The 121,896-nt window shown below is 40.1% G+C and overlaps 4 protein-coding genes and 3 long non-coding RNA genes across 8 annotated transcripts; 4 read left to right on the top strand and 3 right to left on the bottom strand.

Annotated features, from left to right (window-relative positions):
• Positions 1 to 312: 312 nt before the first annotated feature.
• Positions 313 to 16,389, top strand: LOC139633529 (gonadotropin-releasing hormone II receptor-like). Its single transcript, XM_071499236.1, has 4 exons — positions 313 to 471; positions 7,088 to 7,628; positions 9,234 to 9,435; positions 13,189 to 16,389. The coding sequence occupies exons 2-4, from the start codon at positions 7,089 to 7,091 to the stop codon at positions 13,602 to 13,604; spliced, it is 1,158 nt and encodes a 385-aa protein (XP_071355337.1). The 5' UTR covers positions 313 to 471; position 7,088; the 3' UTR covers positions 13,605 to 16,389.
• An 8,757-nt stretch (positions 16,390 to 25,146) lies between these two features.
• LOC139634080 (immunoglobulin superfamily DCC subclass member 3) lies at positions 25,147 to 41,478 on the bottom strand. Its single transcript, XM_071500326.1, has 11 exons — positions 41,014 to 41,478; positions 38,109 to 38,253; positions 36,715 to 36,845; positions 35,583 to 35,720; positions 35,316 to 35,474; positions 32,403 to 32,568; positions 29,929 to 30,179; positions 29,354 to 29,518; positions 27,553 to 27,741; positions 26,087 to 26,200; positions 25,147 to 25,284 (listed from the first exon to the last, which is right to left on the bottom strand). The coding sequence occupies exons 1-11, from the start codon at positions 41,351 to 41,353 to the stop codon at positions 25,157 to 25,159; spliced, it is 1,926 nt and encodes a 641-aa protein (XP_071356427.1). The 5' UTR covers positions 41,354 to 41,478; the 3' UTR covers positions 25,147 to 25,156.
• A 13,001-nt stretch (positions 41,479 to 54,479) lies between these two features.
• LOC139634423 (uncharacterized) lies at positions 54,480 to 64,322 on the top strand. The gene is made up of 3 exons (XR_011693961.1): positions 54,480 to 54,912; positions 55,042 to 55,156; positions 63,252 to 64,322. It is a non-coding gene; the product is annotated as an uncharacterized lncRNA (long non-coding RNA).
• LOC139634421 (uncharacterized) lies at positions 63,248 to 67,134 on the bottom strand. The gene is made up of 2 exons (XM_071500867.1): positions 64,376 to 67,134; positions 63,248 to 63,385 (listed from the first exon to the last, which is right to left on the bottom strand). Exons 1-2 carry the CDS (start codon positions 65,151 to 65,153, stop codon positions 63,375 to 63,377), a joined length of 789 nt encoding a protein of 262 aa, XP_071356968.1. The 5' UTR covers positions 65,154 to 67,134; the 3' UTR covers positions 63,248 to 63,374.
• Positions 67,135 to 67,169: 35 nt separating this feature from the next.
• LOC139634422 (contactin-associated protein-like 5) lies at positions 67,170 to 77,938 on the top strand. 2 transcript variants are annotated; one of them, XM_071500868.1, is made up of 4 exons: positions 67,170 to 67,301; positions 68,275 to 68,476; positions 68,855 to 69,094; positions 77,030 to 77,938. In XM_071500868.1, the coding sequence occupies exons 2-4, from the start codon at positions 68,422 to 68,424 to the stop codon at positions 77,290 to 77,292; spliced, it is 558 nt and encodes a 185-aa protein (XP_071356969.1). In that variant the 5' UTR covers positions 67,170 to 67,301; positions 68,275 to 68,421; the 3' UTR covers positions 77,293 to 77,938. The 2 variants fall into 2 exon arrangements, with proteins under 2 accessions (XP_071356969.1, XP_071356970.1); XM_071500869.1 differs by having other exon boundaries at positions 67,172 to 67,301; positions 68,422 to 68,476.
• Positions 77,939 to 97,456: 19,518 nt separating this feature from the next.
• LOC139634185 (uncharacterized) lies at positions 97,457 to 98,365 on the top strand. Its single transcript, XR_011693920.1, has 2 exons — positions 97,457 to 98,283; positions 98,333 to 98,365. It is a non-coding gene; the product is annotated as an uncharacterized lncRNA (long non-coding RNA).
• A 14,886-nt stretch (positions 98,366 to 113,251) lies between these two features.
• On the bottom strand, positions 113,252 to 115,033 carry LOC139634071 (uncharacterized). Its single transcript, XR_011693898.1, has 2 exons — positions 114,894 to 115,033; positions 113,252 to 113,416 (listed from the first exon to the last, which is right to left on the bottom strand). It is a non-coding gene; the product is annotated as an uncharacterized lncRNA (long non-coding RNA).
• Between the last annotated feature and the right edge of the window lie 6,863 nt (positions 115,034 to 121,896).

The raw sequence follows: 121,896 nt of genomic DNA, 5'->3' as shown, positions 1-121,896 counted from the left end.
TGCTGCTAATATTAAACTGAACTTCAGTGGTGCTGCTGCTGGCTGTGCTGCTGAACATTTCAGTTAATTTGCGACATTTAGTGGCTTCACTCTCTGAATGTCGCATTTTTTTCCCCGCGCCTTCTCAACCCCACCCTTTTCTTTCCGTTTTTTACCCGCGTTATCCATATTGTTTCTATGGTCAATATGCTTGAACGTCTTTGCTGCTGCTACTCCACTTCTTCTTCTCCTTCTCCTTAATTGGCGGGCACGGCCGGGCCGCTGGCATCCAACTTAAAGGTGCACTGCTGCCACCTACCGTACTGGAGTGTGAAACAGTCGATTAGCAGGGGGAAAAAACAGGTGATGACTGCGTGGTGGGTGGTCGGCCGGCGGCCGTCCTGGAGTACCGGCCGTTCTGTGATTCTCCAGATCACACAGATGGCCAGTCCGCCCCTGGTGAGGTGTGAGCAGGTAGAGAGAATCACGAAGGTAAGGTTTGGCAGTGAAAACTGATTTGAATGAAGATCTGGTTCTGGTAGAGCCGTTCTTTGATACCTCTCTCCCCAGCTCTGTGCAAAGAGCCACCGATGCACTGGAAATTCCCCAGGATGTCTCTCTGTCAGGAGGTGGTTACCGCTGCAACATCCCGCGCGTCACCCGCTTTAATCATCCAATCGGCATTGATCGTAGTGGCTCCTTGTTCATGTGGAATAGGTTCACTATAAGTGACGAACATGCGCGTGCAGGCCAGGCTGATGGCGCGATCTGATGGATGCGATTAAAACCGTCACATTGATCCGGCTGAAGCTTTAACTCGTCAGGTAGTGAAAGGTGGCGGAGGACAGAGACCAGGCTCAGTGATGCTTCAGCACGTTGGACAGCTCCGCTCAGGAACCGGGTATCTTCTGGCTTCATCGGACCACCAGTAGACAGAGGTAAGGTCAGCTGCTCGTCTTTGTGGCTCACACACTGAAGTCTAGTAATAGATGGAGTTTCGAGGGTTTAAATCAGTATTTGCGGGTGGAGGGAGAGGGCGCGTCTCCCCCCGCGTCTCCCCCGAGCATCAGAGTAATGCAGTGAAACAAAAGGATTGTTTCACTGTACTGAGTTCTTTGGTGCAACAACACAGGAGAGGTGCTGTGCCCAGTCAGCAGAGGGAACCCCTGCGTCTCCTGTAGGCCGGCCCTATCTGCATGTGGTGGATAATTACGAATTACAAACCAGATCAGATCAGTATTTGCTGTGACCCCCCTTGCCTTTAACCCAGCACCAGTTCTCCTCTCTACACCTGCACATTTCTTCAGGTGCTTGGCAGGTAGAATGTTCTAGCATCTTGGAGAACCTGCCACTCTTCCTCTCTCTCAGTGTCTCTGTCTCTTCATGTGAGCCCCAGACTGACTCCATGATGTTGAGATCAGGGCTCTGTGGGGGTCAGACTATCTGTTGAAGGACTCCTGGTTCTTCTGGTCACTGAGGATAGTTCTTTTATGACTCTGGTTGTGTGTTTGGACTTGTTCTGTTGAAGAATGAATCTGACACCTCCTGATGAGACTGATGAAAGAGAAGAATCTGCACTGAGGAGACCACTCAGTCTGACCAAACATCTGATTCCTCCCAGCTTGAAACACTAAAGACATGCTTGTCTGAAGTCCATAACTGGAGGTGCAATAACTTCCTTCCCACAAGACTGAAATGTTGTTTGTTGGTCCAACTAGATTGAGACCTGATTCAGATTGATGGCTGAACAATTTGACAGAGCCATTCAATCAAGAATTAGTTTTTGACCCTGACAGAATCTTTCGAAGCCTTACAAAGCCCTCTTTCATCCACATAACTTAATCAAAACATGCTCAATTTTGACCAGTTCAGATGCTGAAATCCTTGTTCATGCACATTACTACTGCCACTAATGCACTTATGTACTACAGTTACAACTATTTAACTCTTGTCTGACCCCTGAGAGCAACAAAAGGACAACATTTGGTCCAAAATGCAGCTGCCAGAGTCCTCACTAGATCTAGGAAGTTTGATCACCTGTCCTGGTGTCTTTGTATTGGTTACCATTACAAGAAAGGGCTGATCTCAAAATCCTTCATCTCACTGACAAGGCTTCAAGAGGAATGGCACTATCGTTCATGACCAGTGTTCTTAGTCTGTGTGCTGCATCACGTCTTTAATGTTCTTATGGCTTGTTATACAGTGTTTCCCACAGACCAGGTAGCAATTTGTGGCGCTCCACTGACACCATTGGGGGAATGCACCAGTGATGCGCTGGTTGATTTTCCCGCGCACCGCTGGCATATGCGCGCTTGTGTGTGTGTGTGTGTGCGCGTGTGTGTGTGCGTGTGCGCGTGTGCCTGTGTCTGTGTGTGTGTGTGTGTGTGTCCGTGTGTGTCCGAGAATAACAGAGAAAGAGCGCTATGCGGAGATGAATGAACGGAACGATATTACGTTGAGAGCGTAGACGAGAGGGAAAACAACAACGGAAAAAAAAAACAAAAAAACAGAATCATTCTGTGGCGGTGCGCCACAGGATGGTCTATGTATGGGAAACACTATTATATACTATTCACATATTTAACAAGAAAGAGCCTTTACCCATTGAGCTTCTCTTGTTCAGAATAAAATTCCACTGCACATTTGGCTGAAAACTCATCCTTTCTGTATGTGCTGTGGCCTCTGCTGGTTTCACTGGCTGAAATATCATCAACTGATTTCTTCCTTCACAAATAGTTACTCCAGTAACTACTACAGTACATTAGGTGATAATGTAGTAATTACTACTGACTAATACTTAAGAACAATTTCTTATTTACAATAACGGACTGGTAAATGACAGAAAACACTTGTAGGGAAGAAGGAGAAGCACAAACAAACAAAAACAGAAGATCAGGAGTCAAAGAAAACTAAACAGAATTTCAAATTAATCAGATCAAATAGGAGTAAAACATTTACAAGTATCATTAAGTAATCATTAGCAGCAGCAGCAGCCTTGAATGACAGTAGGCCTCAGGAAGTGTTGGATTTAAGGGCCTTTACTCTGATGTAAGATGACCATGTATTGCTTGCCTCCAAGGGTGGCTGCAATCATGGACTGACTTATGAGTATAAACCACTGTCTGTTACGACAAGAATGCAGAGGTCATCTGACCAGAGAATACAGAAGACAGTGATGTATGTTGAAGGGGCATTTGAAGCAAACCCAATAGCAGAATGACTAAGAATTGTGTCAAGTGTTCCTTTACAAACCCAAGTGGTGAAGGCGTCTGTCAGTGTGTACCCAGGACTAAACAGGCCACAACAAGTTTTGTGCCCACCTCTATTAGACTCATTAACACCTGAGTTAACCTCTGCTGGTCTTATATATATATATATATATATATATATATATATATATATATATATATTTATATTATATATATATTATTTATATTTTATTTAGTTATGTACTCTTTAAACACATTTATGTCTTATTTTCAGGGACATTTTATCTTTTAAGCCACACTTGTATGTGGTGTCATATATGTGTTGTGTTGTGGTGTGCTCTTATGTATGTACACTGTCAGAATTTTTTGTGTAAATTTACAGTAATTTACTAGCAGCAGCTTTGCCCATAAGGTACTGTATTTTTTACAGTTTCTTAGTGTATTTTAGAATTACAGTAAATCACTGGAATACATGTACAGTTATTTACTGTATTCTTGTAAATTTACAACACAATACTGTCTACAGTTTTGTCAGTAAATTACCGTAAATTTACAGTATGTTACTGTGGTACAATTACTACTACTACCACTATACTACTACTAATACTAATGATAATAACAATTATAATAAACAAATTAATGAAAAGGGGAAAAAAAACTCATGATGCAGTTCATTTTAAAATATTTATTGAAATAAAACATTTTTTATTCAAATAGCAGTACAATATTAAGTGAGTGTGTGTGTGCATGTGTGTATAAAAGATCAAACAAAGTCCCACTTAAAGTCACTGAGCTTCATGATGAGTGTAAACATGCAGGTTCACTGATGTTGTCTTCTCTTTGACCATGTTCCTGCTCTTCTTGGTCTGCACCTTCTCATGTCTTTGCTTTTGTGCCACAGAGGATTATATCAGTGCAGATTCTGAAAAACAATGTAGAACAAAATAAATATCCCTCTTGAAATATCATATCATTAAAAACATTTTTTGAGTTCTTCATACATGGGATGAAAATGTAAACACCATAAGGATCCTTTTGTCACAGTTTCTACATGGACAAGAAACTGTCAGAGCTTCTGTAATGTGTGTCTTTTACATGTCAAATTTTAAAGAAAAATCCACATGACACAACAGTGTGTCATTAACAATGCATCTGTGGAACAGCTTGGCACCAACAACAAAACAGAGCGTGGTTCTAGAAATGTCTGAATAAAGTCTTGTATGACTCTTTCTGCCAACTGGAAAACAAAGCATGAGGTTAGACCTACTGCCTTACTACATTAGTTCAGTTAAATTATCTTTCAGCAAAGATATACACTCATTCTGAGTTTGATGCCTGCACCACATTGTACAGTCTCATTCATGAAACTGTTGTGAGAGTACAGACCCAGCACCCTGATGCATTCATCACAATATCAAGTGATTTTAATCATGTTACCCTCCCCTCTCACCTGTCTGGCTTTGCTCAGTATGTTGACTGTCCCACAAGAGAAAATAAGGCATTTGATCTGTTGTGTGCAAACATCATGGAGGCTCACACTTCTTCAGCTCTACTACCACAGATCAGACCATAATCTGGTCTTTCTTCAGCCTTCCTACAAGCCCTGTGTACTGAGGCAGGCTGCAACCGCCCACTCATTCATGACCTGGAGCAAACAGCAAGGACACTGATCTTGATAGAATGGTTGACTGCACCACAGATTACATTAAGTTCTGTATGGACACTGTGATACCAACAAGAGCTGTACGCTGCTTCAACAACAAACAAGATAGATAGACTAGTGGCCCTCACGTCACACATCATCAAAGACCCTGGAGTGGCTGCTTCTTCATCATCTGAGGCCACAGGTTGAGGTCGTAACTGTGTCTCAGGGACAGTGGTAAGCAGCACTGGGGCTCCACAGGGGACTGTTCTTGCTCTGGTCCTTTTCACCCTGTATACAGCAGACTTAAAATACAACTCTGAGTCTCCACATCCAGAAATACTCAGATGACACAGCTGTTGTGGCATGTAACAGGAATGGGCAGGAAGGATGATTGAACCCATGGCATCATCTATACAAGACAATACAAATATTAAAGGATTGAAGACTAATAACAATGAACATAAAATATCTCTATATGCAGATGACATAATCTTATATTTAACAGAGCCAGAAATTTCAATATTACATTTATACAGTACAATTGAGCAATTCGGCAGATACTCATGACATAAGATACATTTTAACAAATCCAATGCATGGCCCTTGCATACAATGCCAACAGAAGAAATGTACAACACTTGTCCTTTTTACGGGACACCAGGGGGGTTTCAATACTTAAAAATATATTTTACACTACTGTTAGATAATTTATTTGAAGAGAGCTATACTCCTCTCATAGATAAGATCTAAATGGTCCATTATACCATTATCTTTGTTAGGAAGAGTAACTGTTTTAAGAATGAAGATTGAATTTTCTTTTACAAATATTACCGTGTTATCTATCTGTTGCGTTTTGTAAAATCTTTGGACAAACATATTTCAAAAATACATCTGGTGTAATAAAATAGCAAGGATTAGCTTAACATAATGAAGTCAGAGCCCATGGTCTTCCCAACTTCCACTATTACTTCTAGTCAGCCCAGTTAAGAAATTTAGCATAATGATTGTTGAAGAGACAAGACTCACTGTGGTTTCAGATGGAAGGCAATCTTTTAGATTCCTTCTCTTCTATTTTTAAAGCACTAAAAACATGGAGCATTTTCACAGTTTTTAACATATTCTAAGCCAGAGGGATTGTGTTACTTTATAAGAAATGTTTACAGCTCAGAAATAGTGAAATTGATTTTTTTTAGAAAAATTGTATAAGAACAAATTGATTTCCATTATGAGATCACAGAAGAAGGAACATTACAATAAATTGTTAGAGGATAGTAAAAATAACATTCAAAGTAATCATATCATTTGAGACAGATGTTATAAATCTTTTACTTTTTGAATAGCTCTGAAGTGGATAATTTGAAAAGCATTGTTGATGATTTCAATGATTATTTTGTGGGTGTTGGCCAGAAAGATTGTGGTACCTAAGGGCAATATCAGCTCTATGTTCCTATGTTGGGTAAATGAAACTGATATAATTGAAACTGTAAGAAAATTTAAAAACAAAAGATCAACTAATTACATTGACATAGTAATCATTAAAGAAGTAATTGACTCTATTGTAGGTCCACTGACCTGTATGTAATCAGTCCTTTCAAAACAGAGTCTTTCCTAACAGTATGAAATTGGAAAAAGTTGGGGTTGTATTATATTTAAAAATGGTGATAAAATGCACTACATGGATAACTGGCATCATTTTTCATCAGTTTTCAAAATTTTTGTTGTTGTTTGTTGTTTCTGAAACAACTGAATCTTTTCATCTGTAAATATAAATTATTGAGTGAACACCAGTATGGATTCTTCTCTTCTTTTTTTTCTTGAATTTTAAATTGTATGTATAAAACACAAGAACAACAAGGATACAGATACATGAAAATACATGAAAAAATAAAAGCTAATGAAGACAATGAACTACTTCTGAAAAGAACTGAACTGAGCTGGTTACTGATATTATATTGATATTATATTTTTTTTAAAGTTCATGAAAGAAAAAGTGACAGTGCATTAACCTTTGAAGAAAGGCTCATTTAATGTCTATTTGCTGCATGGTTTGTTTTGATCTATTTTCATATCATAATCAACAAACTATCGAATTTGCTCAGGAGTGGCAAGACATCTGAAGAAACATCTGTATTTGTCCTCCAGATTAACCATATTTTCCTACTTGAAACAGCAACAGAATAAGGAAAGGTCTACAGCACTGTGCCAGACCATCATCTGAACAGGTGTTTTAATCAGCTGTTTCTCTGTGTCACAGGATGACAGGAAACCTGTCTCTATGGATGTCCACACCTGCTGGTTCTTCACACAACATCTCTGTCTTCTTCCTGCTCAACTCCTCTGCTCCAACCTCCCCTCCACCCTGGGAGGCCCCATCCTTCACTGTTGCGGCCCGCTGCCGTGTAGCAGCCACCCTGGTGCTGTTTGTCTTTGCTGCCATTAGTAACCTGTCAGTCCTCATCAGTGTGTGCTGGGGGCGGGGTTATCGCCTGGCAGCACATCTCCGCCCCCTCATTACCAGCTTGGCATCAGCTGATCTGGTGATGACGTTTGTGGTGATGCCGCTGGATGCCATCTGGAACATTACAGTGCAGTGGTATGCAGGGGATCTCATGTGTAAGCTGTTGTGTTTCTTCAAGCTCTTTGCCATGCACTCAGCTGCGTTCATACTGGTGGTGGTGAGTCTGGACCGCTACAAGGCCATCCTTCATCCTCTGGACTCTCTCGATGCTGGCCTTAGGAACAGACGCATGCTGCTCGTGGCCTGGACTCTGAGTGTGCTGCTGGCCTCTCCACAGGTACAGTAGATTCTGGCCTTTAAGTCTCATCACACATTGTCAACATTAGACTGTTTGTAGCTACACTAACATTATAGATTCTAGATTAGACAATGATTGTGTGTGGACTCTCAGACAGTACAGCAGAGTACACCGTGTATGACCTTAACTGGAGTTAACTAGTTAACTAGATGCTGTAACAGTCAGAGTGTTGAACGCTGACATGTGACAGCTTTTTTCTGCACAGAGACATTTTCCATTTAGTGCAACTCATTCCCTGACATTATATTTACAGTCATATGAGTAGAAAATTAGACTTGTTTTTTTGAAAATAAAATAATCACAGAACTATAAAATACTAACCCTGATCCAGGACCATCTTCCAGACATCAGACACTTTAGTCTCTGTAAAATTATTAAAAAAAAAAAAAAAAACCCGAACAGCACACAGCCACAATACACCTGTCTACATCATCATGTTCATGATTGATCATTAGACAATGATGGAACTTTTTCTCTTTAACAAGTTCATCATCTTATGACAAGAAGTTTTTTGTAACATGATTCTGAGGTTTTGTAAAATTTTCATGATGATGATGATGATGATGATGATGATGATGATGATGATGATGATGATGATGATGATGATGAGATAAGGTGAGATATTGTTATGATGTGAAAAGTTTCAGAATTATTTGGTATCTTATATTATATAATATGCCTCAATAGTATGAAAATATTGGTTATAGTGTAAAGGATCTGGAAAAACAAGAAACTAAGCAAATATCTTTTGTGATGTGGCATCTTCAGAATCAGAATCAGAATCAGAATCAGTTTTATTGCCAAGTATATTTTCACATACAAGGAATTTTTTCTGGTGATTGGTGCAATTGATCAGCAACAGTGGGGCTCTCTAGCCTTGTTGATGAGGCTAATAGCAGATGGGAAGAAGCTATATCTTCAGATAAAAGGAAATGCATGTGAATTATTCACTGAATAAATACGAACATTACTCCACCAATTCAATTAGCACATAGAGGATCAAACAAATAAATATCCAATATGTCAGACTCGTTGATGTTTTTAATAGTCTGGAGGAATGAGTTATATCAGACAATGACACACACATTATTTGTCATTAGGGAAAATTCAGTGTTGGTTTGGATCTGCACATGTTGACAATAAGAAGCATTAATATTGTTGTTTTTGATGAGATATTGTCTCCTGTCAGTTTCATTCTTCTTCACATTACACCTGTACAGAACCTTTATTCACAGCCTTCTAACTTTGTCCCTTCTCTCACTAACTGTATATTCACCAGCTCAGGTGTGACCACTGTTGTTAATTCAAAAAAAACCAACACCTTCATCACCTTTTAAATCTGCCTCAAACAGTCAATGACAAGTGATTATCTTCATGTTTTTGACAATTACAACTCATTATCCGAGGTGCTATAAATTATTTTAAATGCACGACATGGAGTCGAAGAACCTGCAGCACTGTGTGGTTCTTTGTGTAGTTTGTTTATGAACAAATATTTGTTTGTTGAAAAAATACAAACTACACATGTGTTTTTCTGTGATTACATTCATTCATTGCTCATGTCTTTACACTGTTCATCCTCAGCTGTTCATCTTTCGGGCCATTAAGGCTGATGGAGTGGACTTCACTCAGTGTGTGACTCATGGAAGTTTCCAGCATCGCTGGCATGAGACGGCATACAACATGTTTCACTTTGTGACGCTGTATGTCTTCCCTCTGCTGGTGATGACTTTCTGCTACACCTGCATCCTCACCAAGATCAATGGGCAGATGCCCAAGAGCAAAGGTGTGTGACCTTTTGGGGGGGGGGGGGGGGGGGGGGGGGGTCTTAATGAATATCAACACTCAGCACAAAATTGATTTAAAGAATTCTAGTTTATTACCACTTGGGTGTTACTTTTGCACTTCAGCTACTGTTAACAGTCATTAAGGAAATAGATCTGGGAACACAGAGACATCATTAAAATATGTTCAAAGGTAAAGATATGTGCAATCAAATGATCAGAGAGGTTGGAAACAAACCTCCAGGTGAGACAAACTTCTTCAGAAGAGACAACCTGTCATGTACAGTGCATCCGGAAAGTATTCACAGCGCTTCCCTTTTTCCAAATTTTGTTATATTACAGCCTTATTCCAAAATGGATTAAATTAATTACAATAATTTTTTTTGATAATTTTTACCTCAAAAGTCTACACACAACACCCCATAATGACAAAGTAAAAAAAAGTTTGCTTGAAAGTTTTGCAAATTTATTAAAAAAATATAACATGTACATAAGTATTCAAAGCCTTTGCTCAATACTTTGGTGAAGCACCTTTGGCAGCAATTACAGCCTCAAGTCTTTTTGAGTATGATGCTACAAGCTTGGCACACCTATTTTTGGGCAGTTTCTCCCATTCTTCTTTGCAGAACCTCTCAAGCTCCATCAGGTTGGATGGGGAGCGTCAGTGCACAGCTATTTTCAGCTCTCTCCAGAGATGTTCAATTGGGTTCAAGTCTGGGCTCTGGCTGAGCCGCTCAAGGACATTCACAGAGTTGTCCCGAAGCCACTCCTTTGTTATCTTGGCTGTGTGCTTAGGGTCGTTGTCCTGTTGGAAGATGAACCTTCGCCTCAGTCCGAGGTCCAGAGCGCTCTGGAGCAGGTTATCAAGGATGTCTCTGTACATTGCTGCATTCATCTTTCCCTCGACCCCGACTAGTCTCCCAGTTCCTGCTCCCGAAAAACATCCCCACAGCATAATGCTACTACCACCATGCTTCACTGTAGGGATGGTATTGGCCAAATGATGAGCGGTGCCTGGTTTCCTCAGGCCAAAGAGTTCAATCTTTGTTTCATCAGACCAGAGAATTTTGTTTCACATGGTCTGAGAGTCCTTCAGGTGCCTTTTGGCGAACTAAAGGTGGGCTGTCATGTGCCTTTTATTGAGGAGTGGCTGTCGTCTGGCCACTCTACCATACAGGCCTGGTGGAGTGCTGCAGAAATGGTTGTCGTTCTGGAAGGTTCTCCTCTCTCCACAGAGCAACGCTGGAGCACTGTCAGAGTGACCATCAGGTTCTTGGTCACCTCCCTGACTAAGGCCCTTCTCCCCCCGATTGCTCAGATTGGCTGGGCAGCCAGCTCCAGGAAGAGTCCTGGTGGTTCCAAACTTCTTCCATGTATGGATGATGGAGGCCACTGTGCTCATTGGGACCTTCAATGCTGCAGAAATTTTTCTGTACCCTTCCCCAGATCTGTGCCTCGATACAATCCTGTCTCGGAGGTCTAAAGACAATTCCTTGTACTTCATAGCTTGGTTTGTGCTCTGACATGCACCGTCAACTTGGGACCTTATATAGACAGGTGTGTGCCTGTCCAATCAACTGAATTTACCACAGGTGGACTCAAGTTGTAGAAACAGCTAGAGGATGGTCAGTGGGAACAGGATGCACCTGAACTCAATTTTGAGTGTCATGGCAAAGGTTGTGAATACTTGTGTACATGTGATTTTTTTTTTTTTTTTTTTTTTTTTTTTTTTTTTTAATATATATTTGCAAAAATTTCAAGCAAACTTTTTCACTTTGTCATTATGGGGTATTGTGTGTAGAATTTTGAGGTAAAAAATGAATTTAATCCATTTTGGAATAAGGCTGTAACATAACAAAATATGCAAAAAGTGAAGCACTGTGAATACTTTCCGGATGCACTGTAAACGTTCTTCCTGTTCAGTGAGGGATTATTACTGACTGATGTGCTGACTGTAGCTGTTGATAAACTGGAGTGAAATAAAGACAGGATGTATTAAAGTCACTCTGAAGAATAAATAAGGTAATTAATAACTGACTTCAAACATTTAGTACTATTTCTAGAAATTCAAAGCTTGATTTTCTTTAAGTTCTGTGACAGAGTGCAACAGTAATGAGTCCTAAAATCCTAAAACCTGGACATTAATCAGCATGTCCTCACTTCCTGTTCCCTGGTCCTGAGTCTCTGGTTGTTTGAATGTGTTTCTAGTTGATGACTGAAATCAGGTCTGTGTTTAACACCAGCTCAAGACATTTTAAGGTTTTATTCTCTGACATCAAATCCGTCAGTAAATCCCCCAGTCCTGATTTTTTGAAGCTTTTCCGTCTGCTAAAAAAGGCCAGTTGCTAATAAGTGTTTAAATGAGACTACAGAGGTTGTCGGGGACGTTAAACGTCATCAGTCCAACATGAAAACCGATCTCCTCACCAAGTCCACCTTTACAGCCTTGTTGTGTTTCCACTCCCTCTTACAAACTTTTACTAACTTTGTCAGAGGAAAGGCTTTTGTAGAAGAGCTCAGTCCTAAATCAAACTACAAGCTGTAGGTTAGTGGTGGTGACGGTGAAGTCATGTGACTGTGGTGTAGTTGGTTTATAGCCTAACATTAGCTTTTTACTGCTGATGATTGTATTTAGGCTTTAAACATCATAAAGTGGTGTCATTAGTGAAGATAATCCTGCCAAACAAAACCTGTCAGAAACTGTTGCTGATTTTCTGTAATCATCCAAAACACAACGGAGAAATTGTATGGCTGTTTGTGGAGGGACCCAGGTGATGATGACTTAAGGGCTGGACTACAGAAATATTTCATCAATGCAGGAGTCTGTTGTCTCTTGAACACACAAAACCTAAATAATCTAGTCACTCCAGAAAGTGTCACACAAACATCTTTCTTGTGGTGCTGGAACTTGAATAACTATTAACAGGTAGCTTGTCAGCTACAGCTAGAGTACAGCTACCTGCTAGCACTACCAAGTCAGACATATGCCATTGTCAGTCAAAATAGCTCTCAAAGCTTGTGAAGTCTTCCCAGCTCTGACAGAGTTCAAAGTTCACCAAAGCTGACCTCAGACCTGTCGAAGGCTTCAGCGGGTCCTTCAACAGACTGTAGAGATGTTATAAAGGGAGTAAAAAGGAAAATAGGATGTGGCTGATGACTTAATTGGGGATACTTTGTGCCCAGTGGTGGAAATACCTGAACTGTACACTGTGGACCCAGCACCATAGTGTTGGTCTCAGCTTCAGATAGTGACACATCTGGATGGTGCTCGTGTTGCTTGACCTATCAGACTTTAATGATGTCAAAGATTTCAGCTGATAACTTGGTGAGAACTATATTATGACTGACAGAAATGATGGACAGAACAATAAATATAATGTAGTATAAACTGGAATAATCCTGTAAAGCTCTGTCTTTACATTACACCTCTGCAGAATAATGTTTGAACCACAGCAAAAATGATGGAGGAAACTTCGGTGGCTGCCAGTTATTTATTCATATTTGTCATTGTTGAACTCTCCAGTTTGTGTGATACTGAGCCTGTACTGTTGATTTTAAACAAGTGTGTCGAAGATGTTAGAACTAATGCATGGGCTCTTTTCTCTTACCATGGAACAGTTGTGCCTAGACAAGCTCTTCAGTATTGTCAGCAGTGATGTTGTTAAATGTATAAAACAGCACATTTAAGCTCTAGCTCCAAAGTGAGTATGATTGCTTGCTCCATTTGAGTTGTTTCCCATGTTGTGTTTGTGCAGATGGAGAGCACTGTCTGAGACGCAGTGGAACAGACATGATACCCAAAGCCCGGATGAAGACTCTCAAGATGTCCATTGTGATTGTTAGCTCGTTTGTCATCTGTTGGACACCCTACTACCTCCTGGGAATCTGGTACTGGTTCCAACCAGCAATTATCCAGCACACACCTGAGTATGTACACCACATACTGTTTGTATTTGGCAACCTGAACACATGCTGTGACCCTGTCATCTATGGCTTCTACACGCCGTCTTTCCGAGCTGACCTCGCTGACGTGGTGGCATTCTGCCGCAGTGGTCATACCAACAATGCCTCGCCTCGCTCTGTGGATCATCTGTCTGGTCAAAATGCTGGTGATGCTAGGGAGATGGAGTCTGACCTGAGCTCAAACCAGCACACTGGGAATCCCAGTTAAACAGTGGTGATCTGCTCTGTTACAGTTAACCCAATGTCCTTAATCCAGGCGTCAGCTGTTTGATGCTTGGTTAATTGGTCAACAACTTTGACATTTGTTGCTCTTTACAAAAACTGCTTTGAAAGCTGTGAAACTGTGATCTGAAAGTTAGTTTATGGTAGTTGCAGCTCCTGAAGATAATTGCCTTTACGCGTTCTCTGGCTGCTTATGATGAGCTGCAAGAACCAATGTGCCGATATTCTATTAAATTACTGCATGTCAGTAAAATATCTCCATAGCTCTGTATTGAATGCAGCCATTACAGACATGAGCAGACCCCAATGTGTATGTCTGCCTGTAACCCAAAATGTGACTGTCTGCATAACAACTGCGCAAGCTCCCGATAACAAAATTGAAGAGAGGTTGTGCGAGAACACCTACACCACCAACTGGAGTGGAGTGTGGACAGACTGCTGTAGACCCCCAATTGTAGTATGAATGAAACCATGTGAACAACTGGAGAAACATCTGCAGCTGTCCGAGGATGCAGAAAGTGTAGAATAGAATAGTATATCCGTCACTTATGCACTAAGCTAACACAGACATGAAACTGAAACTGAGAGAAGTGAAAATATTCCCCCAAATGTTGAGCTTTGTGTTGCCACTACCTCCACAAGCAGACAAAGATGGATCATTTGTGTTTCCCTGCATGACTGTGAAAACCTCTATGAACAGTAGTTCGGATTGTATAGAAATAAAATATTGGAAGTAATTGGAAGTAATAACTTACTGAATGTACTGAGTTACCACTTGACCAATATTAAACTCACTGTACATTGTAATAGTCAGTAAGATATAACCTCTTGTTATGTATGCATAGATTCAGTTTGATTAACATATGTGCAATTTATATAATTCATGCACTGACGAAGCACTTTATTAGGGACACCATAGTAATACTGGGTAGAGTCTCCTTCAACAAGGTCATCAAATAAAACTTCTATATAAAACATCTGAGACCTCGCCTCTGGTTCTCTGAGCCCAGAAGCAACACATCGGTCCAACTGAACAGTTTGTTTACACATTTAATAATGTTGGACTTAAATCCCGATGAACTCGTCTTCTCCTGGTGAAGAATTCATTCTGTGTTTTTTGTGTTTTTTTATGCTCTTCTGTCTGCTGTGGTGGCTGGTTGGGTCAGGGTTAGTGCAGCCACCAAACACTAGATGCTGCCCCCTCTCACATTAGAGTGCTTTACCTGACTCTTTTCAAACTATATAGGTTTGTGGTCACACCTGGCTGAGCTGGTTAGGGTTTGTACACAGTATCTTAGTGGAGATAGAGGTCTCTCTGTTTGCATACCACCAGTCTGTATCTGAGGTGTTTAGGGAACATCAGTAAATTGTAGTATCTACCCATAGTATGTATGTGAAATGTTTAGGAGATATCTGTAAACTACAGAAAATAACCTGGGTTACACTCTTCCCCTTTTAAACTTCATGACTCTCCGCATGGAGTGAAAATCTACTCTATAGCCTTCTTCACTACGACCTTCCCAAAGCTTCAACCAAAACATGAATTGTTACTACTGTTCATCGTTTATGGGCTGTCACAGCTTTAAAACTGCCATTATCTCTATTGGAGTTTTGGACAGCAGTCTCTGCATTTAGGAGGGATTTCTTCTAAAACAATCATGATGTCACAATGAGAGCAACACTGGGTGAAAGAGGACAAATTTATCTGTGTTTCTATATATCAATAGACTATGAAGGTTGGAAATTGTGGGATTTTAAAGAGGTAGACAGAGTTTTTTGAGGAAAATTGTCAGTTAGAATGTGTGTGGTCCACTCCAACTCTCTATATTTTTACACACCCATTATAAAATCTGAAATGAGCCTAACCCTCAATTGCGATTTCAGCCATAAAATTAACTAGTACGCTCAAAAACATCTCTCCTGACCTGTCTCAAGTGTCAGTCATGTTTCTATATTAAATTATGATGTAGCAATGTGTCTCAAAAGAGGAGAGGAAGGATCATTTTCATATTGTCTCCTTTTTTGCCTGACTTGTGTCGCCATTGTTACTTGAATCATAAGGAAAAGTCATAGCACAGTATTCCTGATTTAACCACATTTTGATGCATAATTTACCTGGAATTTGTCCAAGCAGCAGTACAACACGGAAAAAGAATAATAAGAAAAAAAGTATGACGACTTATAATATGTGATGTAAATAATAAACAAATATACAGGTGATCCTAATAAAGTGCTCTGTGAATGTAACTATGTATTTAATGTGACTGTACCAGCATTATTATTCTCAAAGTGCAACCAGGTGTGAAGTATCGATCAGTATATTTGCTCAGTAAAAGTCTACTGGAAATGTCCTTGACAGTTGTGACAGGATTTCAGTCTTATGTGTTCCACTAGTGATCTGAATAGAGATATTGATGAGCTACTTGATATTTGGTGCTATGAACATTTTTAACTTCCATGATAATATCCTGTTTCAGCCAGGAGAGGGCTACTATATTTACGTTGGATCCTGTTCCACAAACCCTCTCCAGGTCATATCTCCCTCCATTGTAACAGTCACACATGTGATAAATGCTTCACTGGCTTCAGGAACATTTCCACCTGCCTTCAGATGGGCTCAGGTTTCTCTTCTGCTCAAAAAACCCTCACTTGACCCTGCTCATGTGGAGAACTATTGACCTGTCTCACTACTTCCATTCTTATCTAAGTGTATAAAATCTGCCTTACCTGACTCAGTTGGCCACCCAACTCTTGGTCCAGGCCATGGTTATCTCTCGCCTGGACTACTACAAGCTTGTCTGGCGGGCCTTCCTCTGTGCACAGTGAAACCCATACAGATGGTCCAGAACACAGCAGCCCTCCTGGTATTCAATCACTGCAAAAGGGCACATGTCACTCCACTACTCATCAACCTACACTGGCTACCCATGGCTGCCCAAATCAAATTCAAGTCACTAATGCTGCCTTCAGAGTGACTTCTGGGTCTGCGCCATCTACTTGAACTCAATCATTCAGCCTTATGCTCCTTCTCGGTCCCTACGTTCCTCCAGGGAATGTTGTCTGGCATTGCCGTCCTTGCACACAAGGCAATCTCAGTCCTGACTATTCTGGTCTGTGGTTCCCCGATGGTGAAACAAGCGCCTGAGTTCTATCAGAGCCGAAGCATCCCTCTCTATCTTCAAGAATCTCTTGAAAACGCATCCCTTTCGCGCACACCTCCTTTCCCTAAAATCTTAACATGTCTACCTAGCACTAACTGTGCACTTTTTTTGATGCCCTTCCTTATACAATCTCCTTGCACTTATTAGATAGATGTAATACTTAATACTTATATGAAGGGTTCCTACCACACTGACGCTTTACTGATCTTCACTTGTAAGTTCCTTTGGAGAAAAGTGTCTGCCAAATGAGTAAATGTAAATGTGAATGTAATCTCAGAGACTTAATTGGTGCATAGATACGGCTAAGGTGTCATCACCTTAAGGACCTGTAACCTTGATCTTCCCATATCCTGAACATGAAAGAACCATGAAAGTCTAGCTTTTAGGTTCTAGTTTTATATTGTGGGTTTAGAATCAGAATCAGAATCGGTTTTATTGCCAAGTATGTTTCCACATACAAGGAATTTGTTCTGGTGATTGGTGCAATTAGAGGTGGAGGTTCTTGGAGGTTCTTGTAAACAACAGGTTTACACAGTTTTAGTTTCTGCCTGTATGTGGGAATCAGGTGGACCATGACATGGTCAGAGTGGCCCAGTGCAGCCCGGGGGACAGCGTGATAAGCACCACTGATTGTGGTGTAACAGTGGTCCAGAGTGTTCCCCTCTCTGGTCGGGCAATTAACAAACTGTCTGTATTTGGGCAGTTCGTGGCTGAGGTTACCTTTGTTAAAGTCACCAAGGACAATAACTACGGAGTCCGGGTTGGTCCGCTCCACACACAGTATCTGCTGTGGCCTGTGGTGGGATGTAAACACCGACCAGGATGAATGAAGTGAACTCACGGGGGGAGTAGAAGGGTCTGCAGTTTATGATGAAAGTCTCCAGGTCAGGAGGACAGTGCTGCAGGATCACTGTCACGTCTCTGCACCAGCCACTGTTAGCATAAAAGCAGATTCCTCCACCTTTCGTTTTGCCGGACAGCTCTGTGTCGCGATCCGCTCTGAAGAGTTGGAAGCCGGCCAGCTTCAGCGCAGAGTCCGGAATCGATCCACACAGCCATGTCTCCGTGAAGCACAGAACGGAAGATGAAGAAAAGTCTCTGTTCTTCTGCACCAGTAGCTGAAGTTCATCCAGCTTGTTGGGCACTGAACGCACGTTGGAGAGAAATACACCTGGGAGCGGTGTGCGGAGTGCGCGTCGGCAGAGACGCGCAAGCGCAAGCCTTTGTGCTGGTGATTGGTGCAATTGATCAGCAACAGTGGGGCTCTCTAGCCTTGTTGATAAGGCTGATAGCAGACGGGAAGAAGCTGTTTTTGTGGCGAGAGGTTTTGGTCCTGAAGGACCGCAGCCTCCTGCCAGAGGAGAGTGACTCAAAGAGTTTGTGTCCAGGGTGGGAGGAGTCAGCTACAATCTTCCCTGCACGCCTCAGAGTCCTTAAGGCGTACAGGTCCTGGAGGGATGGTAGATTGCAGCCAATCACCTTCTCAGCAGAGTGGACGATAAGGTTTGGTTGTAAATTGTGGGGTAGTTTCTGGCTGATACTTGTGTAATCTGTTGTGTGATATGAATGTCATGTGACATAGGAGTTGTCATCACTTTATGGCATTTCCATTGTTCTTCTCTTTTGATTTTCAAGCTTAACACCAGTTATATCAGTGAGGTTCAAATCTTTTATAGCATTTTGGTCTCATACTGGGTCATCTCATGTTTACCCATCTGTCTTTTCTGACAATTAATTAATTAATTCAACTTCTATTTCATCCCACCAGTGGACAAAGGGAGGGTAATGGTTGTAATACATGCTGCCAAATATAAAAAAATAGCAATACCTTTTAGTGATGAGAAGTCTGATTGCACAACAATACAAGACTAAGCTAGAAGCCATGCCAAAAGAATGGAAGAAGAAAGAAATCATCTCCATCAACCTCCGAAAGATGATCGAACCAAAGGGAGTAACAAAATGAGATACCCCATTGTCTCCAGCTGTCGTAGCATCACCTAGCCATCAGCTAAAATCCTTGCTGGATGGATCCTTGGTATGATGTACAGCACATCAAAATTTGGTGGAAATTTGGTCTAAATCATCAAGGACTTCACAAGACTGTGTCCTGACTGTGCATGTGGTGAGGGTCACCACTAGTAGAGTTGGTGTCCTTCTGCCATGTGCAGGCGGTATCTGAAGGCACTGGTCCAGCTTCATCCAACACATCAAAAACATTAACCTTATCATTTGTGTGCCTTTAAGTCTGTGTTTTTTAAGCTGCTTCTCTTGCACAGTGATGAAGAGCTGCTAAACTGTCTTCTGTTGTTTTGTTTTTTTTGATGGAAACAGGGCCCACTCTCCATTAGCTGGACTCGGTCTCAAATCTCAGGGTGTCAGCCCAACCACAAACCACTCTACATTCAAACGTCTCTGCTGCTCCACTCTAAAGACAGGAGCCCTCTCACATTTGGCAGCTGTGAAACATTGAGGACCCTGGAAGAGAAACAAACAACATTAGCTGTCAATGAAGGCCAAACCAAAACCACTTACAGCATCCACTGAGAGGTCAAAGGTCATAAACCAGGAGTCAGAAAAAGCTGATAAAGATTGATTGAGATGATTTTGCTACACATACTGTTCTTAAGGTTAAAAAGAATTTCCAAAGTTTTAGACTTTAATTGTCTCATTGCATCTTTGTGCCTTGTGCCTCTCATTTACTTCAACCTCAGCATTTACAAGAACCTGCCACAGTTCTTCTGTGGACATACACACACACACACACACACACACACACACACACACACACACACACCTAATCAGACAGTACAGTGGAGCTGAGGTGATAAACCCTCAAAACAAAGATGAATCCACATCTGAGAGTTCAGGTGCAGAAACCAGAGACTCTGATCTAAACAGATGTGGGATCTGGTGTGATCTGGTGTGATGCAGCCTTTTGCTGCTAACACTTTACTTAGAAACTTTATCTTTGTTTATCCTTATCCATGGACCAACCTGTTCAGGTGCTGGTGCCGGTGTGATGGTGTGGGGATGTTTTATTGACACCTAGGCCTAGAAAGGTTGCCAGTCTACCACGGGGCTACCTAAGTGAATCTAATGAGTGCTAACAAAAGAAAAACAGACAGAGAAACATGAATTCAACAAAATGTCTTTATTTGGTTTAGCCATGTTGAATGTGATGAAAGAGAAAAGGTCCAGAGCAGTCTGCAGTCACAAAGAGACCAAGCTGTTTGGATATAATTACCAAATCACATTTAGCAGTTAGCTCTTCTCTTCAGTATTACTTAGTTTAAACTATCCCACTTTAAACATTTTGTATACTAGCTTTATTCAGCAACATTTACCCCAAAGAAATGTTTGTATCCATTATCATTTGTTTTTGATGATATGCAGGCACACACTGTCTGAAAGAGGAGAGTTTTATCAGAAAACTAACCGACAATAAATATGCTTTCATTTCATTGTATCCACAGTGTGGAAATGTGCTGGTATTGGGTTGTAGGTACCTTCACAACTTAAAGACATACACAGGAGCTAAACAAATAAATAAGGAGTCAAACAAATCACAAAAACAGATTTTGTCTTTTGGTGGTGTCTGACCATTCAGGAGGTCTGAAGGTAGAACGTATATCTGACTGTCTGTCTGTCTAAATGATAAGGTACAGTGTAACAGACAAGTGGAGAGTGAACTAAGTGATGTCATTAACTCAATGTGTTTTAAGTTACCACAGTAGCCACGTAAACAAAAACATAAACATAAACCGCTGATTTAGACCAATAAGACTGTAGCAGTAGATGTGTAACTAATCAAACGTGTTTGATCCCTGATAACTTTGTTTGCTATAGGAGGAAAAAATAGTAATTCCTCATAGTTTGCACACATAAAGCGTTAAAGTTTCCATTCACCAAGAAACTGGTGAAACCCAGTCTGTGACATTTTGTTGTGATTTGAATTAAAGATTAAAATAAATGCACCTTGAAAACCTTACAGGTCACAGCTTGGTCTCTGTTTCTAGCTACAATGTATCCACAATCAAATCCTCCAGACCTTTTCCTTTTGGCCAAAGACCGAGGACAGGACCTCAGTCACAACAGGTTAAAGCTACAACAAAGCAGTGGAAAGCTCAGAGAGCAGAGAAGCACTTGTCATTATTAAAGCATTGTTTCTCATTGGTACAAGCAGCCAGTTTCTACTTTCCTATAGTTTTTTCTCTTTTTGTGGGTCTTTGTCTTCTAGTTACTGGCTCTTCAGGGCAAAACATGAGTTTGGCCTCAAAAAACTTCTGGAAAACTCATATCATCTGCTTGAAGACCATCACAAAGTAATCCTAACAAACATTTTCATATCATCCTTACACATGTCAAAAAATGAAAACATTTGAATTGATCCTAATCTAATAGTAATAATAATAATAATAACAATAAAAACATTCATTTTGGCAACTTTTCCTGAGAACAGCAGGAAGAACAAAAGACTCAAATGAAAAGAGAAATGAATCGTTCACAACAGAAACTTTCCATTTAAAAAAATAGTTGAACCACTACACACTTCACACTAAAGAAACGCAATGACTTTTTAGGTCTTCCATATCAAATACACTTTTTGGTATCGCATTGGCTTAAAAGCTTTCGAATGTGTAAGAAAAGAGAGGAGGGGAGAAGCTGTTTTGCTTTGAATAAACCTTTAACACTCATAAAGGGTTATGGTAGACCTTGTGGACCATAAAAGCTTGAGGCAACACATACAATAATATATGAACTTCTTCAGTCATGTGATAAGAGACAAAGTCATGGTAGAAACTCTGGTTTGAAGCAACATGAGCTCAGCTAATGTTGGTTGTTTAGTTGAAGGCTCATTCTGTGTTGTTTCATGGCTTTTATATTCTGGCTTTTAGCGAGAAATGGTGACAGCACAAATACAACCAACTGTTTCTCCTTTATTGATTAAAAGACAAATAACTTTCAGATGAATCTAGTTGAGTAACTTGGGTTAATCTGAAGTTGTGGTTCCTACTCAAAGCTGCTGTCCTCAAAGTTTACCTACTGTTAGTCATTCATACATGTATGTTATCACGCTCACAAGCATGTTTCTGTGCTTTGGTTATGAGGAAGTGTAAATGTGAAGACTATGAATGTTAAAATTGTAGAGGTATTTGGTTACACATTTCTTTAAAATAGCTAAATATTTGGCAAGAACTCCTACTTTAAAATAGAAACAAAATATTTCTTATAATATTGGCATAAAAAGTCTTTCAAAATATCTAACCTCTTCATTTGGTCACTCTTTAAAATACAGCTCCATGTTGACGGGGTACACCTGGAATAACTTCCAAATTAAGAGACATGAAAGATGGTATTTCAAAAAAAGGTAATGAAATTATGAACACATTTTTTTGGTTTGGGTTCAGTTAAAGCACTTAACACACAGGTGACCCCTTTCAATCAGGAACAGTCCAAAATTGTAAGTAAATGTATTCTCTCTTAAAATAAATGTTGAAAGGAAACTAAAGAAAACCATCAAAATGTTTACATCTTTGGGAATCATTCAGCTTGGTTTTCATACAACTTTTTGGATAGGCTGACTCGGTGAGACACATGCTGTGCATTCAGGTAAGTATCACCTTAAAATATCTTTAGCCGCCAACTCTGTGTCATTGAGGTCCAGGGCGACCAATTTGGCATCTGGAGAGTTAACTTGGCAGCATGGCCTTATACAGTCTTTTTTGGCTTATCTTCAATATGCCATCAGGTTTGTGCAGATTAAAGAAGTATCATGTTAGTCTGAACTTGTTTTCTTTAAAGGACATCATAGGAAAATTTAACCCGTGGCTTAAATGTTCACAAAGCGCTTCTTGGACCATATTTCTCTGAGCGAAATCCTCTGCACAGATTCATCTTTGGAGATGGACAACAGTGGGTGTTTGAAAGCCATGGAAACCTCGACACTTCACACCCTCTTGATATCTTCTGATGTTAGATCAGAAAAGTTGAAGATTTCCACCAAAGCATGTTGATGATAAATGGTGGGGGGGTTGTTCAGGCTCATGTTGACCTCTGTTACAGTAAGGCTTAGGCTTGTGGCAGTGGAATTCAGACTCCGCCATGGTTACGCTCTCCATAGTGGTCGTCCTAGTCAGCACTCTCTGAACTGGCCTTGTTGGTGGCTGGCACGGTACACTGGCACTGGCACTGGCTAAGGAAGTAGCTGAAGGGAAAGGGGTTAGCTAGCAGGCTGGCACCAGCAGCATCAACAGGCTAACACTGGCCTCAACTATGGCTCAGACATTCTTGTCAGACTGAGGTAGCTTTCTTTGGAGGTGTGCAGGTTTGGGTGAGGAAGAGTTGAGTAAAGAATGCCTGTTCACATGGTTCTTAGCTTGTACGGTCATTTCTAATCACTCTCTCCTCTCTAAGGCGTTTCAAAGGCCGCTACGCTTCATCCATTTCTTATTGCAGAGGAACGGAGTTCTGTCACAACAGATTCATTGATATAGGTCCTGGTCAGGTGAAAACATTTGGCTTCATTTACGGATTTAAGACCATGGTGCACCTCTTCACATGTCAGTGTACCAGGGGAGATCTGACACATACAATATTTTGGTTATGGAACAGAGTCCCTCTGGAAAAGTGACGAGTGTTAGTGGTGTGGACACTGAAAAACTGTGACAGGACCTAATCTGGAGTGGCAATGCTTTTTGAAGGCTTTTTTAAACATGCACATGTGCACAAGCACAGGCAATAAAGGCATTAAGCTTTGGTTGGAGGTAGGGTTGGAGGATGGGGTGGAGAGGGAGGAGCCAGGATGTGTCCTAATGCTGTCCCTGTTGTTGGGGGGGGGGGGGGGGGGGGGGGGGGGGGGGGGGGGGGGGGGTGATATTATTGTGCCGAAGTGCCGAAGCCAGGCAAACCTGATGACTGCTGCTCAATGACGACCTGGCACTGCACTGGACAGACCACCTGCTGTCAGGAGTCACAATAGGAAGGAGACAAGAGAGACAAAGTTTGTTATTTATGTCAAAGCCACACAAAACAGCACTGCCTGGCTGTCCTCGATCTTACCATGACACTGCTGAGCCATTCTACCACTCATCTGTTCTACCAAACAAACATCCCAAACCAAATCGATGGATAGGTGTTTAAAGGTGAGGTTCACCACACTGAGTTTCAGTTTTTGCAGTAATGCTGAACTGCTAATTGTTGTCATGTTGGTTTATCTTTGCACTGAACTGATCACTCTGTCGTCAGCAGACTTTGTCTACACAGTTCTGGTTCTGCATTTACAATACATGCATAACTCACTGGAGCACCAAATGTGTTTTGCCTCCTGTTTGAGTTATTTAGCTAAATACTACAGTGACCAGCTGAAATTACTGGGCCTTTTTTGATGAAACCACTGATGTATGAGGCTTTTTAAAAAATATACATCAATTCTTAGCTTGGTTCCAGATGTGTGGATTTCTGTGGAGGAGATGAATGCTCCTGTCAAGGCTGTTAGTGGATTTACAGAAACCATAACTCTTAAATTGAGGTATTTTATCATGTGCAAATCATCTGACATGTTTCTTGTCCCATTAAACTTTTTATATCTATTTTAATCGTTATTTAATTACTCTATTTATTTAGTCTTTTTTGTGGTTATGATAGGAGGAATGTTTGTCTCTATAACGAGCTGCTGGATATTTGCATTTCTATCTATCTATCTATCTATCTATCTATCTATCTATCTATCTATCTATCTATCTATCTATCTATCTATCTATCTATCTAACTACAGAGCTGTCCATAATTTTAAATAAAGTTTAACAAGCTGCATGTGTGTGGCTACCTGAGGCACTGGGTCCACTCTCGGGCAGTTTACTCCATCTTTTGAGTTGCCAGTGTGTCCTGTGTTGTCCCTTGGGACAGACCAGCTGTCCTGAGTCCCTTTACTGCAAAAAAGACTGCAAACAGTTGTAACAGTTATGAGTACATATTCTGTATAACTTAACATCAGCACAGCTAAAGAACTATTCTGGTTTCTAGTCTGGTCCAGACTTTCTATATCAGCAAGTGTGATACACATGAATGACTATAGAGTGGTGGCCCTCACATCACACATCATGAAGACCCAGGCTGCTTCTCCATCTTCTGAGGCCACAGGTTGAACAGCACTAGACCCCTACAGTTTGCTACAGGAACATGTTGGAGTGGATGATCCCTACTCTACATGCTCCATCAGGCCATTATTTACTTGGATGAGTCAGGCGGTTATGAGAGGATTATGCACTTTGATTTTTCAAGTGCATTTAACACCATCCGACCCCCCATTCTATCTATCTATCTATCTATCTATTGTAACTGGATTACACATAGAATATATAGGGATGGACAGTGGTGTTTACCTGCGACGGTATCCAAACATGAGGAAGAGGACACAGAAGATGATGCAGGCTGTGCCAATATGGATGCCAATGACGATGCTGCCTAGAGAGGCCTCCCCCTCCCTGCACTGACACAGCTCGTTCCCTCCTGGAGGCAAACACAACACCAAAGAGAAAAAAGCTGAGTTAACACACACACACACACAGTCCATAGGTCCTAAAGCAAAGGTCAGACACAATATTGATTTAATTTAACTGAACTTAAAGAGATATTCACCGGTGCTATAAGTTGATTCTGGATTTTTGTTTAACATGACAAAAAAGATGTTACACATTTCAGCCTTTTTATACATTAGATCAGATTACGGTCAACTTTTTCTCATTGAACAAGTACAAGTACTAAAGTGCAAATAACAATATGAATGTTGCATTACTATAAATATCTACACAGCTCACAGTGAACAATATGTGAATAATAAGTATAATTATGTATAGAATAGAAATTAACACTGATCAGCTTCCAAACACACACACATGCAGTGATGCAGTGTGTGATGTAAAGCGACCGCAGCACCTTCATCTTGTGGGGTCTTCTTCTGCTATGACCATCATCTTCCTCAGTTGTGTCCAGGCATGATTATTTTTGATATCGACCAAATATTTTTATTTAGTTTCATATTTTATTGAATAAAAAGGACAACAGACGTTTCATGTCCCTCATATACATGATGTTCATGATCCTGCACTAATGTATTTATGAAAGAGGTTTCTGACCTGCAGATCAAGGTTATATGAGTTTCCAGAAATGTGGATATGTTCTTGAACTGAATGATGATGAAGTCTAACTGAAGGGTTAAGACATGTGTATAGTGTGTGAATTAAAATGTGACCTATCAGGACCTCAACTCTTCCACAGGCGTACTCAGTTTACCTGCTGACAGACTCACCTGTGCTGTGGTCACTCAGGCCTTCCTCTGCCAGTGACACCAGTCTCTTGGAGCACTCACTCTCCCCGTTTCCATTGTAAGCCACCAGTTTGACTTCATACACTGCACCCGGTTCTGAAACAGTCAGAGTTTGTGTTTAAGGTGAACATCTATGCTCAGGATGTGTGTTCTTTATATTCACTATAATATTCACTACAGGTTTCACAGTCCTCTTCTCTGCTGTGGTCTGGTGGGGCAGCAGCAGGTCAGACCAGAACACAAGGAGACTGGACCAGCTGGTTCAAAAGGCTGGATCCATGACTTTTGTGGAGAGACACATGCTCTGTAAGATGCAGCCATCTTGGACAACACCAACCACCCTCTCCACAACATCCTTCAGACCAGAGAAGCAGCTACAGCAGCAGCCAACGTCTAATCTATCTGCTGCAGAACTGAGAGGTTCAGGAAATCCTCTGTTCACAGACATCACTGACATCACTTGAGTGTTGTAGCTAAGACTTGACAGAAACAACAGTTGAGTCACGGTGCATCCACTGCTGTTACACAATGAGGTGATTGATGCAGATCACTGATGTAGTGTTCTGTGAGCATCAGTGTGTGTAGTGAATTAGTGACAGACACTTATTCATCAGCCAATAACCTGCCAGTATTCAGCCTTTATTTATACTGCAGTGGTGTGAAGACAGATTTCCTTAAAATTACAACATAGATTAAACATGTTTAAGTGATGTAAAAGGAATAATGTTTTATTTACATGTCTATAGTTTCCTAATAGTTTTATCTGGGAGGTTGAACAGAATTATGTCATTTGGCTCTAATTTTTATAGAAAATATAAATATATAAACAAGTAATAATATAAACAAGTCCAAAGACAGTGGAGTAAGTTGTAAGTTGTACTGAGTTTCTATCCCACTGTTAAAGTATTTTAATATCCATTTATTTTTGGATTTGTTCACTTTTCATATTGTTGTATGTTCAGCTCACCTGTTGTGACTAAAGACTGTACAAAGACTGAGTTTGATTGGTTGTGTAGAAACACTGTAAATAGACTACTAAGGATTTTCCAAGAGATTTACAGTTTGGAAAACAACTGAGTACAGCCCTGGTCAAATTAATATCTAAAGTACTAAGTCATTACACGTCCAATGCAGTTTAATTTGCTTTTAGCCAAAGTTCAAAATAAAAAATTGAACCAAAGTCAATTGAAAAACAGAAACATTTGACTAATTAAACTATAATGAAAGGTTGATACCAAAGACACTGAAGTCAGTTCACCTCCACCACAGACTCTGCTCTTTTATTCTCCTCCTAGACATGGATGACACCAGCCTGACACACAGATATGTGGACAGATGTTCTGTCAGATGTTCGGATCCTTCTGCTAAAAATCCTCCAGAGGTTTTTTTAACACACACACACACACACACACACACACACACACACACACACACACACACACACTCACCCATGTTAGAGATGGTGTGGGCATTGATGTGACAGGGTAGCTGGATGGGCCCCTGGAAGTCAGCGTGGGGAACCTTGCGGTAGAACAGCCTGAAGCCCTCAGCCCCACCGGCCTTACTGGGGAGCTCCCAGAGGACCTGCACAGCACTGGAGTTCACCACCTTGGTGAAGAAGGTGGGAGGGGTTGGTACTGGATGCAGAGACAGAAAGGAGAGTGAGGAGAGATGAGCTGATGGATCAGAGACAAAGACAGAGCTGTCTTTCAAGGAGACAATGAGAAGAGAAAACTGGCCACTGCAGTAGCTGACAGGAAGTGGACAAAGCACAGAACTTAAGAAACAATAATGAATGAATGTTACCTCCCTGATTAAGCCCTGGACCCCCAGAAAAGAGGTAAAAACAACAGTTTGGAGGGTTAAGGATGTATATGTCCTGTTTCTAATTGTAAATAATACAATATGTTTCCCTTATTCATGCCTGGAAGAATCTTGTAAGATCAATTCAGATACCTCTAAAGTGGACCATACAATTTCTTAACCTTGACATGTGTCCTATTAGCTGACTAACTATTGTTAACTATTAATTTCATTGTTCTTTTTTTTTATTATTTCATTTTTATAATCATTTGTATTTCTGTGGTGGTTTAGTTAGTCTTTGAGCTTTTTGATATTAACTTTTATAATAATCTGATCTTTAGTTTTCAGGACTTTTATCCGTTGTGTCATTGAACAATATCAAAATCCGTGTGTAATAAAGGCTCAATAATTGTATTAGAAGTAGTAGAAAGTAATTAAATACATTTGCTCTAAGTATTGTACTTTACTGAGTATTTAAATTTTAAGCTGCTTTATACTTCTACTCCACTACTTAAATTATTGTACTACTTCAGTTACATGAGGCATGAGAACGTAAGAGAGGAAAAGTTGACTGTTGTCATTGTATAATTCACACTCTGATAAATGTGATATCGTCTTCTTGCATGAAATGAACCATTTATATATGCAAGCTGCTCACTTGGGTGTTGGATGTCCCCATTATTTTCATTTCCTCTATAGTTACATAATTTGCTCTTTAACCATCAGATGAAACTCACAACAGGGTTTCAATAGTGTACAACATTTGGTTTTGTTAGTGGTACAGAGAGAATTTGCTAATACAGAAAGATTGATGCAGGATGCATCAAACTGCAAAAACACTATAAACGTTCATTGTTATGCATGATGATACCCAGTTATATTCATCAATGAAGCCTGATGAAATATCTCTCTAAATCTTTATCACCATGCAGTTTGGTTAACCACAGCTGCTTTCTGCAGTTAGATAGTGAAGCATCTCCTCAGCATTGACCTGTTGGAGGTTTCTTTTTGGCTCTCCACTGTCACCAGGTGTGCTCAGGGTGAGCTGTTGGTTTCTCTCTATAACACTGTCAGGTCTTGACCTTACTCTCTAAAGAGCCTTCATGAATCTTATGATGTTTTGCTATACAAATAAAATTGAATTGGATTAAATCAAACTGTGTAGCATTTTAATTTGACTGTTCCACAATATCATGTAACATTTAAGCCTGAATTTTGACCAACCTGCGTAGAAATGCTCCAGATGCTGAAGCATGTACTATACAACTAAATCAGTGCTGTTAACTATCACAGGATATTTCCGCTCTGTCCAACATGACTTCTCCAGGTGGTCTAAGCTCTAATGATTGCTCCAGCTGTTTCTACTGACCATCTCCAGTCTTTTGGAGGATGATTGATATCATTCACTGTAATATCACTGTAATATATGTAGTATCATGTACTTACCACCACCTAATGTTGTAGCCACCACAGTGCTGGACTGCTGACTGGCTCCCAGAGGAGAGTAGGCCTTCAGATAGAGGGTGTAGGTGGTGGCTGGTTCCAGGTTTGTCACATCGTGCTGGAAGGTGCCTTTACTGATGGCTTCCTGCAGCTCCAGACTGTCAGGCTCTGAATCACAAACATAAAACAGCATTTAGGGACTACTCTGCTCTCCCTCGAGGCAGCGTACATCTTCATTTTAGATCATTAAAGACTCTTAGCATCAGCAGCATCCTGTCAAGGGAAGGTCTACTCTTGCTGCTTTTATTGGCATATTTACATTATTGATAAACTTTTATACCTTTTATATTCTACTTTTAGATTCAGATTTTGTGTCTGCATTTATCAAAATGTAAAATATTTCTTCATTGTTTTTTATCAAGACAGCTGAAGGGTTGGGGCTGTTGAACTTTTTACCAGAGTTTTACCTGCTGCATGAGAAGTTTCCTTGATCTTTGAGTTATTATTATATTGTATTTTTGAAGTAGAAATTGTATTTGTACCGAAGACTCCAATAGTGTTTGTGTGCTGACACTCACCTCCTATCTTGCGGATGTGCAGGACGCATCCAATGATGCTGTCAGTGATGTTGGAGGGCGGCTGGCTCCATGTGATCTGCAAGGCATTGGTGGACAGGACACTGGCTGTGAGGCCCTGGGGGGCAGTGGGCAGATCTTTGGCCCGGGCCACAGCCAGACGGGCGCTGGCCTGGTTGGTCCCGGCACTGTTCTCAGCAATGCACTGGTAGATGGCCTCATCCTCTGAGCTGATACGGGTCAGAGCCAAAGTGCTGCACAAACAACACACAGCTGCATCAGTTCACTGCTCCTCACGTTTCTACTACAACTTACCTGAACCCGAACCGTATTTATTCATAATACTCCTACAACATTATTAATACTGAATGAATTCTAATAATTATACAAATGACAACACTGATACTGGTACCACTCCTGCTATTCCTACTGCTGCCTCTCCCACTAGTGTGTAATAAAGGAACTAATACAATAATAACTAGTTTCCTCATTTAAGACTATGGTCTGTGTTTCATCTAAATGCTGTATTATCACAAGACTTTTATATTATTATATCTTTATATTTTTTCCTCTTCAGATGTCAATACAAACCTTGCTGTACATTTGACAAAGGTGCATTTGTTTTACACACCTGTGTACCTGTTATAAGCTGCTGCAACTTATTGACTACTGGAGGCAAACTTGTAACTGTCACACCGCGGTGAGGTCAAGTTGGGTTTTTGTCCTGTCTCCATATCTTGTCTTGTCATTTCCTGTTTTATTTTGAAAAGTAACTCTCCTCTCGTTTCAGGTCACTTGCCCTTCCTCGTGTGTCTTGGTCTGATTGCCTGCTGAGTGTTTTCACCTGTCCCTTGTTACCCTCTGTATATGAGTCTATGTCTCCCTTTGTCTTGTGCCAGTGTGTTCGTCTTCGTCTATGTCTGCGTGCGTTCGCTCCAGCCTTACCACAGTCTTGTCACAGTCCTGTACCCAGTCCCTTTTGGGTTTTTGCTCCCCTCATCTATATTGTATTTCCCTCAGTTTGTAATGAGTGGCAGTACTATGTACAACATGAACAGCATTTTAGAGGAAACTGGACATTTGCTCTCAAACATCGGCTTATTTTCTTTCACTGAACATTTAAAACAAAACGGGACCAGTGAGTATTTTATTGCGTCTGATTCACACAGTGAATTTAACCTGTAGATCAGACCGGATTATAAAGTGTTACCCCAGTCCACTGAAAATAAAGGTATTAAAACTAGATTTTGACACAAAGCCCGTCAATAAAACAGGGCTTCAAAATGAGGTAAAAATGCAAGGACTACCTTTATTAGGGTTAAATCTCATCATTTTAATTCATTTTGTGCTTTGGTGAATATTCCCACAGTTTAATATTCCAGATGTATGTTTTTATTTTACGTCCTTATGCAATCATAAACCAAACACTGATCATTAGACACTCGGACTCTGACAGATCCAGTAAAACTCCATGCTTTGTGTGCAGTGCTGCCACCATGTGGTACAGCTGTAAAATGCAGGTCTGAAAACAAGCTAAGCCGCATATCAGAGGTGATTTTAGGACATCTTCCCAGTGTGGATTTCACAGATGCAGGAGCTTTTCAAACCATCACTGTGCCTCATTTTCTCTGACTCTTTGTGCTGAAAGTGTTTCTGCTGGTTATTTACCTTTTTTTTGTTTTTTTTCCCCCAATCACTCACAATAAAATGAGACAAAGCGAAATTATTGAAACTGGCACTCAAAGCGCAAAACCTCTGCTGTCCCCAAAACTCTAAACACATTGAAGAGTGAGAGGTGGAGTAAAGATGAGAGTTGGAGGAAAAACTTTCAGCTACACTGACCAGTTACTGTGTTTTTTAATGATGTAAGGATGTAATGCTGTAATAAAATAATGTTACAATGTAATGATGTAATGATAACGAAATAAGGATGTAATGAAGTAATGATATAATGGTGGAATGAGTCGAATGTTCAGTGGCTCAAGAAGCAGCAGTGTTGGTTTTGGTAAATGATGCAATAAGACTGAGAGGGATTCAAAGACACATCATCGGAGACGACACAATTTTCATTACATCAGGTCAGTGTATCCGCCTCAGTCTATATTCTCCACTGAAACCAAATTTTATTTTGATAAGTGTTTGTGTAGTTTATACAGGATACATGAGGTGTCTGTGTGTCTGTTTTTGTGAATTGTGTTCCGTGTTTTAAGAAAATCAGCCTGTGACTCTGTAATCAATAATGTTCCTCAGTATTACAACATTACAAATACTAGCTGTATTTTCTCAGTTCACTGTGAACAGGTAGTCTGTAACACATTAAACTGCCAGCAGTTATCGTAACTGAGCAGGTTTAAGGTGAAATGACTTTAACCTACATTTATGGGGTCAATAACTGTAACTAATGAGGAACGGGACCTACACTGAATTCATCATGTTGATTCACACTTTACTGAGAAAATTCCATTTTAAATATGTACCTGTTGTGGTTGGTCAGCTTCACGTTGTGTCCAGGCATCAGGACTTTGCCGTTCTTCAGCCAGATGAGATGAGGCTCGGGCACTCCCTGGGCCACACAGGTGAACACTGCACTGCCCCCTGCTGGTTTGGACACAGACTGCGGCCACTGCAGGAACTCAGGAGGAGCTGAGGATGAGCGGAGAGGGAGATTGGACAAGGCACAGACAACAAAAAGAGTCACAATACTACTACTAAGCACCCGACAGACTCTTGTTCCCCATAAACCCTGCTGTACCCCACTGCCTACTTTTACATCTGCCTTTGTTAACAGTGAACAGACATTAAAAAACATCACATCCTCCTCACTACAGGACTGATGTCTGTCAGAAGGTCTTGGCATTGTTTACATTTGTTGATCAGGTGATCATGACATGGTATAAAACAGATAAGTTCAAATCAGAACTGAATCATTATGTGTAAGTTCTGGGTGTTTATCAGTGTAATCACATGGAGACTTGAGTCAGAAGGAAATGTCAGTGTACTACTACAAGGTGCATACGTGTTATTACAAACTAATGTATTTGTGTGAAAATACATTTATTCATTAAGTTATTCTGCTATTTATTTATTTGTTACAAGACTTTTGTTGAGGGCTGAGAAACACAATTCTGCTTTATTACAAACTGGTCTTAGTTTATAGATATATAATGTCCCTGCATCATTTAATATAATATATATAATATAATAATAAATAGTATAATATAAATTCATAAATAAGCAATTAACTGAATGTTATTATTACTGATTGAAATGATGTCAAAACTAACAAAAAGCTTTGTAAGGGAGAACAAAAGAATATACATACACACATACTGTGTGTGTGTGTGTGTGTGTGTGTGTGTATGTGTGAACAAAAATATCAATGCAGCATTTTTGTTTTTGCTTCCATTTTTCATGAATTGAAATTAAAGTTCTAAGAGTTTGTCTAAGAACACAAAAGGCATCTTTCTCTCAAATCTGGTTCACAAAATCAGTGACAGTGAACATTTCTCCTTTGATCATCCATCCACCTGACAGGTTTGGCATGACTAGTGCTACTGATGTATATTTTTTGGGGGGATGGTCATGAATCAGCACCCTAATCTAGAAGTTCAGTGCCTGATAAATGTCTTTATTTAAAAAAAAAACAAAAAACATTTTACACAAACATTTGCACCTTTTAAAGTGGCCTCTTATTGTGACCAGCCCTGAGCACACATCCTCAGCTGACCATTCATCAATCGATCAATACTGTGTATTGATCAGTGTTTCTGTTGACCTTGAGTTTCACCTCAGACATCTTATTGTGTGTTATTGGCTCCTGTAGTTCGGGGTCCATACATCTGACCATAAACCACACTGCGTCATTTCACTGAACATTAATAGTGTTTTAGTTGTGTCACTAAAATGTTACTGAACAGGGATTTAAATAAAGTTATTACTGTTTATATATGACTAATTAACTGTACCTAAGTCCTCAGTCATTTCCTGGAGATGCCACCTATTACAACTTCATATTCACATATTAGTGTGTGTCTCAGTGTGTGATGCTCTGGTGCTCATGTTCATGTTGCTGATCCACATGGTAAAAGATCTGCAGCTCAACTCATCTGGACACAGATGGGTAGGTGGGTGGGTGGGTGGGGGTTATTTAAAAACCTTTCTCCAAAATGGCTGACCATCCTTTGTGTCTCTCCATGGTGGCCCTCACCCTCTGCTGGGATGCTATCCATCTCCCAGCCTTCCCTCATTAACCCTGATACCACACCTCCTTTCTCCCTCAGCCTCCCCATCCCACCTCCTCCTTTACTCCAACTCCCTAACACTACAAGAGGGTGACATATGCCCTGAATCCTCCAGTCAAGGTCAGGGGTCAGGGGTCAGGGCTTCCCCTTGCCCCTGCCTCCTGCACCTTGCACACTGAACTGAGCATCTTGCTGTTCTCTCTCTATGTTGTGCTTCTTTCATTGACCATGGCCACACACACACACACACACACTGTATGTGTTATTGTATTTTTTATTTCATGGTGACTCCATGATGTTAACTGGCTCCAATGATTATTTGTTTCTGAAAGCAACACATTGTTCCATTGTTTACAGGTGGGGGCTTAGTCTCATTGAAAATCAACTATGGTGGCTAACCTTTTGCATTTCAGGTTTTGTTGATTTTGAATGGCATCATGACACTATCTACATCTGTGGGTTATTATAATGCTCAAAGAATAATTTGGAAGATTGAGGGTTTGTTGGGCAGTAGTTAGCTCTCTAGCACTTGGCTCACTTTGTGTGCAATGAGGTTCATTCAAATATTTTCAAAGAAAATATTTGAATGGTTGTGTACAACCTGTTACAAACACTGTATAACACAATCTGTTACAACACAACCACTAAGCCTGACAACTTTACAGTTCTGACAAAACTGAACATTAGTGGTGTGTGCTTTATTGCAGGGCTGTTATACATGGTTCTTGTTGATTATACTGAAAGTTTGAGGATTTGCATTGGATTTGAGTGCGGTTGAGTAAATATGACTAAAACAAACACTGAAAATATAGCGAAACAGTTACATGTATAAAATTTGAGACATGGTGGTAATATGAAACTGAAGGTTTATTTTGTCAGCTGGTATCTGTGGAAATTGGGATTCAAACCTCAGTATTTTTGTTACGGTCCTGACTGTGCTAGACACAGACACTTGATGATGTAATCTTCTCCCCTGATGTAGATATATTCGCAGTGTATTTCCCAAACCGTCCCAGAACAGACTGTTCTTTGGGAACAAAAACACCTGTTCTCTAGAGTTTGACAACACCTCATCAGTGGTCAGTACTGTTGAGCTGTTCTGGGTCAGTAGACATTATGTGATGTGCAGTAGTCTGTGTGTGGCCTCACCTTGTACCACAAGTCGTCCGAGTGCAGTCCGTCTCATTCGGGTGCCGGGCCGATTGGCAGCACACACATACACACCAGAATGCTGCAGGGAAACATCTGAGATCATAAGGTTCCCTGTCCCCAGGACCTGGATACCCTCCACCCCAATGGATCGTCCGTCTGAGGGACACACAGACATGGGGAGGGTTTGTGAGATAAAACATGCTGTGTCTTTTTAGCTAATCGTCCTCCAATCATATAAATTTGATTCGGATTTCCTAGTGGTACCTAGCCTGCTCCAAGAAACAATGGGCCTTGGGTTTCCTGTGGCAATACACTCCAAGATGGCCGTCTGATGGACAGTGATGGTCAGATTCTGGGGTCCTGACAGGATGACTGGCTCTTTGTAGATTCTAGGAGCTCCACCTGCAAAGATAAAGAGTAAATGTGGATGAGATGCCAGAATACACTGACACAAAGACGATGTACAGTGCTGCAGTAAATCCACAATAAAGTGTTTTCAATCTTTTCACTTTCACATTGTCAATTATTTCTATAAACACAACAATGTCACACAGCAGCTCATAAAGTTACTGTGCATGATAGACACTACTGAAATGATATAGTCTGTCTGTGATCATCATGTTTATGGTTTAATGTCCTGTTACTCCATTATTTAAAGTATAAAACTGCCATCACATCTGTTGTTCCTGTCCCTCAGGTTCAAGTTTGATATCAAACTAAACAAAAAGAAATTTAACACATCAATCAATTGTCCAAATACACAGGGAGACAAAAGACACATAACAACAGTCTCCTATGAGTCTGTGCTGGAAATTAGAGATTTTAAAAGTCTGTCCTCTCAGTACTTCTGTAGCCTCTACCTGTTTCTACCGGAATCTACTTGTTTCTACCTGTTTCTACCAGAATCTACCTAAATCTACCTGTTTCTACCTGTTTCTAACTGAATCTACCTGTTTCCACCTGTTTCTACCTGTTTCTACCTGAATCAACCTGTTTCTACCTCAATCTACCTGTTTCCACCTGTTTCTACCTCAGTCTACCCGAATCTACCTGTTTCTACATGTTTCTACCTGAATATACCTGTTTCCACCTGAATATACCCGAATATACCTGTTTTTACCTGTTTCTACCTGAATCTACCTGTTTCTACCTGAATCTACCTGTTTCTCCCTGCTTCTACCTTCTACCTGAATCAGACAGACAGATGGCCACTCAAAACCACGCCTGTGTGGCAGTACCCACGTTAATAGGTGTCTCCAGGACTATATTTTGCCTTCACACAGACACACACCTACATGGTAAAAACAATGCCAGCCATGTTGAGCTCCCAATCCTTGTTCAGTCCACTCTTTCTTGAACTACTTGTATACTACACACTACACGTGTGTTCACCTACCAGTGATGTTGAGCATGGCTTCATGGCTGTAGCGAGTGTTGGCTGGGTTGGTGGCAACACATCGGAAAACCCCAGAATCTGCCTGCCTCACACCTGTCACCTGGAGAATACCCATTGGCAGGAGAGTGTACCTGAATGACAGGACAGGAGGACAGGATGCAGGTGTGACAATGACAACTACAAATATACTAAAGACTTTGAACACTTTAATGAACAATATCTGATAAGCTTATACCGTTTAAAGCTCATTTTGGGGCTTTGAATATAACCTAAGTTTGCTCATCCCTCTGACCAGTAATCGCTGTACTTCTGAGTTATATAAAGTTACATAAAGTTGCACTTTCACAAATATAAATGCAATGTTAAAGTGTGATCATAACATTGGTCTGTTTAAAGTTTAGTTTACATTCATGTCAGTTATGATGGGCTCCAACAGTGACACTACAGCTCTATGAGCTATAAACAATGTGTCCAGTCATATCTAGTCAATATTTGAGTGGTTGTTACACACAGAAAACACAGTTGGACTGTGGAGATCCAGATTATGCTGTGGAAATTATTTTTATAGATACTTTGATGATTTTAGCCGGGTCCTCCAAAAACTGAAAAATAGGTAAAGTTTTTTATTAATTAAGCCTCATAACCGCTCTTCAGAAACCTGTGGGTGACGTCACAGAGGATAGTGGCGCCGGCAGTATTTTATATTATGCACAAGGACTACCTGTCTGCTTGTAAGCTAACATTCGTTTCCTGTATAATATGGGATCATCCCATATTTGAAGATAGAATGCTGCATACTGTGTTGAATACAGTAGACTGGACACAGTATGTCACGTATCTTGTGCTGTCAAGTGAAAGCAAACTAGTTTTAGTCTCACATGGACTGGGGAAGTTTATAAATGAGCAGTCAACTGATGAGCTCTGTGTGCTGTGAGAAAAGACATGAATGTAACCAGACAGTGAGGTGCACCAATGGCCCACCTGGTAGAGTGCAGGTCTTAAAGGCTTATATTTGACCGTAGCGGTCGGGGGGTTTAACTCTGACATGAGGCTCCTTGCTACATGTCATCTGCTTTCAATTAAATTTTATTTGTATAGCGCCAAATCATAATATACATTATCTCAAGGCACTTTACAGGGTAAGGTCAAGACCTTACTTTGTTATAGAGAAAAGCCCAACAGTTCCCACAAAAAGCAAGCACTTCGTGACGGGGGGGAGGAAAAATTCCCTTTTTAACAGGAAAAGACCTCCAACAGAACCGGGCTCAGGTTGGGTTGCTGGCTTTCCCCTCTTATACTAAATGTAAAGCACTAGTGCACTCATTTCTTGTTACCTTTGATATTTTCGGGTGATAAGCACATGAAAGAGTGTGTATGGGCATAAAAAAATTTACCTATTGTCGGTAGTGTTGAGTGGTAATCTGTCTCTCTCCCAGGTGATGATGGCCTCAGGTACTCCATTGATCTGACACTGGAAACGAGCAACACCTCCCTCATCCACAGACATGGACACTGGGTGGGTGTGGAACTTTGGAAGAGCTGAGAATCAAATCACACAGAGATCAGCTTTAATGAGGAAGATACTGAAGGTGGATGATGTGTTGAAACACTGAAGGAACATTCCACCAAATCCACAAATAAAAACCAGTTTAATTGTAAAGGTTAGCACCAATTAGCTTGTATGATGTCTTCTGTAAAAATTACTGTCAGATAGTAAAGACTTCGAAAACAGAGAAACAAGATTTCATCTTGTGGCTTATTTAGCAATCTGTGCATTTTTACATCAATAAGCAAGAAGCTCAGTAAAATACAGGATTAAATGACCAGCATTTATAAATCATTAACTAATATCAGAATGTGAGTTTTATCAGTTTATTAGTTCTGTCTTGTGTAGACTTACATGGTGCAGTTGTGGGTTGTATTAGAATTATTTTTAGCTACGTCACAAGCCATTCCAAAGACACATACACACACACACACACACACACACACACACACACACACACACACACACACAAATTCGAATAACCTGGTGGCCATAATCAATAAGGGAGTATACCATCGAGAACTGCTGCAAATGAGAGAGCATCACCATGGCAACTCATTGCACTCAAGTAAGACCACCTCGAAGTACCCATAATTCTCCTGGATTACCACTGGTGTTATTGGCCTGAGTGAAGGGGTGGGGGTAGTGTGTGTGTGTGTGTGTGTGTGTGTGTGTGTGTGTGTGTGTGTGTGTGTGTGAGTGTGTATGTGTCTTTGGAATGGCTTGTGACGTAGGGGTTTGATTCTGGGCACCAGGACCACAGAGTCCAGGGGGGGTTTGGGGGCTTGGGTTGCCAAGTATCATGCAGAGTTGTTAACAGTGTGAAACATCATTTATTAGAAAAGACAATGGGATGTTTCAACAGAGAAAAGGCAACATGCAGTGACTCTGCTGTAGAGCAGGGGTATAAATATCAGACTTACTGTTACCTTTAAAGATCCTGTAAAGCAAATTCACAGATTTGTTTATAAAATCAGTATATACTGTATGTTGGAGAACTATTCCTGAAAATGTGTGAAACATGTGAAACTTGTGTGGTACTGAATTGTGCAGTTATACGTTAAACTGTGTTTCATAATTTTTGTGTTGAGCGTTTTTCTGGGCGGGCCCTAAACGGGGTACTGGTGACGCACTTGGACCCCCACTTAGCATACCCTGCATCAGTGGTTCTGCCGCTCAGTGTCGAGTTATTGCTGGTTAGCGAAGCCTTGCCTCCCAAAATGTGTCTTTCCTAGAGGCTGCAATACCAATGGTGTGGTGTTTTTAGTAATTAGAGAATAATGTATGAATAGATAATCATTGTTATTCACTCATGACATTTCCCTTCTTTTCATGACCAGAAGCATAGGTTTGCTTCATCCTCTCATCAAATACCCTTTTTCCACTAAATACAGCGGGTATACGTGGGTTTTTTAAATGCGGGTAAACCTGCTATTAAAAGTTGATACACTCCCTTTCCACCATCAGTCGAGTTTGTCTTTCTCTTCGGACTCAGGACACACACAACCGCAAGGAGTGATGTCATCTCTGCACTTAGAACACACATACACACAGAAGTGGTGGAGGGAGAATGAGCTGCTAGCTGCCCTGCAAACTGGTGAAAGTCTGTCAAAGTGTCAGAGCCTCCGATCTTCCATCTGTGATTGTATGTTTTTAAAACTTTCAGAGCTGCAGCTCACTCTTTCATCCCCACAATCAGTGTAGTGGCGGAGTTTCTGGCATAACGGCACCATGCTGGACAGGTGACAGGCCTGTGTCTGTGTCCTCTGAGACAGTTACAGCAGGAAAAGAGGCGAAAATTAGCGGGTTCATCCGGGTTTTGTGTTTACATCAATGCTGATCGGAGCCGATCGGAGCAGGAGCCAATAGATATCTGTGTCTACTGCAAATTCATTTAACCCAGCTGTGAATGCCGATTAAACCCTTCATCATTGCCGACAAAAGCCAGATGTTAGTGGGTCTTAGCAGGTTTTTTGACCAGTGGAAAATGGGCTAAGTTAGCTCTGTGTATAGCCTATAAGCTATTTCTCTTACTGATGCCAGCATCGAAATAGATAAGGTCCAGGGCATCGGACAATTTAGAGCAATTTGTAATGTGAAAATATGTACAACACGTGTGTGTGTCTCTGTACAATCAATATAGCTGTTGGATGCAGTCATGTTTCCTTTCAGCATAAATTTGTTAGACCGTTAAGCAATGCAGAAGCTCTCCTGTACTGGCTATTTTCTCTTAAGTTTGAAACCTAATTTCATATATTTGGCAATATTTTTATTAATTCAAATTTGGCCAGGGGTTTAATATGCCATTCTTCTGTGGTGTGGCAAACTCAGAACTTATATGTTTTTCTGCTTCACAGAATCTTTAAGTGAGTAGGGAACCAGAACTGAGTGCAGTGCCTTCACATCTAACTCACTTTGTCCTCTTCAGTATGGAAACAAATCTGTCTCACCAGATTTTGAAATTGTACAGAGAAAATTGCAATTTTGTTCCTATAATTATCTCTTAGCCTCTCCTGATCACACAAACTGATCAGTATGATCTGATCTGACTGACGATCTCAAAATTGTATCAGCAGCTGATGTAGTTAATGTGGTATTAAATGCACTTCTTCTTTCACCAGTTAATCAGTGACACTATTTCTTCCTGTATCTGATATTTTTCTGTTTGAAAGCACATGTACTTGTGTGGCATAAAAAGCATATATTTATAAATTGTAACAGTCCAGTGTTGTGTCACACTGTCAAACACTTACATGCCAAAAGGACTCTGGCCTTGCGGCTGACCAACATGCCATAGCGATTTTGGGCAGCACAGTCGTACTCGCCCATATCAGCGTCACTCCCCTCTCTGCGTTTCTGGAAGCTCTGGATGGACAGCGTGCCATTCGCCAGCACCCGAATCCGTGGGCTGGTGGGTAAAGGCACCCCGTTTTTACGCCATGTAACCATGATCGGTTCCTCACCCTGCACCCGACAGTCCAACATGAGCAGGCGATCCCTCACTGCGATCACATCACTGGGCTCCAGCAGGAAAGACAGCTCTGAGGCCAGACAGCTGCCTGCAGGCAAGAGAACGGCAAACAGCTTTACCATTTATTGTACAATCCAGAGGAGAATTCAAACTCAGATACTGAGACCAGGTTTGTTGAACTGAAATAACCGAAATACATTTCAGTGGTAGTAACCTCTCTAACTCTGACTCCTGTGTCATGATGCTTCTTTAACAGCAAATGGGGTGGGTTAATTTTTACAGTCAACATGTGCTTCGAAAGATCTGAAACATGTTTTTGGTCAAAATATTGGGACTGTGTCTGAAATGTCATGTCATTTCATGTTGTTGTAAACATAGGTCAAAATTAACTTCTCATTCAGTCCAAACACACATTCAGAATCCAGTCAGATTCAAACATCAATGAGACTGTCATTTAAGTTCTTGCATTAACATATAATAAATTGTTTATGGGAAAGTAACCTTAAAATGTCGAGTGTTTTGTCAAGACACAGGAAAATGATGGTGAATCACGAAAGAAAGAAAAAAAAAAACAACCAATTTTTCATCTAAAGCCTACAAATATCTCATGGTTCCAGAGAAAATTGCAGCTCTTTGTTGGACACCAAGCCTCAGGGACCCCTACCTCAGACAAACCCTAGTCAACACCAAAAACCATCTCATTTGATTGATGGTGCATTTGGTTTTGCATCGTATAACGATTTCACTGGAAAAGAGCCACAATAGAGGCTGAATGCCAGTGAACCATCCAGCCAGAGAGGGAAACAACAATAGCCAAGCTGGAGAGGAGAAGACTGGCAAGGCTTGCAGGGGTCAAGTTAAGAGACCCTCCATTGAAGCAAGGACCAATTTTGACAATAGTGTTGTGACGATGCTTATTTGCACCCAACCCCCTACAACCTCTGTAAAAATCCCTGTCAACCACCATGCACCCAAGTGCACCATCTGCCCCTTCTTATGCATCCCCCCACTCCTCCCGTTTCTTCCCATCCTTTCAGATCCATCTCTGAGGTTACTTTCCCATGCCACCAGATCTCTCTGTGTCACCCTTGTCCCCTCTCCTCCATGACCTTCGTGATGCTCCCAGTCTTCCTCATTTTCTTTCAGTCTTTTTTGGTGTTAATGTTCTCATATGCAAAGAGCTTTAAACCCTTGCATCAGCCACTTTCCTTCCCAGCTGTGAAGCAGTAACAATTGCAGTTGCACTTGAACTAGACAATGCCCCGTCAGTGTCACCACGGAGTCTTGCATCTGTTCGGCCAAGTACACCCTTTCCTTCCACACAAAGAGCAATAATTGTTGTCCAGGCAGCATCACTCCCCTACACAGCAGCAAGCAACTGAACTTGACTTTTTTGTGTGTATTTCTGATGCAAGTGTCAGTTCAGTTCTGACGGCCAGCTGATGTTTTTTACTGGGTTGAACATCATTGTCAGTAGACATTTAGATATTCACTCGTTTTTTTCACAAAAAATAAAATACAAAACACTTTTCACTTAACTTTGGTTGTAACTAGCAATGTGGAGGCAGAAGTGTTAGAGACAAATATCTCAAAACCTGGACCTTTTAAATGCCAACAGAGCTAATTGAGAAAATATGGATTTTGGTTCAACACACCCAATTTCACCACTCCCCATCTTGTTTTACCTCAGCACATGCAAATTAAGTAAATCAGTGGAAACATATGGACCCCACACTAATAACATTATGCATATATGCTTTCTGCTGGCTAACCCTGGCAAGTCCTGAATGGTATATTGGCAGATGTGACAGGACACTGCATCTAAATACCACAAAGATTGTCACTTTGACACAGGTCGATGCTTCTTTGTTGACAAGGTAGCCCAAGAAATTATAGATTGTCTCTTATGGAACACAGCCATGGAGCATACCTACAGCCTTAAGATATAGCAGAGCTGTTCCCTGTCCTCATGATCTGTTATTAGCTTTACTGATGTGTCACACCAAAGAATGAGCATGAGCCCTCCTAAGACAGACCCCCCCCCCCCACACACACACACACACACACACTGACCGACTGTAAGGCTAGTTGCTTATTCAGTATATACTGTATATCATTCTCTTGTGTAGATGTTATCTCAGAAATTTCAAGCTTCAGCTTTGACCAGAGTAGAGGTTATAATAAGAAAACATAAGACATGTGAAGCAATGGCAGGTCTGTCTTTCTGAAGCTTATAATACAAGTTTTTGTTGACACTGTATTTGAGAGCAGTTAATTCAACTCTTTGGACATTTTAGTCTTGGGGTGATTTTCAGCACAATGTGCAAAAACTTAGCAGGATTATCTTCATAAAGGTAGCATTCATTGAAGGCCTCTTGTAATAGATTGCATTAGATTGTACAGGTCCACCAAATAAGCTATAACCCAATAGCAGTTTTGAACTAACCTCTGAGATTTGTGCCTTGACACATTGACATTGTCATGGGAGGAAACTCTTGTCTTGTGTCCAGACAGAAGTCTAAAATCCAGTCAGAGTCTCTGCATCAAGATGGATTATGAATGATAACACTGTGTCAGGACTGAAGGATGTTAGAGAACAAGCTTTAAGGCAGCTCCAGACTGGAGGAGTTAACATCTCTATACACGTTCATAGGAGATGAACCCGCATGGGGTGTGATTAAGTGCATAGCATTAGAGATTGGACTGTTTTCAATATAGGGTTAGGGCTTTAATGAGATTTTTTTGAAAGAAGGGGGTTGTCCAGAAACCCCCACACTGGCTCCATGTGCTTGTAACCCCAAGCCCCTGAGGGGTCATGGGAGAGTCAGAGGTGAGGAGAATGGGGAGGATGGATGTGTAGATAAAGGTGTGGGGGGCGGGAGGGACAGCTTGTCTCCAGCCTGAGCTACTCTCCCAGCCCTCCCCTGCTGTTGTTTAGCAGGACTGCTGACCCTGAACTTCACAGATTTCGGTCCAGCCCCCCCCCAAAAAACAGACAGAGAAAGAGAAGAGGGGTCCTGATCAGCATATACAAATCTTTTCATCAATAGCTTTCTCTCTCCCCATTTCTGTTTTAAAGGCAGCTTTGGAGGGACGCATGACCAGGAATGACAACTAGAATGAAATGGTGGAATATCTCTGATTAACCCTTTGGGAGTAAAACTGATGGTGACTTCTTTTGGCTGTGTTATCTAGGGTTTAAAACAGTTGGTTGTCATTTAGGTGCCAAGTTCAATGTCTAAACACAGTGTTTCTGAGAAACTGTGTCCATGACTCTGAATGCAGTTTGCTGACAGGCAGTTGTAAAACAATTTGTACTATAAACTGTTATTTCTTTATTTACCAACTAAGTGAAACTCAGTCTGGTCAAAAGCCTTCCAACATTTCAGTTTGAAGGCACTTGTGGTCATACAATGTCTGAGTTTACCAAAACAATTTTCATTGAAGAAAAGAAACCAAGATAAAACTGGTTTGTTTTAATTGAAATCAGGAACTGACTGTACAGTGAACAAGATTATAAATCTGCCAGCTTTCTGTACTTGACAGTTTATGCTTTAGACACATGTCAGTCTGAAACAGTAGCAGACATATAAGGTTCGCACAAAGTCGGATTTTTGATCAAGTGCAGTGACATTAAGGTCAAACATGGGATCAGGTTTGGTCTTTTTACAGCTACATGTCTCACTTTCCTGACCTATTGATAACATGCTTACTATCCAACACATACACTGATATTGGCCCTATGGGCCCTGAGGCCCAGGGCATCCCATCTGAATTTGGGGGTTGATTTCTAATGGTCAGTGCAGATTTAAAGAGATTGACCAAAAAGGAAATGGGAGAGGAAGTAGATCAACAGAAGTAGATCAACAGAAGTAACCTCTAATATGGTGGAGAGGAGGCTTCTCTGTTTCTCCTGCAGTTTGAGCAGCAGTGAGCATCAAGGTGACACAGTTAATCATCACTGTACAAGAGAGTTGTTACTGCAAGATCAGTGGCAGCACTGCTAGATAAACTGACTGTAATTTAAAGGGACAATCATAATAGTAGAGGGAGATAATGGCGAGTTATAGACTCCTTGCTACAAATTACTACACCTTACTACAAATAAATAGTACCACTGAATTTGCCAGTTAAAATTCAAAATTACTTAGAGCTTATCTGGGAAGGTTTACGCAGTTAGACAGATTTTATTCTGTGATGACTAATTCTGCTCCAGGAATGGCTAAACATCTGTTATACAGTGTCCATCCTATTTACCTATGTTAAAATTTAGATATATTGATATATCAAATATTAATTACTGGTTAAATTTATTGTTTTTTCTCAATATTTAGTGCTTATCACATTCCTGTGATATATTTCCCTCTCTCTGGATCTCAGTGATTATTGCTTTTTTTTTTGGTTGCGGTGATTGCTGTGTTTGTTGTGGCTTTGCTGTGTTTTTATCCTAGAATTTCCTGCTAATAAAGTTGTTGTTGTCTGGAAATTCTGTTTAGAAAACCATCATTATTATTTTGTCTATGAAAGTGTGTCCAAAGACTTCCAAGTGAAGTGTGATGGCTATGGCTATGGGAGCTTATGACAGTTTGAGAGTGATGACGTCCTCTTCAAGGTCACTTTATAACATGAAATCAGCTGCTGAGAATGTGTTTGCATGCATGCATATCTCTTCACTAGCTAAACTAAGTGCCTGTATGGGACAGCTTGACAGTTCGCCTTAAAACAACAGTAAGGTGGCCACATGAACAATGAAACAGTTTTTATTGTGGTAGTTATTCCTCCTGTTCATACTGGACATTAAGATCGTTTCCAATCCACTGCCAATGTAAGAGATGGGAGCCAAAATCCAAGATTTTTTTTTTGTGCTACTTTGTATTTAACAATTTATCTGAAGCTAAAATGAGCCTTCTGCAGCTTAAGTTAAAAACATCTCATGGGTTTATTTATATCTATCTATAGATCTAGTCTTGATCTACTACATCCATCTATTGATCTGTTTTAAGTCCAACATTACAGACAATTTTCACAAAAACTCTAAAACTTTGTCTAAAAAGTGCCATAATCAAGATAGGTCATCTGAGCTCCACATTCTTCAGCAGCAGCACAGTTACACAGTGTTTTCTTCATATCCAACTAATGATGGATCTAGTCTTTGATGGTCTATGTCCTGTTTGGTGGTCGAACATTTTGATGGTGATTATAGTCATAGACTGGTATTGTTCTGGTTGAGTATACTTTTCTAAACAGCTGTAAATCTACTGGTCATGATCATATTACAACTACTGGTGAAAATGGTGACCAGTCCTGGATTTATATTTAGCAAATATTCATCTTGTCTGCTCAAACGATCAGTTGCCAGAAGCCGCTCGGCCATTTCTACAGTTTAGTGGCACTGACCATATAATGATGTAATCTAAAGCATTAACGATTGTACAACCCTACCTTTCCTAATTTGTTTATCAATTATGAAATTCTTAAACAGAGTATTATAAATGTTCACTGCATTAAAGTTCACAAAGAAGTGTGTGCTTGTTAATGCCTTTTATAGTACAGTTAATGTTGGATGAGGGCCCAACAAAATGTCCCATCAGGCTGATAATTGTTCTGCTACATGGTTCAAATTGTGTTAGCATTAGCCTAAACACGCCACAAATTGAGACATTATCTATTTTTGTTCACACTGCGGGAAACACCAGTCACCATAGGTCTTTTGTGTCCCTGCTGTGGATTAAACCAAAGGTTATTCTGCTGGCCTACTCCATCATGGACATAGTATGAGACTGAGTGAGGAAGCCTGATGGAGGGGTTAGGGGTTGTTGAGGGCACAGTTATAGGCAGCTGTCCAGGGATTAACGTATACACACATATTTTTAATAAGGTCTCAATCTGAGTGCAGACTGGGGGTAGTGTTATGGAGATGAGGGTGTGAGGGTCAGGTCACTATAAATTGAGGGCTTGGTAGGACCTATTGTGTCCACGGCCTGCTCCCCCGCAGACTGTTCCACTGACCAGGATGACTCAGAGCCCAGCCCCCTCCTAAAGGTCAGAGGTCACAGACTCTAACCCCTTTCTGTTGTTGGAGGTGAACACAGAGCCTCTTACACTGTCTGCACTGCTCCCCTTCTCATGCGAAGCTGTTCTATTGTCTCTAAATAGAATATCTTTGTTGCCATCTACAACTTTGTGGATTTTCTTGAAAGTTTATTAAGCTTTGATCATCCTGAAAAACAATTGGAAAGATAACTTGACCTTCGGGTTTTCAAATTTCTTTTTAATGTTTGGATAGATTAATATATATGAATAAATTAGTGCTGGTTAGAGAAAGAAATTCTTTAAATTATTTGAATTATTTAATGTTTATTCCAGTTTAATTGTTGAATCTTACCACAAAGTCATGTTTCTATTTTTAGGAGCAAATCTCTGTGCACCCCCAAAAATATGCCCATTCAGTCACCTTCTACTTTTACTTTTTGGTTGCAAGAAAGTGAAAGTGAATTTTCATAATTGGCTCACAGGTAAAGGAAGTTATTCAATATGTTGACAGCTTTAAACCATGAGGCAGGTGAACATTGTAAATTCTATGTTTATGCTTAACATCATTCTTCTGTCTGATGGTAAATACTCATCAAGCTTTCTGAAGTTTTCCTTTCCTCCAGGAAGGCTACATGATGTGGCTGAAAGCTCAGGAAAGTCCATGCAGATGTTAAGTAGATGATAAGAATTTTAGTCAAATAGTAAATCACATACACAGTTCCTGTAGAACATGATATTACAATTCATATCCAGCCATTTGCAATCACTTTTACATATCGTGCATATTTGTGCAGGGGGATCAGTAAAAATCAATAAACATATACATGTAGATATTAACTGCAACTTGCAGTCATCTGGACTGAGTGGAATTGATCATTCATTCTTTGTTGGTAATACCTGAATACCTGAATAAATGAGGACAGAGCAGAAACCTTCTTCTCCAATTCACAACAGTTTAAGTTAAAACACAGTGATGATATATCAGTGTCTGGTGGGACATACTATAGTTTTATTTAAAATTACTGCAGGTTTTATTGGGAACAAGCAGTTTTGATGATGGATTTCGGTGTATAAACTGGATGATTAATAATTTAGGTCCCAAAGACACTGAAAGTCAAAGTCAAAGCAGAGCAATAGAAACTCCTGCAGCATCCTCTGCTCTCTCATCATTCACACTCACATCTTAACCAAGCTACAGCACTGAATGAAAAAGCTAAACCATACTTACTCAAACAGGAAAAAGCTGCCAGGAAGATGAGAAAGATTCTTGGTTTCATTTTGGTTTTCTTCATTCCAACATCCATGACATTTAAGCTTCTTACCCTTAGAGTCCTCAAAGATCAAATAGAATTAAAAAGTAATCCAAATGGAAAGGTGTCTTATTCTGTATCCTCCACGATGTATCTTCTTTGGTGATAAAGCTAAAATCTGTATTGTTTTTATTAAAGCATTGCTATTCATTACATTCCCTGGTCCAGCATTTGGCCCATCGAAGGCTGCTGGTCATGTCCAAAGCTGCTCTGTGAACAGAGTGAGAGGGACACCTCAGCTTGGACAGAGCGCATTAGTAATTTAGCCTCATTGTTGTCTGTGAATGGACACTGATACTGCAGCTTTCACCGGTCTCTGGCAGGTTGGTCTCCTATGAACCAATCAGAGCCCAGAGGTGACAGAGGGGTAGTAGCTCAGCCTGGGAGGCATGATTGATATTCATTTAAACAGAGGACTGCTGGCCGGCTGCTCTGCCCCACCCTGCCCCACTGCTTGAATGAGCAGCTGTGGCCTGAGTTGGACATACTGCTCATACTGCTCATAGTCAGGACTCTGAGCCTAAACAGGTTTTATTTAAAACAAATACATAACCTTTCTGGTAACTATTGTCAGACTGGAAAACATTCTAAATTCACACGAAATGCTTTGAATTAAGGAAAGTATCCAATATTTATGCAGACAAGAAGAAGGACACATTTTCTATTGTTTTGGGTGACAACAAAAAATCAAGATCAGATTAAAGTTCTGAGTTTGACTCAGTTTGAAAGGTAGTCACTATAATTTAGCAGTAGTAGTGCGTCCTTTAAATAATAAGGTGGAATGTTTGGGTTGTGTCCTGTCACAGGCCTGAAATTTATATTTGCCTTCTTATTAATTGTAACTACAATCCTCTCTAACCCTAACTTTAACCTACTCCTTACCGTAGAACATGTCTTCACCTGTATAAAAACAGGAATAATATGTGTTGTTTACATGTATGTTTATACCATGTTGTTCGTTCAAAGATAAGATTTGTTTTCTGCATCAAAATATGTGAACAACTGTTGTTCAGTTTCTTCGCTTTTTATGCAAAACATTAAAGAAAGCAGCTCATGAATTGTTTATCAAATGTTTTAAAAGTTGGCACATGAACTATGAAAAAAAAAGGAAAAAATGTAACATTTATACAATAACATATATGTACACAGGACACACAGTCTGTAAATTGGGAATAAAAATTATATTTTGAAAAAAATCAGGAAATTGTGCCACTTTACCCTAGATACATTATAAAATAGCAATTAATTGATTTCCAAAATATTTCCATGTGCCCATTTAAGGGTTAAAATTGAGTGGACTGTCATGCCAGCAGCTCTGTGAGGCTGTACTTCAGCACAGTGGTGCTGTGAGCTAAATAGCATGTTAGCCGGCTAACACTTGCTGATCAGCACTAAAACACAAAGAACAGCTGGGAATGTCATTAGTTTTGCAGGTATTTTGTCATAAATCTAATTACAGCCCCTGAGAACTGAGAAATTTTATTGTTTCACGAAAAATATTTGCTCAGTTTGATTTTGATGCACCAACACGTTTCAGGGACAATAAAAGACTGGAAAAGTTGTGTAATGCTTAAAAAAAACCCACCTGGTTGAATATATCACAACTAATGAAGTTCACTGGTAACGGGTCAGTAGATGATTTGGTATAAAAAGAGGCTCCAGAGAGGCAGAGTCTCTATGCAGTGAAGATTGGGAGAGGTTCACCACTCTGTGAAAGACTGCGTGGGCAAATAGTGCAGCAGTTAATAAAAACAATAATGTTCCTCAATGTAAAACTGCAAAGAATTTGGGAATTTCAGCATCTACGGTTCATAATATCATTAACAGACTCAGAGAAACCAGAGACATCTCTGTGAGCAAGGGACCAATACTAGATGGCCATGATCTTTGGGTCCTCAGGCAGCACTGCATTAAAAACAGATACAATTCAATAGTGGAAATCACTGCGTGGGCTCAGGAACACTTCTGAAAACCATTGTCTGTGAACACAGTTTGTTGCTTCATCCACAAATGCAGGTTGAAACTCTAACATGCAAAGAAGAAACCATATCTAAACATGATCCAGAAACGTCTCATTTAAGCTCATTTAAGATGGTCTGAGGTGAAATGTAAAAGTGTCCTGTGGTCTGACCCATCATTTTTGAAAACATCCACTGGGGAGGGACCATCTAGCTTGTTATCAGCACACAGTTCAAAAGTCAGCATCTGTGATGGTGTAGGGGGGCATTAGTGCCCATGACTTGGGTAGCTTGTAGGGTTGTGAATAATAAACCGATGCAACCGGATATTCGGTTCAACAAGTGAGAGATATGGCTGCATCGGTGGCAGCCTCCTCAATCGATATGAATTATCAATGAATTCCTAGATGAATCGGTTATAGAGTCATGGATCGGGTATCGTGAGACTTTGAATCGGTTGGCGGCATTACACACGCGCCAGGTCTCTAAAACAACGCGAGAGCTGAGGCTGCCCGCGAAACACCGTAGCTGCCTAGCTGGTATTAGCATGAGTGACAAACAAGGGACGACACGGAAAATGGAGGAGGTGGAGAACGAAAGCGTCAGCCTGACCGAAGGTGATAATGCACTGAGAAAGATTTTTAGTTTTATAAGAAGGAAGGGAAGCTCGAACAAAGTTTGTTGTTACTATTCTGTGCTACTGTTACCTCTGGAGTTCCCATCCAACGATTCAGCCAGACTTTTTTTTGGTCCATGTCTAAAAATAAATACATTGACATGTGATTTTGTTGTTCTGTTTTTTTTTTTGCCAGTGCCAGTCTTTTACATATTTAAAAAGAAACTATTGTACTGTCACTTTCATAGACTTGGCTTCTTTATTATATAAAATATCTACAACAAATATTAACCATAGAATCGAATCGTATCGTTCTTACACTGTATGTAATCGATTCGTATTGAATCAATCTGTAATAAAAGGATATTGTTTTTGAATCGAATCGTAACCTGTGTGTCTAGATGCATATCGAGTCGTTTATCACAGAGAGATGTGCAACCCTAGTAGCTTGCACATCTGGGAAGGCTCCATTAATGCTGAACAGTATATACAGGTTTAAGAGCAACATATGCTGCCATCCAGACACTGTCTTTTTCAGAGAAGGCCTTGCATACTTCAGCAAGATAATGCCAAACCACATTTTGAGAGTATTACAACAGCATAGCTCCGTAGTAGAAGAGTCTGGACACTAAACTGGCCTGTCTGCAGTCCAGACCTGTCACCCACTGAAAACATTTGGAGCATCATGAAATGAAAAATACGACAAAGGATACACCGAACTGTTGAGCAGCTGAAATCCTATATCAGACAAGAATGGAACATTTCACTTTCAAAACTCCAGCAAATGATCTCCTCAGCTCCCAAATGTTTACAGAGTGATGTTAAAAGAAGAGGTGATGAACACAGTGGTAAACATGACCCTGTCCCAACTTTTTTAAATGTGTTGCTGCATCAAATTCAAATTGAGCATTTATTCTTCATAAAACAATAACATTTCTCAGTTTCAACATTTGATAACGGCTCAGTGCTGGAACCTGAGCTAACTGGTAGATGAGAGAGCAGCACCTGCTCATGTGACTGCTCCCAGCAGCCCTCCGCCTGACAAATTAGACTCAACCTTTAGCCTTACCAAAAAGAGAAAGAAAAAATGGTGTCAAGCCTCCAGTTGGACAGATGCGGTGTCAAATAATTTCCATCAACAACAGTTGCTGATGCAGAGAAATTAAATGAAGCAGTGAAGGATTTCAAATTTGGGCTCAAATTAGCTGGACCTAACATCTTGTTGTCAAGTTAGATATGAAACTGAGTCTGCAGCTGTAGAATCAGTTTGTTAAACCAGGTTTCTCTACAGGAGTGTCACCTTTCACTCAGATAGAGACATTTGGTGTCAGGTTTGGCTTGTTTGAGTTTGAGTTTAATAAAACGGTGGCATGATCATGGGGTAGGAGAACCAGTCGTTCAGAGTTCCGATTTCTATTTGTTTGAAGATGCCAAACAGAGCAACTATCAGGACTTTTTGTAATTGTCTCTGATATTAACATTTCTGTGGCCTTAAGGTTTATTCATGTTTCCATTCAAGGCTGTATAAATCCCATCTGCACTCTTTCTTGAGAATCTTCTGCTCAGAACTGACAGTTGCAAAATGAGTGATGATATATAATAATTTGACACAGCCACAGGTATGTGGGCAGAGTGATACAGATATGTAAATTAAATGTTTTTATAAGGTTTAGATGTGAATTCTTATTCTATATTTGAGTTAATTTACTAAAAATATATTTACACTGTTTATACATTTCATTATTTACACACAGCTAACTAGTTACATATTTACCTTTAAACTATAATTTTAATAAGTTTAATCCTGCATCCAGAGAGTTTTGATTCCCTTTGGTTCCTTTTTCTTTTTCTTTTTTTTTGGCACAAATGTCCACTTGGACTCAAAGATGAACTGATTAGATTTTGGTGGTCAAAGGTCAAAGGTCATGGTCACTGTGATGGTATTTTCATAATGAATCAATGTGTTAGACTACATTTAAGTTTCCATTACACTCTTTGGGTGCTATGAAAAAGGCTTTAAAAGCATCTAAAATTACATTTCTGTATTTAACCAGGTTTTAGTAAAAAGAGCACAGTGGCACTTAGATTAAGTTGGTAACTAAGCTTCAGACTTAAGCTGATTGTTATAATAATCATCCTCTGTTTAGAAGTCTCCTGTCATTTGTGTGATCCTCCCAGAAATGCATGCACAATTAAGAACAAAGCGTACTCTGCAAGTATCTCCTTCCCCAATCTGCTGCTTCACATCTAAACCTTTGATAAAAGAATCTGGTCAGGGCAAACTGTGTCTAAACCTGAAACACTTGGCTCCCAGCCTCTCTGAGATCTCCTCTATTAGAGAAACACTGCTTTTTAATATGAGACTGCTTTATTCATTGTTACTACTGGATTTAATCACCGGCTCTGTTTTGGAGATGAAGAGACCTCTGTGGATAATTCAGCTCCTAGTAAAAATCTCCTGAGCATCTGGATCTTAAGTTTTCAGAAAAACAAGCTGAGCAGTTCAACAAGAAGGACCTTGTTTTTCAAATCTCCAACTGTGCTTTAATTTTAGAAACTCTGAGACATTCAGTTATGTAAATGTAAATAACAAAAGTTTTGACCTCTAATGTGGATAACCCCTGATGCTTCTATCATCACTAGAACCACTTTGGACTTCACCTTCCACAGCTGTTCCAGCAGTTTTTTCATCCCCTCGTACTTCTCAATCTTCAAGGACTAAGAATCCTGAGCTGATGGAACAAATGTACAGCAGGGTCCAAAGACTGATAATTTGACTAAAGAGGTCATTGATGAGGATGACAATGATGTGAATCATATGCTGGGTCCTTCACAGTCTCCAGATCTCAGCCCAGTTGAACACCTGTGGGAGATATGGACCGATGGGGTAGCTCACCTCACCAGCTGCTCCACCACAAGGGTAGCTCCTTGTGGTGGAGCAGCTGGTGAGGTGATGGAACAACATGTTACTAAGACACCTTCTCTAAATTTTTTTACAGTATACTCCATTGTTAAAAGGAACCCCGGCTATGAAGACTTGTAGTTCTTAAAAGATAAATGTTAGTATCAGTTATAATAAAGTGATATAAAAAACCTTCTTGATGTCTTCGTTTTTATAAAATTTGTAAAAATAGTTTAACTCGCAGGTCGCCATTGTTGTTAGGACCTGTACGCCTCAAGGACTCTGAGGCGTGCAGGGAAGATTGTAGCTGACTCCTCCCACCCTGGACACAAACTCTTTGAGACACTCCCCTCTGGCAGGAGGCTGCGGTCCTTCAGGATCAAAACCTCTCGCCACAAAAATAGCTTCTTCCCATCTGCTATTAGCCTCATCAACAAGGCTAGAGAGCCCCACTGTTGCTGATCCCCCTGATCCTCAATTGCACCAATCACCAGAAAAAATTCCTCGTATGTGAAAACATACTTGGCAATAAAACTGATTCTGATTCTGATACTGATTAACGTCGCAATGCACTCCGGGTAGTGACGTCATATGGTTGCACTGGCCGGCTTCGGGACCCTGTTGTGACTGTTCAGCGACATAAACATGGCATCTGTTCAGCCTTTCCAATTTGAACCTGAGCGAAACATTAATGAGGAGGACAACACTGACAATGTTTCACAAAATGAAGAGCAAGAAAGACGGGATGAGGCGAGAGTGGGACAAAATCGGTGGTGTATGTGCGGCAACTGCGTCTCCATGGTAACCGAGAGGGAGAGTGTTTGTTGTCAAGAGCTCCAATTTTTGTTAGCAGATGTTCACGGTAAGTATTGTGTGATCAAACTTATTCCAATATCAATAATTTTGGAGATTATTAGCATCCAGAGCTGTTGTGTGCTTTATAGATAATTAGGATATACAGTGAAACGCACGACTTTGATCATTTTTGCAGATATCCCGTGCATCACAGCAGTTTGCCTCAACCGAGACGTCTTATGGGCTGCCCTCGTCAGCCTCCACGACCGGGAGAGTGCTGCTCTACCCAATCGGAACCAGGTCACCAATAGGTAGCCTCATTGTAATGTAAAAATGTTGGGAACACAGCCGCAGATCTTTGTGTCCGTCCACAGGCATCTTCCCACTCCTTTCTCCTCTTCTTGTCAGTAGGAAAGCAGTGTAAACTCACATCACTCCACTTGTTGCCATTTGCATCCAAAAGCAGCACAATGTGGAATTTTACTTTACAATTACTTTGACTTTGCACCTGTAAACAAACACAGGCGTCAAAAGCTATTCTACCAAGTGCCAACCACTGTACGTCATCGCCCCCAGAGTGCATTGCACGCGGAAAACATGGCGTCCTACGTAGGTCAAAATATGTACTAAATATTATAGATTTTTAAAGCAATGGCAATATTTTATGTGTTTCTAACAACATATTTTAGTACAAGAGAAAAATTGTGGCTTATCAGGGCCTACAAGTCTTCAGGGGTTCCTTTTAAACTGGACTGTGAAGAATTTCACAGTACATGTACTGTAATTTATTTTCACAGTATATCCCTACATTTACAGTATATGACAGTAGGATAACTAGGTTTTACTGTAATTTTACAGTACATGCAGGCATGGTACTGCTTATTCACAAAGAGTAATACAATCTGCTACTTTTGAATTTAATTCCTATAAATCCCACAAATTAAAAACATAAACTAAGAGAATACTAATTTAATAAAAGTAAATTGCTGTAGTTTATCAGGTCTTCAAAAATTTGTATTACACAACTAACGAGGTACTGCTAACCATATTTAAATCCTTAATGATGGTCTTTACTGAACTCATGAGCATAACCTCATATCCTGAATTAAAATAGCATCAAGAACAGTGTAACAGAACTAAATCACAGTGTAGCTTGGAAATAAATGTTTTCCGCATGTGAACTGCCGTGAAAGGGAAAAAGAGAAGAGAAAGAGGGACTGAACAGTAGCAGTTTCCATTGAGCTTTCACCAAAGCAACATTTCACAAAAGTGAAATGGAAACACTTGTCATATTACTTGAGTGGTCACATGACATCAAAAAAGACTATGATCTCCCAAAAATCCCTGATACGTGGCTGCTGCCAGACATAAGGGCTTTTACACCCTCGTCACCTTTGATTAAATACTGCTAATATGCTGGATGCATCATCCCAACAGTTGGAAACACAGAACTCTGACAACTGTGTTTTGTCGACTTTTCTAAGATATTGCCTCTATTTTGCACAAAACTGTGATGTAAACAAGGCTGGTGAGAGAGGACTTGACTGCAGATGCTGTCTGATATCCTCAATCACCAATAACGAGTGTCTGTAAACCAAACTAGAATTACCACCTCATGGTTGTTTTCTCTGCAAACCAGCCAAGTTGCAAAATATATGGTCACACTCTTCCCTTCCTAATTTACAGTGTTGAATAATGGCCAGATAGACCTTTCATAGATCATTTCGATATAAGATGTGAGTTGTGTCATAAATAGTGTATGGATTTGTGAGTTATGGCCAAAGCATGTTTTGTGAGGTCACAGTGACATTGACCTTTGACCTCTGACCACCAAATTGTAATCAGTTCATCCTTGAGTTCAAGGCTGAAGTTGAAAAGTCTTTTTTTCTTAGTAAGGTTCCTAGATAGATGAAGTGACCTGAACTATCTGAGCAGGAGCCATGACAAGAGCTGTTCAATTATGAAAGGAAAGGTGAAAATGTCATCCCACAATTCCTTGCTGTAGCAACATTTAAAGCGATGCACCACTGTAGTTTTTCCTTGGCAGACCCACATAAATGTAGAAACATCAGAGCTCTGTTTTATGTTTGTGGTACAATCCAAAACTGATGTTAATCTTTGTCTGACCTCCAAATCCATAAATATAGATTTCTTCACTTTCAAATCTGTCTAGTTAGGAGCATCTTGAAGAACAAGCATATTGAATTTCTAGTTAACATCATCATCAAAACAAAATACTACATACATAAATGTCGTTTCACCAAAATCTGCTCCCATTTTCTCTACTTAACAGATACAGGCTATAAAAAAGTCAAAAGCGCCCGTGCCAGGAAACTCGGCACAGTATACTTATGTCTGAATATCATTTATTCTGGCCTCTTGCTGCCTCTTGCCTTATTTTTATTTAATCATTATTTTAATGGCTCAACTTATTCCACTTGTATATTCCTTTCATATTATTTTATTTTAACATTTCAATCCTGTTTGCTTTGTGTTTGTGGTTAGGAAAGGAGGATTTATCGTCCATGTAAATAAATAAAAAGTAAAGTTTTTTTTTACATTAAGTAAAAAAAAAAAAAAAAAAAGCCTGGTGTTCGTGCAGTTGGATTCTGTCTACACCACAGTTGTCTTTTCCTAAGTCCTCATGAATTCTTCTTCACATCATTCCTTGGCCTCATGATATTTTCAATCGAGGTCAAGGAAAAGTGGTCAGGAAACAGGATTATTTAGACTTTTCAACTGCAGCCCAAGTGAATGTTTGTGCCAGATGTAATGAGATTCCCTGTGTGCGGTTCTGATATATCGTGAGATCACTGTGACCTTGAACTTTGACCTTTGACCACCAAAATCTAATCAGGTCATCCTTGAATCCAAGTGGATATTTGTGCCAAATTTGAAGAAATTCCCTCAAGGCATTACTGAGATATTGCATTCACAAGGTGCCTCACTATGTTGACACATCAGTGCAAGTCTTAGCACACATGTGACGCCACATCATCCCGCACTAGTTCAGTGTCTTTGACAACAAAGATGTGTTTTCAGTTTTAGTGTGATTCAAGAAAAAAATTGTAGCATTTAGGAGGAACAACATACTGAATGTACTATACAGAAATACTAGGCTAATATGATGATATCATACAGTTTAAATTAAGATTTGCCTAGATCAAACACATTTTATTGTGTTCGATCTGGTTTTAATCTTGCTCCTGGGAATAATACACTGACTCACCTCACCTCTCCATCTGCTGAGAGAGACAGTTTGGTAATCAGCAGAAAATCAAATCTTCCTGTCTTTACCCTTTGCAGTTGTACAGTTGGCTCTATAGTAGCACAAGTAAACACAGGTTAGCTACTTATCCACACTGCAATTGGTGAGTAACTTCAATAAAGTGAACTTTACTGGCTGTTTTTTACTGGCTTTAATTGAGGATAGTATATCCTATTTACAGAGCTTTTAACGCAAACAATGGAGACAACACCTTCTTTGCTGTTAGCTAGTTAATGTTGCTCAAACTGCAGAGTTTTCTTTGCCAGTTTTGGTGTAACTGCGCTCAGCTGCACAGCCCCTTGACTCTCCACTGTGTGTGTGGAGAATGAGGAACCGAGGGCTTGCTTATCCTTGTGTGCCACAGTTTCTTATCTGGACAGGAACAGAATATTTACTGATCTGTCAGTGTACAGTTGACTCGCTATAGGTGGCTCTCACACAGCACACTAGGAACAGCAAGTTATTTTAGAATAGAGGCTAACTAGCTAGCTTAGAGTGCAATGCTATTATTTGAACATTTCAGTACTTAAAAGCATAGTGACCCACTCATAATTCTTATCATGAACATTCCTACAAATTACAGTGCATAAGTTCATACATACGTACTGTACATAATGACACAATATTTGCACACCGTGCTGCACTCTGCAACTTATCTCAGGCAGATCTCTCATGAACTGGCAATGTCTCAAAGCCGCCAGTGGCATATAACTACAATCTCAAAGTGAGGGAGCTCTTGAGCCAGTAAATATAGATATATATACATTTTAAATCAAGACTTATGACTTTTTCTCCTAGTGCCTTGGTGGTTGTTCCATTTCCCCCACATCAATACAGTCAAATGTTTCTCAGTTCAAGTGCATGGATGAGATGAAAAGAAATAGCATTTAAGTTTGACAGTGGGCTTAAAAGGCTTTGTTTTTGTTTGAACACATATTGCAATTTACTATCCAAACATCAAGGCTGTCTTTGCAGGAAAAATAACAGCATCTGTCATTTGTACAAATGAATAAAACAGCTTTGTTTACCTGATAAGTATCTATAATTTATTGTCATAAAAGCTTGCCAGTTTTACACAGGAAACTGTTTGTTTTATTACCTCATCATAATCTGTAACCTTTAACCTTTTTCTTTGCAAACCAAGATCAAGTCATTGATGTAAATCAGAATAATACCACGACTTGGGATAATCCACAAGGCAATTTTTATCTATTTGAAGTGTGACCATTTCTGGATACAAATTGTTCTCTATTGTCTAAACCAGGGGTCGGCAACCTTTAACACTCAAAGAGCCATTTGGACCCATTTCCCACAGAAAAGAAAACACCTGGAGCCACAAAACCCTTCTGACATCTAAAATGAAGATAACACTGCATATATTGTTTTTACCTTTATGCTATGTATAAAAAAAACTATAGTGTGTTGCATTTATGAAATCAATTAACTGCTACACAGAAAACAAAATTACCAGAGGTCGAAAAGCTCAATAAATCGCATGCCGGCGGGTGTCACACATCGGCGGTTGTGTCGCATATTTTGAGCAACAAAAAATTAAACACGTTTTATTTTAATGTTACAAAATCACCATAATCTTTAAATTTAGAATTACATTAAAAAAACTAATGAACTAAAATAAAATGAATTTAAATTAAATACTCATTATTTATTTTCCAAAGCCACAGGGAGCCGCAGTGGAGTGATGAAAGAGCCACATGCGGCTCTGGAGTCCTGGGTTGCCAACCCCAGTCTAAACAATGACCAAGCCATTTGAGTGCAACATCCTGCAGTCCATATTTAAGGTTGGAAATAAGAATGTTGTGGTTAGCAGTATCAAATGATTTGGATCAATCTAAAAAGATGCCGAGTGCACTTCATTTCATCCAGGCAATAGAAATCAAGCTGTATCAGTGCCAATCAAAATCTTTTTTGAAAACCATATTGATGTTTGTACAGGATTTTGTTCTGAACCAAATGCTTTGAGAGCATAAATGAGATTTTTAAAACTTTTAAAAAACAAGGTAACATAGAGCATGGCATCGATAAGTTGTGAAAGTATCATGGTCATCTGATTTGTATTTGTATAACTTTAGCAAATTTGAGATCATGTGGCACAACACCTGGAGAAAAGACAATCAATGACTGAATAATTTATCAGGTTAGATCTGATTCCATCATTTCCCTCAGCAGAATCCTTTAACTTCATAAACATTCTGTATGTAAATAAATGTAAACAGACTAATAATTCCTGCCTTGTGTCAGAAAAGGGTCATCAGGTCTTTGCCAGGTAAAACCATAAAATCAACTATGAATCAATTGTGACTGGGTGAATTACAGATGAGACTATAAACCCAGGGTGTTTTTATACGGTTGCTATTCTCAAGTTAAGACATTAATATGATAGAACTACAGTTAGTCTCAAAGATGACATAGACATGAAAAAGCAAAGAAGTGTGCAGGAAACATCCATCACTGAAAGTGACAAATTCTCATAAAAGGTGTTTTTACAGCATTACTTCACCTCAGTGGTTTTTGTGACCTTTTATGTTTCAGCAGGATTTCCTCTTTCATTTCTCAGTCTTAACTCATATCTCTGTTCATCCTTTGGTCTCATCAAATTGCCTTCAGTGGTTTGTGAATGCAGAACAACACAAACAACTACTGCTTTCTATTTCCAAGGTGGTTGTTCTGTGACTCAGGATCTGATTAGCTTTGCTGTGGTTTAGAACAGGTCCAGCTAAAACCTGCAGGGGGTTAAAACTCAGCTGGATGCTAATGAATCTGTGTGTCTGTGTGGTGTGTGAAATGTGTGTGTGAGAGCCTGGACATCATGTGGCACAGTGGGAGTAGGTGTGTCTGAATGCTGATCGGCATGAACTGGGGCGATGGGAACAGTCAGTGTCATTATTGTGTGATTTCTGCCAACGCAACAATCTTTTGAAATCCTTCTCCACCATTCTCTTCTCCTCTGTACGTTTTTTTGACACACCATCAGTCCTACACTAGTGCAGCTAGAAACATGGTGTCAAAGCTAAAATACCGTAAAATTTCAATGAATAGCCCAGGCTTTTATTTGCTTTGGTCCCTGAATTCAGGAAGCCTGTATTTGGAACAGGCTGGAATCTACATGGGACAGGCTTTTAATTCCTTTCACACAAAACTCATGCACAGCAAATTGGTTAATTAAATCAGTAAGTAAATATTACTTGTATAAATATTACTAGGCTATCAAATAACATATTACGAAGCATTCATTTGAATTAGCTCCGACAGACAGCACATGCACAGAGAGAGAAAGAGAGAGAGACCCATATCAAAATACCGCTAGCCTATTTTCACTCTCATGACAATACATCAAAGAACCGGGAAGTTTCAGTTAGAACCAGTCATCTAATTGAGACCTGCGTTTATTTGACAAAATGTGTGGCCACATTAGGTCAGTAAATTGAAGTTTTACAGTACTCAGTATGTTTAGGAAGTATGTGCTGTGGTTCTTTTTCTGTAACAGTTGATTTTATATTGATTTTTTAGGGATGAGCAAAACATGGTGAAACATGATAAATATCTCAAAATCTATCAAAGCTACATCAGTGACACAGCTTCTCCAAACTTCAGTTACTCACCTACCTTCCTAACCTGGCAGTGACACCAATGAAGTGAGAAATGACTCAACAAATATTGCAAAATGTGTTGGCTGATGTCCAACAATGGAGAGGTGTAGAAAAGAATTCCTGGGGTCTCTGAAGTGGATGATTCCCTCTCCTACATCTCTCACCCAAATGTCACCAAACTTAGTACGTATCATATTTTGACAACCCTGACTGCAGCCCATTTGAGATATCAAATATCGTTTTTCCATGATTGGCTTGACAAACTTTTTTGGGTGTGGTCAAATCAATTCAGCTTGCTGTAACTTTTAAATGCTTCATCCAATTAAAACCAAATCTGGCTCGGGTCTTCAGAATCAGACCATGAATAAGACTGCAGAGTTTCATGCAACAAATAACACATATTGCTCAAATAGTGATAGGTAGAAACATGGTTCTAATTTTAGGCAAGACAGGTTGTTTACAGCTGTTATGTCAATGAGTTATTCATTTTTGCAATAAGGAGTGTATAAAATCACTAATGTCTCAAAGAGATCAAATTTGACAGACAGCTGGTTCCTGGGGGAAACGCCACACACAGTTAAAAGTTGTTGCAATAGTGCCACCCTGTGACCAGTTAATGATGACCAGTTTACTTGACTAACGCTTTTAACCAATATTTTTCTTATATGTTCATGTTCATTGCTTTGACCGTGATAACATGTTTACACATCAGTCAGAAGCTGCAGCAGTCACACACATTTTCTTCAGGAAATGTGATGTTCTTATTTTATCTGTGTTGCTGTGTTGTGTCTGGTGTTATTGTAATCTGAATTGTTTCCACTATTGTTCACATTTCCACTGTTGTTAAAATTAGTCAGTTCAAATTAATGTGATGGTGTGTGCACAATTATTTGGATTCTTACTCTGAACTGTTTTCTCATGACTGCGTTTTTTTTTTTCACCAATGAATCACATAAAGTGAGAAACCATCTCCCTTAAAACCTGACAGAACATTTCTACCTGCACCATTAAGAATCATTGTTCCGAATATTTCAGTCAAACATTTGCTTTCTCTTTGTTATCAGCCTGCTGCACCATCAATAATGTGTGTGTATTATTTGATAATAGTTATTAGCAGTATTATCTTACATTATATATGTATAATAATCAGTAACTCATCAAAAATAATTTAAGGAAATGTTATATTACTTTATATTATGTTATATGCCATATTGTTAGAATATAAAAATTGTATTAATGTATGTTATGTTTCAGGTGGTTTTTATAACTTATAATTGTATAATTGTGTTTTTTTGAGGTACAAGTGACACTGTCACTAAACAGCAGTTCAACATTTTATTTGCAGTGAAATGAGGGTCAGGCTCAGCAGTGGAGCAGCCTGATTAAACTGATATTTCTGTCTTAATATTATGAAAAATATCACAAAGGCAGCAAATATCGTGATATTTGATATTATTGAATATCAAGCCAAGTCTTCTATGAAGATTAACAGGTCAAGTTTATTATAAAAAACACTGTCTTCTGCTGCAGGTGTCTTCCTAACCCATGTGAACATGGAGGTCGGTGTTGGCAGTCCTGCAGCTCCTTCTCCTGCAACTGCTCTGGGACCGGCTACTCTGGAGCAACGTGTCACAACTGTGAATCACCAGTTCTTTATTGTTTCACTGTAAAACAGAAAACATGACACCACACTCATAATAGGGCCAGAAGAAGAGGAGGATACTGATGGATGAATATGATTCACATCATATTTACAGTCAGCTATGAAACTTTATTATAAAAAATAAAAGTATAATATAAGGTACAACAGTACGAATTTAGGAAAATAAGCTAAACAAAATTCCAAATGTTTAAAAGAAAGTGAAAGTAGTTGAACCTTTGTCTAGTAGTTATTAACAGCGTTCAAGAGTTTCTGTCTGGAAACAGGACAAGATAAAAAGAAAAAAGAAAGATGATGTTAGAGGAAAGTTCAATTTATTAGAAACAAGTTGAAATATTCCAACTGATTTTTACTTAAAGTTTGGTGCTTTTCTGTTTTTCTTATTATCGTCAGTGCAGACAGAAACCTTCACACTGACAACATGACAGACCAGTTGACTGACATGTTGTCAACTTCTAGCTCATTCACTGTCGGACCTTCTCAGAGTCAGGGTCATACATCTACTTCTCTGGAAAGGGGTCAGTGTAACTTGATGTTTGTTCTGGATGTTAGGATTTCAGATCTCTGGACCAAACATGCAGCTGGTTTAAAATAGAACATGCTCCATCTGTGCAGATACACTGACTCTGTCAGGTGTACCTGGTCACATCCTGATTTTAATTTGCTGTCCTTGTCTCTGTGTGACACATCAGAATCAGAATCAGAATCAGTTTTATTGCCAAGTATGTTTCCACATACAAGGAATTTGTTTTGGTGATTGGTGTAATTGGAGGTTCTTGGAGGTTCTTGTAAACAACAGGTTTACACAGTTTTAGTTTCTGCCTGTATGTGGGAATCAGGTGGACCATGACATGGTCAGAGTGGCCCAGTGCAGCCCGGGGGACAGCGTGATAAGCACCACTGATTGTGGTGTAACAGTGGTCCAGAGTGTTCCCCTCTCTGGTCGGGCAATTAACAAACTGTCTGTATTTGGGCAGTTCGTGGTTGAGGTTACGTTTGTTAAAGTCACCAAGGACAATAACTAAGGAGTCCGGGTTGGTCCGCTCCACACACAGTATCTGGTCGGCGAGCGCCCGCTGTGCCTCCTGCACGTTGGCCTGTGGTGGGATGTAAACACTGACCAGGATGATTGAGGTGAACTCACGGGGGGAGTAGAAGGGCCTGCAGTTTATGATGAAAGTCTCCATGTCAGGAGAACAGTGCTGCAGGATCACTGTCACGTCTTTGCACCAGCCACTGTTAGCATAAAAGCAGATTCCTCCACCTTTGGTTTTGCCGGACAGCTCTGTGTCGCGATCCGCTCTGAAGAGCTGGAAGCCGGCCAGCTCCAGCGCAGAGTCCGGAATCGATCCACACAGCCACGTCTCCGTGAAGCACAGAACGGAAGATGAAGAAAAGTCTCTGCTCTTCTGCACCAGTAGCTGAAGTTCATCCAGCTTGTTGGGCAGTGAACGCACCTTGGAGAGAAAGATACCTGGGAGCAGTGTGCGAAGTCCGCGCCGGCGGAGACGCGTAAGCGCACCGGCACGTTTTCCTCTCCTCCGGCGTTTCACTGCGAGAGTAACGGTCAGTGACCTCTGACCAAAATGTCCAATAATTCCACAGGTGAGTCGAGAAAGGTGGAAAAAATCCTCTGGAGTTGTTTTTCTGATGTTAATGAGCTCTTCTCTGGTGAAAGAGCTCCGGAAACCAAGGCAGAAAACTGAATTTACAAAGAAAATAAGGCAAAAGAGTGCGCACCGAAACACCGAGGCAGCCATCCGCGGCGCCATGGCAACCAGAAATTCATTGGTGATTCATTCTAACTTCAGTGTGACATTTCACCCTCAAGTTCATTTCTAGTAAAACAAGGCACGTTGGGGGAATATGGAAACACTGAAAACAACCTGCAGCAAATGTGAGCGCAGGTAGCTTCAGACCAAACTGCAGGTCGATTATAATATCTAAGAGGGTCTGCTCAGTAAATATAAGAAAGAATTCTAGATCAGTCCATGATGTCTGCAGTCACTTTGGTGAAAATGTTTATTTTCAACTCATTGTATTTAATAATCATAACACCTTCCTATCTCATGCCCTTTTCATAGTATGTTACCTTCTTATATGTCTTTGTGGTGTATGATCTTTGCCTATTTTTTGCTTTCTATCTTCAAACACTTTGAGTCTTTGTATGAAATGTGCACTATAAAACAACATGTGTAAAAGCCTTTGGTGTCATAATCAGGCTACATTAACAAACATATTAAATTGTATGACCTGTTGTTTTTAGTAACTGAATGAATTGTTTTTTATTGTGACATGAATTTTCCAGGTCACATGAAAATAGATTCATGTTAGAACAGTTTCCAGCCGAGTGACACAACTGCTTCTAACTGTGCATTCTGTTACATCTGTGATTGACTGTAGTTTTAAGAGATGGGCTGTGCTGCAGGAGGCTGTACAAACACACACTTAGAAGGATCTTCTCAATGGTGCAACTACCGACAGTGCAGCCAGTGCACTGCACTGGGGCCCAATACAGTAGATGTTAGGAGGCCATCACACTTTCAGTTTTAAGTCATAGTCTTTTATATTTTATTGTCCTTAATGAAATTTTCCAAAATTCATTTTCCCCAGAGAATTAATCTCAAGAACTTTTTTTTCTCAGGCCTTCATCAGGTCGAAGCTTCAGCTTGTCCAGCTCCAGGTCCACTAGCATGGCGGTGTGTGAAACATTGTGAAAATATTGAGTTACCTCAAAGTCACATAAGGAGGGTGTCAGGTCTACTGATTATTCTGACACTATAGGTTTGTATTGTGCTGTGTGGGATTAAACCGTCTGAAGAACTTTGTTCAACTGGAACTTGACAGGTTGAAAAGAAAAACTGCATCATGCAGCCAAATGACTAAAAACACGTTATTGTAATAAAACTTCTGAAATCACATTGGAGCTCTGTAACACCAACAAGATGAAACTTATTATTAATACAAGGCCAGTTACATTTAGTTGAATTAAGTCATATAGCCTTGAATAGTCACCACCAGATAATCCAATCTACACTCAAAACAAGTCTGAATATAAGATTGTCTCACTTAGACATAGATTTAGCTTGAAGGATGTCTGGTTCCTGCCGCTGCTTTCACATGACAGGATGACGGGAGTGGAAGTTGTGATAATTTGTTTTCTTGCTTCAAGATGCAGACTCACTTTTAGTAACAAGTCCATTGTTACTGGAAACACTTGTTTTAAAGGCCCTGAAAACAATTTTCTTATTCTGAGCACAAGGTCCTACATGAACACTGTTTTCTGCCAGACTGAGAGCTGAGTTGGTTATTGTCTCTGTTCCTCTCTGTGGTTTAAAATGTTCAGGTGGATAAAGATGATATTGTGTGTTTCTTTGCACCAGTCAGGATTGGCTCATGCTGCCTCCTCTAGTGAAAACACACATGGTGCTGATGAAGCAGATCAGCTAAGGTTGTGACTGTTATACTCCCAGTAAATATAAAATTTGTACACTTTGGGCTCCTGTGTGCAGAGGGAGACTTTGAATCTCAGCGTTGATGTTGATTGAGACAAAACACACTCAAATACCATCTTAGCACCATATAAAGAGTCAAGATGCACTGGTGTCTGACTCCTCACCTTAACTCGGAGTTATTGTGATATGGTTTTGTGAAATGCTTGGTACTCCTTAATGCCTCACTGAACCTGACCTTCCTGTCAGCCTCTCAGCAGGAAGCAGCTCCCCCACTTTCCTTTCATCTTCTTCCAGAGTTCATGTGGAACACAGTGTCTTTCTACCAGGAGTCCTCCTCCCTCCTCTTTCCCACCCTGCAAGCCGAGCTCACCTGCGACATCTCCTTCTACTTTAAGACCAGTGCTCCTTCAGGAGTCTTTCTGGAGAACCTGGGCCATAAAGACTTCATTCGAGTGGAGCTCAGCTGTGAGTGAATGATCAGCAGAATAAGACTGATAGGAAACAGGACAGAGGAGGACATGTTCACAGTTATCAGTACCACATGTCTTAGATGGAAATGCTGCAGCTGCTGAAACTTAATTTCTCATGAAAGCTGTCGGCCATGTACAACATGATGGACATGATCCTGATGACAATGAGTGTCATTTCTTTAATGCCTATGTACAGTAGAAAACGTCTTAAAGAATATATTGGCTGTAGAAGTAAGAAATCAAATATTGTAAAGATTTATTTTACTCTCTGTGTAATGATGTGACTGATTCCTGTGCAGAGCAGCAGTCCAGGGTCTCATTTATAGGACACGGGATATGAACCAACAGTTTGCACAAAGGCAAAAAATCATGTAACCTGTAATCACAGTTTCCTGCACAGTTTCCTCATCATACATCATAATCAACTTGAAAATGTGTGCATGTGTGTGAGCCTCATATCATAATATGTGAGCTATATCAGTGCACTATAATTCTCTCTTTTACATGTAGATGAATGTTTGCTACATTCAAGCCGTTGCTAAATGAGTTAATGCACAGAGCTGAAGCTGCAGAGGGGAGCACCCACTGATGGAATAGATACAACAGCAGGAATCAAGTTTCTGATGCTGCAGATGAAAAAGAAACTGTTCAGACAAAGGATCACAGTCCGAAAATGAAAGGCAAACAGATATCCATCAGTGTGGCTTTTCCTCGTTCTGTTGTGTAGTTACCCTCACAGCCAGAGGGAGACAAACAATCCACTCTGCAGGTGTAATGCAATTTTTGCACAGTACTGAGACCAAACCCCCTTCATAGATTTAGACCTTTAAAGTTTTATATCTGAGAAGGAGTTCTGACTTTTTCTGTAAGCTAAGCCTAAATCCACTCAGGGTCAGGAAGCTGCCCAGCAGCAGTATGAGTCAGTCTTACCAAGGTGTGTGTGTTTGTCTGTGTGTGTGACATCCCAGCTCCCTCAGTGGTGACTTTCTCCTTTGACATGGGGAACGGTCCGGGGGTCCTAGCTGTGAAGTCCCACCTCCCTCTGAATGACAGGCAGTGGCATTATGTGAAGGAGGCATCACTGCAGGTTGACTAGCTTCCTCTTCGCTTCCTAGATGCTCCAGCTGATGGACAAACACCGTTTACAACCCAACAACCAGCTGTTTGTAGGTACGACAGCTTCTGACCAGAGAACCAGACCAGAGGTTTAAGAATTATGTCCTGTCTCATCACATCACTGCAAGTTTGTCAACAATACAGTTGATAGTACAGAAATCTCGTTACTGATCTGCTGCATTTGTACACTGATTTTCAGATATAGGTTTCTATAGTACATGTGAACTTTCTCTGATTACATGTGTAGTTTGGTATCTATGAGTAATCCACTTACTCAGGTGCATGTAAACAAACTGAATGTGAAGAGTCACATAAGTTAAATTTATAAAAGGTGTTAACCTAAAATAGTGTATATGTAGATGTATAGGTGGTTGTAGCTGGTTGTAGCTGTGTCGTCCAGTGAACAGTGCTTCAACGTTGTCTTCATCCCAGGGGCCACAGCGTCCCAGCAGAGAGGCTTTCTGGGCTGCATCAGGACTCTGACTGTCAATGGTGTGATCTATGACCTGGAGGAGAGGGCAAAGATGGCTCCAGGGGTGAGCCCTGGGTGTCCGGGTTACTGCAGCAGCTCCAGCAGCCTCTGCCACAACAGAGGGAGGTGTGTGGAGAAGAGCAGCGGCTACACCTGCAACTGCTCGCAGTCAGCGTACGGAGGACCCACCTGCAAGGAAGGTGGGTGATGGTTAGATGCACTGCTCAATTCATGGTGATTATACAGCACAAATAAATATATTCATCTTCAAATAAAAGCCACAACACTAGTGTTGAAGAATGAGCTTGACCACATATAAAATGTGTAACAGCAGAATACCTACAGTGTGAGTTCAGATGGCGAGAAGCCAGTGAAGCCTGAACATGAATGAAGAGTAAAGAAAGTGAGCAATGAATTCTCCATGTTGTTTGTGTTGGAAAGCCTCAGAGGTTCAGCTGCCTCCAGCTCCACCTCCATGGTCACATGGATCTCTGAATGGCTGCCAGGCTGTGAAGGTCCTTCAATGATGCAGTTGTGAGTGTTGCTGAAGTGACGGTAGCCTCGTGTTCGTGTTCTGCTGTGGAGTGGAGCGACAGTGAAAACATACAAACTGGAACCACTGTATGTGCTTGGTAAAGGATGTTGTTCTAGATTTAGTTTTATTTGAATAATGCGAATTCAGGTTTATGTGAGTTTGTGAATCATCATCAATGACAGATGTGTACAGCTGTGCCAGCTGCTCTGTGGGTCTGTACTGTACAGCAGAGCTCTGCATTCAGTTGCTTCTAGAGGAGAAGTCAGGATCAATGCATCCTGAGCTGAGCATGAACATCTGTAGTGAACTTCATGAGAATCCACCCAACAGTTGGACGGATGGAGATTTTTCATTCGATACCACATGCTGAGTGTACAGTACAGGCCAAAAGTTTGGACACACCTTCTCATTCAATGAGTTTTCTTTATTTTCATGACTATTTACATTGTAGATTCTCACTGAAGGCATCAAAACTATGAATGAACACATATGGAATTATGTACTTAACAAAAAAATGTGAAATAACTCTTAACTCTTAAATAGGTCTTATATTTTAGATTCCTCAAAGTAGCCACCCTTTGCTTTTTTGATAGTGCTGCAAACCCTTGGTGTTCTCTCAATGAGCTTCAAGAGGTAGTCACCTGAAATGGTTTTCACTTCACAGGTGTGCCTTGTCAGGGTTAATTAGTGAAATTTCTTGCCTTATTAATGGGGTTTGGACCATTAGTTGTGTTGTGCAGAAGTCCGGTTGATACACAGCCCTATTGGACAACTGTTAGAATTCATATTATGACAAGAACCAATGAGCTAAGTAAAGAGAAACGAGTGGCCATCATTACTTCAAGAAATGAAGGTCAGTCAGTCCGGAAAATTGCGAAAACTTTGAATGTGTCCCCAAGTGCAGTCGCAAAGACCATCAAGCGCGACAACGAAACTGGCTCACATGAGGACCGCCCCAGGAAAGGAAGACCAAGAGTCACCTCTGCTGCTGAGGATAAGTTCATCCAAGTCACCAGCCTCAGAAATCGCAAGTTAACAGCAGCTCAGATTAGAGACCAGATGAATGCCACACAGAGTTCTAGCAGCAGACACATCTCTAGAACAACTGTTAAGAGGAGACTGTGTGAATCAGACCTTCATGGTCAAATAGCTGCTAGGAAACCACTGCTAAGGAGAGGCAACAAGCAAAAGAGATTTGTTTGGGCCAAGAAACACAAGGAATGGACATTAGACCAGTGGAAATCTGTGCTTTGGTCTGATGAGTCCAAATTTGAGATCTTTGGTTCCAACCGCCGTGTCTTTGTGCGACACAGAAAAGGTGAACGGATGGATTCCACATGCCTGGTTCCCACCGTGAAGCATGGAGGAGGAGGTGTGATGGTGTGGGGGTGCTTTGCTGGTGACACTGTTGGGGATTTATTCAAAATTGAAGGCATACTGAACCAGCATGGCTACCACAGCATCCTGCAGCAACATGCCATCCCATCCGGTTTGCGTTTAGTTGGACCATCATATATTTTTCAACAGGACAATGACCCCAAACACACCTCCAGGCTGTGTAAGGGCTATTTGACCAAGAAGGAGAGTGATGGAGTGCTGCGCCAGATGACCTGGCCTCCACAGTCACCGGACCTGAACCCAGTCGAGATGGTTTGGGGTGAGCTGGACCGCAGAGTGAAGGCAAAAGGGCCAACAAGTGCTAAGCATCTCTGGGAGCTCCTTCAAGACTGTTGGAAAACCATTTCAGGTGACTACCTCTTGAAGCTCATCAAGAGAATGCCAAGAGTGTGCAAAGCAGTAATCAGAGCAAAGGGTGGCTACTTTGAAGAAACTAGAATAAGACATGTTTTCCGTTATTTCACACTTTTTTTGTTAAGTACATAATTCCACATGTGTTCATTCATAGTTTTGATGCCTTCAGTGAGAATCTACAATGTAAATAGTCATGAAAATAAAGGAAATGCATTGAATGAGAAGGTGTGTCCAAACTTTTGGCCTGTACTGTATGTCAATGATCATGTATGTATGTATTTTCAGATGTGATAGTATGGACGGAGATCGTTTTAGACCTATTTGTGTGGGTTTAGCCTCAGATCTACCACCAGAGTTCCCTGCACCCACAAAGGGATTATAGAGTTGGACTAAACCTTTTCTCTCCCTCTCTCAGCCTTTAACTGTGTTTTGGTTGACCGTCTCCATGCCCCTCAAATTTTCCAGTCGTTCACAAGCAGATTCACCAACAAACTCTCAGGGTTCTGTTTTAACAATCCAAAGCACATGGTCTGAAGTGTGTGGCATATGTCCTTATCACTTTCACTATGTTAATGGTTGAAAAAACAGTCACTGTGCACATGTGCATGATTCAAAAGGCTTGAACTTAGTCTCTTAATTAATCATGGGAGTGTTTTGGGCGTAACATGAAATGAACCAGAGTCCCATTCCCTTTAAAAGCTCCTTCGTTTACTTGAGCTTTTCTGAGTTCATCCTCCAGATACAACCCTGAGGTACATCCTCACCTAAACCCACTCTGGTCTCTTGCCCTACATTGTTTCTCCAAGAACCACATCAGCCTCGTAGTGACCATCTGTTCCATCTACAAACATGTGATGTCAAGACAACAGCCCTTTTTTGGGTTACTGACATCCTTCCAAGTTTTCCTGACTAGAATAATTACTGCTTCCTTCCAGCTCTGAGGGACTTTTCCTTCTTCCCACACTTTATTAAATAACATTGACAACTTTCTCCACCCCTCCCTTCATTGTTTCAGCATATTTTGTCTTTCCCTGGTGCAGTTTTAGTCAGAGCCTCCCTCTGGTCTCCCATGCTGAATAAAATATTTTGTTCATCCTCTGTGCTGCACTTTCTCTTTAGTGCCCCCAGGTGTTCAGATCTGGTTTTCTCTCTCCCCTTTCTTCCATCTTCAGATAAATTATTGGAACTTTGTACAGTAACAAAAGTATTTACCAGCTCTTAGCCTTTTCCTTATTAGTTACTGCTACCTCAGGATAACTCCACTCCACCAAAAGTGCATTTTTTTATGTCAATGTATTTTTCCACATTTACAGAACTTAATGACTCTGAAACAACCTGCTGACTGACTGACTGTAGAATTTGTGGAGTAAAAAGCTTGTAGAATATGATACAAAGCCGATAGAAATGACCATAAACCACAGCATAAAACCCTCCCCAGCCTCCTGTAGCCAGTGATGGAGAAATGTTATCTTTACAGAAGACACATGGTTAATGGCCGCTCTCTATGGTTCTTTCTTGACACACATGCTTGTCACACATATTATTGGAGACCAGTGTGAGATGAGCAGAGATTCCTTTCCCCTGTTAGTATACATCCATGTTTTATTTCCATCATTTATAATACACACTAAGATTTTTTCCACCAAGCAACCCATTAAAATCCCCACACCAAACATTATTTCTATCCTTTGCCTCTATTTCTTCGGGTTACGACTACTTACTTCTTCCTCTTACCACCCACTCTTAGCACCTCATATCCCTGTTCACTCCCTATGCCTACTGCTCTGTAGGGAATTCCCTGTCTTACCATAGTAACCCACCCTCCACCTCCTCATCCTTCCTACCTAACTTCCATATAATACAAAGTCCCAGTTAGGCTTTAGCCAGAACTCTTGGATACGTATAACATCTTTTTCTTGTCTATTGGCTATAAATTGTTGAAAGTCTTTACCATTTGCAATTAGCCTTAATAAAATTATTACTCATATCAATCCACACATGCTGCTTCTTGACTTGACTGAGCTTCCTCCTATCTCAATCCTGTCATATCCATGTACTGCACAGTACTATCCCTAACCCTAACTATAATCTGGATCATTTCAGTTTTAGATTTGATCTCAGATGTTGCTTTATCACTGCTGCCATGAATGTCACCAGTTTCCTTTTTTCTCTCCACTTTTTTCCCCCCTTTCAGTGTACTGCATTTTTATGCCTCCATGCAGGCGACAGCCAGAGCCGGATTGTTTTCGGGCTGTCCGTCCATCTGTCTCACTCTCATGGATATCTCAGTAATGCCTTGACAGAACTTCCTCAAACTTCGTACAAACATTATCTTGGAATCAAGGATGAACTTATTACGCTTTGGTGGTCAAAGGTCAAGATCAGTATGATCTCACAAAACACTTTTTAGCCATTACTCAAGACTTCACACAGCAATTATGACCTAATTTAACACAAATGGTTAATATTTGATATGACTTTGGATAAACAGGGATGTGATCTGAAACTAGTCTGTGGCAGAGGGATACAGTCATGAGGCAGTAATTCTAGTTCTATTTGTCATATTCTCCACCCTTCATCTGTTTTTTTAACTGCTTCCACTTTTATCTACTGCATCTCCACCGCTTGCCTCATCACTTCACAGCCCCAAAAGGCAGCAACACTTTGTCTTCACTCCCTAGCCCAGACCTGCACATCAACTGACTAACTAACAGAACATCCCTATCAGCTTTGAAATTGATTGACAAAAGTTTTCTGAAAACAAAATAAATGTCATGATTTTGTCTCAGACTCAAAGTTCAGTCCATAGAAAAACATACATTATTCAAGTGATGGTACAGTAAGGACCCAATTCACTCTCAAATCTTACTTTTAATCAATGGTACTAAAGATGTAATCAGGTAAAAGGAGTCTCTTGTGCTTCAGCCCCTCCACTCATGGAGGTCACTGCTCTCAGAGTAGGACAAGATACAAACAGTTTAGTGGGCCATTTCTGAACATATGAACCCAAATAGCAGTTTGATGATGCAAACGACTAACATTTGGATATATCTGTTACAAGCTAGCTCATGGAAGCAACATAAACCAGATGTGATTCGTTTTGCAAATGTATTTAGTAGTAAGGGGATGGATAAGGATACAATCGATGATTAAGGGTAATTAAAAGGGGGAACAGGGCAAACAGGTGCTACTAAATCAAAGAACCAAATATAATGAGTTATTTTTCTCCGACTTTCTAAAGCAAAAGTTAAATGGAAATCATGTACTCTGCACTAAAAAAAAAGGAGAGAGGCAAACAGCACCCCTGGTCCAAGTTACATTAACAAAGAGAACTTCCTATGTGTTGGTAGATCAGTTTGGATTTTAGCTAAACCTGGCCCAGTCCCCTTATAGACAACTAGTACCTCAGTCGTAACTTTTCTCATTTCATTCACAAAAATATCAGTAGAGCTTCAAGTCTGGCTCTTAGGAATCAGCATGAAAACAAACCAACTTCAGCTGTACAGTCAACAGTCATTAGGGGCCTTGAAACAATCAGGAAAATATGAATAAGCTGCCAACAACTTGTCATCAGAGCTGTACTATAATTTAAATAAAGAGGGTGACGAAAAACATCTTGCTAAAGCAAAGTGGTCCATGATGGGGAGTGTGACAAAAACATGACAAGGGTGTGGTTCCTGTAGCCAGTTCCATTTTGTACCAGTTCCAAGTTAAACATAAAATATTTGGATTTGTGAAGATGAATCATTATTGTTAATACGCATTGTTAATGTGTATTAACAATGTTAAGTATCCTTTTTGTTAGTTCAACATAAAAAATAAACATAAAAACTGTTGTAGAGTTTTGAGAGTTGTGTTATTATCAGATTATTTAATTGTGTTGTGACAGTGATAGAGGGATCAAAGCCGTTTAAAACTGAATTCTTTGGTGTCTGTTTTCATACATATTACTTCTAGAATATTACTTACTACATACTACAACCAGAGAACTTGATGTTACTGACTGAGACTTAGTGGTCCCATTCTCTTTCATTGTTTTACTATCATTTGATTAACCAACTAGAGACTTGAAAAGAAAAAAGAAATGAAAAAGAACTATCATACAGAAAGGCTTCAGGCTTAATCTTCACGCAACCTATGGCAGTGAATGTGAAACTTAAAGTGCGCATATTATGCTGTTTCTTCTCTTTCATCATGTGTGCTTTTTCTCTCCCACAGAAAACTGTGAAACGCCTCGTTTGTGTCTATGCTTTTCTCTGTAACTTATCTACGTCACTATGTAACACATATAGAATAACACCTGCCTACCAGCTCGTTTGGCACACCCTACCTAACAACAAAGCTAGTTAGAGTGAGTTTGGTTAATTTCAGCCTGTCGTCATGTTGAGAAGACAGTTTTTTTCAGTGCCAACATAAATTCCCTTTGTATACAAATACCAATGGTGCAGGTTTGTTAAACAGCAAAATAACATTTTACTAGCAAAGTTAGCTTTGGTATTTCCTGTCAGCAGACACATATTAACAGGGGCATACATACATTTTATATGGATTGAGACAGAGAGACTAAATTGATCTGCCACACAATAAGCAGGTAATGAGTGTAACATTGACCGAACAGAGACGTCCAGCTGTGATTGTTGGTGCTGCAGATGTTTGTGCTGTCCACTCTCATTTTCAGGATCAGATTCAAGCTCAAACATGTATGAACACTGACTTGTTGAAGGTGTAGTTACTAGTTGAAGTTCTGGGTCCACTGGACCTCAGTTGGCTTCCAGATGTTTAAGGAGGTTCAAGCTAATGCTTGTTTCATTCAGAGGCTGAATATCAGGCAGTTAGAGATATTTTGAACTGTGAATCGTGCAAAGCTACCAGAGTGGAAATACAGAGCTGGAAATAAGCAGAAGATGAACCGGTCTGTCTCTGGTACAAGTGGTTCTGGGGGTTCATTGACTGTTGATCCGTCCAAGATATGAGGACAAGTACTGACCAGATTACCTTGAATTTTAAAGGATATGATTTTGCCAAATACTAAGAATTGAATAGTCAACACCGATAACATGATTTTCTGGATACCACAATACATTTGTACCAACCAAACATTCAAAAACATTCAAGTACAGCATCAAATTAATCTCAGATAGTTTTTGATTTAGATTAGAATTTTGAAGGTTCTCCCATTTTTTTTTCATCAGCATCAAACATTTTTCTTTTTGTAGAGAAGCATGTTTACATGAAACTTGTATTGGCACTAGTATTGAAGCTTTTTAAATGATGCACAGGCCTAAATTTAGTTGTCCTGTTGATCTTTAATCCCAGTTTCAAATTTTGTCATCACTTTGTTCCATGACAAGTAAATTTATAATGTAATATAATATAATGTAATAATGTAATTTACATTAAATTTAGTCGGAATATTCATGAATCCTAACAGTTAGGTATCCTTCGAGCCACTTTCACCCTTGGTGTCTCTTTTTTGTCCCCACATCTTTGTTGAAAAGAGAAATCATTAACACAGACAAAACAATCATACACAAATAAAATTGGCTCTCTGCATCTCTGTTGTGCATCACATGACCAATGGAGCGTAACTTGATTGGCTGGATGTTGGTTCCATTTGAGATCGACTGCTTATTCTTAGTCCAGATTTTGAATCTGAATTATTAACTTGCATTTTTGCATTTGAATTTGGTCTGTCAAATTTAAGCAATTTGAAAATATAATTAGATTTTTAGAATTTGACCTTTCCTTCATGACTGGGCAAAAGTCTACTTTCAGTGTGAGTCATACTGAGTTGTGTCAACCTCAGATGAATGTCCTGCTACATAAACGTGTCTGTGCTTGTGTGCAGAGGTTTCAGTGTCCTTCGACACAGAGTCCTCAGTCACCTTCACCTTCCAGGAGCCCTTCTCAGTGATGCAGAACACAAGCTCCCAGGCCTCCAGTGTTTCCAGAGAGAGCAGCAGCAGGGCAAGAGAGGACATGGCCTTCAGCTTCATCACTTCCCACAGCCCGGCCATGCTGCTGACTGTCAGCACCTTCAGCCAGCAGTACATTGCTGTCATCCTGGCTCGCAACGGTACACACACACTGTACTCCATCTCACTACACTGACACTGAACACAAGTGACCAGCATCATGCACCATCACAACACTGCCATACATTGAAAATTCATTTAAATACACAATTGAGATCAACCAGAGCCATCTGTAGCCACTCCTCCTTATTGTCTGATGAAGTGTGGTCTTAATTAATACTCCTCACAAAATCATAATGTTGGAATTATTATACATAAAAGTTATCTTACATTTGCTTACACTGTTTAAGAGTTATACATATGCCTGTGTGTGTGTGACTATGTAGAATGTTGTGCAAGCTGTCTTTCAGATTCACCAGGGGGACTCCCATGCAGAGTCAAGGACGGGGCACAGAGTGAAACCACACTGAAGAGATAAACATGAAACTCCTTTAATTAGAGCAGAGGGATGTACTGAGAAACTATGCAACTGATAGAATAGCACGGTCTTAGACCTTGAACACACCTGCTAGAATAGAAAGCATTCTCATAACGGTTTTTAGATAAGGAGTGCAGCCTGTGCCTGTGTTTTCCCCATCCTTTAGAGGCTGCATCTCTCATGTAACTAGGGACCACCCTAAGGAAATAAAAAAGAGGAGCTGGCAAGATGTACTCAGAGCGGTTTGGAGAGTGTAACTGAGTGCATCTCTGTCCGTTCTCCTCGTGAGTAAAAAGAGCTCTAACTCTGTGTCTTCTCTCTTTGTATTTTAATAATGTTCTGGGATGATTAAACCTGACACATAAACAAAGAGAAACAATTCCAAACTTATTTGAATATATAGATACTAAATACTGTTATCATATCATACAATTCAATTTTTCAATTCACCTTACAGCGTAAGGTTGAGACCTTACTTTGATATAGAGAAAAACCAACAGTTCCCACAAAGAGCAAGCGCTCGGCGACAGGTGGGAGGAAAAACTCCCTTTTAACAGGGAGAAACCTCCAACAGAACCGGGCTCAGGGTGGGCAGCTGTCTGCCTCGACCGGTTGGGTTTAGGAGGAGAAACGGGGGGTTGGGGGGGGGTGGGGGGAGGTGAGAGGAGAAAAGAGAGAGAGAGAGAGAGACCAGGAACAGCTGTATAGGTAATGGTGTTATCAATAATAATGACAGATAACAGTGGTTAATAGCAATGGTGAGTAGTGGTGGATCCTGCTGCTCCAGAGGCAGAGATACCTGCAGAATTAGGACAAAGAGAGGGAGAGAGAGGAGAAGCACAAACTATGGGGGAGAGAAAAAAAAACAAGTTAATGGCATAAAGTAGTCGAGAGAGAGAGAGAGAGAGAGAGAGCCCAGTGCATCATGGGAATCCCCCAGCAGTCTAGCTCTATAGCAGCATAACTAAGGGATGGTTCAGGACATACCTGAGCCAGCCCTAACTATAAGCTTTATCAAAGAGGACAGTTTAAGGCCTGATCTTAAAGGTAGAGAGGGTGTCTGCTTACCAAACCCACACTGGGAGCTCGTTCCACAGGACAGGAGCCTGATAGCTGAAGGCTCTGGCCCCCATTCTGCTCCTACAAACTCTGGGAACCACAAGTAGACCTGCATTTAGAGAGCGATGTGTCCTATTGGGAAAATAGGGAACTATAAGCTCTTTAAGGTACGATGGTGCCTGACCATTGATGGCTTTGTAGGTGAGGAGGAGGATTTTAAATTCAACCCTGGATTTTACAGGGAGCCAATTCAGAGAAGCTAACACAGGAGAGATGTGATCTTGTTTCCTAGTTCCTGTCACTACTCGTGCTGCAGCATTTTGGACCAATTGGAGGCTTTTTACTGAATTTTTGGGACATCCTGACAATAAAGAATTACAGTAGTCCAGTCTTGAGGTAACAAATACATGAACTAGCTTTTCAGCATCCTTTAGACACAAAATGGGTCTGAGTTTTGCAATGTTGCACAGGTGGAAGAAGGCTGTCCTAGAGACTTGCTTTATATGTGAGGTAAAGGATAAGTCTTGGTCAAAAATGACACCAAGGTTTCTGACTGTAGCACTGGAGGCCAAGGTGATGTCATCCAGAGTCAGTATATTATCACATAGTGTATCTCTGAGGTGTTTTGGGCCAATTACAATAACTTCAGTTTTGTCTGAATTTAAGAGTAAGAAATTACTGATCATCCAGGTTTTTATGTCCTTAAGACAGACCTGAAGCTTGGCTACCTGGTTAGTCTCACCTGGCTTCATGGATAAGTACAGCTGGGTGTCATCTGCATAACAATGAACATGTATCTGGTGCCTCCTAATAACATTTCCTAGAGGAAGCATATATAGAGTGAAAAGTATTGGTCCTAGCACAGAACCTTGTGGAACTCCATGACTGACTTTAGTGATGATAGAAGAGTCATTATTCACATGAACAAACTGGAATCTATCTGACAAATATGACTTAAACCAGCTTAGTGCGGTTCCTTTAATGCCAACCATATGCTCTAGTCTCTTTAATAAGATCTTATGATCGATGGTGTCAAATGCAGCACTAAGATCTAGTAGGACAAGTATAGAGACAAGTCCATAGTCTGAGGCTATGAGGAGATCATTGGTAACCTTAACCAGAGCTGTTTCTGTGCTATGATGGACTCTAAAACCTGACTGAAAATCTTCAAACAAACCATTCCTGTGCAAATAATCACATAACTGGTTTGCAACAGCCGTCTCAAGGATTTTGGAAATAAAGGGGAGGTTGGATATGGTTCTATAATTGGCTTAAACATCTGGATCAAGAGTAGGCTTTTTAAGTAGAGGTTTAATTACTGCAACTTTAAAAGCCTGCTTTACATAACCAGTTGATAAAGATAAGTTAATCATACTTTTTTTTTTTTTTTGGACAGTGAAACTTGTTTTATTTTGAATCTGCAGCACACTGTTTACACCTACCAGTAGCACTACCATATTAAAACTTGCAATCACTGGTGCAGATGTATGTGCAGGCAAATAAAGGCCAACTGGGTGAACTCAATTTATGTGATAATCTTTCTCAATTGCAGCTCCATCTCTGCAATTTAGGTTTTAAATTGTGGTTGCAAATACTCAAGTGTGTTTGCACACACATTCTTTTTAATTTATGGAAGACACAACCAAGGAAGGATGGAGGGCAGAGAAGGCAAGGAACAAGCAGAGAGGGATTTGTGCTAAATTGAGGTGTGCTAGTTATTCCTGCAGCATTTGTTATATCGTAGCAAATAAAAAAGTAGCTTGAGTAGACTTATCAGCATTCACACAAGTAAATGTTTACGGAATCTCTGTGCTATTGATTTAATCCTCTACACATGGGTATCATTAACAGGGGTTTCTTAAAATAAAATCAAAAACCTATATCTCCTCTGACCAACTGCTGTGCAGGCTCACATAAAAGGCAGAATATGATTTAAGTTCTGTGAATATCTGTCTCAACCACATCCACCTACACTTTGCACACAGAGCACAAAAGCATATGTACATAGTGTTTAAGGGCACCAACACACAAAATGATGCATGTTCAGGGCGATATCCACTACTTACAGTATGCTACACATATGACGTATTACATATATCTACAAACATGCAAATTACAAATGCATGCACAGCTAAGGGGGTGGATGCAGAGAGAGTGAGTCCATGAGCTGTATAAGTTAATCAGACTTGATATAGAGGTGTTGATTAAAGGAAAAACTTCTTTGAACAGCCTTGTTGGAACAGGTTCAAGAAGACAAGTCGATGGTTTAGATGAAGAAACAGTTGAAGTGAGCTCAGAGAGATCTACAGGAGGAAAACAGTCAAAATATAAACCAGTTACAGTGGACTCTGAGGCTGCTGAACTGAACAGTACACCTGAGTCAGCTGTGGGAAGGAGATGGTGATTTATTCCTCTAACAGAGACAATTTCATTTGTAAAGAAGCTCATAAAGTCATTACAACTGAGGGCTAAAGGAATAGATGGCAGTGTTTCCCATACATAGGCAGTGTTTCTCCATTCTGTGGCGGTTGGTACCGCCGCAGAATGATTCTGTTTTTTGTTTTTTTCCCCGTTGTTGTTGTTTTCCCTCTCGTCTATGTTCTCAACGTAATATCGTTCCGTTCATTCATCTCCGCATAGCGCTCTTTCTCTGTCATTCTCGGACGCACACGGACACAGGCACACGCACACGCACGCACGCACACGCGCACACGCACGCACGCACACACACACACACACACACACACACAAACAAGCGCGCATATGCCAGCGGTGCGCGGGAAAATCAATAAATTATATCTTTTAAAGTAATGGACATTGGAGTGTTATATTAATAATAAGTTATATTTCATTTTATCTCCAGATAAAAACAGATCTCAGGAACAGGCTTCAAGGGGAACACCTGGCAGCCTGCTTAAGACTTTCCATAAATGGGCCCGAACCCAAGGAGGTCCCATATGAGAGAGCACTTGAGTTTTTTTCAGGAAGCCAAGAAAAATTAGTGATAGGGCATGCAAGCTTTGCACCAAATAGGCTACAGTATAAGAACATGAAAAGAATCTGAATCAGGTTTTGTACCTTAGGTAGTTTCTTTATTTTATTTGTGTTAATATTTTATTGTTACATTATTTTATTTTACCCAAAAAGTTAGAACAGGTTATTGGTTGAGGTATGTCTTAAATTAATTATTTGAAATAAAAACCTCCAGCTGAAGTTGTTTTGTGCAAATCATTCCTGTCACAGAATCTAAAGATTGAAACTAGTTGGGGTGAGAAATGAAACCAGGCAGGGCTCTGGTAAAAATGTTTTTAATTGTCTTCTCTTAAAGAACTTACTTTTAAAGACATAAGATTGAGCTGAATAATTCCAAATGCTGTAGCTTTATAATAGATACAGTTTTTTTCATATGGCAGCTTCAGAAAGTGTTGAACACCGCCTGCTGCATACACTCTGCATACAATGACTGACTCCACCGACTGCCACGACACTGTGACACTTGATTACCCCAACGGTGTCAGTGGAGCACCACAAATTGCTACCTGGTCTGTGGGAAACACTGGATGGTTCAACAGAACTGTAGCTGTCTGTCAGCCTGGCTACAGTACTGAACAGAAACCTGGGATTATTCTTGTTTTCTTCTATCACTGATGAATAATAGGATGTTCTGGCTTTACTGAGACTTTTTTTGTATGCCAATAGGCTGTCTTTCCAAGCCTTTAGAGATTCTTCCAGGTAAATTGAACACCACTTCCTTTCTAGCTTCCTTGAACTTTGCTTTAAAGCTTGCGTTTCTGAGTTGTACCATGGAGCTAGCCTTCTCTGACTCACTACCTTCTTTCTCAGGGGTGTTAATTCATTCAGACTAACATATTCATCCTGCTGCAGCCAGGTTTCAGTCAGACAGAGCAGATCTACATGATGATCAGTTATCAGATCATTGACTAGTAGAGATTTAGATGATATTCAATAATCAACATTTAATTTTCCTATTATTTGGTTATGGTTATGATTATCTTGTACATCTGAAATTAATACAAAGATGAAACCCCTAGTCCATAGTGTTAGTCTATACTTCCAGGGAAAGTACGCACTACTCACTGTAGAGTAAGGACACCTCTCAGGAAGAGTGATCCAACCACCATGTATGACACCCACACATTGCTATACAGAGTATGGATGAGAAAATAGCACCTGACATGTGGTTTCTGTGTAATTAAATAATAAAAATATTTAATAACTCTTTGAATAACTCATTATTGTCCATTTAAAGATGTAGGCCCTATATTAGGCCTATTACATTACTGTATTGTTTGTGTTTTGTCCTGGGATGACACTATGTACAAGATTTCCATGGATGTGCATTTGTGCATTTGAAAGAGGTAAGTTTGGTTTGTATTCCAGCCAGACTGTTATGAGCCAGTTTCCATAATATAGATCAATTTCTCTTATTCCAAATCATGAAGCTTGCCTGCTGACACGTAGCCTACACAAAACTGTCACAACAGCAAAGACCAAAAGCATTTGTTTATTTGGCACAGTACAACACTTTAAAAAAGAAGAAAGAAAACAGACAGCTGTTGGCTATTGTTTATTTTGTTTAAATGGGTGAGGGTTAATGTGCAATGCTCAGCTGTCAGAAATTAAAAGCTTGCCTCATCTCTTGTCATGTTTTGGCTGTGATCACCTTTTTGTAGACTATTCTTCACAGCTCTCCATTAAATCAACCTGCTCCTCCCGACTGAAATCACAGGCGCAGCTCATCACCGCCGTGATACTAGTTCAGTCTGACCGGGGATTTGGGTTTTGTTGAGCCGCATCATGAACACAGAGCCTGGCTGTGTTGACCATCATCCCCCGTAGTAAAGCACAGTAAAAACTGTAAAAACTGCGCCACCCTGGCTAAACATCAACTGCACTTAAGTCATAAATTCTCATTTTCAAAATCATTAGCCTGTTATAATAATATAGCCTAGTCTTGACTGTGGGTGATGGGGACCTCTGCTGGTGACTTTATAGATGTTCTTAATTTAGGCAGGGAACGTATAGCAGTTACACACTCAGCTAAAATGATAATTATAGGCCTATCAGGTTCTTCCAAACAACCAGCTGTTATAACTGAACACAGAAGTAAAATAAATGTGAACCATACAGTGTAGAAAGAGAACCGTAGTCTATAACACACACTAAGAAGTTAGCACCAGCACGCTAAACGGTTTTACAGTTCACTTCCGCTTCCGGTCTGTCCGCCGTCATATTCATAAATAAGAAACGAAAAACGAAAAAATGAATTTGCAAAAACCAAATTTCGGCCGTTATTTGGTTTTGTTTTTTTCATTTTTTGATGCTTTTGACCCTTTTACTTCACTTTAAGTTAAGAAACAAAGAGCCTCACAATATTAAGACTGTTTCATGTTCATTTATGCCTAAAATTTCAAAAATACATTTTTACACTGCCATGTTTGTGCCCAGATGACATCAGTTGACTGATTTCATATTCAGATTATTAAGACGTAACACCCATATTCTCAAACTTGTAGTTGTACCTGTTGTAAGACTGAGGACTGTACATCTGTGTTTCTCTTTTATCTTTATCATTTTATTTTCATGTCACCTCTCACTCAGTGTTACCTCTTATTCTGAACTCTTTCAGTGTAGTCAGTGAGCATGATGACTCTATCAGAGTTTCTGCTGTTTAGGTGTGTGGCTGCTATTTGGTGAGCCACCATGGGCCTCAGCTCCAGTGCCTTGGCCCATACTCTCAGAGGGTGCAGCTTGAAGCTGGCCTGATGATGATTTCTTACTGGGATTATTTTTAATTCAACAATGTTTGAAAAGTTTAAGCAGCAAATACTAACTGCTTCATATCTGCTGCTGTTCACACAGCTCAAAGATACTACTGTCAGTACTGCAGAACAGCCTGAGGGTTACCAGACCAGATAGCTCCCATATCTGGACCCCGACTTTTTACACAGACCTGGCAGATCATTAGACCTTAGGTGGAGTTTAAATGTTTAAATTAATAGCTGTCTGTGTGGTAGCTGTGTTTAACATGAGCCCCGGTCCTCTGGTGAACCAGTGGCAGTGCTTTGTCTGAGTGAGTGACAGCTTAAATGAAAGTTCAAATGAAACTGCAGAACAAGCATCAAACCTTTACAGTAGGATAATCAGATCAAACAAGATATCCAAACATCACATGAATATTTTAAACAGAGTCTGTGCTGCTGCCACACACCTCTGCTCCATACAGTAAAACCAGTTTGATTCAGTCTGCTCTGTTATTGGATCCTTGTGACTGAATCACACAGGGCTGCTGCTGAGCCTCCACCTGCTGGTCCCTGTGAGCCTTGTGGCTGAAACTCTACTTGTACATCATGTTTCTGATTTTTATTAAATGTTCTCATTATGCAATAAATCTTATAGTTGGACTTCATTATGGCTGGATTTAATTCACTGTTTGTGGTAACTCCAGTCTCACTGTAGTGTTTGACACTGAGTAACTTTCACACTGACAACCATCAGTATAAATGTATTCAGTTCATCTCTGCCACTGCAACAGTGGAACAACAACACAAGTATCAGCCTACGCTGCAAAACATGTGCATCAATGTGAAGTGTTGACCAGTGACGCAGCCACAGTGACAACAGGCTGTTACTGTGAGATCACACACACTGTTGAGATGGAGGGAAAATCCACTGCAGTTTGTGATGTCATCAGACTTTGAAAAGTAACCACAGCTGTCAAATAACTGTAATGGAGCTTGAGTATAAAGTAGCAGGGAAAATGTATGAAAACTGTACTTCAGTACAATACTACAGTATTGTATTTAGGTACATTCCACCGAATTCCACCTAAGTGAACAGAATGAAAACACAGCTGCGTGTTCGTTAATACATGTCTCACTCATTCTTCTACAGATCAAACTGCAACAGCAGATGAAGATCAGGAGCAGCACGGTGGTGATACCAGAAATAATGTGGCTGTAATAGCAGGTCTGTTTTCTGCTTGTTTTTGAAAATGAGTCCCAGCTGTTCTGTTTGTGTCACTCGTCCATCTGCATCCACCTTCACCACCTCTCTCTCCTGCTCCAGCTCATTTACACTGTGGACTCTAGTTTAGAGTTGCGGTAAAACGCAGCAGGGTAACACACATGAGAGTGTCTGACACAGGTCAACAGCTCATGTCACTTTTGTTCAATAATACTTTTGTGAGGACCTGTTCCTTTTACTTCTTTGAATCTGTGTCACCTTGACAGGGCTCACACTCACTCAAATAGTCCAAATCACAATGCTTTACTCGCTGATTCGCTGATTCTGTTGCCTTTATTTGTTTGATTTATTTATACTTCAAACTAAATAAATATCCAATTGTACATATTATTATCTATTATTGATCTTTTTCTTAAGTATACTGACATTTGCAGTTTTTTTCTCTTGCACTGTCCACCTTGCTGCTGTGATATAGCAAATTTCCCCACTGCAGGACTAATAATGGCTATCTTAATCCTAATCTTAAAACATTTCTAGTCTAATGTGAGGTCAAACACTGTACCAATTGCCTGTCTCAACCCGTTTCCAACATGTTTGCCAAGACAAGAACCTCAGTCCCACCTCTCCTCCTATATATAGATAATAGATAATAGATCCAAAGATAAATAAAAAATATTACTTAAAATTTCAATTCAAATCATAAATTAGAAGGATTTACATCAGATCAACAAATTACCAAATTTTGGAAAATATAATTTGTAATAAATACAAAAGATGACTCTGTCAGCTTTGGATTTTGGACCAGCTGATGTGATCACACAGAAGAAATCATTTTAAACAATTCTGATTAATCCCAGCAAGACCAAATATACATTAAAGAACAGCTGTACTTTTATCCTGGTGACTCACCTGCGGTAGCAGGTATCTGTTCCATCTGCAGTCTCTACCTGGAGCCAGGTTACATATTGTAAAGCCACAGTTACATCTCCTGGATAAAGTTTGTGTGACAAGCAGGAGACTGCTGTAAAATAACAACAAAGACTTCTGTACATCAAACTTGCTGGTTTGGATGAATTACTCTGCAGTTGCTGTCAGAACTGTCAGGTCTGCTCCTGTCTCCTCTCCGACTTGTCTATCCTAAGCACCATGTAACCATGGCAACAGCTGCACGCTCCATCGTCTCACCAAAGTAACTCCTGCAATGCAACATTTCCAGATTGTCAACAATTATTTTTTCATGTACATTAGTCAAATCTGAGAATTAAACATTTCAAAAATAAAAAAATACGACATGATCAATACATTTTATATTCTACTTTCCTTTTGTATATGGCACTAGGGTGATTGTTGTTGTATGGATAACTTTTTTTTTGCTTTGTTTTTTTAAATGGTTTTTTTGGGGGGAGGGGGGCGCATTTTTGCCTTTATTTGATAGGACAGTAGAGAGTGACAGGAAAGGGGCAGAGAGAGGGGGAGTGACGCGCAGGAAAGAGTCGGGCTGGTCGGGAGTTGAACCGGCACTCGCCTGCTAAGAGCATCAGCTCATGTGGTACGCGCCCTAAGAACTCCGGAATCGGGCCGCCCCCGTATAGATAACTTTTGATGCCAAGTAAATCATGAACTAATACACACAGAAAACATGATGACTGTCAGATCTTCAACATGTCCAAAAATGAATCTGAGTTAAAAAAGAGACATCGCCTGCTGTTGGCGAAACATTTCAGCTGCTGTATTCATGTTTAAAACTCTGCACATCCCAGACACCTTTCTCTGAGGAAGAATCTACAGGACTCCCAGACTGTCAGTGCATCATGATGCTGACTGGCCACATGCCCACCTATCATATATGATCTGATTACACACTTCACCAAATTACCAAGAGTGCATCTGACACGCCCCCACAGCACTGAGCAGGAGCCTGTGACAGCTGCTGTTTACTTATGTTTGAATAAGCTGGGAACAGTGTCTCCATGAAAAATAATAATTCTGTCATCTGTCAGTATCACACAGTGTCAGAACAATGAAACTGGTCTGGAGTCCGTCTATGTGTCCTGCTCCTCAGGTGTGTCCACAGCCATGGTCTTCATCAAACTCTTTGTCCTCTCCTCAGGTGTGTCCACAGCACTCTGTGTCCTGGCTGCGGTGGCCTGCCACCTGTACAGGCGACAGGCCCGGAGGAGTAGCAACAGCATCACAGAAAAGGAGCATCGCCACGGCAACAGGACAGAGATCCACCTCCACAACTCCCCCAGGGATGACATGAAGGAGTACTACATCTGACTACATGAAGGAGTACTACATCTGACTACATTAAGTACTACATCTGACTGCATGAAGAGTACTACATCTGACTACATGAAGTACTACATCTGACTACAGGAAGTACTACATCTAACTACATGAAGAGTACTACATCTTACTACATGAAGAGTACTACATCTGACTACAGGAAGTACTACATCTGACTACAGGAAGTACTACATCTGACTACATGAAGAATACTGCATCTGACTACAGGAAGTACCATATCTGACTACATGAAGGAGTTCTACTTCTGACTATATGAAGTACTACAACTGACTACATGAAGGAGTACTATATCTGTCAACATGCAGAGTACTATATCTGACTACACGAAGTACTACATCTGATTACATGAAGAGTACTATATCTGACTACATGAAGGGGTTCTACTTCTGACTATATGAAGTACTACATCTGACAACATGAAGGAGTACTACATCTGACTACATGAAGAGTACTACATCTGACTACATGAAGGAGTACTATATCTGACAACATGCAGAGTACTATATCTGACTACATGAAGTATTACATCTGACTACATGAAGGAGTACTACATACCTCTCTCATACATGGGGCTGACAATGTGGATTTGTTGTTGCACAAGATCTGTAAGATCCTGACCTGCATGTGGACCAGGGACCCCGGGATCCTCCTGGACACACAGAAGGGGGTAGAGTCTTCAGAGTGGAGCTGCTGCACCACCTAAATGTGCATAACAGTTTCTTATTTCTTATCTTTTCCTTTCTATTAATGAATTTTTCCACATTTGAATTTTTCCACATTTCAGTAGGATACACTTCATGAGCTGGAGAAGTAGGCCTGGCCTGTAAGATAAGTGCACATTTGCTGCCATCTTTGTTTTTCTGTGTGGTGGTGAATATTGTGGTGTTGGCAGGGAACAGAGCAGGGGGTCGTTGCTGCCTACTGTATGAGTGCCTAATCTGTCAACAAGTTTTTCTTTCAACCTTTTAAACCTTTTATAGATGTGAATAGCACCAAGGAAAAATCCTCTCCATAAGCCTTTCATCCTTTAGCCCAAATTAAACACTGATGGATGAAGGTGGAAATTTATCGTAGCTCAGCCACATCAGTCATTTGACCATTGAACAATGTGTGAAATGCTTCTTTCTCTGCACTGCATTGTTGCAGTAGTATTAATCACAAACTCAGAAGTGTCACTATATGTGTGTGTGTGTGTGTGTGTGTGTGTGTGTGTGTGTGTGTGTGTGTGTGTGTGTGTGTGTGTGTGTGTGTGTGTGTCTGTCAGTCTGTCTTGTGGACACTAGGCTTTTCATACCTCTGAAGTGTTTATTTATTATTATTTATTAATGCTTTGCATTGAGTCCTATCATGTGATTACTTCTCTTTCTTAATGATTCATGATTTTTACAACTGCAGTTTTATTAGGAGTATATTTAATAATAAAACTGAATACATTCTTATGCCTTTTTGTAACATGGTTTCAATTTTCATTTTCAAGATTTTACACCGTATTGCCAAAAGCGTGTGGACACATTTTCTGGTTTGGGGCCCTGTTACCTCCCAATAAAGCAGAGGTAACAGGATGGGTCCAGATCTGGACCCAGGATGTGATATAGCTCAGCACCACAAATGCCTGTCACCTGTCACCTGTCACTCTGTGCCTGAGTGATAAAGTGTTTAGTCTTTGACACAATGTCAAAGTATGTTCACAGGAACTGTTTTATTAAAAAAACATGCACACTATCTTGGATGGGATAATTTAGACTTGGAAATTTCACCCTGAGAGATCTCAGGGCTGTGTCCACTACTAAGTACAGCAGCTATCTGCTGTTTCATTCACTTGAAAAATGACAGTTCAAATGCAAACAAGGCACTCTTGCATCACGTAGTCACTGATGCTGCTCTTTATAATTGCTTGTCAAAACTCACTTTATTGTATAGCTTTTTCTTAACTGTATGAAAATAACTATTTAAATTCAGTTTTATTGTTTTTGTTGTTAAGTCCTTTTCAAAAGGTGCTTCATAAATAAGTGAATACTTTTTAAAATGTCATTATATAAATGATATATGATGATGATATATTATCTTTTTATTGATTAATTTTACTGTCACCATGTATTTTGCTACAAAATCAATTTCCTGGCCACATTTCCCAGGTCTTGAATAAGCAGACCAACAGAATATGGAAATCTTAACTTTATATATAAAGATATAAAGGTAGATGCCCATGTGTTTTTGATTATCAAGCAGGTCTAGTATATTAATACTGTGAAAGTATCAAAGCCTCAGTCCACAGAGAAATGCACACAGCCTGTATTCAGAAACTGAGCCTGAAAACGAGCCGTCAGGACTTCTGGAACTTTGTGATGTCACAACAAAGCAGTCACTGCTCTCAGCCACGCCCCAAGCCCCGCCCACCTGGACGGTGTGTTGAATGGTGTATTCAACCTTGCAGGATTTGGTTTCCCTGTGTGTTACCTGAAATCTGCTATATTTTTATTGGATCACTCAGAAAACAGTCAGCCAATCAGAAGAGATGCTCTCATCCTCTCTTTTTATTGGCTAACTGACTTGTTGTTACTAGAGCTGCAGAGAAACGCCTGAGAGAGGAGATGTAAAACTACACTGAGATGGTTTTTGGTTCTTAAAACCACAAATATATCTAGTAACATGTGGGACCCCTAAAAGATAAAGTCACCCAGTCTCTTACAAATTATGTTTATATACTTCTAATTTATTTTGTCAATTATGTTGGGAAACATTATTATCCTGATTATTATCTTAGAAACTTGAGAGTGTTTTTTTCTTGAGTAGGACTTTTAAACTGCAGCCTCAGCATTAGCATCCTGTGTTCCTCTCTGAATACTTCTAGTTTCTGGCTGGAAATGTGAAGTGACATCTGTCCTCTCTGAAACCCATCAGTTTTCCCATTAGGTATTTTTAGTCCATACAACAGCTTAACACTCTGCAAGAGAGCAGAATGCATGCCTGTCTGGTCTACCAACAAAGCCAATCATGTCATTGCTGTCAAAACCTTTTTTTTTCTCCAATAGTTTCCAACATAGCTCTACAACTAAGGTCAAAAATCCTGCAAGGAAAAGATGTTAATTTAATGAGCCTCATCCAGCTGTTCCACTTCAATCCCATTTTGGGCCTAATTCTCCAGGAGAGCTGCATTCTTCATAGCCCAGTCTCCTGGTCCCTCTTCTGCCTAATTCAAAGCAGCCCACCAACAGACAAGGCCATCAGGTACATCTTTTCAATACAATGCCGATGTTTAATCATTTCAATGATGTGTTTGTACATGTCCCATCTGATTCCACCTGAAACATTCTCTCCCTGTTATGCCACTGTCAATGACTCTTGCTTGGCTTTCCAAAGCAGACATTACTGTTGCCGTTTGACTGGAATCTTTTCAGCATCAGGTGGGATTCAAAATACAGCGAAACTTATATTGCAGGAGTAACTATTGTATTTTCAAGTGTCTGAAGCCCTTTGTTGGATTCTGTTAAACAGAGTGAAGATCCCCTCTCTTCATCTGCTGGACAACTTCCTCTTGACAGTGAGATCAGGGGTCACTGGAGACACATGGGACAGGGAACAGTGAAAATTTGTGTCATGAAATACAGGGTGATTCGTGGGACCTTATATACACAGATGTGTTTGTGTCTAAACTATGTCCAATGAGTTAAATTTGACACAGGTGGACTCTGGTCAAGTTATTGACACATCTCAAGGAAAATGAAAGCAAACAGGATTCACCTGAGCACAGTGTGGGGTGTCACAGCAAAGGATCTGAATGCTTCAAGTTTTTGTCTGTGATGTGTCTGCATGTGTCTGACTCCCAGACCATCAGCACTGGATCCCCGCAAGGCTGCGTTCTTTCTCCTCTGCTCTTCTCCCTGTACACCAACACCTGCACCTCCAGCCATCAGTCTGTCAAGCTCCTGAAGTTTGCAGACGACACCACTCTCATTGGACTCATCTCTGATGGCGATGAGTCTGCCTACAGGTGGGAGACTGAGCGTCTGGTGACCTGGTGCAGGCAGAACAACCTAGAGCTAAACGCTCTGAAGACAGTGGAAATGATAGTGGACTTCAGGAAGAGCCCAGCCCCACCCACCCCCATCACCCTGTGCGACTCCCCCGTGGCTACTGGAGCATTTCCGCTTCTTGGGTACCACCATCACAGAGGATCTCAAATGGGAGCTGAACATCAGCTCCCTCATCAAAAAAGCTCAGCAGAGGATGTATTTCCTGAGGCAGTTGAAGAAGTTCAACCTGCCAAGGACTATGATGGTGAACTTCTACACCTCCATCATTGAGTCCATCCTCACCTCCTCCATCACCATCTGGTACGCTGCTGCCACGGAGAGGGACAATAACAGACTGCAGCGTATCATCCACTCTGCGGAGAAGGTGATTGGCTGCAATCTTCCATCCCTCCAGGACCTGTACGCCTCAAGGACTTTGAGGTGTGCAAGGAAGATTGTAGCCGACTCCTCCCACCCTGGACACAAACTCTTTGTGACACTCCCCTCTGGCAGGAGGCTGCGGTCCTTCGGGACCAAAACCTCTTGCCACAAAAATAGCTTCTTCCCATCTGCTATTAGCCTTATCAACAAGGCTAGAGAGCCCCACTGTTGCTGATCCCCCTGATCCTCAATTGCACCAATCACCAGAAAAAATTCCTTGTATGTGAAAACATACTTGGCAATAAAACTGATTCTGATTCTGATTCTGATTCTGATTGTGATGTGGAAATATCAAAGACATTCCTTCACAGATGATTATGTTGATATGAACGATCAGGTTTTCTGATACACTCAGTGTTTCCAAGATCATGACAGACGGCTAATATTCTACTGATGAAAGCTCTAAGGTGGAAAATTAGAGTTCTACTTAAATACTTTCGTGGTTGAGTCTACTACAATGTGTTGTGTATTGCCTTTGTTAACATCTGTGTTTACCAGAACAATGATGGCTCCACACAGTGGCTCCACAGGGACTAATAAATGTGTTGATTCAAGTGAGTTCAGCAAGGTAGGAGAGACCAGGACCAGAAGTCCATAGTCACACAAATGGTCTATAAATGAAGATGATTCAGTTCAATGGCTATTCTCCCAAGAAGTGGAAGTCCAGCTACGATGACAGCAACAGCTCAACACACTGACCAGTGGTTCTCATTCTGGACCACTGGATAAAGAAGTAAATCATCAGGGACAGAAGCAGTTTTTCTGTGTTTGAAGTCAGAACACAACCACTCTGTTAGGGGCCTATTCAACATTCAACTCATCATTATGGATCCAAGCTGCTGCTGCTGAGCTGCTCTCATTGGTCACATGTCATGTTTAGCTCAGTACAGGTTGTGTTTCCTTGACAGTCGCCTGTCTATGGCTGCAGGCCGCACTGCTGAGCTGCTGTTCACTTTCAATTTGTGATGAGCATCAATTATTTTAAAAAGTTCATATCATATCTAAAAATGACTATACCTGTTATATATATTTTGAGTTGTGTACTTATCATCTTATTATTATATAATCCCAAATGTTTCTATCAACTCCCAAATCAGAGAAATGTTGATTTTAATCGTAGTAACAGACCGTTTCATTTTGTCACCTGTCAATGATGTCATATCCCCTATATGTAGTGGTTGCTTTCAAGAAGCTCGAAATTAACTTTTATCTGACTTTAAGCCATTATTTTAGTCATCGTCAGTCTCTGCAGCTCAGTTCCCATCCACACATGGATGCATGCATCAACTCTGAGTACAGCATCAGCAAAACACTGACTTTAAAGCTAGGGTATGTTATATGTACAGTGGGGCAAAAAAGTATTTAGTCAGCCACCAATTGTGCAAGTTCTCCCACTTAAAAAGATGAGAGAGGCCTGTAATTTTCATCATAGGTACACCATAGCGGGGAAAAAATCCAGGAAATCACATTGTAGGATTTTTAATGAATTAATTGGTAAATTCCTCAGTAAAATAAGTATTTGGTCACCTACAAACAAGCAAGATTTCTGGCTTTTACAGACCTGTAACTTCTTCTTTAAGAGGCTCCTCTGTCCTCCACTCGTTACCTGTATTAATGGCACCAGTTTGAACATGTTATCAGTATAAAAGACACCTGTCCACAACCTCAAACAGTCACACTCCAAACTCCACTATGGCCAAGACCAAAGAGCTGTCAAAGGACACCAGAAACAAAATTGTAGATCTGCACCAGGCTGGGAAGACTGAATCTGCAATAGGTAAGCAGCTTAGTGTGACAAAATCTACTGTGGGAGCAATTATTAGAAAATGAAAGACATACAAGACCACTGATAATCTCCATTGATCTGGGGCTCCACTCAAGATCTCATCCCGTGGGGTCAAAATGATCACAAGAATAGTGAGCAAAAATCCCAGAACCACACAGGGGGACCTAGTGAATGACCTGCAGAGAGCTGGGACCAAAGTAACAAAGGCTACCATCAGTAACACACTACACTGCCAGGGACTCAAATCCTGCATCACTGCTCTAGAGAAGATCTGCATGGAGGAATGGGCCAAAATACCAGCAACAGTGTTTGAAAACCTTGTGAAGACTTACAGAAAACGTTTGACCTCTGTCATTGCCAACAAAGGGTATATAACAAAGTATTGAGATGAACTTTTTTTATTGACCAAATACTTATTTTCCACCATAATTTGCAAATAAATTCTTTAAAAATCAGACAATGTGATTTTCTGGATTTTTTTTCTCATTTTGTCTCTCACAGTTGAGGTATACCTATGATGAAAATTACAGGCCTCGCTCATCTTTTTAAGTGGGAGAATTTGCACAATTGGTGGCTGACTAAATACTTTTTTGCCCCACTGTATGTATATTTTTGTTATATTCATTTAAATTCTCTTAACACACCAATAGCAATGAATAAATTAAGTGCTCTGACAATAAACAGAAAAAAATTGTCCTCCGTGACTTTGGCAGTGCTAACACGCAGCAGCTGTGGGTAAAGAAAACAAAAAGACAGTACAACCAGTTCCACGTAAAGCTTTGACTAATTATCTTGTTTGTTTTGTTTTGGGAAGGGGGTTGTTATACTAAGGTAGGTAGCTGCGTTGTAAGCTGTTTTAGCTGTTATGTATTATTAGCCAAAGCTAACATTAGATAATACTGAGTTAGATAATGCTGTGGGTGTTAGCAACATCAGCTATGTTAGTAGTTAGTGTAGCTAACTTTATGTTTACACATAACGCTGCCTTGTATGTAATCTGGGCAGCCTGTATGTTTGGAAATGTCTGCACTGTAGTTGATTGTACTTTTTTGTCTGTTATGGCCGCGAATGGGACTTTGTGTTCTGTGTGTTTTTTTAGTTAAGTGAGAGACTCCTCAGTTTCCACCTTTTTAAAACATGGACAGAGTTTCTCTCCGACCAGTGCAACCTCAAGAAACTAGCTTAACGAGTCAAACCTCTCAAAATTAGGTCATTGATGACCCGGGTATGAACATAAAAAGTTTTGAAGTTTTTATGAAGGTGTAATTGCTTGGACCACTGTTATTCATATTCATATAAATGCATCCTTCTTTCATGTGTAGCTCATTTGTTTTACATACAAGTGGGTGCTCCTCACAGTAATGGTTCTAACAGTCATATTTTAGCCCACTACTTCAATTCAATTCAATTTTATTTGTATGACGCAATATCATAATATACATTACCTCTCACCGTACTTTGTTATAGAGAAAAACCCAACAGTTCCCACAAAGAGCAGCACTTGGCAACAGGGGGGAGGAAAAACTCTTTAAGGCTGACCTTAAAACTGTCCTCTTTGCTAAAGAGTCAAAGGTTAAAGGTAGAGAGGGCATCTGCATCCCGAACCCACACTGGGAGCTGGTTCCACAGGAGAGGAGCCTGATAGCCGAAGGGTCTGCCCCCCATTCTGCTCTTACAAACTCTGGGAACCACAAGTAGACCTGTGTTTAGAGAGCGATGTGTCCTATTGGGAAAATAGGGAACTATAAGCTCTTTAAGGTACAATGGTGCTTGACCATTCATGGCTTTGTAGGTGAGGAGGAGGATTTTAATCTGTGCAATGTCACCTAAAATTAGGGAGTCATGCCTGCCAACCTCAGAAACTCAAAAGCTTCACAAAGATCACATAGATGTTGTTTCTGATCAGTATTCACTCAATCTGAGTGATTTTCTGTGCAATGTGACCTAAGAGAAGTACGACATACATGCCGACCTCAGAAACTGAAAAGTTTCACAAAGATCGCATAACTGTTGTTTCTGATCAGTATTCATTCAGTCTGAGTGATTTTCTGTGCAATGTGACATAAGAGTAGTAGGCCTACTACATACATGCCGACCTCAGGAACTGAAAAGTTTCACAAAGATCGCATAACTGTTTATTTAGTCAGACTGAGTGATTTTCTGTGCAATTTGAACTAAAAAGCAGGGATTCATACCTGTCAACGTCAAAAACTGAAAAGTTTCACAGAGAAACAGAGAAACAGAGAAACTGTTGTTTCTCATCAGTATTCAATCAATCTGAGTGATTTTCTGTGCAATGTGACCTAAAATTAGGGAATCATGCCTGCCGACCTCAGAAACTCAAAAGTTTCACAAAGATCGCTTAACTGTTGTTTCTGATCAGTATTTACTAAATCTGAGTGTTTTTCTGTGCAATGTGACCTAAGAGTAGTACGACATACATGCTGACCTCAGAAACTGAAAAGTTTCACAAAGATCGCATAACTGTTGTTTCTGATTAGTATTTAGTCAGACTGAGTGATTTTCTGTCCAATGTGACCTAAAGGCAGGGAGTCATGCCTGCCGACCTCAAAAACTCAGAACCTTCACAAATATCACATAACTGTTGTTTCTGATCAGTATTCACTCAATCTGAGTGATTTTTTCTGCAATGTGACCTAAAAGCGAGGAGTCATACCTGTCGACCTCAGAACCTCAAATACATAACACAAATCACTCTTGATCCTGACCAGTATTCACTTAATGTTTTGTACTTCACTTTGTATGGGTCAAAAAAATTACAATGTACAGGGCGGCCCAGAAACTCAAGTGGTTGGGGCGTGTACCATGTGAGCGCAAGACGCTCTTACCAGGCAGTCACCGATTTGACTATCGACCGGCCCGACTCTTGCCTGCATGTCTTTCTCCACTCTCTAACCCTTTTCCTGTCACTTTCCACTTTTCTATAATAAAGGCACAAAAAGTCCCAAAAAATAATTAAGGAAGAATGGAATGGAATGAAAGAATATGTAGTATCTGAAGTTCTATAGGATATGTAACTTTATGGGTTTGGTATGTTTAGATAGGAGCTCCAGGTCAGAGGATGCACTGGGAGATGGGTGCTTCTCTGTTTAGGAAAATGTGGCCTTTTTTGGTCTTAGGTCTAGGGGTTTTGGGAGATGACTGTCTCTCTGAATGAGGCCTTTTATGGTATGGATCATATATGTTGCCTTAGGTTCATGAAGACAACCAACCCATATAGACGGGGAGTTAGAGCAGTTATTCAGAGGAGAATCATATTGGCTTCGACTCCTCTCTCAGGCAACCCAGGGTGCTTGATTTGATGCTGGACTTCTTTGTAATAAACCTCTTTATATACAAGCAAGACGGTGTCAGCGGAGTTTTCTTCATCATCATCACATCATTGCTGTTTAATAAACAACGAGAATTTTGGCGTCACGAAGTCCGGACGTGTTGTGACCTGCGGCGTCTCCGACAACTTCAGCGCACCTACTTCCGCACCAGGCCGGCAAATACGGTGAGCATTTCTCACATGATTGGGCGCTGGTTTGTTCGTTGAGGCTGTTGTGTGTTTGCTGTCTGATCACACCGTAAAGAATCATCTGTGTGGTTGTGCCATGATGTGTTGATGTGTGGAGCGATGCTCCGTTCTAAATTGGGTTTTATTGCGTTGTGAACAACGCAACAGATGGGGAGTATAATAGAGAAATTAGAGAATAAAAGTTGAAGTAAAAGAAGTGAAGAAAATAAGAAGTTGAAGTAAAAAGTGTAGAATAGCCTAATTAGTAACGATAAGGTGAGCTAAACAACACCATGTGAGATTCATGAAGATTGGGCCCTCAGCTTCTTAACAGCAAGACATGTGTATATTAGTCACTGCGTGAAAGTTGGCTTTGAGGAATAGTCGGATTTGGTTGAAAAAAAAAAAAGAGGAAATAACAACCCTCGGCCCAGGGGAAATTGGAAAGATGAAAAAAGAGACAAGGTAAAAGAGAAGATAAAGGTAAAGAGAAAAAGAGAAGATAAAGAAAATAGAGAAGACAAGAGGAAAAAGTAAAGAGACAATAGAAGAATAGAGAGAAATGAGAAAATAAGAGTAAAGAATAAAAGAGAAATAGGAATAAAGGAAAAGAGAGAATAAGAGTTAAAGAAAGAAGCCGCAGATTTGGACAGAAGACCTCTGGGAGGCGGCTTTAGACAGGCCTAAAATCCTGGAACATCACTAGGTGAATTTCGGGTCAGTTCTAGGAACTGGAGGTGTAGAAAGGAAAATTCAATTGTAAGTTCCCACTCGAACACTAGTTGACGAACAGTGGCTGAAGCAGCCTCTCATTGAATATCTACACCTCATAAGGTAGCATAAATTTAGAAGGAAAAAAGAGAGAAAAGAAGCAGTGAAAAGCATGCTATAGGAAAAGTATGAATGAGTTGGCTTTGAGAATTTGGGATTGAATGCTGCTTGTGTTTTTTGGGATGATGCTGAATTTGCTGTGTGTGAGTTTGCTCTGTGCCATTGTTCGTTGGATGATCGGTCTCTGCCTGTGTGTCTGTGTGTGTGTGGAGCACTGTCTCAGCTGTGTTCCAGCTGTGTGTGAAAGGCTGCGGAGTGGGTTGGTTAATGTGGTTTGTGTTAATGTGATAGATTTCATATTGAATAGGCATATATAGGTTGTGGTTGAGAACAGGAGATTTAGTAATTTATAAGGAAAAATATTTTGTCATTTAGTGTTAAAAAATATGAGCCTCAAATAAGGGGACTTTATACATTTGAATAAAACAATATGAGCCTCAAAAATAAGAGGACTTTATATATGTGATTAAAACTTATGAGCCTTTGAGGAGGACTTTGATAAGATCTATGAGCCTCTTTCGAGGGGACGTTTTCAAATCTGTAAGAACGTATGAGCCCCAAAAAGGACATATATGATTTATAAGAGAACTGGAGAGATCAGTGAGGATATTTGTGTGCATAAGCATGGGTAAAAAGACTTAATAAGTAATAGAAAGAGAAATAAAATAAAATCTTTTGATGTTGTTTATTGATTTTGGAATGTGAGTTTTGATTAAGAATTAGTGAATTGATTGGTTGATAAAGAGATGTGCAGTTCTTCTCTGTCTTTCTTTCTTGCTGCCTGTGAGTTTCTCAGTGAGTCTGTGTGAGTGTGTATGATTGTATGAAGTGGATTTGTCCGTTTAATGAACATATAGTCTTATCCAAAATAGCGGAGAAGATAGATTTAACTATTAGCGGATGTTCTGTATTTTTGGTTGTTGACTGAGATTCTGCTTTGGCTTGTGTGTGTTCTTTGTTTCTGACTCCGTGCTTTGCTATATGGAGTCTATCTGATCTTGGGGGGGGGGGGGGGGGGGGGGGGGGGGGGGTATACAGAGATTGGGCTAGATGTTCACTCTCTGAGAGCTAGAATATAATGGAAGTTCTTGCTAATTTTAAGAGGTGGAGCAAGGGGGGATACCCCACATAGAATGCAAATAAGATGGCTCTCCCTAATAGGAGGAGTGGTGAGGGTGCTCTCTCCCTTCTCTCCTTGTAGTAGTGCAATGGAGAAAGATGTTAGATCATTATGATTTAGTTCTGATAGTAGTTTGACAGTTTTTAGGATATTCGAATCACTGTAAAGTAAAAAGAGTACTAGGAAATACAGCTTGTGGGTAATAATATACTATTGGAAGATTTAAGATGTTATTAGAGTAAAACAAACTAAAATTTCTAAATTGATAATGTATTGTATGAAGTCACAACTTGGTCTTTATTAATAGTTGTAGTTTAAAAGAAGGAAAACATCTGGTGTAGATAAAAAATGACCTAAGTGTTGGCAGATAATGTACGTAAATCATGCTGAATTGTTTATTGTGTTGTGTGAGAGCATGAGGAGGAGAGAGAGGACGGAGTGCGTCTGAATTGGGATCTTCCAAAGCACAGATGAGAAGGCAGCTGGCCAGTGCGTCACATGGATTGAGGCTTGCTGACGACAGAGTGTGCAGCTCCTGAATCCAGTCTGATCAAGGCTAGTGCGGTTTTATCCACAAACTGTTTTAACAAATACCTGCATTTTAAACATTTGTGTGTACACTCATTTATAGCCATTGTTGTTGATACACATTTAGGTTGCTCTCACTTATAGGCTGTCATAAGAATATTTCTCAATTTGGGGTTAATAGAATACCTCCATCTGTCTACATATACAAAAGATAATACATGCTGTAGTTATTTAGAAGAGAAGCTTGGCAACGGACTGACCAGTTAATGCATTAATTAATTAATGGAGTATAATTATTTGGTTTAAATACTGTCGAGAGTTACAAATGTGAGTTTTATTGACTGTGTATGGTTTATTCTGATCTGAGCTGCATTGGGGATTCAATATTGAAATTATTTGATGATTTTAAAATGAGTGTGAGCATTGGGTGAAAATTAGGTGATTGTCTTGTCACGAAGGGAAATACATTTGGTGATAGTTTGTCCCTTGTGGGAGTGTGTGACCTTTTGAGCTTTTATACGGATTGGACTTTCTTTTTATTTGTAGGATAGTTGGGGAAGTTTTAATTAAAATTTGATAGATTATTTGTGTGTTTAGCCAATAGCATATGTGAATTGCTATTCAAAAGATAAAAAAATTCTGTTGCCATGGCTGCCTTGGTGTTTTGGTGCGCATTTTTTTGCCTTATTTTCTTTATAAATCCAGTTTTCTGCTTTGGTTTCCGGAGCTCTTTCACCAGAGAAGAGCTCATTAATATCAGAGAAACAACTCCAGTGGATTTTTTTCCTACTTTTCTCGACTCATCTGTGGGATTATTGGACATTTTGGTCAGAGGTGCACTGACCGTTGCTCTCGCAGTGAAACGCCGGAGGAGAGGAAAACGTGCCAGTGCGCACTCCGCACACCTCTCCCAGGTATCTTTCTCTCCAACGTGCGTTCACTGCCCAACAAACTGGATGAACTTCAGCTACTGGTGCAGAAGAACAGAGACTTTTCCTCATCTTCCGTCCTGTGCTTCACGGAGACGTGGCTGTGTGGATCGATTCCGAACTCTGCGCTGGAGCTGGCCGGCTTCCAACTCTTCAGAGCGGATCGCGACACAGAGCTGTCCGGCAAAACCAAAGGTGGAGGAATCTGCTTTTATGCAAACAGTGGCTGGTGCAAAGACGTGACAGTGATCCTGCAGCACTGTTCTCCTGACCTGGAGACTTTCATCATAAACTGCAGGCCCTTCTACTCCCCCCGTGAGTTCACCTCAATCATCCTGGTCGGTGTTTACATCCCACCACAGGCAAACGTGCAGGAGGCACAGCGGGCGCTCGCAGACCAGATACTGTGTGTGGAGCAGACCAACCCGGACTCCGTAGTTATTGTCCTTGGTGACTTTAACAAAGGTGACCTCAGTCATGAACTGCCCAAATACAGACAGTTTGTTAATTGCCCGACCAGAGAGGGGAACTGACCACTGTTACACCACAATCAGTGGTGCTTATCACGCCGTCCCCCGGGCTGCACTGGGCCACTCTGACCATGTCATGGTCCACCTGATTCCCACATACAGGCAGAAACTAAAACTGTGTAAACCTGTTGCGAAGACATCAAAGCAGTGGAGCAGTGAAGCCATAGAGGATCTTCGGGCATGTTTGGATTGCACTGACTGGGAGGTGTTCAGGACTGTTTCCAACAGTCTGGATGAGTTCACAGAGGCTGTGACGTCATACATCAGCTTCTGTGAGGACTGCTGTATCCCATCACGCACCAGGGTGAGTTATAACAATGACAAACCCTGGTTCACAGCTAAGCTCAGTCAGCTCAGGAGGCAAAAGGAGGAAGCTTTCAGGAGTGGGGACAGGGACAAGTTTAAAGAGTCCAAGTACAGGTTTAGCAAGGCGGTGAGAGAAGCTCACGACTGTACTCTGAGAAACTTCAGCTCCAGTTCTCAGCCAATGACTCTGCTTCTGTCTGGAAAGGGCTCAGAAAGATCACAAACTACAAACCTAAACCCCCCCTCTCCATTAACGACTTCCGTCTGGCCAACGATCTGAATGAGTTCTACTGCCGCTTTGAAAGACAGTGGGACAAGCCTGACACTAACCTCCACATCAGAGCCACATCAGAACCCCCCTCCTCCCCTACCAAAGGAACGTCTCTCTCTATCCTGGAGAGAGATGTCAACAGGCTTTTTAAGAAGCAGAACCCCCACAAAGCAGCCGGTCCTGACTCTGTCTCTCCATCATCCCTGAAGCACTGTGCTGATCAGCTGTCTCCAGTGTTCACGGACATCTTCAACACCTCACTGGAGACCTGCCACGTGCCAGCCTGCTTAAAATCCTCCACCATCATCCCTGTCCCCAAAAAACCAAGGCCCACAGGACTATCTCAAATCCATCACTGACCCACTCCTGGACCCCCTGCAGTTCGCCTACAGAGCCAACAGGTCTGTAGACGACGCCGTCAACATGGCTCTCCACTTCATCCTCCAGCACCTGGACTCCTCAGGGACCTATGCCAGGATCCTGTTTGTGGACTTCAGCTCTGCCTTCAACACCATCATCCCGGCTCTGCTGCAGGACCAGCTCTCCCAGCTGAGCGTGCCTGACTCCACCTGCAGGTGGATCACCGACTTCCTGTCTGACAGGAGGCAGCACGTGAAGCTAGGAAAGCACGTGTCTGACTCCCAGACCATCAGCACTGGATCCCCGCAAGGCTGCGTTCTTTCTCCTCTGCTCTTCTCCCTGTACACCAACACCTGCACCTCCAGCCATCAGTCTGTCAAGCTCCTGAAGTTTGCAGACGACACCACTCTCATTGGACTCATCTCTGATGGCGATGAGTCTGCCTACAGGTGGGAGACTGAGCGTCTGGTGACCTGGTGCAGGCAGAACAACCTAGAGCTAAACGCTCTGAAGACAGTGGAAATGATAGTGGACTTCAGGAAGAGCCCAGCCCCACCCACCCCCATCTCCCTGTGTGACTCCCCCGTGGCTACCGTGGAGCATTTTCGCTTCTTGGGAACCACCATCACACAGGATCTCAAATGGGAGCTAAACATCAGCTCCCTCATCAAAAAAGCTCAGCAGAGGATGTATTTCCTGAGGCAATTGAAGAAGTTCAACCTGCCAAGGACTATGATGGTGAACTTCTACACCTCTATCATTGAGTCCATCCTCACCTCCTCCATCACCATCTGGTACGCTGCTGCCACGGAGAGGGACAATAACAGACTGCAGCGTATCATCCACTCTGCTGAGAAGGTGATTGGCTGCAATCTTCCGTCCCTCCAGGACCTGTACGCCTCAAGGACTCTGAGGCGTGCAGGGAAGATTGTAGCTGACTCCTCCCACCCTGGACACAAACTCTTTGAGACACTCCCCTCTGGCAGGAGGCTGCGGTCCTTCAGGACCAAAACCTCTCGCCACAAAAATAGCTTCTTCCCATCTGCTATTAGCCTCATCAACAAGGCTAGAGAGCCCCACTGTTGCTGATCAATTGCACCAATCACCAGAAAAAATTCCTTGTATGTGAAAACATACTTGGCAATAAAACTGATTCTGATTCTGATTCTGATTCTGATGTGGACTCAGTGTTGTGATTTTGGTTTATATTAATAAGTCTTTTGATTCTTTTGAAGTTGGCAAATTTATTTCATTTTACTTGTATTGACCGTGGCAAAATAGTGGCTTATAAATAATCTAAATAACTTTTAATTAGTCTTAATAATTAGTCTTAATTTACAACAAGGAAACATAAGGGAACCATTACAATGTCGAAAATGGACACTAAAATTCCGAAAGTAATTACTCCTGTTGATGTAGTACAGAAGAATAACCCCTTAATTAAAGTCATTGCAAAGATGTCAGAGAAATGGCATAAGCACTGGCCTGAAATTGACCAACCAGGGCCAGTGGAGGGGACTCTTAACCCAGATGTAATTAAAATAATGCAGGTGCTTGTGTCCACGTATAAGGCGGACCAAAACAAGGGTAAAAAGGGGGTAAAACGTAAAGAAAAGAGACAAATAGAACTTGGCATTCTCCAGTTGTTTGAAAATGAGGGACAGAAATTGATAAAAGGTGTAAAAGATAAGAGAGATAGAGGTGCAGCAGAAATAGGAAAAAAATGCAAAAGAAATGGAAAAATTAATGGCAGAAATTAATGCACCTTTCTCACATATGGATCCAGTAAAGAGACCCCCACCTTATGAGAAGGAGGTGAAGTTTAAGGAAATTTATCCCCAGCTCCCAGTGATCAGTCAGGAGGGTAAATATCATATCAGAGATGAGGATGAGTGAATAATAGAAGTGGGACAAGCAGAAACAACTATAAAGATGTATCCAAGCTCCAAAAGACAGAAGAAAACAGCACATCTGGAAACTAAGGATGGACTGAGAATCAGGAGGATGGAATGATGATCAGAGTGAGGATCAGCGATTCATTAAGATTATGATCTCTGCTCAAGGACAGGGACAGCCACAAACTGTGCGGATGACACATGAGCCAATTTGCAGCGCTAAGATGGACTCGTTCCAGAATGTTTGTGGTCTCGGCATAGTACCTATATGGGACTTGTGAAGTCAGCCCAACCAGTGAAAGTTGAACTCCGACCAGGAACCACACCTCCTTGGAAGAACCAGTATCCACTGAGAGAAGAGGCAATCCGAGGGATTGAACCACAAATTGAAGGCCTTTTGAAAGCAGATGTTTTGAAGATAACACAGAATCCTCAGAGTAATACGCCTTTGTTGCCTGTGAAGAAGCCAGATGATTCTTATCGTTTGGTACATGATTTGAGAGCGGTGAATGAAGTGGTAGCTGATTTTCCAGCAGAAGTGCCAGATCCGCATACTTTGTTAGCCCAAATTCCTCCAGATGCGACACAAGGGTTCAAACACAGTCCTCACATTTTCAGTAAAGTATTGAGGGATGATTTGGCAGGGATAGATCAGATATTAAAAAGCACTGGTGTTCAATATGTGGATGACCTTATCATTTGTTCATCAGATGAGGAAACATGTCATAAGGATTCAATTAAATTGTTACAGATACTGGCAGAAAAGGGACACAAGGCTTCTCAGAAGAAGCTGCAGTATTGTCAGGAGAAGGTAGTTTATTTAGGCCAGACAATAATGCAGGGACACAGAAGCATTTCTGACAGTCATTTAGAAGCTATTAGTAAGGCTCCAAAGCCCAGAACAGTCAGAGAGATGATGACATTTCTTGGTATTGCTGGTTATTCCTCAGCATGGGTAGAGGATTATGCTAGTTTAAAAGGGCCTTTGAGGGCTATGATTGGGAATGCTCAACTTCATTGTAATCTTTCCTGGACGCAGGATGGTCTTTTGGCATTTGAGACGATCAAACAGAGGTTACAAGAGGTTCCAGCGCTAGTGCTTCCAGACTACTCTAAGAATTTCTTGTTGTATGTGTCTACTTCTACTGGGGGTAAATATGCATGTGCAGTTCTTTGTCAGCCAACAGGTACGGGGACAAGTCCTCAACCTATTTCTTACTACTCTACTGCCTATTCAGAAGTAGAGCTGGGGCTACAGAGCAATGGTGGGAGTTTCTCTAATGTACGACAAGGCATCATCTGTCACGATGGGTTATCCGGTGACAATTCTTACTCATCATGGTCTTAGAAATCTCTTGAACTATGGCAAATAGTGAGTGCTGGCTATGCAGTAGTAAAAGCCCAAGGAACTGAATTTGTTGTTGAGAAGGCTGAAGTAGTACCACAGCCTGCATCTGCACAGCTTGCTGAACTTGTGGGGCTAACTGAAGCGTGTTTGTTGGCGGAAGGTAAGCGAGTGACAATATATACAGACTCTGCATATGCACATAATGTGTGTCACTTGTTTGGATCAGTGTGGAAAAACCGAGGGTTTAAGAAAACGGATGGTTCTCCAATACAGGCTCATGCTCAAATAATGAAACTGTTGCATGCTATGATGAAGCCTAAAGAAATAGCAATAGCTAAATGCGCAGCACATAAAATGGATGTGTCAAAGGTCACACAAGGGAATAAAGCGGCTGATGAAACTGCAAAAGCAGTCACAGGAGCAGACAAATTGGGGTAAGTTCTTCTGGTAATTTGGAAGATAAAATTACACTTAGGGATGTGATTTCAATGCAGGAAGCTGTTCCTGCAATGGATAAACAGTTGTGGCTAGACAGAGGTGCCACCCAAGATTCTGTTGGTCTTTGGAGAAATCATGAGGGACTGATAGTAGCACCTCCAGACCTGTTAGGTCTCATGTTGCAAGGGGGGAAGTTAGGAGAAAGATTACAAAGGAATATGGTTTTTGGGCACCATATTTACTTGAGCATTATGTGATCAGCAGGTGCACTATCTGTCTGAAAAATAATGTCCGGAGGGGTGTGATGGTTCCTCCTGGTCACATTCCAACTCCAAGGGGTCCTATGCGTGAGCTAGTTGTGGACTTTGTGGCTATAATAAAACCAGATGAAGGGAGATATATGCTAGTTGTTGTGGACAGGTTTTCGCGATGGCCTGAGGCTTGTCCAACAAAGCAGAAGGATACTCAGTCTGTTGCCAAGTTTTTGTGTAGAGAGGTCATAAGCAGGTGGGGACTTCCAGACAGGATATCCTCAGACAATGGGAAGGAGTTTGTGGATAAAACAGTGAAATTGATTTTGCAAAAACTGGGAATTAAACAGTGTCTTGGAGCAGTGTTAGTTCAGATTTTGGTAGCAGCTCTTCTATCATTGTGGGCGATGTTTTGTTTCTGTACGCTACTGTTGACCTTTGCGAAGGCTATGATATTGAGATGGGTTGGAGTTGTGATGCCTGGAGATCGAGTTCAGATGCCATTACTACATAGGACTGACACAGACAATGACGAGGAAGTGGTGATAGAAGGTGAACTGGTGGAGCAATATCCATTTTGAATATTTAATCCTATTATAGTTTTAATATTTATTTTTGTTATTATTTGGTTATTTAGTAGTTTCTTATGGTTTGGAGTGGTATGATTAAAGGGGGGAAATGGAAAAGGTGATTTATAACTAGGAATAATGTGAAAGTATGATATTGTGAATTTCACATCTACTTATAAGGTGCTAATCTGCATTTGATGTTTCAATTTGCATCTGTTGTTTTTGCAAAGATACTGTTTGGTGTTTTCTTTTCTTTCCTCCTAGAACGATACTGGGGGAAGACCACTGTGAGGGTGGTTGGTTGTTCAGGAACCCCGACGTTCTGAAGGGATTCAGACAAACAAATATGGACAATAAAAATGGACTGGCCAGATTTAAAACACCATCGACACTACACTGAAAGTCGACGCTGCTGAGGAGCTGCGGTGTGATGCATTTTTCTGTCTTCTCTTACATATATTTTTATAATATTGGATTTTGTTCTATTGTAATCTGTGATATTGATAGAGGACGTTTATAGTGATAATTTACTGATAATCTTAGCCAAACTATTATGTCTTGCTTAGTTTTTGAAGTTTCTTTATTATATGAATTTTAAATTTTATAAAATTTTCTTTGTTTTAATTGCTCGAAGAATGATGTTTCTGCTATTGAGTAAATACACTGGGATCTCAGATGTTTTCTTTTTTTCGGGGTGCTTAGGGATGTTGGTGCCATGTCCACTGGAAGGTGCGATGGGTCGAGCAGCCTGAATTTGGACATTGTTTTGATTTTATTATCTGAGGTTTCCACATGTATTTACTTAAGTTATATCCTTATACAAATTGTTAAAATTCCTCCTTTTTAATTGGTCTGGAGTACTATATGTGGTCGCCTACGGCAGAGGGGCCGTGAGAGCATTTTCCTGTCTAGATTGTTTGATGGATATTTCAGGACAGATAGCTGCCTGACAGGTTTTTCACTCTCGCACTCCATAAAGTTGCTGTATTGCTAAGGTTATGCTCTAGGAAGCACGCGTAGGAGGAACTGTTATTTTTGTCACAACTGCAAACATGTATGGGTTACTTTTTTATTTTTCGAGACTCTGCGTAGTCTCGAAGCGGGGAAATATGTAGTATATGAAGTTCTATAGGATATGTAACTTTATGGGTTTGGTATATTTAGATAGGAGCTCCAGGTCAGAGGATGCACTGGGAGATGGGTGCTTCTCTGTTTAGGAAAATGTGGCCTTTTTTGGTCTTTGGTCTAGGGGTTTTGGGAGATGACTGTCTCTCTGAATGAGGCCTTTTATAGTATGGATCATATATGTTGTCTTAGGTTCATGAAGACAACCAACCCATATAGACGAGGAGTTAGAGCAGTTATAGGAGAATCATATTGGCTTCGACTCCTCTCTCAGGCAACCCAGGGTGCTTGAATTGATGCTGGACTTCTTTGTAATAAACCTCTTTATATACAAGCAAGATGGTGTCAGCGGAGTTTTCGTCATCATCATCACATCATTGCTGTTTAATAAACAACAAATACAATGACAATAAATTGACATACAGTAGGCCTACAACTTGGTTGCAGTATAGTAAGGTTTCAGTTACTCACCCATTCCATGATGCTTGCTAATCCCCTGGAAGTGATAGAAATCTTGAGGAGGAAGGCATTGGCACTCCACTAGATACCTTGCACCTGCATGGGTACCTTTGCACTAGTAGTATGAGGAATGTTGATAGCTGCTTCAGACAGTCCTCACAGTTGATAGATGATTTTCCTATTCAATCATCCTCAGTGACAACCCCTGGTGGAGTGGGAAAGGGTGGCTTGGTATGTGGAGGCGTCATTTGATGGAGGTTTTATGTCAGCGATGTCATGAACTGTCTCATTTGCTGTGATTATTGGCAAATTGTCAATGCAAGGTGGTGCATCCAGCACTCCACCCATCATGTCAGAACATACATTATCACATTTAAAAATTACCATGCCGGTTCAGCTACTAATCATTCCACAGTCAAACTCATTTTGCTGCCTTTTTCTCTTGTTTCAAATGGGGTAACAGAGTGACTCTCTGTTACCTTCAGTCAGTCCCCGAAATTGTAATTTCCCATACAGAAATGTATTATCTGTTACATATGTCCCTATATCAAGAATGATGTTGCCATATATTTTAGTTATATAGTTGTATATATGTGACAATATCCCCTATATACTATTGTCACATATATACAGTTTATGAAGATATACGTGTATAACGTATATGATATACCCATAGTAAAATTTGTGCATGAGCATATATTAAAAATATCTTTATGATTTATTTTTATATGGTATAAGGCATTGCGACCATATATGTTTAGCAATATATATTTAATTTGTGTCTGTGTGTGTCTGTCTATCAGATAGATAGATAGATGGGATGGATATACCTGTATTTATGTAACATACATCTACAACATAAGCATTTATATATAAACATAGATATGTATATGGGGTAGACATATAGATCAACATATGAAATTGTTCCACTTTCTAATAGCATTCTTATATAATTTTTACATATTTGTATTTTATACATTTCTAATTCCACCTTTTATTTTGCACCCAGATTCAGCTGTTCTCATAGCACCTCTAGCTGTTGTAGTTGTAATGTTATACAGAAATGAATAATCACAAGTTCAACAGCAGATCATTTTAAATGACATTAAGCTCAAAGACTATTGTAATGCATACAAACTGTGCTCTGATGTTAAGACCAAAAGCACATTTAGCATATATTCTTTAATTATGCTATCCAAAAATGCAAAATTATATCACTAGATTTCAGTGTTAAGGCACACTTACATTCATCATTTTCGTAAAGGCATACTAACCGAAAAAGCTGTTATTGAATCACGAAACAGTTCCAGAACGACAGAGACAGAGCAACACCTGCCTGCACAGCAGCATGGGACTAAATTATATAAATTAAATTACAATAACTGATTTGTCACTTTCCCTGATGGTCTGAATAACGCTCTGCTGCTGTCATGTCTAGAGTGTCTTATGGAGCAGCAACGTCATCATTAGTTTTTTCTAACTGTATTTTTGTATCTCTCATTGAAACGACCAAATACAACACGGGAAGGGAGAGAATTTGTTAGTTTACCAAGGAAACATGGCTTTACTAAATACACAATGAATGTTAGGTCACGCAGAAATAAACTTTTGAAAACTTCTCACGGAGCAATTCATATTTTCATTAATTTTCCATGACGCTTATCAGAGGCCCGGTCACGGGGGTGGGGGCGCTGGAGCCAATCCTAGCTGACACTGGGCGAGGTGGGGTACACCCTCTGACTGTGATGGACAGGAAGAATGTTTTTTTTTTTAGGAATTTTTTGGGCATTTTTGCTTTTATTAGATAGGACAGTGAGTGACAGGAAAGGGGCAAAATGAGGCGTAATGACATGCACGAAAGAGTCGGGGCTGTCGGGAGTCGAACCGGCGACTCCGCTGCTAAAAAAAAAAAAAAAAAAAAAAAAAGCTTTCTGCGTCATATGCATTAACCACCCGGTTATCTGGTCACCTCTTTTTTTTCTCAATCGCTGCCACCAGACGCCCCTGGATCACACCTTTTCTTAATTTGGATGGTTAGTCTCTCTCTCCCACATGAAAACATCGCGCCGCCTCTTTGATCTGCCTGCCTCATCCCTTTAGAGCATCCTGCCACCAAATGCCCTGCAAGGCACTCGCATCTGTGCACTGTGTCGCCTCACCCTCTTTGCGCTGGAGGTAAATGTAATCTTGCTTGTTTAAGACATTTTACTTTCTTACCACCAGAGAATCTGAATTTGATTATGTCAAGTATTTATGGAGGAGTGCTTATGTTAGCTAGTTAACTTTTGCCCAAGTTACAGTTTAGTTAGCTAATGTTGGCTAGTTGATAGTGTATCATTTAATTATGGGTGATAGGTTGTGAGCAGTGAGACTGGTAGATTTTGTTGTAGAGATGGGGTGGACAGCACTAAGTATAGGTGACGGACCCGAGAAGCATTGAGACCATATCAGATCATGTCTGTTGCCACATTCTTTTAGCAATGTGAACGCAAATGTGTCCTGGGCCACACTAAAACTGCCTACTCAGTTGTCACAATGAAACCAGAATATTTGACTCTTTCAAGTGGCTAAAAGCTTATTTCATTTGAGCTGCGCCTCCGCACCCTCTCTCTCTGTTTCTCTCGGTCTCTCTCTGTCTTTCTGTCTCTCTTTCTCTCTCTCACACACACATACACACATACGCACACACACACACACACACACACACACACATACATTAGCAATGGACCCGTCAGTCTGTCTGACTGGCTAAATGCACAAGTGTTCATTTGCTTATTTGTTCATTTTACATCTGTCTACTTGTAAGACGCATGTTGTTGGCAGGTAATGAACAAGGCCATAGAGTTTATCAATGGCTGTGGTAGTTCAGTATGTCTTTTACCTTTTGAACAATTTCAAGGTATAATACTTGAGTTTTCCTTTTTTCTTTTTTCTTTTTTTTTTTAACCCTCTCTATTGTACTGCATTAAAAGACGTGAGAGATGTGGGATCCCTCACTTGCCCTTAATAAATAAAATTAATTGAGTAAATAAATAGATAGTAACAATAACGAAAAGATAATGGATAAATGAATGAATAATATTTCAAAATAGTATAATAACAGTAATGATAATAATTATAATGATAGTAATCAGTAATCTTAGGATACAGTCATCTTAAAATGACGCAGATGACTGAATACTGTTCAGTTGTGTGTTTTTGGTGAAGCTTTTGAGTTTGTGACGTCGGCAGATATCAAACATTAATCTTAGGATACAGTCAGCTTAAAATGACTGAATGTGAGTGAATACTGTTCAGAATCAACTGTTTTGCGTTTTTGGTGAAGCTTTTGAGTTTTTGACGTCGGCAGATATCAAACAGGAATCTTAGGATACAGTCAGCTTAAAATGACTGAATGTGAGTGAATACTGTTCAGTTGTGTGTTTTTGGTGAAGCTATTGAGTTTTTGACGTCACAGATATCAAACAGTAATCTTAGGATACAGTCATCTTAAAATGACGCAGATGACTGAAAACTGTTCAGTTGTGTGTTTTTGGTGAAGCTTTTGAGGTTTTGACGTCGGCAGATATCAAACAGTAATCTTAGGATACAGTCAGCTTAAAATGACTCAGATGAGTTAATTGTTCAGTTGTGCGTTTTTGGTGAAGCTTTTGAGTTTTTGACGTCGGCAGATATCAAACAGGAATCTTAGGATACAGTCATCTTAAAATGACGCAGATGACTCAATACTGTTCAGTTGTGTGTTTTTGGTGAAGCTTTTGAGTTTGTAACGTCGGCAGATATCAAACATTAATCTTAGGATACAGTCAGCTTAAAATGACTGAATGTGAGTTAATACTGTTCAGAATCAACTGTTTTGCGTTTTTGGTGAAGCTTTTGAGTTTTTGACGTCGGCATATATCAAACAGTAATCTTAGGATACAGTCAGTTTAAAATGACTGAATGTGAGTGAATACTGTTCAGTTGTGTGTTTTTGGTGAAGCTTTTGAGTTTGTGACGTCGGCAGATATCAAACAGTAATCTTAGGATACAGTCAGCTTAAAATGACTGAATGTGAGTGAATACTGTTCAGAATCAACTGTTTTGCGTTTTTGGTGAAGCTTTTGAGTTTTTGACGTCGGCAGATATCAAACAAGAATCTTAGGATACAGTCAGCTTAAAATGACTGAATGTGAGTGAATACTGTTCAGTTGTGTGTTTTTGGTGAAGCTTTTGAGTTTTTGACGTCGGCAGATATCAAACATTAATCTTAGGATACAGTCATCTTAAAATGACTCAGATGAGTTAATACTGTTCAGTTGTGTGTTTTTGGTGAAGCTTTTGAGATTTTGACGTCGCAGATATCAAACAGTAATCTTACGATACAGTCAGTTTAAAATGACTGAATGTGAGTGAATACTGTTCAGTTGTGTGTTTTTGGTGAAGCTTTTGAGTTTTTGACGTCGGCAGATATCAAACATTAATCTTAGGATACAGTCAGTTTAAAATGACTCAGATGAGTGAATACTGTTCAGTTGTGCGTTTTTGGTGAAGCTTTTGAGTTTTTGACGTCGGCAGATATCAAACAGTAATCTTAGGATACAGTCAGCTTAAAATGACTCAGATGAGTGAATACTGTTCAGTTGTGCGTTTTTGGTGAAGCTTTTGAGTTTTTGACGTCGGCAGATATCAAATAGTAATCTTAGGATACAGTCAGCTTAAAATGACTCAGATGAGTTAATTGTTCAGCTTCACCAAAAACGCACAACTGAACAGTATTCACTCACATTCAGTCATTTTAAGCTGACTGTATCCTAAGATTACTGTTTGATATCTGTGACGTCAAAAACTCAAAAGCTTCACCAAAACCGCACAACTGAACAGTATTCACTCATCTGAGTCATTTTAAACTGACTGTATCCTAAGATTACTGTTTGATATCTGCCGACGTCAAAAACTCAAAAGCTTCACCAAAAAAGCACAACTGAATAGTATTCACTCATCTGAGTCATTTTAAGCTGACTGTATCCTAAGATTACTGTTTGATATCTGTGACGTCAAAAACTCAAAAGCTTCACCAAAACCGCACAACTGAACAGTATTCACTCACATTCAGTCATTTTAACTGACTGTATCCTAAGATTACTGTTTGATATCTGTGACGTCAAAAACTCAAAAGCTTCACCAAAACCGCACAACTGAACAGTATTCACTCACATTCAGTCATTTTAACTGACTGTATCCTAAGATTAATGTTTGATTATGCCGACGTCAAAAACTCAAAAGCTTCACCAAAAACGCAAAACCGTTGAATCTGAACAGTATTCACTCACATTCAGTCATTTTAAGCTGACTGTATCCTAATATTACTGTTTGATATCTGCCGACATCAAAAACTCAAAAGCTTCACCAAAACCGCACAACTGAACAGTATTCACTCATCTGAGTCATTTTAAACTGACTGTATCCTAAGATTACTGTTTGATATCTGCCGACGTCAAAAACTCAAAAGCTTCACCAAAAAAGCACAACTGAATAGTATTCACTCATCTGAGTCATTTTAAGCTGACTGTATCCTAAGATTACTGTTTGATATCTGTGACGTCAAAAACTCAAAAGCTTCACCAAAACCGCACAACTGAACAGTATTCACTCACATTCAGTCATTTTAACTGACTGTATCCTAAGATTACTGTTTGATATCTGTGACGTCAAAAACTCAAAAGCTTCACCAAAACCGCACAACTGAACAGTATTCACTCACATTCAGTCATTTTAACTGACTGTATCCTAAGATTAATGTTTGATTATGCCGACGTCAAAAACTCAAAAGCTTCACCAAAAACGCACAACTGAATAGTATTCACTCACATTCAGTCATTTTAAGCTGACTGTATCCTAAGATTAATGTTTGATATCTTCCGACGTCAAAAACTCAAAAGCTTCACCAAAACCGCACAACTGAACAGTATTCACTCATCTGAGTCATTTTAAGCTGACTATATCCTAAGATTACTGTTTGATATCTGCCGACGTCAAAAACTCAAACGCTTCACCAAAAACGGACAACTGAACAGTATTTACTCATCTGAGTCATTTTAAACTGACTGTATCCTAAAAGTTGTGCGGTTTTGGTGAAGCTTTTGAGTTTTTGACGTCACAGATATCAAACAGTAATCTTAGGATACAGTCAGTTAAAATGACTGAATGTGAGTGAATACTGTTCAGTTGTGCGGTTTTGGTGAAGCTTTTGAGTTTTTGACGTCACAGATATCAAACAGTAATCTTAGGATACAGTCAGCTTAAAATGACTCAGATGAGTGAATACTGTTCAGTTGTGCGTTTTTGGTGAAGCTTTTGAGTTTTTGACGTCGGCAGATATCAAATAGTAATCTTAGGATACAGTCAGCTTAAAATGACTCAGATGAGTTAATTGTTCAGCTTCACCAAAAACGCACAACTGAACAGTATTCACTCACATTCAGTCATTTTAAGCTGACTGTGTCCTAAGATTACTGTTTGATATCTGTGACGTCAAAAACTCAAAAGCTTCACCAAAAACGCACAACTGAACAGTATTCACTCACATTCAGTCATTTTAACTGACTGTATCCTAAGATTAATGTTTGATTATGCCGACGTCAAAAACTCAAAAGCTTCACCAAAAACGCACAACTGAACAGTATTCACTCATCTGAGTCATTTTAAGCTGACTATATCCTAAGATTAATGTTTGATATCTGCCGACGTCAAAAACTCAAAAGCTTCACCAAAAACCCCCAACTGAATAGTATTCACTCACATTCAGTCATTTTAAGCTGACTGTATCCTAAGATTACTGTTTGATATCTGTGACGTCAAAAACTCAAAAGCTTCACCAAAACCGCACAACTGAACAGTATTCACTCACATTCAGTCATTTTAACTGACTGTATCCTAAGATTACTGTTTGATATCTGTGACGTCAAAAACTCAAAAGCTTCACCAAAAACGCACAACTGAACAGTATTCACTCATCTGAGTCATTTTAAGATGACTGTATCCTAAGATTACTGTTTGATATCTGCCGACGTCAAAAACTCAAAAGCTTCACCAAAAACGCAAAACCGTTGAATCTGAACAGTATTCACTCACATTCAGTCATTTTAAGCTGACTGTATCCTAATATTACTGTTTGATATCTGCCGACATCAAAAACTCAAAAGCTTCACCAAAACCGCACAACTGAACAGTATTCACTCATCTGAGTCATTTTAAACTGACTGTATCCTAAGATTACTGTTTGATATCTGCCGACGTCAAAAACTCAAAAGCTTCACCAAAAAAGCACAACTGAATAGTATTCACTCATCTGAGTCATTTTAAGCTGACTGTATCCTAAGATTACTGTTTGATATCTGTGACGTCAAAAACTCAAAAGCTTCACCAAAACCGCACAACTGAACAGTATTCACTCACATTCAGTCATTTTAACTGACTGTATCCTAAGATTACTGTTTGATATCTGTGACGTCAAAAACTCAAAAGCTTCACCAAAAACGCACAACTGAACAGTATTCACTCATCTGAGTCATTTTAAGATGACTGTATCCTAAGATTACTGTTTGATATCTGCCGACGTCAAAAACTCAAAAGCTTCACCAAAAACGCAAAACCGTTGAATCTGAACAGTATTCACTCACATTCAGTCATTTTAAGCTGACTGTATCCTAATATTACTGTTTGATATCTGCCGACATCAAAAACTCAAAAGCTTCACCAAAACCGCACAACTGAACAGTATTCACTCATCTGAGTCATTTTAAACTGACTGTATCCTAAGATTACTGTTTGATATCTGCCGACGTCAAAAACTCAAAAGCTTCACCAAAAAAGCACAACTGAATAGTATTCACTCATCTGAGTCATTTTAAGCTGACTGTATCCTAAGATTACTGTTTGATATCTGTGACGTCAAAAACTCAAAAGCTTCACCAAAACCGCACAACTGAACAGTATTCACTCACATTCAGTCATTTTAACTGACTGTATCCTAAGATTACTGTTTGATATCTGTGACGTCAAAAACTCAAAAGCTTCACCAAAACCGCACAACTGAACAGTATTCACTCACATTCAGTCATTTTAACTGACTGTATCCTAAGATTAATGTTTGATTATGCCGACGTCAAAAACTCAAAAGCTTCACCAAAAACGCACAACTGAATAGTATTCACTCACATTCAGTCATTTTAAGCTGACTGTATCCTAAGATTAATGTTTGATATCTTCCGACGTCAAAAACTCAAAAGCTTCACCAAAACCGCACAACTGAACAGTATTCACTCATCTGAGTCATTTTAAGCTGACTATATCCTAAGATTACTGTTTGATATCTGCCGACGTCAAAAACTCAAACGCTTCACCAAAAACGGACAACTGAACAGTATTTACTCATCTGAGTCATTTTAAACTGACTGTATCCTAAGATTACTGTTTGATATCTGTGACGTCAAAAACTCAAAAGCTTCACCAAAACCGCACAACTGAACAGTATTCACTCATCCGAGTCATTTTAAGCTGACTGTATCCTAAGATTACTGTTTGATATCTGCCGACGTCAAAAACTCAAAAGCTTCACCAAAAACGCACAACTGAACAGTATTCACTCATCTGAGTCATTTTAAACTGACTGTATCCTAAGATTACTGTTTGATATCTGCCGACGTCAAAAACTCAAAAGCTTCACCAAAAACGCACAACTGAACAGTATTCACTCACATTCAGTCATTTTAACTGACTGTATCCTAAGATTAATGTTTGATATCTGTGACGTCAAAAACTCAAAAGCTTCACCAAAAACGCACAACTGAATAGTATTCACTCACATTCAGTCATTTTAAGCTGACTATATCCTAAGATTAATGTTTGATATCTGCCGACGTCAAAAACTCAAAAGCTTCACCAAAACCGCACAACTGAACAGTATTCACTCATCTGAGTCATTTTAAGCTGACTGTATCCTAAGATTACTGTTTGATATCTGCCGACGTCAAAAACTCAAAAGCTTCACCAAAACCGCACAACTGAACAGTATTCACTCACATTCAGTCATTTTAACTGACTGTATCCTAAGATTACTGTTTGATATCTGTGACGTCAAAAACTCAAAAGCTTCACCAAAAACGCACAACTGAACAGTATTCACTCATCTAAGTCATTTTAAGATGACTGTATCCTAAGATTACTGTTTGATATCTGCCGACGTCAAAAACTCAAAAGCTTCACCAAAACCGCAAAACTGAACAGTATTCACTCACATTCAGTCATTTTAACTGACTGTATCCTAAGATTAATGTTTGATTATGCCGACGTCAAAAACTCAAAAGCTTCACCAAAAACGCACAACTGAACAGTATTCACTCATCTGAGTCATTTTAATCTGACTATATCCTAAGATTAATGTTTGATATCTGCCGACGTCAAAAACTCAAACGCTTCACCAAAAACGGACAACTGAACAGTATTCACTCATCTGAGTCATTTTAAACTGACTGTATCCTAAGATTAATGTTTGATATCTGTGACGTCAAAAACTCAAAAGCTTCACCAAAAACCCCCAACTGAATAGTATTCACTCACATTCAGTCATTTTAAGATGACTGTATCCTAAGATTACTGTTTGATATCTGCCGACGTCAAAAACTCAAAAGCTTCACCAAAAACGCACAACTGAACAGTATTCACTCACATTCAGTCATTTTAACTGACTGTATCCTAAGATTAATGTTTGATATCTGTGACGTCAAAAACTCAAAAGCTTCACCAAAAACGCACAACTGAATAGTATTCACTCACATTCAGTCATTTTAAGCTGACTATATCCTAAGATTAATGTTTGATATCTGCCGACGTCAAAAACTCAAAAGCTTCACCAAAACCGCACAACTGAACAGTATTCACTCATCTGAGTCATTTTAAGCTGACTGTATCCTAAGATTACTGTTTGATATCTGCCGACGTCAAAAACTCAAAAGCTTCACCAAAACCGCACAACTGAACAGTATTCACTCACATTCAGTCATTTTAACTGACTGTATCCTAAGATTACTGTTTGATATCTGTGACGTCAAAAACTCAAAAGCTTCACCAAAAACGCACAACTGAACAGTATTCACTCATCTAAGTCATTTTAAGATGACTGTATCCTAAGATTACTGTTTGATATCTGCCGACGTCAAAAACTCAAAAGCTTCACCAAAACCGCAAAACTGAACAGTATTCACTCACATTCAGTCATTTTAACTGACTGTATCCTAAGATTAATGTTTGATTATGCCGACGTCAAAAACTCAAAAGCTTCACCAAAAACGCACAACTGAACAGTATTCACTCATCTGAGTCATTTTAATCTGACTATATCCTAAGATTAATGTTTGATATCTGCCGACGTCAAAAACTCAAACGCTTCACCAAAAACGGACAACTGAACAGTATTCACTCATCTGAGTCATTTTAAACTGACTGTATCCTAAGATTAATGTTTGATATCTGTGACGTCAAAAACTCAAAAGCTTCACCAAAAACCCCCAACTGAATAGTATTCACTCACATTCAGTCATTTTAAGATGACTGTATCCTAAGATTACTGTTTGATATCTGCCGACGTCAAAAACTCAAAAGCTTCACCAAAACCGCACAACTGAACAGTATTCACTCACATTCAGTCATTTTAAACTGACTGTATCCTAAGATTACTGTTTGATATCTGCCGACGTCAAAAACTCAAAAGCTTCACCAAAAAAGCACAACTGAATAGTATTCACTCATCTGAGTCATTTTAAGCTGACTGTATCCTAAGATTAATGTTTGATATCTGTGACGTCAAAAACTCAAAAGCTTCACCAAAAACGCACAACTGAACAGCATTCACTCATCTGAGTCATTTTAAGATGACTATATCCTAAGATTAATGTTTGATATCTGCCGACGTCAAAAACTCAAAAGCTTCACCAAAAACCCCCAACTGAATAGTATTCACTCACATTCAGTCATTTTAAGCTGACTGTATCCTAAGATTAATGTTTGATATCTGTGACGTCAAAAACTCAAAAGCTTCACCAAAAACCCCCAACTGAATAGTATTCACTCACATTCAGTCATTTTAAGCTGACTGTATCCTAAGATTAATGTTTGATATCTTCCGACGTCAAAAACTCAAAAGCTTCACCAAAAACGCAAAACCGTTGATTCTGAACAGTATTCACTCACATTCAGTCATTTTAAACTGACTGTATCCTAAGATTACTGTTTGATATCTGTGACGTCAAAGACTCAAAACTCAAATGAGTTTGATATCTGTGACGTCAAAAACTCAAAAGCTTCAACAAAAACGCACAACTGAACAGTATTCACTCACATTCAGTCATTTTAAGCTGACTATATCCTAAGATTACTGTTTGATATCTGTGACGTCAAAAACTCAAAAGCTTCACCAAAAACGCACAACTGAACAGGATTCACTCACATTCAGTCATTTTAAGATGACTGTATCCTAAGATTACTGTTTGATATCTGCCGACGTCAAAAACTCAAAAGCTTCACCAAAACCGCACAACTGAACAGTATTCACTCACATTCAGTCATTTTAACTGACTGTATCCTAAGATTAATGTTTGATTATGCCGACGTCAAAAACTCAAAAGCTTCACCAAAAACGCACAACTGAACAGTATTCACTCATCTGAGTCATTTTAAGCTGACTATATCCTAAGATTAATGTTTGATATCTGCCGACGTCAAAAACTCAAAAGCTTCACCAAAAACCCCCAACTGAATAGTATTCACTCACATTCAGTCATTTTAAGCTGACTGTATCCTAAGATTAATGTTTGATATCTGTGACGTCAAAAACTCAAAAGCTTCACCAAAAACGCAAAACCGTTGATTCTGAACAGTATTCACTCACATTCAGTCATTTTAAACTGACTGTATCCTAAGATTACTGTTTGATATCTGTGACGTCAAAGACTCAAAACTCAAATGAGTTTGATATCTGTGACGTCAAAAACTCAAAAGCTTCACCAAAAACGCACAACTGAACAGTATTCACTCACATTCAGTCATTTTAAGCTGACTATATCCTAAGATTACTGTTTGATATCTGTGACGTCAAAAACTCAAAAGCTTCACCAAAAACGCACAACTGAACAGGATTCACTCACATTCAGTCATTTTAAGATGACTGTATCCTAAGATTACTGTTTGATATCTGCCGACGTCAAAAACTCAAAAGCTTCACCAAAACCGCACAACTGAACAGTATTCACTCACATTCAGTCATTTTAACTGACTGTATCCTAAGATTAATGTTTGATTATGCCGACGTCAAAAACTCAAAAGCTTCACCAAAAACGCACAACTGAACAGTATTCACTCATCTGAGTCATTTTAAGCTGACTATATCCTAAGATTAATGTTTGATATCTGCCGACGTCAAAAACTCAAAAGCTTCACCAAAAACCCCCAACTGAATAGTATTCACTCACATTCAGTCATTTTAAGCTGACTGTATCCTAAGATTAATGTTTGATATCTGTGACGTCAAAAACTCAAAAGCTTCACCAAAAACGCACAACTGAACAGTATTCACTCATCTGAGTCATTTTAAACTGACTGTATCCTAAGATTACTGTTTGATATCTGCCGACGTCAAAAACTCAAAAGCTTCACCAAAAACGCACAACTGAACAGTATTCACTCACATTCAGTCATTTTAACTGACTGTATCCTAAGATTAATGTTTGATATCTGTGACGTCAAAAACTCAAAAGCTTCACCAAAAACGCACAACTGAATAGTATTCACTCACATTCAGTCATTTTAAGCTGACTATATCCTAAGATTAATGTTTGATATCTGCCGACGTCAAAAACTCAAAAGCTTCACCAAAACCGCACAACTGAACAGTATTCACTCATCTGAGTCATTTTAAGCTGACTGTATCCTAAGATTACTGTTTGATATCTGCCGACGTCAAAAACTCAAAAGCTTCACCAAAACCGCACAACTGAACAGTATTCACTCACATTCAGTCATTTTAACTGACTGTATCCTAAGATTACTGTTTGATATCTGTGACGTCAAAAACTCAAAAGCTTCACCAAAAACGCACAACTGAACAGTATTCACTCATCTAAGTCATTTTAAGATGACTGTATCCTAAGAT

The sequence above is a fragment of the Trachinotus anak genome, unplaced genomic scaffold (assembly GCF_046630095.1).
Source record: "Trachinotus anak isolate AG129_WGS33_773 ecotype Australia unplaced genomic scaffold, CSIRO_AGI_Tana_v1 ptg000016l, whole genome shotgun sequence".
In the NCBI taxonomy this organism is placed as follows: Eukaryota; Metazoa; Chordata; class Actinopteri; order Carangiformes; family Carangidae; genus Trachinotus; species Trachinotus anak.
The sequence above is the reverse complement of the archived record's forward strand: the minus strand, read 5'-3'. Positions and strand labels throughout refer to the sequence as shown.

Excerpts from the sequence above, each read along its gene's own strand:
- LOC139633529 (XM_071499236.1), top strand. The coding sequence starts at position 7,089 with ATGACAGGAAACCTGTCTCTATGGATGTCCACACCTGCTGGTTCTTCA. Across the intron at positions 7,629-9,233 it reads TGCTGCTGGCCTCTCCACAG|CTGTTCATCTTTCGGGCCAT; the intron begins GTACAGTAGATT and ends GTTCATCCTCAG. Across the intron at positions 9,436-13,188 it reads GCAGATGCCCAAGAGCAAAG|ATGGAGAGCACTGTCTGAGA; the intron begins GTGTGTGACCTT and ends GTGTTTGTGCAG.
- LOC139634080 (XM_071500326.1), bottom strand. The coding sequence starts at position 41,353 with ATGGTAAAGCTGTTTGCCGTTCTCTTGCCTGCAGGCAGCTGTCTGGCC. Across the intron at positions 32,569-35,315 it reads CGGACGACTTGTGGTACAAG|CTCCTCCTGAGTTCCTGCAG; the intron begins GTGAGGCCACAC and ends GCTCATCCTCAG. Across the intron at positions 26,201-27,552 it reads CCACACCATCTCTAACATGG|AACCGGGTGCAGTGTATGAA; the intron begins GTGAGTGTGTGT and ends TGACTGTTTCAG.
- LOC139634421 (XM_071500867.1), bottom strand. The coding sequence starts at position 65,153 with ATGGCGCCGCGGATGGCTGCCTCGGTGTTTCGGTGCGCACTCTTTTGC.
- LOC139634422 (XM_071500868.1), top strand. The coding sequence starts at position 68,422 with ATGCTCCAGCTGATGGACAAACACCGTTTACAACCCAACAACCAGCTG. Across the intron at positions 68,477-68,854 it reads CAACAACCAGCTGTTTGTAG|GGGCCACAGCGTCCCAGCAG; the intron begins GTACGACAGCTT and ends TCTTCATCCCAG. Across the intron at positions 69,095-77,029 it reads AGGACCCACCTGCAAGGAAG|AGGTTTCAGTGTCCTTCGAC; the intron begins GTGGGTGATGGT and ends GCTTGTGTGCAG.